At 43.1% G+C, this 138,452-nt stretch overlaps 1 protein-coding gene and 1 long non-coding RNA gene across 4 annotated transcripts; one reads left to right on the top strand and one right to left on the bottom strand.

Annotated features, from left to right (window-relative positions):
- Positions 1 to 36,207: 36,207 nt before the first annotated feature.
- Lrrc8c (leucine rich repeat containing 8 VRAC subunit C) lies at positions 36,208 to 111,572 on the bottom strand. 3 transcript variants are annotated; one of them, XM_070007600.1, is made up of 4 exons: positions 111,440 to 111,572; positions 87,448 to 87,521; positions 65,354 to 65,510; positions 36,208 to 43,100 (listed from the first exon to the last, which is right to left on the bottom strand). In XM_070007600.1, exons 3-4 carry the CDS (start codon positions 65,489 to 65,491, stop codon positions 40,827 to 40,829), a joined length of 2,412 nt encoding a protein of 803 aa, XP_069863701.1. In that variant the 5' UTR covers positions 65,492 to 65,510; positions 87,448 to 87,521; positions 111,440 to 111,572; the 3' UTR covers positions 36,208 to 40,826. The 3 variants fall into 3 exon arrangements, with proteins under 3 accessions (XP_069863701.1, XP_069863700.1, XP_069863702.1); XM_070007599.1 differs by having other exon boundaries at positions 65,354 to 65,495; XM_070007601.1 differs by lacking the exon at positions 87,448 to 87,521 and having other exon boundaries at positions 65,354 to 65,495.
- On the top strand, positions 52,196 to 63,111 carry LOC138817198 (uncharacterized). The gene is made up of 3 exons (XR_011368777.1): positions 52,196 to 52,335; positions 53,415 to 53,562; positions 63,024 to 63,111. It is a non-coding gene; the product is annotated as an uncharacterized lncRNA (long non-coding RNA).
- Positions 111,573 to 138,452: the final 26,880 nt, after the last annotated feature.

The raw sequence follows: 138,452 nt of genomic DNA, 5'->3' as shown, positions 1-138,452 counted from the left end.
TTCTGCCTAATTCAAGGCAAAATATTATCACTGCCAGATGCCAGTGGTTCATGCCTATAATCCTACCTACTCAGGTGGCTGAGATCTGGGGGTCATGGTTTGAGGCAGCCTAGGCAGGAAAGGCTGTGAGACTCTTTGTGTGTGGCGGGGGGAATGGAGGTCTCGCCGTGGGGCCTGAACTCTGGGCCTGGGCACTGTCCCTCAGCTCTTCAGCTCAAGGCTAGTGCTCTTGAGCCACAGCACCACTTCTGGCTTTTTTCTTTTTGCTTATGTGGTGCTGAGGAATCGAATCCAGGGCCTCATGCATACAAGGCAAGCACTCTACCACTAAGCCACCTTCCCAGCCCCCCGTGAGACTCTTATCTCCAATTAACCACCAGAAAAATGGAAATGACACTATCGCTCAAAGTGGTAGAGAACTAGATTTGAGCAAAAAAGCCCAGAGACAGTGCCCAGGCCCTGAGTTCAAGCCCACCACTGACAAAAGGAAACAAAACATTGTCACTAATGTCGAGGTAGAGTCTCTTTATAACAGGGCCCTTCACCCTGGTTGACCACATCATGTCCTTTAAAAAATAAATTATAACTGTGAAACAGTCAAAAGCCATTGTCAGAGCAAAAAGTTAATGGTTTAAACAGATTCGTTCAATTTGAGCCAGGAGCCGGTGGCTCACTCCTGTAATCTTAGCTACTCAGGAGTCTGAAAACTGAGGATCCCTGCTCAAAGCCAGACCAGGGGGAAAGTCTCTGAGGCTCTTATCTCCAACAAACCAGCAAAAAGCCGGAAGTAGAACTATGGCTCAAGTGGTAGAGAGCCAGCCTTGAGTGAAAGAGCCAAACCAGAGAGCTCAAGTCCTAGTTCTGGTACAAAAAGGAAGGAAAGGAAAGGGAAGGGAAGGGAAAGGGAAAAAGAAAGGAAAAAGGAAGGAAGAAGGCAAAAAGGAAAGGGAAAGAGAAGGAAGAAGGGGAAAGAAGAAAAGAAAATAGATTTGTTCCATTTGATTGTTTAAACATATTTTCTTCTATCAGAGGAAAAGGTCCCAAGGGAGCCAGCTGATACCCTTTGGTCCAAAGTATTTAGAGGGCAGGTGCAAGAGGTATGGTCATATCCCCGAGTAACTTTCTGAGTGATCTTTCCCCTGGCTTGGGAAAAACCTGTTTCCGAACTGTGCTAACTGAAGAGTAGAAGAACTTGGTTTAAAAAGCTGATAAAAGATGATCTGTGCCTCCCTGGACTTCTCTCCCAGCCCAGGAGGATTGAGTGGGAAACCGGATGCGGAAAGCCTGTGGTGATACGAAGTCAGGGCTCAGTCCTCCCACATTTTTCGTGTTTGAAAAATGAAGACTCCTGCCAGCAATTTACTTAGCATGCCATGCATTCCTTTAGAACAAGAGTGACCAGATAGTAGCACACAGGCCCACTCAGCTGTAAAGCTGAGGGAGAAGAGAAGCAGAGGGCAAGTTATCCTGAGGATTCCTTTTCTGCGAAGGACAGCAGAGCATCTTTACACACTGTCCAAAGAAGCCCATGCACACAGGCCCCTGCTGCCTGTGACACCACTTTCTTAAAGGGAATACCTCCAATGACCTAAACACCTCCCATGACGCCTCACCTCTTCTACCACCTCTCAATAGCACTTACACATTGAGACTTTGGGGAAATTTAAGATTGTAAGTGGGATACCTGTGGCTCACAGTTACTCAGATGGCTGAGATTTGAGGATTGAATTTCAAAGTTAGCCAGGACAGACTAGTTGGTGAGAATCTATCTCTAATTAACCAAGAAAACAAAAGCAGGAAGTGGAGCTGTAGCTCAAATGGGAGAGTGCCAACCTTGAGTAAAAAAGCTAAGAGACAGGATCCAAGCCTTGATTCAAGCCCTAGGACTGACAAAAAAATCACAATAGTTACCTTTAATTTGAATAATTATAAAACCTTATAACTGGTGCTAATTTTTGTTGGTGGTGGTAGTCATGGGGCTTGAACTCTCAGCCTGGGTGCTGTCCCTGAGCTTTTCAGCTCAAGGCTAGTGCTCTACCACTTGAGCCACAGCGCCACTTCCAGTTTTCTGGTGGTTCATTGGAGATAAGGGTCTCACAGCTTTTCCTGCCTGAGCTGACTTTGAACCGCGATCCTGAGAGCTCAGCCTCCTGAGTAGCTAGGATTACAGGCATGTGCCACCAGCGCCTGGCCACTAATTTTGTTTTATGAGAAGGTTTTATCTTTGTTACAGTATGCTCTCCCCACGACTGGGCTTCTGGATCATAAAATGACTTCTGCACACTCGCCTCTGACCTGCCATGAGAGGGGAAAACTCTCCCTCAATGGTAACCTCTGTGCCATTGCCAGAGGCAGCTTCAGTCAGCTTCCTGCCTTCAGAATTTCCAGACCTGACACAGATATCAATCCAAGCCCCGTGTCCAGGAATACAGTCCAATTGCTCCAAGAGTTTTTCCACAGGCCTGTTGCTTCTTCTGCATTGGGGCAATATGAGGCCATCCACACCAGCTCAACCTACCAAACCCTCCTCCCAGGTTCCCCCCACTACTCACCCTCTCCAATTTCTCTCACAGGCCGGCCAGGGATGGTCTGCTAAGCTCTCAACATTAGCTCCTAGTCTCCTTGGCAAGTCCTCCACAACGGAGTTGGCAAGGTACTTGGGACTGAGGGAGCTTGTGTTAGTCCGTTTTCCATTGACGTGACCAAATGCCTGATTCAAAGCAAGTTCAAGGAGGAAAGGCTTGTGTTGGCCCACAGTGTCAGAGGTTTCAGGTGATGCTGGCTGGCTCTGTTGTTTCTGGGACTATGGCTAAGTGGCACATGTGGGAAAAACGTGTGACGGAGCAAGCGTGCCCACCTCAGGGTGACAGGCATGCGGAGAAAGAGTAAGAGCTTCAAGTGTCTGGGGGACGGGGAGAGGGGGGTGGTGGCGAGACACCCTTCAAAGCCACACCCTCGGAGACCTATTTCCTAATCTGTTTCCTCCAAATTAGGCCCACCTCCTAATATCCCATTCAACTGTAAACTCATCAGTGGATTGGTTTGTTGATGGAGACAGCATCCATATCATGCAATGCTCTTTCAGTAGCATCACTTGCTGGGGACCAAGTCTTCAACACACGAGCCAATTGGGGGGCATTCCAAATCAAAACCATCACAGAGCCGGGCACTAGTAGCTCACACCTGTAGTCCTAGCTCTTTGGGAGGCCGAGAGCTAAGAATCATGATTTGAAGCTAGTCCAGAAGAAAAATCTGAGACTATTTTCTTCAATTCACCCACAAAAAGCTGAAGGTGGAAGTATGGCTCAAGTGGTGGAGAGTGGTAATCTTGTGTGAAAAATCTAAGGGATGGGACCCAGGCCTTAAGTATAAGACCCACTAATGATGGCACAAAACAAATGAACAAACAAAAACTATGAACACCACACACACACACACACACACACACACACACACACACACACACACACATACACACACACATACACACACCCTATAACAGAACATTTGCCAACTATCATCTTGGGTCTCAACCATAGTGCAGTCAAAAATCTCCTTTGGGGCTGGGAATGTGGTTTAGGGGCAGAGTGCTTGCTTAGCATGCATGAAGCCCTGGGTATCCCTCAGTACCACATACAGAGAAAAAGCCAGAAGTGGTGCTGTGGCTCAACTGGTAGAGGCCTAGCCTTGAGCAAAAGAAGCTCAGGGATAGGGCCCAGACCCTGAATTCAAGCCCCAGGACTGGCCGAAATAGTAATAATAATAATAATAATAATAATAATCTCCTTTTGATAACCCACAACAGGAGTTCAAAGGGTATTTATTTACCCTTCTAAAAGATAACAGCCAGGAGTGCTGAGACCATGCCCACAGCACAGGCCACTGACCACAGCACCAGCGCTGACCATAGTCCCAGGAGTTCAATAAAGCAGGCAGACACAGCTATTCTACAACCTGGCCTTCTGAAGCCATTGTCCTGCTTTCTCCTGCCCATGCCGCCAACAGTCTCTGTCCTCAATGTCTCCATCACCAGAGTCTGCTAGGAAGGATACTCAGAACTGGCCTTGGCAGGAGGTCACGGTGCGGACACTTGGCAGCTAAACAGAGGCTGAGGGCCTGGCCTACTTCAGCTGCAGCCCCGTCCTTGTGTTACATGACTGCTCTCCATCTTCATGACCACCACCTCTGCTTTTTCTCTTTTGCCTGTTTCTGGAACACTCAGGTTAAAACCAACTGAGCCGAAGGTGTCCAGGGCAGATTTCAGCTGTGCTGGATAGAACTTCTGACTCAAGAAAGGGTCAGGGGTAGGGGTGGGGGCAGAGGCAGGGGTAAGGGTAGGGGCAGGGGGAGAATGTAGAGCTATGGAAACAATGTATCCATATAATAAATGGGTGGGTGGAATTAATTCTTTCACACTTCTGGATCTAGAAATTGGAAACAAAGCTGTTGGCAGGCCCGGGCTTTGTGTGAAGCCTTAGGGAAGAATCTTTCTCGACCTTTTCCTACCTCCTACCTGTTGGCCAACTGATGCTGTTGGCAAGCCTTGGTGTTCCCTGGCTTATTGATTTATCATGCCAATCTCTGCTTCCATTGCCACAGAGACTTTGTTCTTTCTTTGGCGCTACCATTTGAGACATGCCTGCAGCGATCATCTGACCTTCTTTTAAGGACATCAGGGATGTCACTAAATCATGGGATTTAGGGCCCACCCTCGTCTAGTAAGATGTTCTCTTAGCTCATTGCATATACAAAGAATCTATTTCTAAAGAAGGCCATATTCTTGTCAGAGGACACAAATTTGAGGCAATGGTATTGAACCCAGCAGCGGATTAGGGTTAGACGACGTTTCTACAACAAAAAGATCCTCCCCTCCCCTGCCCCATCCAAAGTAAAGAAGCTAAGAGAAGTTTCTTTCTGGGAAATCAACACAGAGAATGGTAGAGGGGTACAGAGTGACCCTGCTTTTTGGAAAGCACCAAGGCATGGAAGCTCTTTCTGGTTTTTTTTGCACTCACTTCAAGGACTCTGACTGAATCTGCTGCTTTAGAACTAGTTCATTGTGCAAAGGCTGCTGGGAAGGTGGCAGGGCCCAGTGTCCTTTATAAAGATGGAGCCTGGAGATGATGCACATCGATTCCCCTTCCTCAAGCTCTCGACTGCCTGAGAGAGAAGTTGAAAACTGTGGTCTCTATCTGGCTGCTCACAGGCCCAGCTGGCACTAGAGGGCCTTAGCAAAGGAGGACAGGTCTCGAGGGACAGTTGGCATTCTCAGCCATAGAAGGGAGTCGATGACAAATACCATTGCATGGAGAAGAGGCCGGTGTGACTCGTACCTTCCTTCCCTCTTCATTTCCATCAGAAGTGAGATGAGCCCATTAAACTAGATCAGTGGTTTCCAACCTCTTGGCTTTAGACTGGTCGTAGGACTCAGCAGGAATTTTTCTGATAATAAAATGAATAACACATCTTCCATATATGGCTCCACGAATTGTACACCTCTAATGTAGGTACAATGAAGATACAATATTTAAAAGTTTTACTACATTTGTAGTTGCTTTCCTTTCTTCTCCTCTAAAAAATTATTGTTATTGTTGTTATTATTATTATTGTCAGTTATGGGGCTTGAACTCTGGGCCTGGGCACTGTACCTGAGTTCTTCAGCTCAAGCTAGAGCTCTACCACTTGAGCCACAGCACCACTTCCAGTTTTCTGGTGGTAAACCGGAGATAAGAGTCTCAGACTTTCCTGCTGGTGCTGGCTTTAAACCCCAATCCTCAGATCTCAGCCTCCTGAGTAGCTAGGATTCCAGGCATGAGCCACTAATGCCCAGCAAAAAAAACAAATTATTTTTATCTGATTGTACAAAGGGATTTCATTTTAACAAGCCATGTGATAAGAACAATTCCTCTTGCAGGCTCCGGTGGCTCACGCCTGAAATCCTAGCTACTCAGGAGGCTGAGATCTGAGGATCACAGTTCAAAGCCAACTCGGGCAGGAAAGGTCCATGAGACTCTTATCTCCAATAATCCATTTAGAAAACTGGAAGTGGCACTGTGGCTCAAGTGGTAGAGTGCTAGCCTTGAGCTGAAGAGCTGAGGGACAGCGCCCAGGCCCAGTTGGTCGTGGGGCCTGAACTCTGGACCTGGGCGCTGTCCCTCAGCTCTTCAGCTCAAGGGTAGCACTCCACCACTTGAGCCACAGCGCCACTTCCGGCTTTTTTCTTTTTGCTTATGTGGTGCTGAGGAATCGAACCCAGGGCCTCAGGCATGCAAGACCAGCGCTCTACCACTGAGCCACCTTCCCAGCCCACCCCCCCCAATTTTTTTTAAAAGAACAATGCCTCTAGATGACCACTTTCATTGTTCTCTCCTAACTCTCCCAACCCCACCCCGCCAATTAAGATACCTGGTTCCATCTTCCCATACGGACATTGAATATGGTGACGTATTCACCCACCCTTCCTCTCTCTATGCATCTACCCTCCTCTCTTTGATACCCCTACCAACACTACTCCCCACCCAACAAAACATTCCAGCTTCCTAGTATTCATTTTGTTAAACTGTTAGTTGTTCAGAAGTGTTATACCATTACAGTTCTCCCCTGAGTATACCATACTTCAGTCAATATCTTCATTTATACATGCATATGACCCTGTGTATACTTCTACATAGGTTTCATATATGTTTAGATATAACCTCCATATATGAGAGAAAATATGTCCTTTGTCTCTCTGAGCTTGACTTATTTCATGTAACGTAATTTTTTTTCCAGGTCTATTCATTTCCCTGCAAGTGATATAATATTCTTTCTTTTTTTTAATCCTTTCTGATAGATGAGTACAATTTCATTATCTGTGTGTGTATATAATCACATGCTAGTCATATATTTGACTCTCTAGTCATATATATACACATATATAGTCATATATATAATGTGCATATATGTGTATGTATCACATTTTCTTGATCAAGTTTGTAGTTACTTTTACCTCATTACTTTTTTTCTTAAATGCCTACAATTATAATTACTATTCGATATCATGATATGAGTCCTAAGGTACTTTTTTTTTAACATTAAAGGATTTTGTAGTTCAGTTCCCAGCACCTAACAGCTATTCATTAAATATTTGTTTTCTAATTAAACCATAAAAATTAGAGTACCACTGAATAAGATGATCACTTTGGTCTCTGCCAACCCTAAAATCTCATGAATTTTTTAACCCGGAGGCAATTTTCCAGGTTCAGTTTTACTGTTACCCAATTATTTCTACATAATTAAAACCAGCTCTGATCCGCTGCTCCAGTTCCCAAATATAGGGAAACATTTCACATGTATATAACAGTGCTGCTCACTTAAAAATTCCTTCCTGGGGGGGGGGGGGCTGGGAAGGTGGATCAGTGGTAGAGCGCTTGCCTTGCATGCATGAGGCTCTGGGTTCGATTCCTCAGCACCACATAAGCAGGAAAAAAAAAAAGCTGGAAGTGGCGCTGTGGCTCAAGTGGTAGAGTGCTAGCCTTGAGCTGAAGAGCTGAGGGACAGCGCCCAGGCCCAGAGTTCAGGCCCCATGACTGGACCCTCCCCCCCCCCCAAAAAAAAGAATCCCTTCCTGGAAAGAATCTTTTCCTGTTGCAAAAATGACATCTGTGGAACTTATATACCAACCTTCAAAAGATTTGCATCTTAAATTCAACTCTCAAAGAGAACATGACCCAGCCCAGTGGGGTGATAGGAATCATAAAACTGCCATTTATTATCTTATATTGTACTGGTATCAAGAATATAAAACAGCCGGGCATCAGTGGCTCACAGCTGTAATCTTAGCTATTCAGGAGGCTGAGAACTGAGGATCGTGGTTCAAAGCCAGCCTCAGCAGGAAAGTTCATGAGACTCTTATCTCCAATGAACCACTAAAAAGCCAGAAGTAGAGTTCTGGCACAAGTGGTAGAGCACCAGCTTTGAGTGAAAAAGCTAAGGGACAGTGCCCAGGCCCTGAGTTCAAGCTCCAGGACCTCTCTTTTGCATCAGTTCCAGTATAGGCCACTAGAGCTGTTCCTTGCAAATAGGTGTCCATTTCTGGATATCTTGTCTCATTCTTGATTTGCTTCCACTGAGTTCCTACTTTTCTCTTTTCTTTCTCCTCCCCACTCTTCATTACAGGGACTCGAATTCAGGGTTTCACACTCTCACTTGTTTTTTGTTTTTGTTTTTTGCTCAAGACTGGTGCTCTACCACTTCAGCCATACCTGGACTTCTGAGTTTTTACTGGTTGGTTGGAAATAAGAATCTCATATTTGTCTTCCCAGGCTGGTTTTGAACTGCAATCCTCAGATCTCAGCCTCTTGAGTAGCTCAGATTTCAAGTCACCAGTGTCTGGCACCATTCAATATGGAGTTGTATGCTGATGTTCAGATCTTCTTTTCACTACTGGGGTGTCTTTCGGTCCATTTCATTGATACGGATCATCAAACACATTGTAAACCTTGCCTAGCTCAGAGGTCAAGCCAGTCACCCACTGTGCCAGTTACCAAGTTCACAGGGAGGTGGGAACTGCCAAGTGCAGCCCCCTACATAGCTTTGGGATGGAGGCTAGGTAGGGCTTGGAACTTTCAGAGAGAGAAGAGGGACTAAGGAGTTACCAGCCCAGCATGTCCATGCTAAAGCCTCCACAAAACCTCCAAAAGACAGACAGGGTTCAGAGGGCATGCTTGTTGGCAGGCACGGGTGGGCGGGGCCTACAAAGAGAGTGGCAGCCCCTCCAGGCACTGCCCCACGTCTGTCCTGCGCCTTGTGTGTGTGTCTTCATTTGGCTGTTAGTTTTATAGCAAGCCAGTGATGATGAGTGTCTTCCTGAGGTCTCTAAGCTGTTCCCTGTTCTCTAAGCCAATCATTGTACTTGATAAGGAGGTGGTAGGAGCCCCTTTATTTATAGCCAGAGTTGTGGGTGGTCTAAGACTTGGGATTGGTGGCTGAAGTTGAGGCAGGGTTATGGGATGGAGCCATATGGCATCAGACTTTTTGTCTCTGGGTAATGTCAGGACTGGATTGAATTCTAGAACATTCAGTTGATGGGGGAGAGCCCTGGAGAACTAATTGGTGTGAAGAAAAGCTTCTCATTTGGTAGCAAATGTGTTTGTGAGTAAAAACAGCCCATGAGACTGTCTTTTCTTGAACTGAACCTGCTGTCCACCCTCATTTCTTTTGGCTATTTTGGAGCAAGAGCCTCAGAGATGTACCTTTAAAATGTTAAAGAATAAGAGAATGTGCATGTGTAGGTTCAAGATATCCTGATACTCACAGAAGTACAATCTCCTATTTGAAATATCTACCCTGGGGGCTTAGGGGACTAAGGTTGATTGGAATACAATGTGTGGAAACTTCCCAAGAAGCCGAGTGTGCATGTGTGTGTACGTGTGTATGTGCTTGTGTGTGTGTGTGCATGTGTGTACGCGGACGTCCACCAATCCTAGGACTTGAACTCAGGGCCTGGGCAGTGTCCCTGAGCTTTTGTGATCAAGGTGGCACTCTACCACTCGAGCCACAGTTTTCCTTCTGGCTTTCTGGTGGTTGATTGGAGATAAAAGGCTCATGGACTTTCTTTGTTCCACTGGTTTTGAATGGTGATCCTCAGATCTGTGTTTTGATTACAGGTATGAGCCACCAGCACCTGGCTCTAAAATGACTTTTTGTACAACTCATGTCTACTAGTAAAAAATAAAATAGCTCTTCTGGTTGATGCAGAGGTTAGGATTTAACCATAGATGAACAACATAGCCTATTCTGCCATCTGTTGGCTATGTGAGCATTTTGGGGGGAAAAAACTCAAATATGAGGTAATTGAAATGAGTGTTTGATATGTATATATGTATTAACTTGTTACAGAAAGATTTTTAAATACCTTTTAAAAATAAATACCCTAAAACTTTTGCTGTTTGCTCAGCCCAAAATTAGACAACACATTGGAATTCTTAAATAGCATTTAAGCTCAGTTGTTTGACATTTTTGTGCTAGTAATTGAACACAAACATGCTTAAGTGATCATTCTCCCCACTGAAATGCATTCCTAAACCTAGTTCTGATTTGATCCTTATTGGTAAGTGCCAGCCAGATACCTTTATAATAACCATAGAATGATATATGTGTATGTACATTTATGCATGTGATTCTTTTTCCCCAATAAGATTAATGTCTAATTCATTAAGAATTTCTTTTAGCTGGGCACAGGTGACTTACTGCTATAATCCTAGCCAATCAGGAGGCTGAGATCTGAGGATTATGATTCAGAGCCGCTGGGGCAGGAAACTCTGTGATATTCTTTTTTTTTTTTTGGTCCGGTCAAGGGGCCTGAACTCTGGGTGTGGGTGCTGTCCCTACCATTTAAGCCACAGTGCCACTTTCAGCTTTTTTCTTTTTGCTTATGTGGTGCTGGGGAATTGAACCCAGGGTCTCATGCATGCAAGGCAAGCGCTCTACCACTGAGCCACCTTCCCAGCCCCATCTGTGAGACTCTTATCTCCAATTACCCACCAAGATGCCAGAAGTAGAGCTGTGGCTCAAATGGTAGAGTGGTAGCTTTGACCAAAAAAGCTCAGAGACAGTGCCCAAGCTCTGAGCTCAAGTCCCAGGAGCAGCACTGTATAAATATTATAGACAAGAACTTTGTAGGGAGAACAGTTAGAGAATGACTTCAGGCTAAAGCTACCACTGCTCCCTCCTCCACTTCACATCTGCACCTGCGTCAACATGACATACGCTGGAACTTATAACCAATGTTTTGAAATTTTCTGCTTTACTAGCTCTCCTCGCCTCTCTCATTTCTTTTTTTTTTTCCTGGCATCTAAAGCATCTTAGCAACAGCTGGCCTTCTTGAGCAACGGCAGTCAAAGTACTTGGTTGCTCAAGGAATTTTCCCAAGCAACCTACTTCTATTTTAAGACTATACCAATGAAACAAAAACTAATGGATGCCAGGCACCAGTGGCTCACGCCTGTAATCCTTGCTACTCAGGAGGCTGAGATCTGAGGATCGTGGATTGAAGACTTTCCTTGGCCAGGAAAGTTTGTCAGGCTCTTATCTCCAGTTAGCCACCAGAAAAGCTGGAAGTAGAGCTGTGGCTCAAGGGGTAGAGCACCAGTCTTGAGTGGAAAAGCGGAGCAAGAGTACAAGACTCTCAAGTCCTAGCATTGGCCTACCATGGCACAGCACAAAAAATAAATATAAAAATAAAATAATGGGCTGTAAAGATGGCCTGCATGGTGGGTACCTAGCCAGTTGTAGGGCTTGAACTCAGGGCCTGGGTGCTGTCCCTTGAACGCTTTTGTTCAAAGATAGTGCTCTACCACTTGAGCCACAGCTCCATGTCCAGCTTTCTGCTTAATTGGTGATGAGTCTCACAGATTTACCTGTGTGGGTTGGCTTTGAACTGTAACCCTCAGATCGCAGCCTCCCGAGTAGTTGGGATTACAGGCATGAGCCATCAGCATGGGATCAAGTTACACATTTGTAACTTTTGTTCCTGTCCTTTCTCTCCCAGTCAAACCACATTGATCCTCCCTCCTCCCCCTACCAAACTCGACACCGTCTGTCAGGCCAGATGTAAGAGACATGGACTCAGAAGCCCCTGGGGATAAATGCACTGAGTCTCCACAAGACCCCTCCTGAAATCCCCTAAGCCTTCCTGCCCCGGAATGGCAAGAGATCTGCACTAAGCTCTTCATGACCTGGCTGTAGCCAATAGAGAATATCAGATTCCTGGCTTAATAAAGGAGAAAAGCAAAATGCAAGTGGAATCCAAATGAAATACAATTCTATTTCTCTTCTATTGGAGAGATTTCCATGGACAAAGGATGGGAGCTCTGCTGAGAGCAAATTAAGTGAGGCTGCTGATAATCACAAAGGCTTTTAGGGCAGAGGTTGGGGGAGGGAGGGAGTGGGCCCCTCCCCCTCAAAGTGAGGACGAGGATATAGGAGGAGAGGGGAGGAGAGGGGAGGGAAGGGGAGGCGCTGAGGGCTCCACCTCACACAGTCTGCTTTGCTGGAAGGTGACACCTCCCTGAGGGTTCTTGGTTAGGGTGGTGTTTAGGATGCAAAACGGTTTCCAAACCAAGAAATTTAGGAAGTTGAACTGGTCAGTGCTCAATAGGTACCTGCTAAATGAATGCTTCGCATAGACGGAGGCATAAATGATGTCACTTAGGAATATATGTCACTAAAAGCCCTATGAAAAATGATCAGAAAGTCAGGTTAGTTCAAACCCATAAATCATAGCTTGGGTGATTTATAGCTTTCTCTTCTTTTTTTTTTTGGTGGGTCATGGGGCCTGAACTCTGGGTCTGGGCACTGTCCCTCAGCTCTTCAGCTCAAGGCTAGCGCTTTACCACTTGAGCCACAGCACCACTTCCAGCTTTTTCTGCTTCTGTGGGGCTGAGGCATTGAACCCAGGGCCTCATGCATGCAAGGTGAGCACTCTACCACTGAGCCACCTTCCCAGCCCCTAGCTTTCTCTTAAGTCAATGTAACATGAATCTGAATAAGCACACAATTGGATTGTGGCTCATTATGTATCAATCAATCCTATAGTTTAAAATTTTCACTCAAGGCTAGTGTTCTACTACTTGAGTCACAACTCTACATTTGGCTCTTTGATGGTTAATTGGAGTTAAGAGTCTCATGGACTCAGACCTTAGCCTCCTGAGTAGCTGGCTTCAAACTGTGATCCTCAGATCTTAGCCTCCTGAGTAGCTAGGATTACAGGCATGAGCCAGGAACACCCAGCTACATACTAGTTACGGCAAGTTACCAAGTAGTAATATAGAGAAGACATTTGTTACATGAAGAAAATCAGTATAAAATATAAGTCTTAACCTCACTGAGCTATGCAGAGAAGTAAAAATGTAAGAAATAAAAAACGAGGCCCTCGGGAGCTGGGAAGGTGGCTCAGTGGTAGAGAGCTTGCCTTGCATGCATGAGGCCCTGGGTTCGATTCTGCAGCACCACATAAGCAAAAAGAAAAAACGCCGGAACTGGCGCTGTGGTTCAAGTGGTAGAATGCTAGCCTTGAGCTGAAGAGCTGAGAGCGCTAGCCTTGAGCTGAAGAGCTGAGGGACAGCGCCCAGGCCCAGAGTTCAGGCCCCACAACCGGACCTCCCCCCCAAAAAAAAACGAGGCCCTCATTTCCTGACTTATGAAACCACAACCTCTGTATGTGACCTTTATAATAACAGTGAAAAAATATTTCAGAAGAACTAGTCCCATCACACATGGATACATATTGTGAGATTGAAATGTTTTCAAAAACAAACACCCTCCAAACTACCATAGATGTATACACATCCCTAGAGTGTACTCATAAATTGTTGTAGCTGTCATTCACCGTAGAGGACCCGAGGCAGGTTGTCACATCTGCAGAGGTCACACCAGGCCCATAAAACACCAAAAGCCAAACAAAATACAACTCTGCGGAGCACAGGGGCCGGCTTCAGACTCATGAGCAATCTAGCTGTTCCATTAAAAGAGGTGCAAACCCCACAGCTGTAAGTTACCGAGCACCAAGCTGAGCGCTGCACTAAACAGGATAGCTGTGTTAGCCCGCTCATCTCCATGGCAACCTTGTGAAGAAACTAAGAGTTCAGCATCTTTCATATTGTTCCATGCCTGACACATTGTGGACCTGCGAGTGTCATCCAAACCCACTGATTCTGTCTAGCCATTGACTTTTACATGATACTTAACAGCAAGGCGAGAAAGGGAAGTCAAGGCCAGACTGTCAACAGCCAAGATGTTTGGCCATTACCCTGGGGGACTTAATTTTTCCACAGGTAAGAGAGTGAGCAGTTCTGATCCGCCTTTTCTGGGATGGTGACATGTATCTCCCTTGATCTTGAGGATCACTGTTACAGGTTGAATCTGGGTGTTGTCCCTTAGCATTTTGGCTCAAGGCTGGAACTCTACCACTTGAGCCAATGTTCCAGTTCTGGCTTTTTGGTGATGTGTCTCACAGACTTTCTTAGCCAAGGAAAGTCTTCCAGCTGTGATTCTCAGATCCCAGCCTCCTGAGTAGTTGAGATTACAGGCATGAGGTGGGTCCTGGCTTTGCTCTGAAGATTTTTTTTGTCAGTCATGGGCTTTGAACTCAGGACCTGGGCTCTGTCCCTGAGCTCTTTTTACTCAAGGCTAGCATGCTACTATTTGGGACCACAGCTCCATTTCCAGTTTTTGAGTGGTTAATTGGAGATAAGAGTTTCATGGGGACTTTTCTGATGGGGCTGGCTCTGAACAGCGATCCTCAGATCTCAGCCTCCTGACTGAGTAGCTAGGATTACAGGAGTGAGCCACCAGCGCCTGGCTGCTCCAAAGATTCTTAAGAAGATCCACAGTAAGTGTTCTGAAGATGACTTTGGCCATGAGGTTCATAGGGATTATCTAGAGAACTTGGAGGCAGAGAATCCAGGAAACAGGTGCCCGCTGCCCCACTGAGAGAACTTCTGGGAAGGGGAAGATAAAGGACTTGGTCACTAGAGGTGGTGGGTGACGATTTGTGCATTCTATTGTTTCCTGTATTGCCATACCAACTATAGACACTAGAGGTCGTCCTAGTCTTATTTGGAACCAGTCTGCAGCACACCTCCAGCACTGCTGTTGGAAATCCAAGTCAAGCTTGCTCGTGGAGCTTGGATTTAAAACAACTGGTTTTCATGGAGATTGCAATCTGAAGGGCACGGCCTAAGACGCAGGGATGAATGACAACGTTGCAGGCAAGGGACGTGAGGAGGTCAGGAGGACAGGAGGGCAGAAGACGAACTGCCTACAAAACGCTGCCTACAAAACACTCCTGAAAGGTGATGCTAGGAGGGAGCGGAGGTTCCAGAAATTCCCAATATCCTTTCTCTGCAGTCACTTGTGTTTCTCTTCCTGTCCAAGTTTGCAATGGGAAAAGATGCTCCCATCAATGTCCTAGGACAGCTGACCACAGGGATTCTGCACGCTGCAGTTGTGTGTGTGTGTGTGTGTGTGTGTGTGTGTGTGTGTGTATGTGTACACACACATGCTCATGAGAGTGACATGTGTGAGCATGCTCCCAAGTGTCAGTGTGTGTCTGCTCTGTCTGGGTAAATGCTAGTGCTGGCTGCTTAGCTGCAGCCCCAAATGAAAACAGATCATGAGGTAAAAGGAAGCGAGCTAGAGTTGGCCATCACCACCAAATAACCCCTATCTCTTTCCATCTAGAGGATGCACACATGATAAAAGGATGAAAAGTTCAGTCTCCTGGGCTGGAAAGCTCTTCAGCTGTCTTCAAGTGAGGAGGCTGGCAGTTTCCTACTACCTCTCCTTCTTCAGGGCAGGCTTTTGCTTTCATCATCTGGCTGGATCCTGTCCACATTTCTCAGGGATGTGATCACAGCCCTCTCACTCAGCAGCTGCTCAGATGAGCCCGGCTTCATATCTGTCTCTATATTGAGTCATGTTGGGTCTACCTGTGGAAGGCTGCATGCAGGATGAGGAAGGTGACCTGGTGAGACGTGATTTGGTTCAGCTTGGGAATGACTGTCCTCCAGTTGGCAGGATCCATGCCCTGCCTTCAGAAAGCTTCTCTCTCTCTCTCTCTCTCTCTCTCTCTCTCTCTCTCTCTCTCTCTCTCTCTCTCTCTCTCTCTCTCTCTCTCTCTCTCTCCCTCTCTCTCTGTTATCACAAGATGTGTGAACATATTTCAGCAGGCTCATATTCCTTGAACATGACTATGAGCTCTCTTAATTTTTTTAAATGTAAAATCTCTCCACACAGAACAGATTCTTCTCAGACCCAGGGTGTTGAATGTGTGCATGCAAGATGGTTCACATCTTAGAAACTCTAGAGAGTGGCTGCTTCTTAGGAATTGTTGGTTGAATGAAATAGAAAGGGAGGAATCACTACCAAACTCATTCTATGAAGCCAGCATTACTCTTATCCCCCAACCAGGAGAGAGTGAAATAAAAAAGGAAAACCATAGACCAATTTCTTTGTGAGCATAGATGCAAAAGTCCCTAATGAAATCTTTGATGCTGGGCACCTGTTTTTCACACCTGTAATCCTAGCTACTCAGGAGGCTGAGATCTGAGGATTGCAGTTCAAAGCCAGCCTGGGCAAGAAAGTATGTGAGACTCTTATGTCCAATTAACCACCAGAAAACCAAAAGTGGTGCTGTGACTCAAAATGGTAGAATGCAGGGACAGCGCCCAGGCCTTGAGTTCAAGCCCCATGACCACCACCACCAACAAAAATCCCTGTGAACCAAATTCAACAACTAATCAATAATAATAACAATAATAACAATTCACTATCAAGTTGGTTTCGTTCCAGGGATGCAAGGATGGTTCAATATACACAAATCAATAAATGTAATACAACACATTGACAGGATCAAGGACAAATGACATGGTTATCTTACTAGATGCAGAAAAACCTTTGATAGGATCCAACATCCTTTTATGATAAGAACTCTGGAGAAGCTAGAGATAGAAAGAATATATCTTAGCATAGTACAGGCAATTTATGACAAACCTACAGCCAACATCATACTAAAGAGTGAAACATTGAAGCCATTTCCTCTAAATCAGAAATGAAATAAAAATGCCCACTTTCTCTAGTACTAGAATTCCTAGCCAGAGCAAGAAAGCCAAAAAAAAAAAAAAGCTATAAAAGGAATCCAAATGGGGGGATAAAGTCAATATATGCAAATGATATGATCCTATATCTAAAGGACCCTGGAGACTCCACCTTCAAATTCCTAAAACTGATAAATACCTTTGGCAAAGTAGCAGGATGCAAAATCTACTCACAAAAATACAGCTTTTCTGTATACCTACAATGAGCAGATAGGAACATCAGAAAACTCCATTTTCAATTGCTTCAAAAAAACAAAAGAAAACCAATTTAGGAACAAACCAAGGAGATAAAAGACCTCTACAACAAAAACTATATATATATATATATATATATATATATATATATATATATATATATATATATATATATATCCCCAGTCTTAGGGTTTGTGAACTCAGGGCCTAGGCCCTGTCCCTGAGCTTCTTTTGCTCAAGACTAGCACTCAATCACTTGAGCCACAGCACCACTCTGTCTCTTTCTGTGTATGTGATACTGAGGAATGAAACCAGGGCCCTCATGCATGTTAGGCAAGCACTCTACCACTGAGCCACCTTCCCAGCCCTATATGTTTTTTGAAAAAAGAAATTGAAGAAGACACAAGGAGGTGAAAAGATCTTCCATCTTCAGGAGTTGGCAGAATTATAAAAATGTCCATACTGCCAGTTGACCTACAAATTCAATGCAATATCCCATTGTCATTTTTCACATAAATAGAGAAAAAATACAAAAATGTATATGGAAATACAAAAGGCTTCAGTTAAACAAGGCAATCTCAAACAATAAGAAGTAATGCTGGAGGTATAATTCTAGACTTTCAACTTTACTACTGAGCCATAGTAACAAAAAGAGCTTGTTACTGGCCCAAAACCAAGTGAAGACCAATAGAACCAACTAGAAGATCCAGAAATAAATACATATACCTACAGCCATCTGATTTTTGGCAAAGGAAGCCAAAAAATATATGTTGGAAAAAGGTGTTGGGAAATGGTATTGCAGAAACTGGATGTCCATATTTAGAATACTAAAACCCGATTGCTGTGTCTGTCACCTTATACTAACTCTAAGAGGAAATTCTAAGTGCAACAAAGACCTCCAAGTAAGATCTGAACCCTTGAAACACTACAGGAAGAAGCAGGGGAAACATTAAGACTCATCAGCAAAAGCAGTAACTTTCTGAATAGAATTATAGCAGTCAGCAAGTAGGGGAGAGAGAATTGACAAATGGGATTGCATAAAACTAAGAAGCTTCTGTACAGTGAACGGTACGGCTACTAAACTAAGAAAGACAGCTTAGAGAATAAGAAAAGATCTTTGCCAGCTATATGTCTGACAAGGTCTTAATGAACAGAACAGACATGGATCTCAACAAACTAAGCCCTCAGAGAATGGGCAATAAATAATTGAGCAAAGAAGTTAAATAGATACTTCTCAAAAGATGTTTTAAAATGGCAAACATAGCCAGGCGCCGGTGGCTCATGCCTGTAATCCTAGCTACTCAGGAGGCTGAAATCTGAGGATCGTGGTTCAAAGCCAGCCCTGGGCAGGAAAGTCCGTGAGACTCTTATCTCCAATAAACCACTAGAAAACCGGAAGTGGCGCTGTAGCTCAAGTGGTAAAGGGCTCGCCTTGAGCTGAAGAGCTGAGGGACAGCACCCAGGCCCAGAGTTCAAGCCCCACAACCACCACCATCACTAACAACAACAATGGCCAATAGGGCTGGGAATGTGGCTTAGTGGTAGAGTGCTTGCCTAGCATGCATGAAGAAGTCCCGGTTCAATTCCTCAGTACCATATATACAGAAAAAGCCAGAAGCAGTGACTCAAGAGGTAGAGTGCTAACCTTGAGCAAAAGAAGCTCAGGAACAGTGCCCCAGCCCTGAGTTCAAGCCCCTAGACTGGCAAAAAAATAAAATAAAATAAAGCTAATAAAGCAGGGCGCCAGTGGCTCAAGCCTGTAATCCTAGTTACTCAGGAAGTTGAGATCTGAGGATTGTGATTTGAAGCCAGCCTGGGCAAGAAAGTCTGTGAGACTCTTATCTCCAATAAAGTACTCAGAAAATGCCAGAAATGGTGCCATGGCTCAAGGGCTTGAGTGCAAAGAGTATCAGGGACAGCCCAGGGCCTGAGTTCAAGCCCTAGGACTAGCAAAAAAAAAAAAAAAAGGCCAATAAGTACATGAAGAAATGCTCAACACCCCTGGCCATAAAAGAAATACAAATAGCCATTATTACCAATGTGAATAAGAGTAAATGTTGGTGAGAATGAAGGGGGAAAATGAATCCTATTAGACTGTGGTGAGAATGTAAATTAGTGCAACCACTATAGAAATCACTATGGAGATTTCTCTACAAATTACATTTGGAACTATCCTATGATCCCATGAAGCCACTCTTGAGTATTTATCCAAAAGATTACAAGATACTTGCATATCCATGTTCATTGCTGCTCTATTCACCATAGCCAAGCTATGGAAGCTGATCAGATGCCCTACTGAAGAATGTACATATTCTTATACTATAAAAATAATTTATAGGGGCTGGGAAGGTGGCTCAGTGGTAGAGCGCTTGCCTTGCATGCCTGAGGCCCTGGGTTCGATTCCTCAGAACCACATAAGCAAAAAGAAAAAAGCTGGAAGTGGCGCTGTGGCTCAAGTAGTAGAGCGCTAGCCTTGAGCTGAAGAGCTGAGGGACAGCGCCCAGGCCCAGAGTTCAGGCCCCACGACCGGACCCAAAAAATAAAAATAAAAAAATAATAATTTATAGAGTTTATAATTTATAAAATTTTATATAATTTTATACACATCCTTACATTTATATTTATATATTCCTATATAGATTCAGTATATGACTTTTATTCATTTATCAGAAGGAATAATATATCATTATTTGCAGGGAAATAACAATTATGTTGAGCGAAGTCAGGCTCTGAGAGACAAAGGGCACATGATTTGTCTCAAATGTGGAAGTTAGGTCTAAAACATAAATATGCATGAAAACATATCGATGGGTATGTTGTAAGTCCTTTAATCAATTAGCTGACAGTTTGGCAACATGAACACCAGGAAGCTGAATCCTGTCTCCTGGGAATGGGAAGTGGAGGGGAGGGACATGGGCAGTGGAGAGAGGAAGTGGGGGTGAACACGGTCATGATGACACTGAACGTACATACGTGAAAGAGAACAGAATTTGAGGGCAGGGTGGGGCTGGACAAGCAAAGGGGGGCTGCAGTGAAGGAGACCTGCATTAAAGCCTTCCTCTTCTCTGCTCCTGGGCTATTCTCTGCCCCTCTTAGGGAGAGCTGGTGCTTTGCCCAAGACCCCTCCCCCCTTCCTGTACCCTTTCCTTCAGAGCTCTTCTTCCTCCTAGCTAAGGCCATTTCTTCTCCACTCTTACTTTGGGTCAGTGACCCAGAGACTTGGCAAGCTCGTCTTCATTACAGTTAACACCAGATAAAGCGATCTTAGTTCCTCCTCTGGTTTCACCCCAAAAGTAGTTCTTAAATTAGTTAGGTGTTTAAAAAAAAGTATTTGAATCCTTCATTAGTTATTCTTAGCTATTTGTGCCTTTGTATTTTTGCTTTTTTTTTTTTTTTTTGTATCAGTACTAGGGCTTGAGCTTAGGGCCTTGTACTCATTTGGCATTTTTGTTCTACCATCTGATCCACACCTGCACATCAAGCCTTTTGTTGGTTATTTGGAGATAAGAGTCTCAGGGATTTGTCTGCCTGGGCTGGCTTTGAACCCCAATTCACAGATCTCAGCCTCCTCAGTATCTAGGATTACAGGTGTAAGCCCTTAGTTCATGCCTTATGAACTGTGAGTAAAGCATCTACCGGCTCCCCCCATCCCCCGCCCCGCAGCTGTGCCCTTTTAAACACACATGGACTTTGGTGGTGAATGCAACAACCAAGATCTGTTGAAAATAGCTCCACGAGTAGGTTGAGAACAGTTCCTCTTCATTAGTTGGTTACCTGTATCATGTATAGTTAAGTATGCATGGGAAACTTTAGCCCAGAGGCAACAGGGTTGTCTTGGGGCCTAAGGAGCAGTTCATGCGGCCTCACCCTCAATGCAGGGGCGGGGGACCCCATGAAAGGCCCAGCCCTTCCCCACCTGGCCACTTCCTCTGTTTCCCCAGCCCTGTGCTGCACTAGCCACTTGAGTTTGGATTTCTGGATCACCAGAACCATGAAGCAACACGACTCAGTTCGTTATACATGGCTGTGTGTGTGGCTGTGTGTATGTGGTATTCTGTTTCTGCCGCCCAGAAGGACTAAGACAGAAATGATAATATAATACATTTCCAGTCGTGCTTGGTGAATTTGCACATCCAGTGCATCCATATTAGGAGAAGAGGGAACTCCTTCAGTCCGTTGTGCCTCAGGAAAGGACCTACTCTGGCTCAAAGAAGAATTCTGCCCCGCCCCCCCTTACCCTCCCCCAACCCCCTACCCCCCACTCTGTTACCTTTGTTCTCTGTAGTCTCTTAGTCCCTCAAGTGCCAGGGCCCCACCTTCCTAGGGGGCCCCCTTCTCACCCCACCAACAGCTCATACTTGGGGAGACCCCTATCCAGGCCTGAAGGCTGGAACTGAGGGACCCTAGCATGGAGGGTGCCGGAGCTGGCTGGACAACCAGCAGGCCTGGGCCCTGGAAATCCACAGCTGCCTAACTTGGAATCTCAGAGGGTTCCCGAAACAGGAATGTCCACAGGACAAAAGTATCCATGATTCATTCTCCACAAGTTCACCCTCATCTTCTTTTCCTCTATTCCTGGCTCAACCGGTGTCCCCGCCCCCCCCCCCCCCCAAGCTGGTGAAGCTATCTCTGTGGGATTCATCAGAAGAGCCTTGGATTTTTCCTTTCTCTGCTGCTCTGTCTCTCCAAATCTCGTGCTGCCCCCACTAATTCCAGAAAGTTTTCAGTGCTTGGTAATCGAGGGGCTTGCAGTGCTTGGGGCAGACACTGACCCAAGCTGCCCTCTTAGGGGGCCTCTCCTGCTGAGATCTGCATGGACTCAGTCTGTAGGCTGTAAGGACAGTCAGATCCCAGTCCCTGGCTTAGAAACTCCCAGAGTAAGCACAACCGAAATCCTCCATTGAACAGCAGTTGATACTTCCTGTGATGCAATAACCCCCCCCAACCCCCAAGCTGCTTCCATCTGGGATGGGCCTTTGAACCACTCCAGTTCCCAAGAGAGGCACGCCTGGGGTCAGGGTGGGAGCTTCCGGTCCCACAGAGCACTTCCTACTAATGCTGCTCTGCCCACAGCTGGGCTATGCCCACCTTATGACATGGGGAGGCTGCTTCTTGCCTTGTATTTGCCTTCACTCAGTGCCAGATTGTGTTCCTCAGGGTCATGTCTCCTCTTTCATTTAGTGAGCAAATTATTGCCTTTCCCCTTTCCCATTTATATTAGCCACCACCTCGTAAGAAGGTATGTCAACATTTCAACAGTGTGATTGCTTACTTATTGTGTTCAAGGCCTTAGGTTAGATTCATGGCACCACAAAATAAAAGGGGGGAGGAGGAGGGAAGGAAGGGAAAAGAGAGAGAGAGAGAGAGAGAGAGAGAGAGAGAGAGAGAGAGAGAGAGAGAGAGAGAGAGAGAGAGAGAGGGAGGGAGAGAGAGAGCGCGCCTAAGTGATTTATACAAATTTCATATATAAGGTAAGTCCAGTGCCCCTGACTTAGGATTGGGCTGTAGGTCAGTGGTAATACCCTTGTCTAACATATGTGAGTATAACACCCAGAACTGGAATACAACCAGACAGTCTGACAGACAAAATCCTACAACAACAAAGATACAACTGCCTGGGACTGGGGTAGAGCCTATAGTGCTCACCATATGTCCACTTTCTTAACTTCTCCAATGGGCAGAGTCAACTCTAAGACTTCTAGACTTCTAGTTATTTATAATCTCAGCCAGGAATGAGTTTCCCCAGGGCTCCGGTGAGCTCCATCTTACATGGCTAGGATGGGGATCCTTACAAGGTTTCAACAGGGCCCAATGCTGACACCTCAGACAAATCAGGCTGGAGAGTTTGCCTGGCTGGGTACTGTTGTCTCACACCTGCAATCCTAGCTACTCAAGAGGCTGAGATCTGAGGATCGCAGTTTGAAGCTAGCTGGGGCATATATATAATAGAAACTTATCTCCAGAAAAAAGCTGGAGGTGGCGCTGTGGCTCGAGTGGTAGAGTGCTAGCCTTGAGCACAAAGAGGCTCAGGGACAGTGCCCAGGCCCTAAGATCAAGCACCAGAACTGGCCAAAAACAAACAAACAAACAAAAACATCAAAAACAAACAAACAAACTAAGGGACAATGTCCAGGCCATGAGTTCAAGTTTGCCTGGTTTGGGACTCAGAAAGTGAGATCCCAAAGTGAAAGCTTTAGAAACAGCAGCTTCTCCCCACTCTATTTGGTTCTATCTTCTGGGTCTTGTTCTCACCTAACAAAGGCCACAGAAACTAGCATTTCTAAACTAGCAGGTCATAGAAAGCAAGACCTTTTCCACAAAGCCTAGAAACATTGCTCTAATCTTCCTCTTCCTAATTTTCTGTTTTGATTAAAATTTTCCTGGCCTACTTTGTCTGATAGTCGGCAAAAATAATAAGATTATAACCAACCTTCCTTCCTTCCTTTCTTCCTTTTCCCTTCCCTCCCTCCTTCTTTCTTCTTCCTTCCCTCCCTCCCTCCCTCCCTCTTTCTTTCCTCCTTCCTTCCCTCCCTCCCTCTTGTCTGTGTCTTCCTGTCTGTCTTCCTTTCTTGAAAGCATCGTTGGCTAGTAAATTGAATCCCTATAAAGGGGCAGGCAGGGGCAATAGAGTTAGGCAAGTGTGTCTAACTTATGTAAGGGGTGTGGGAAAACCTCTCAGAAAAATGGAGATCCAAAGAACTTCAGTTCAAAGGGAAGGGTAGGAATGGATCTAAACACAGGGAAAAGCCCATGTAAATGCCCAGCATGAAGAGAAACTTGAACACACTACCCTCCTCGGGAAAGCTCCCAGGACAGACAGGCAATGAGAAAGGATGAGACAGGACAAGGCTGAATGACAGTCAAGACTTAGGTCATTTCTTCAACAGTGGCAAAAGTAGTAGTGATTTGACAGACTCACATTTGACAGCTCATACTGGCTGCAGTAAGGCTAAGTTCTTTTGCAAATATCCCTGTGTGTCAGGGTTTTTATTTTTTTCTAGCTCACTTCCCACTGAGACCATCTTCAAGATGCACCACTTAGCAACACTGGTAGAGTGTTGTGGCCCTTGGAACTTAATGTTTCTGGATTCTAGGTGTATGCCAGTTCTGAGGCTTCAACTTATTGCCTGGTTTCTGTCTCAGAACTTTTTTTGCTCAAGGTTAAGCACTCTATCATTTAAGCCACAGCTCCACATTTGGAATTTTTCTGGCTAATTGGAGATAAGAGTCTCATGGACTTTCCTGCCTGGGTTGGCTCCGAACTGCAATCCTCAGATCTCAGCCTCTTGAATAGCTAGGATTACAGATGTGAGCCACTGGCTCCAGGTTCGTATTTGGATTCTAACAAGGTATTTAGGTGTATCTTACTTAATTTTTTTAATTTAATATATTTATGGGTTATATTATTTTGAGATATGCATATATTGTAGACTGGCTAAATTAAGCTAGTTAGAATATACATGTAATTAACTCTTCAGTAGTGTGTTAAATGATATGATAAAATTATTGTAGACCATGAAGAATTTAAATTGAGAAAATGTATTGTCTTTAATGCCTTGCTGAAGGCTCAGGTAAGCATTTTCCTGAGTTTGGGGCATCTGGAACACATTATCACCCAGGTCTGTATCAGGGAATGAAGGAATAGAATTGCACTGGTGTGTGTGTGTGTGTGTGTGTGTGTGTGTGTGTGTGTGTGTGTGTGTGTGTGTGTGTGTGTGTGTGTGTGTGTGTGTGTGTGTGTGAGATAGTACTGGGGCTTGAACTCAGGACCTGGGCACTAGCCTTTATCTTTTTCACTCAAGACTGATACTCTACTATTTGAGTCACACCTCCACTTCTGGAATTTGGGTGGTTAGTTGGAGATAAGAGTCTCATAGATTTTTTTTGCCTGTGCTGGCTTTGATCCTGGTTCCTCAGATCTCAGCCTGAGTAGCTAGAATTACAGGCGGGAGCCACCAGTTCCTGGCCCCTGTCTTGCTTTTGAGATCCACAAGCTTATTTGTGGTTCTGTTTCCAGGAATTAACCTGGTTTCCCTTTAAGGCATGATTTTTCTCTGTGTACACCCCTTAGGTGCACACAATGACTTTCATTAGCCAAAAGAATAGCTAAATTGTCATTCACGTGGCCTGATCTGACATGGCCATCTGATGTGAGACATGTGCATAGGATGCCAGAGGCTGCCATGTTAGGGGTGCACAGAATTGGAGGTCAGGTGGTAGACTACAGTTGATGCCCACTAGCAATCCCAATAACCAAATTCATACAGTGAAATCTCTCATCACTGAATTCTCTGGCATAATCCTTTTTGTTTTCAAATGCCATCTCTCTATTCCTATCATGCTTTGGGGATGAAAAGCGCATTAGTTTGATTCATAAAGTGGCCAAAGAGGTGAGGAATTATGTCATGTTCCATTCAAGCTCCTTGGGAAATGTTAGTTGTGAGCATGGAATTCCTCAGGTGGGATTCTGCCAGCATACCAGGCCTAAGTTACTGGGTGAGAGCATGTTAGAAAAATGAATTCTGGCAGCTAACAAGTATTTTTTTTAATATGGAAGTAAGTGACCTTTGATTTAGTTTCTCTTAAAAGCTGGCTTTTTCTGGCAAGGGCATTTGATGGTGCTTTGAAAGAGGCAGGATTTTGCAACGACAGCAGCGGTAATCCCAGGAAGCTTGCGGGTTGTTTGACAGCCTACATTTCTCAACATCCAAGTGTGCTTTTTTACTAGAGTTTGGCTTCTCCCTTTGAAGAATCAGCCTTGATTGTAGATGAGTGTATTCCAAGATTCATGAGCTTTGGTGCACAACTTAGATGCTTATTAAAATAAACAAACAAAAAGAATCCGTTTACTTATTCCTTTTCCCCTCTGCTCCGCCTCAATTTCAAAGGTCAGTGAATGAATCAAGTGCTTATGGCTTTTCCATGGAGTCTTTGGTCGAGCCAATATACTGTTTCTCAAAGAGTTCACCGTGACATTCTGGAATTTGGTGAAGGAATCTTTTCTGGGTCAGCCTATCCTAGGGTGGTTTATACCCCTTGCTCATTTTTGACAAGACAAAGGCTAGGGCAATGCCACCACAGGACAAAACAGGGAGGGTATAGATCCAAGGCATTTCTTCATGGGCATTGGGAATCATAGGTGTGGCTGAAGCTGGGGCTAAAATGCCAGCTAAGCATTTTATTATAGCTTGATTTTGTTTTATTCCAGCAAGGCCAGCACACTGGAAGTGAGTGTCCCTGAGCTTTTTTGCTCAAGGCTAGTGCTCTCTCACTTTGAATCACAGACTGGATTTGTGATGGCTAACTGGAAATAAGGGTCTCACAGACTTGCCTGTCTAGGCTAGCTTCAAACGACAATCCTCAGATCTCAGCCTCCTTAGTAGTTAAAATTATAGGCATGAGCCACCAGCAATCAGCTTACAAATTCTACTTTTATCTTTCCTTTGAGGAAGAGTGCTGATCTTGTACAGCCCCAGAAAATGTCAGTCAAACAGGGGTCCAGCCAGGCACCAGTGGCTCACACCTGTAATCCTAGCTACACAGGAGGCTGAGATCTGAGGATTGTGGTTCAAAGCCAGCCCCCAGGCAGGAAAGTCCATGAGACTCTCATCTCCAATGACCCACCAGCAAACTGGAAGTGGAGCTGTGGCTCAAAGTGGTAGAGCACTAGCCTTGAGTTAAAGAGCTCAGGGATAGCACCCAGGTCCTGAGTTCAAACCCCACAACCAACCTCCCCCCCCCCCAAAAAAAAAGGAAGGAAGGAAGGAAGGAAGGAATGGCTAGACAGATGGCAGGCACTGCAGTGCTTTCAGGGCAGCCTTGACTGGCCCTGTTGACTCCATCAACTGCCAGGTTACAAATTCTTCTCTAGGAATGTCTCAGCTTGGGATTTCACCATTAGCCTTTTAGTTTCTCATCCTCCATGATCTCAGCCCTGTTCCCTGACCCTATCCACCCCTCCAGACTTGCCCAAAAACTCCCTATTTAATGTTAAGTTTTAAATAAATAAATTCCTATTTGCCACAGCACTGAGTCACCGTTGAAGTCACTGCTCGGTGGCACCCTCTGGGCTGCCTTTCAGACAGAGGAAGTGGGGACCAGCCAGACACCAACACTTTTAGGCGGAGCCCACTTCTGAGAAGCAGCAGGCTGGGAGATGTGTCATCTGCCCAGGGGTGAGAAGTTTGGGGGATGAGGAGACAGGAGAAGAGACAAGGAGGGGACAGATTTGAGAGGGGTGGGGGCAATAAGTCTGATCTGGGGGGAGCTGGCTTTTTGAGGGAAAAGGAGGTGAGCTCATGGATGAACTTTACTGATTGAAAGGGGATGAAGTCAGACCTGGGTTTGTGCTATTAGGGTGGAGGAAGAGATGCTGTGCTGCTGAATTCCCCTTCACTCAGGCTGAAGTAAGAGGAGAGGGTACACCACGCCCCAGATGCCTTGTTTTAGTGGTTATATTGGCGTGGAAGACAGCTGCCTCTCTCAGGGGGCTGTCCCATCCCATTAGAGCATGCTTTTCTGTGCGGAGGACCAGCAGGAGAGGGCCCGACTGGGTAGCTCAAGGCTTGGATAATTTGGCTGTTCTGCTCAGGCGTGACCTTCATGAATATTGATGGCTTTGGATTTGATGAGCCCCTTCCTTCATTAAAAAAAAGAAAGATTTTCATCACATCTATGTATGAAGACGGTAGAAGGAAAGCCACTGTAAGCTATTGAATAATGGTAGGAGAGAGCAAAGGAGGGGGTTAGTTTAATTACAATATAACATGTGCATATGTGAACTACCACACTGTGACCATTTTCAGGCATTTTCAGATTATAAAACAAATTCTATGAGGGGTATGGTACCAGTGAGAGGTGGAGGGTAAGCAGAGGGTGAATGCTGTCAAAATACCTTATACGAAAATAAAACAATAAAACACGTTGGAATTGTTTTAAGTGGGGGGGAGTGATAGAAGGAATGAACTTGATCAGAGTAGGTTGTATACATGCATGTATGGAAATATCACAATGACCTCTCCTTGTACAGTTAATTTATAGTAACAAAAACTTGAAAATGATATTTGACATTATTTTTATAAGGCTAAATATAACCCAGGTTGCATTCATTATTATATATATAATTATATATATATATATATTATTATATAAGCTTTCCTCCTCCTCCTCCCTTTGCTCCTCCTCCTGTTCTTCCTGCTTTTCCTTTTTGTGCCAGTACTGAGGCTTGAACTCAGGGCCTGGGCATTGTCCCTTAGCTTTTTCACTCAAGACTGGTGCTCTACCACTTGAGCCACAGCTCCACTCCCAGCTTTTTACCCATTAATTGGAAATAAATATCTCACAAACTTTTCTTCCCAGGCTGGCTTTGAACTGTGATCCTCAGATCTCAGCCTCCTGAATCACTAGGATTATAGGAATGAGCCACACATCTGGCGGCAAGATAATCTTAACATGCATAATTATCACTGGCTGCAAGCATTTTATCTTTCTTTCTTTCTTTTTTTTTTTTTTTTTGTTGGTCATGGGGCTTGAACTCTGGGTTTGGGCACTGTCCCTACACTCTTAAGTTCAAGGCGAGTGCTCTACTGCTTTAGCCACAGTGCCACTTCTGGTTTTCTAGTGGTTTATTGGAGATAAGAGTCTCACAGACTTTCCTGCCCAGGGCTGGCTTTGAACTGTGATCCTCAGATTTCAGCCTCCCGAGTAGCTAGGATTACAGGCATGAGCCACCAGTGCCCGGCCATTTTATCGTATTAATGGAAACACTTCTGCTGTTTCTAACAGCAGGGACATCTCTGGAAAGGACTCCAAAAGCTCCACCTTGAGAGCTCTAAGTGTCCACAGTCTGGATTGACCAGGCCGAGCTCTATGCCATTTATTGCATCGATACAGAAGAGGTATGCCAATCACACACTTTCAGTGTGTTTAAGTTGCAATTTAATACCACCAGCATAATTAACAACTTCAGTTTAAAAATTATGCCACAAATTTACACGTAGAAACTTAGAAAATACAGAGAAATCCTAAAGAGAAAACAAATATCACTCATAATTACATTACTAGATGACAATTAACATCATTAACCTTTTGGTGAATATTCCAAATGATTTTTTTCATATATATATTTTTTGAGGGGGCAGTGGGTGATATTGGGGCTTGAATTCACAGCTTTGCATTTGCTAGGTGGACATTCTACTTGAGCCATATCTCCAATACTTTTTAGTCTGGTTATTTTTTGAGATAGGCTCTTGCATTTTGCTCTGGATAGCCTAGACCACAAGCTTCCTGTGGCTGGGGTGACAGTTATATGCCACTTCTCCAGCATTGTCTTTTTATTTATTTTATTTTATTTTTGTCAGTTGTGGGGCTTGGACTCAGGGCCTGGGAGCTGTTCCTGAGCTCTTTTGCTCAAGGCTAGTGCTAGCTCTACTTCAGGTTTTCTGGTGGTGGTGGTGAATTGGAGATAAGAGTCACAGACTTTCCTACCTGGGCTGGCTTTGAATTACAATCCTCAGATCTCAGCCTCCTGATTATAAGCGTGAGCCACCAGTGCCTAACTTCTCCCAGCATTTTCTGATGAGATGGAGTCTCACAAACTTTTTTTGCCCAATATGGCCTAGAATTGTAATTCCCTCAAATTCTGCCTCCCAAGTAGCTAGGATTAGAGGCATGATACACCAGTGGCTAGTTGTTCATGCATTTAAAAAATACTCTCCAACCTAACGGAGACATAATCTTTCTCAGTTAAAAGTATATAACATGCATATATTTCAACCACACAGTTTTCATTGTAGTATAAGGTTATGTAGGCTAGTGTTCCATTATGCAGGTACATTATAATTTACTAAGCAATCCTATCTTGGGAAGCTATAAGTTCTCATTTTTCCCTCCACACTGATCTGAACAGACCTGAACAGCTTTGGTTAGAAATATTTGCAGGAAATCTCTAATAATAACTTTTCAGTAATAAATTCTCAGAAATGGGATGTTGACATTGTTACAGCTGAGATATTTTCAATCTTCTGCAATAATTCAACCCAATGGAAACTTGTACTCTAAGCTCAAGATGGTGACTATTAATTTTTTTTTTTTAATGGCAGTCCTGGGGCTTGACCTTAGGGCCTGGGCATTGTCGCTGAGCTCTTCAGCTCAAAGTGAGCACTCTACCACTTTGAGTCACAGCACCACTTCTGGTTTCCTGGTGGTTCACTGGAGTTAAGAGTCTCAGGGACTTTCCTGCCCGGGCTTACTTTGAACCATGATCCTCAGTTCTCAGCCTCATGAGTAGCAAGGATTACAGGTATAAGCTTCTGGTGCCCTGTTTTGCTCACCAGATTTTAATTCCTGGAACATGCCTCCTAGTCCCTTCTTTGAATGCTTTTCTCCAAGGGCCTTCTTTCTACATGCAAGTGCTCTATCACTGAGCCACAACCCTAGCCCAATGGCTTTCCTTCAAATGCTTTCCTGAGATACCTAGATCTGAACCAATTTTATTTTTTGCCCAAGTTAAGAGACCAGGAATGGCCTACTTCTGAGAAATAGGAGTGATTACAAACCTGCCCAAGCCAACTAAGGAAGCAGCCGGCCAAACAAATGGCTTCAGAACTCATTCTGAGGCCAACAGGCCTGTGTTCGTGGGGTGCCCCCAAAACAGCCTGAGGCCAAACTCAAATGTCAGTGCTTTTCTTTGGTGGGGGGGAGTGGAGGTACAATGGCAGGGTTGCAAAAATGAGAGCAAAGGAACGTGCAAGCATTGAAGGAGGAGGTGAGTTCTTTTTACCACTCTCCTTCGTGAGAAAACGCGGCCCATGGGTTGGTGGCCCGGGAGATGTCTGCAGACCACGGCACCTGGGAAGGAGACCTGGGTGGGAGAGAGGGGGAATTATTTGCCTACTCCTTTAGGTTTCCTTTCCCTTTTTGGTCCAAGCTCCCTTCCAGGCTATGTCAGCAAGATGTCAGGGAAGCTCCTGGGGCAGGGTAGGGGGGGTCTGACCTGACTCCCAGAGCCGTGCTCCCAGGGTGTGCTCAGGGTGAACGCGGGCATGGGAGGCGCCCTGTCCTCACAGGGGCAGGGTTACTGGGTCCGACTCTAAGAAACGCTGTCTCCAGTGTGGCACGCTCTGGAGGGTTTCCTCCCAGCAGAGTGCTAACCCTAAGAAAGCTAAGTAAGGACCCAAGTTCCGCAGCAGGGTAGGGCAGGAATGCAGCATTGTGAAGAGCAGAGAAAGGAAATGATGTTTTGTGGGCAGGAAAGCTCCACCTTTCCTTCCTCTGAGGACAGAAAAAGAGCAAGAGGAGGTCAGATGGGGACATTCGGCTCAGCCAGCCACAACTTCTTCCACATCTCCGCATACCTGCTTGTAAGCAGGGCAGCCTGGGCTTCCGAGATCAAGGGCACCTCACAAGTGAACCGCACAGGTTCAATCAAGGGCATTGAGCAGAGCGCAGCTCTGAGAATGGAAAGGGGCTGTAGACAACAGGCGCAGAGTCAGTGGCCTAAAGAATAGGAACACCCCAGGGATTTGTAGAACCTCGAGGAATGCAGGACATGGGGGGGGGTGAGGGGGAGTAAGAGCAAATTTTCTTATAATCTTTGTATTGATTGATTTACTGGTTTAAGATTGCCTTTAAATAGTTGTATAAAGGGACTTCAGTGCGTGTGTCAATTTAGGAGAACAACACATCTAAATCAGATTTGAATTGCTGTGACACAATACCCAAGAAAAATCAAATGCAAAGGAGAAAGGTTTATTTTTATCTCATAGTTTATGTTGTTTATTTTTGTTTGGGGGCTGGATGTGTCTACCTTTTTATAACTTTTATTTTTTTCCACTTCAACAGTCATACTATTTAATGTCCATAAGTGAAAACGGAACCAAATAACTTGGGGGGAAATAAGGGAAGAACAATGGAAAGGGGTGACATTGATTAATATCATTATATTCATAAAGATTAATCTGCATTTGTATTCATAAACTGACATGTTGAATTTCCTCTTAATCTTAAGGAACATACAGACGTCAGCTGACTTCTGCCACAACCTTATTATATGACATGCTATTGAACAGCGTGAGCTAAAGATGGTGGTGGACTTTTTCAAGTATGAACATGTATGAGAGAAGGATGCTTTCCTTGAAGTGGTTTGAAGACTGAGTAAGCTGAAAGGAGATGGCAGGTCTTAAAGGCAACATTATATAATCATAATTTACCTCAGCCATAATAGGGCTGGCTGTCTGGCTGCAAGTCATTAAATTGTCTGTCTATTGGTGAATGTCTCTGGGACTTTTCTGGTCCCTTGGCTCATGAGTAATTGTTTCCTCGAAAACTTTTTTTTTTTTCTCACAAGTCCTAAAGGCTCCTACTGAGTAGAAAGGATGTGACCCCATGGAGAGATTGCTACAGAGCTTACTGCCTGTCCCAGCCACTTTTGATCTTCACTGGAAACAGGCAAGGGACAGGAAGTGAAGGCCCTGTACAGGGCTGCAGTCGATAAGAACGGAAGCTCAGGGGTCTGGTTGAAGCCCTCTAGTTTTCTCCACCTTGACCACAAAGGCTGATGAGCCATTTCCTCTAGTACTTTGTGTAAGTCGCAAGGAGTGTATACCTGTGTGCGCATGCACATCTGAGAGCCCTGTGGCAAGGTGTGGCTTGTAGGTGAAATTTCTGAGTGCTAGCTGAAACCACCCAAAAGATGCTTAAAAATGCAATCTGGGAGAGAGCGAGAGAAGGGGTGACATTGTCCAAGAAGAAACGTACTCATTACCTGACTTCTGTAACCCCACTGTACATCACCTTTATAGTAACAATAAAAATATGTATGAAAATATTCTGGGCTGGGAAGGTGGCTCAGTGATAGAGTGCTTACCTTGCATGCATGAGGCCCCGGGTTCAATTCCTCAGCAGCACATAAGCAGAAAAAGCCAGAAGTGGCACTGTGGCTCAAGTGGTAGAGCACTAGCCTTGAGCTGAAGAGCTGAGGGACAGCTCCCAGGCCCAGAGTTCACGCCCCATGACCGAATATATATATATGCAATCACAGCCGAATGCTGATGGCTCATGCCTGTAATCCTAGCTGCTCAGGAGGTTGAGATCTGAGGATCACTGCTTGAAACTAACTCAGGCAGGTAAAGTCTGTGAGACTTTCATCTCCAAATTAACCACCAGAAAGCCAGAAGTGGAACTGTGGCTCAAAGTGACAGAATGCTAGCCTTGAGAAATAAGAAGCTCAGGGACAATGCCTAGGCCCTGAGTTCAAGGTCCTAGCTGGCACACATGCAAAAAAAGTGCAATTACACAATCATAACTTTCTCCCAGTTATTTGATAATGTAGTCTTTGCTGGAATCTCCAGCTTGCCCAAAGCAAAAGAATAAAGAAAGTATCAGCCTTCTCAATTTTCTAGTTTTCTAACAAAATCACTGAGGGTAATGAAAGACATTATAAAGTTCCTGAGTGTTGTCATGTCCCCATGAATCCCATATTTCTTATGTTTGAGTGCTAATAAGCTTTAGGTAGGGGCCCTAAATTACCAATAACCTGGCTTGAGATAAGGCTCAATGGTTGGAGAGACTGGTGTGAAATCACAGGACAGATGGTATTTTTCTACACATGGCCACAATACTATTTCCTGTTCCATACATTCTTATGACTCACAGTAATCCTTTTCTCAAGGAAGGGTGAAGGTCTATGTCTTCTTTCTCTCTGTTCCAAAGCAGTGTAAGATAGCCTTAACCAACTGAATATGGCAGAAGTGATGCATGTATCTTCTGAAGCCAGGCTATAAAAGGTGATTGAGCATCCTTTCTGTCTGTTGGGACACTGCCTTGGAGCCCTGAGCTATTCTGTAAGATGACGCCTAGCCTGAAGCTGCCATGTTGGTGGGAAGCCCAGGCAGCACAAAGAGGTCTGGTCTGGCTGAGGTTTTATCCCCAAACCAGATTAGATGCTGGAGATAGGAATGAAGATGTCCCAGGTGATTCTACTCCCAGTGCTCCAGGCTCCTGACATCCTGGAGTGGGAACTGAGTCTTTACATTGCGGACCACATCTGATCATCTTAACAGTTTCTTTACAGTGTTGTTTTGGACTGGTTTGTAACATGGACATGCATGTTAATTTAAATATGCTAATTGGAAAAATTAGCAACCCCATGCACTCCCCAAGTCCTCCAAAGATACTTTATTAGAGAGTCAGAGCTTCTTGGGAAACTACTTGAAAACCTCTGGACTACACAGTCTTCAAGGACTCTAAAACTTCTGTTTCTAATAAACTTAGAATTTTATAGATTCTGTAGGTAAGAGAAGTATCTTGCCTAGTGTTATGGGGTTCAATTCTGCATGCCCCACTAAGATGTCAAAATCCTAACCTCTAGTACCTATGGATGTGATGGGAAATAGGGTCTTTGCAGGTCTTCCAGTTAAGATGAAGTCATCCTAGTCCAATAGCACCATATCCTTGTCAAAAGGGGAAAATTTAGACATAGAAGTAGATGCAAATGGGGCTGGGAAGGTGGCTCATTGGTAGAGTGCTTGCCTCACATGCATGAGGTCCTAGGTTCGATTCCTCAGCACCAAAGCTCAAGGCTAGCACTCTACTGCTTGAACCACAGCACCACTTCCAGCCTTTTCTGTTTATGTGGTGCTGAGGCTCAAGTACTAGAGCACTAATCTTGAGCTGAAGAGCTCAGGAACAATGCCCAGGCCCAGAGTTCAAGCCCCATGACCGACCAAAAAAAAAAAAAAATGTAGATGCAGATGGCTTGATTTAGATCCATGAGGTACCACACCCAATTGGTTACTTTACTATAATAGCACCAAGAAATCATACTTAGGAGTGGGTGGGAGCAGGGTTGATGGACTTTATGTTCCAAGACCTTCAGAAAGTTCAGCTAGGTCTCTTGATTGACTCAGCAGTCGTCAATATCTATCTATCTATCTATCTATCTATCTATCTATCTATCTATCTATCTATCTATCTATCTATCCATCCATGTGCCCATTTATCCATCCATGTATCTATTCATCTATCCCTCTATCCTATTTATCCATCTATCATCTATTTTCTAATATCTGTCTATCTATCTATCCTATCTTTCTCTCATCTATCCATCCTATCAGGTTCGAGTCACAATGGTAAACACTGTGTGGAAATGCAGATCAACAAATCTTGGTTTCTGTGTTCATTGGGCCCCAAATCTGGAAGGAGAGAGAATCATCATAATCAAGTGGTAATGGTAAGTAATGCCAAACCCTTACACAAATTCACTTTGGTGGCTGCCACCTTATGTATTCACTGTTAGTCTCAAACAACATGCTTCTCTTCTATCTTGCTAGCCCACAATAGCAAACAACTGAAGCCATTGATTTAGTTTCAGAGTTTAATCTCAATAGCCCATGTAAATAAAGAGCAGGAAAGACAAAACAGTGGTGCGTAGATAACAGTGGGAGAATCTTTTCCTTATTTGCACAATTTTCCAGTATGCACTAAAATGATGAGGTAGTTTTTCAGCTCTTGTCTCCAAGAGTTCTCCAGAACTCTCACAAATCTCTTTCAAGTTTCTGAAACAAATATTCACATGGTCCCTCCTCTCACATTTACCATCCTTCTCCAGAATGGGCTATCAGTAAAACAAATAGATGTAAAAGTAAATATAGTGACCATTTTATTTTTGAATAGTAATAGTTGTGATATTCTTCTGTATAAGGGATACATAAAAAAGTTTTTGTGCTAGTACTGAGGCTTGAACTCAGGGCCTGGGTGCTTTCCCTGAGTTTTGCTCAAGGCTGGTGCTCTACCACTTGAGCCACACTTCCACTTCTGGCTTTCTAGTAGCTAAATGCCCAGGCTGGCTTTGAACCTCAGTCATCCAATCTCAGTTTGCTCAGTAGTTAGGCTTATAGGTATGAGCCACTGGTGCCTGGCCTTTTTTATTAGCGGGGAGGGAGGGTTGGTGGGAGACATAACATTTTTCTTGTAGAGACCTTCCATAATCCTAAATTGAGTATGTTTAATGAAGGGAGACCTCCTAGCTATGTAAAATCATTCTGAGTCCTTTAAGTAACCACTGTCATTACTGTAAGAGTATTTACTGAAAGCTGAGCTGGATGTCCATTGTACAATCAGATCTGGCAAGTGCCCAAAAACGGCACTGCAGATTACACATTAAGGCACTAATTGCCCAGATGAAGCTCCAGGGGCACCTTTGGTTGATGCCGTGGAGTGACTCAAGGAAGGAAATAATTAGTCACAATTACAGCTCAACTAGCTCAACACACAAGGAAAGGATGTATGCAGCCTGTTTCATGCAGAAGGAGCCTTAGTAATAGCTTAAGAAATGCAAAAGATAAACATGGCTTCAAAATACAAGAGACAAATCTCCTTGTGAAGTTACAAAAGTGACTTTATTTAAGTTACGTTCTGTTCCGATGCACTACATAGCCAAATGACATTAAGACAATTACATCATGACGTTGCACTATAACAAATCAATTTCCAGCCCTCTCCTTGGCCACCATGGAGGTTTTGCCGGCATTGGACACACATACACAATGAGTATATAAAGCTTGGAGTTTCAACCCCAATAAAAATATTCATTAAAGAAGCAGAGCAAGGTGAACGAATGAAGAAAGAAGCAAACTTAATCCACTAGGCCCAATGCAGGCCAGACTCATGCCTTATAATCCCAGCCCTCGGGAGGCTGAGGCAGGAGATCGAGAGTTCAAAGCCAGCCTGGAATACATAGCAAGAACCTAGATCAGAAACCAAAAAAAGAAAACAATCAGAAAACATGTAAGTGACTGTTACTTTACATGACCAAGAAGTCAAATTGTCCCAAGCTACATAATCCTGTCAAGGTCTGCTGGCTGAAAATATATTCTAGGACCGGGTGTGGAGAGCCACCTCTGTGACCCCTAAATGAACAGAAGGTCGCCATCTTTATCAGTGAATGATTTGGGAAGGGGGAGTGAGAGTGAACGATGATTTGGACAGCTGGCACGAAGCTGATGAAGAACCCTGCTGGAATCTAACTGCAAATATCATGGCAGGTCTGGTCAAGACTATTCACATTTTCTTATCATGTTTCCAAATAGACAAGAAAAGACATCACTTAGGCTCTGCCTTTGGACACACTCACTAATAACTGCTGTTTTGCTCCTTTGTGGTTTGGTAAGTTGAGGTTCATATAGAACCCTATCCTGAATTGCTGAAGTCTTCCCCCAAAGGCAAACTGTTTGAAGAGCATTGTCACTTTCAGGCTTCATTGGAGACTGTGAGTTCAATTCTGAATGTACTGTCTAAGGACAAATGAAAATCATACACACATTTGTCTTACCTCGTCACTACTAAGTACTGCTGACAAGTTTCATAATAATGAATCGTGCATGTGCACCATTAAGTAAATACAGCATTCCTATTGATCAGGTGTTTGCCATGAAAATTGGATTAGAGAGTAAAATAAACTACAGAATGGTATTCCTTATAGTAGAGAAATAAAGATTAGTAAAGCCCCACTTCAGAGATACAAATTAAGAGGTATAAAGATCTTTAGATCTTTATATTCTCTCTCTCTCTCTCTCTCTCACCAGTCCTGGGGCTTGAACTCAGGGCCTAGGCACCGTTCCTGAGCCTCTTTGTGCTCAAGGCTAGCACTTTACCACTTGAGCCACAGTGCCACTTCTGGCCTTTTCTGTGTATGTGGTACTGAGGAATCGAACCCAGGGCTTCATACATGCTAAGCAAGCACTTTACCACTAAGCAATATTCTCAGACCTGTTTTCTCTTTTTTAATACCAGATATTATAAAATAGCACATTGTCGGAACTTAGATTTCCTTTGTCCAGACTAACCTAAAGAAGTTTCCAGTTTGTCCCAAACCCTTCCAAAATAGGGATTGAGAGAAAAGGAAACTAATTGCTTAGAGCAGGCCTGTTTCCCTAACCTTCCTAGGGGAAAAAAAACTGTGCCTGTTGAACAAGACACCATGAGAATTGTTACAGCTCCTTAAGTTAACTGGGAATGAGATGAATAAGAAAAACCTACAATTGTAACAGACTTCATTGTATCCAGAATCTTGATACTAGGAATTCTGTGCTAAAAGCAAAATCCAACCAAACCCACCACATAGTAAGAAAAGTGTAATAGTTTTCTGAAATGTCATTATCTTAGTTGGGGTTCATGAGGGTGTAGTTATGTTTCCTTTCAACCAGACCATCACCAAACAGCTGTGTTATTCAAGCAGCCACCTGGGTTAAGAATACATGTAGTATGTGAAAATGGAGCCAGGTAACTAGAAGGGATGGGTGGGGATGGGAGAGATGCGGGAGAACAATGGAAGAGGTGACAGGGACCAAGATGTATTGTACTCATAAACTGACACATGGAATTGAAATCCCTTTGTGCAACTACTTAAAAAAAAAAAGAATGCATATGGTACTTGAATGTTTATCAGCAGTTTCTCAATGAATTCTATAGAAGACGTTGTTTCTGCTTTTTGTTTTTTGCTTTTTTTTTTTTTTTGGCAAGAGCACTTGTAAAATACTGAATTTGATTAAATAAATACCCCTGTACACTGAGTTGACCAGTGAAAGAACTGTAGAGAAGTCAGTCTTTCATTTACCTGAGTTTCCATTTGAAGGCTGAATAGTATTTGAATGCTTTTTGCTTAAGAATGTGAACAAAAGCTTACAGTATTTTAAAAAAAGGGGGACCAGTCAGAAAATTTAGGCTCAAAATTAACCTTGAGACCTTTAAAGTTTTATAAAATCTAATAGAAAGATATATGATTTTCCCCCCTCTTAAAGCATAAAGTTGTAGAACTGTACTGATTTATTGGTTGCTATTTACAACTTAAGTTGGAGGAAAGCTGCAAAAAGCACTAGGCAAACAAATGAAATTATTTTGGAAGTTTGATCAAGTGATAAAATTGAATTATTAGTGATTTATTTTAGCCATGAAGCCATATGGGATTCTCACTGAATATAAGATAAAAACATTTCAACATAAATATGATTGTTAACCACATTTTTGAAGGGTGACCTAGAAAATACAAATTTTAATCCAGGAAAATAGTGCACCCAGTGTTTTACCCTCAGTTGTGTAAGCCACACCTCCATTTCCAGCTTTTTGCTAGTTAATTGGATATAAAAGTCTCATAGACTTTTCCTGCCCAGGCTAGCTTCAAATCATGATCCTCAGATCTGTCTCCTGAGTAGGTAGGATTTTATAGGCTTGAGCCACCAGTGCCTGGCTCAATACTCTTGAACTGAATGTTTTATGATTAAGAACTGTACTTGTGTTATTAATTCAAAATATTATTATATTGATTCCAGGTCTAAATAAAACCGCTTAGCAAAAATAACCCTTGTGAAATTTAATGTCAGAAAAGGTAAAGCACTTGCTCTACACAATTCCTCTTTCTTTGATCCTTCCCCCCTATGGTCTATTTTCTCTTTCTCTTTGTAGTACTGGGGACTGAACCCTGGGCTTTATGCATGCTAGGCAAGGGCTCTACCACTAAGCTATAGCTTCAAGCTCCATGCTGTGTTTTGTAATTTCAAATGTAAGTGAGGTCCACATGGACATGTGAGCAGTCCTCACTTTTTCCTTCTGGGAGACAATGTAAAAAGTAGCATCAGGCAAATCCACCAGTATCAAAAAGTTCCAATGTTCCAAGATCAATCGGTGAAAACTTTAGCTCAAGTCCCCACACTTTAATACAGTATAAAGGTAAATAAAAGCTTGGCCGACCATCAGGCAAAAATTATTGCCAAGTGCTTCATTTAGCCATTTAGTAACACCTTTAAAAAAAGTTACAGGACCACTGTAGAGGAGATACATATTTTAAGCCAGAAAGCAGATAGAATTCCGTGCTTAACAGGACGAGCATTCAGAACAAGGTCAGGCTTGCAGAAATCGGTTCATAGATATATGTATATAAGTGGATTATTTTGTGCATCAGGCAGAATTTGAATAGATTATCATTGCCACCAGGGCCAGGGAAGGGAAGGGGCCTAAAAATCACACCCAGTCTTTAAGAGAGTACTTTAGTAGTGAAATCTTTCCCCCCCATCTGATATATATTCACATATTAAGATATCAAAACTGATTAAATTACTTTAAAAAAAAACCAGGATTCTAAGTCGATGATTTTAAATTTAATTATCTGCTAGAATATTAAAACAAATCTAATTTCTCCAAGGCCACCAGTACTACATAGCGGTATGGAGATTAAAGAAGAGTGGAGTGGGCTTCTCTGTTTATAGTTTCTAAATAGTATTTTCAGGAAGTTGGCCAGTTCAAGCGTGTCAAGCACTGAGCACTATTCTCTTCATCCACTTACAAAGTACTTGCAGAAAAACAATTACAACTGCCAAGCGTGTGAAAGATTACAATGTGGGGTTTTACAGTGGAGTTGGGGAGAAAATGAAAGACTCAGTAATGGGCAACAATGGACTTGGGTGAATTTACACTCTAGACAAGAGTTTTCCGTAGAAGGAAGGACCTGGCCAATGAAGAAGGCGGCTGGTATTGGACAATCTTGTACAGACAATGGAAATGAAAAGGAGGACCCTGTACAGGTGTGTGTAAACAAGCTAAAAATGGCCTTGGCAAAAGACCTTCTTCCATTTAAAATTTGCCAAGATGCAAGTAATCTATAATTCCCTCCCTTTCCATGAAAATGAACTGAGAAAATAAAAAAAAAAAATTAAAAAAACCTCTCAAAACAGAATCATCTGTCTTTTCTATCAGTACAAAACAATCCTATACATGAGGTTCCAGGACAAATAAAACTTTAAAATATTAATATTGAAAAAATACAATAGAATTTTTATTTAAAAAATACAGACTCCTTACTCTCAATCTTTGTGTACATTTTGTTTGGTGTGAAAAAGAAAAAAAAAGAAAAATAATAAAATAGGAAAGGCATTAAGACTACCTAATTCTTTATACTGTATTTGGTAGAAGCACGTTATCAGTCAAACTTGGATGAAAAATAAGTTATTCTGCTTTCATTTGTTCCCGGATATCAGAAGGCAGGGTTTCAAACAGAGTGTCTTCTACAACCAGCCCAGCCCGCTTCAGAGCCCGGCAATCTCCTAGTTCAGGGGGGAGAATTTCCAAATGATTGCCTTTGACATCTAAGTAGGAAAGAAAGAGTAAATTTCCGATTTTTGGTGAGAGTACCGACAGGCTGTTTTTCCCAATCTTCAGAGTTTTCAGTTTCTTGCAGAAGTACAGTTCGTCTGGAAGGCTTTCCACTTTGTTACAAGTGATGGAGAAATACTGTAAACTTTGGAGCACTCCGATCTCGGGGGGAATGAATCGGATGTCATTGTAGGATAAATCCAAGTATCGGATTTTGTTGCACAGGAAGAGGTGGGAAGGAAGCACCTCGATTTTATTGTGACTGAAGGACAGCCGTTCCAGGCTGGTGAGTTTCTTTATATGCTCTGGGATATAGGCGATACTGTTATGCCACAATTTGAGCACGGTCAGTTTCCTCAAGTGCTGGAAGCTCACGATTTCTTCGATAGATTTCAGGTTGTTTTCTTTCAGGTCCAGTTCCTGGAGGCTGAGCAGGCTGAAGACGGCATGCGGGATGCGCTCCAGGTCGCAGTGGACCAGCTCCAGCTCGGTGAGGTTGGTCATCTTCTTCAGGTTGTTGAGCATCACCAGCTTGGTGCCGTCGTTGTGGATGGACATCTTCTGGAGATGGCTGGAGACATCCACCACCGCCTGAGGGATTTTGGCCACGTTGCTTTTGATGGAGAGGATTTTAAGGCTTTTGAGATCCCGCAGAGACTCGAGGGTGACGTTTTTGGAAATGTCGTGACTCAGCGAGCCAACCAGGTAGAGCTCCTCCAGATTGCGCAGCCCGTACATCCACGGGGGCAGTTCGCGCATGTCATCGAACTTGACGCTCAAGACCTTGAGGTTGTCCTTGAGGAAGGAGAGGGCCGCGCTGTGGATCTTGACCGAGCACTGGTGCAGGGAGAGCTCCTGGAGATTGTCCAGCTGGGCCATGGTGGCGGGGATCATGACGTTCTTAATGATCTCGAGCTTCAGCGACTGCAGCTCTGTGATTTCGAACACAGTGTCGGGCAGACCCGAAAGCATGATGAGGGGCAATTCCAGTCGGTTGTGCGCGTTGGTCTGCAGCTTCTGCCTCAGTTTGTCAGGCGTCCACTCGTTATTTAAGTTCAGCTGCTTGAGTTTGTTTTCACTGACTTCGGACAGGAACACCGCAAACCTCTTGGAATACAGGGGGTCATACTGGTCTATCATGTGAAGCATAAAAGCAAAGTCATTTTTCACGTCGGGAATGTCATCGATCCCGGTCTCCTGCCGAACATACTCGAAAGAATATTCCCTCAGGGAACGGTAGAAGAGCCAGTACAGGGTATAAAGGCACGTCAAGCCGTAGATACTCACGAAGCACAGGTAGCAGAAAGAGAGTTTGGAGAACAGATGTGCCATGGTATGATTGCAAGAAAAGTTTTTGTAGCCAGTCATGTCTTGAATGTCAACGTTACAATCCACTGTAAACTGGACTTTGGAAACGAGGGCGCTATTATAGGCGATGATGATGAGGAATTTGATAACCTTAAGGATGGTCTGGCGGACGTACATGGCATACAGAATATCACCTTCTTCCACGTGCAGCCGGAACTTCTTCACTTTCTCAAACAAGGCTTTGGCTTGCTCACCTTCCTTCTTATCCAGGGCCCCTGCGGTGGACTTGTCTACCACAAACTTCTCAGGGATTGACTTGAGAGACTGGGAATTCACGAGGCTGCCTTCGGGACCGGACTGGATGGTGTTGGACCTGTTCAGATTGTTCTTCCTATTGTCTTTTTCTTCGGAATCCTCTCCAGACACTTCGGACAAGGCCCGGGTGGTCCAGGGAGAATCGAAACACTTCCCCAGGATGGAAATGAAATGTTCGATTTTGGAGCTTGAGCCGGGGAATTTGAACCAAAAGTTGCTGCACAACATGAAGACCAGCGTGTGGATGAGCACGAGGTATGGGAAGTACTTGGCATACCAGTGCAGGGCCCGCTCGTAACACATCTGGTTGATGAAACTGTACTGCTGCAGGTCCAAATCTGTCTTCAGTCCTTTCATCTCCACAGTGGCGGGGTTGGCAGGGGAGGGTTTAGGTGGGGGCAGAGGGGTGGCACTGGTGACAGACTGGGAGACGTTGGAAACAGAGGAGTGGTTCTGAGCAGGCTGCACCCTTTTGGGGAGGCAGATTATCTTGTCTTGCATGACCTGAAACACAGAAATGATGTTTTACAAATTACATTACTCAAAGAGCTTTCCTAATGTCATTAGTGGCAATGAAGCCGCAATCACACCCAATAAATGTCCATTTCCTCTGCCTGGAGAATATAAAGTTCAATTCCAGCGCCAAGATTTTATTCTTAGCTCCTATGTTGGAAAAGATAGAGCATCTGACTTTGTTCAGTCATGATGTCTAAAAGTTATGACATAAAACATGGTCTTGCCAGGACACAGAATAAGTCACAATAAAGAAAATTTCTGGAGACATTCACTGTTTTTAAAATTTCCCCCCCTCATTTCTTCTCTCACTGGAACCTGGGAGAATCCATTTAGAGGTAGGAATCGCATCCTTTACCAGATCAGTCTTGAATTGGACAGTTTCCTACTTCACATAGAACATATGTGGACAGCACATGGATGGAAAAGAAAAGAGAGTGAAAGGCAGTGAGCCCATAGATCCACTTCTGGCTTTTTGCTCATTTACTGGAAACAAGAGTCTCACAGGCTTTCCTGCTCAGGCTGGCTTTGAGCCACAATCTTCAGATCTCAGCTTCCTGAGTAGCTGGGATTACAGGCTTGAGCTACTGCTCTCTGTCTATTCATATCCTGGATAAGATGCATAGGCCTATCTGAATGGTTTTAATATAATGTCAGGTTTCCTAAATGTTTAAAAAAGAACTCCTTCAGAGAATAACAAAAGAATATAGGAGTGTTCAGTAGTAAAATAATTATAAAAAATTGCATGCTTTTTAAAAATATGAAATATGATGAACCTCTTTCTCTCTATCAATGCCATCACTTGTTGCGGAGAATGGTTATGCTTGAAGAATGTCCAGACAGCTCCTAAGACTGAAGTTTAGGAAAGACAGAATGTGCTTATTGTGAAGAGGATGTAGGATGAGACAGGATGAGGCAGGATAGACCATGAATCGGGTAAATAATCCTGTGGAGCATCCCAAGTAAGAGGGATAATTGGAATAATATATAACACCTACAGAGTTCAAAGAAAGAATAACAAGAGTACACAACAATGACTTGCATCCAATGGCTGGAGATCCATTAGGTGGATATACAAGATCACGCGATACTGGCATAGCAAAGTCCTGACATTGCTGGTGGAGGCAAGCAACTGAGCCATTGCTATAGCACAGTATGCTTCTCCTTCAGTGCGTGGGCGCTGTCCCTGAGCTTTGATCCTCAAGTCTAGTGCTCTACCACTTCAAGCCACAGCTCCACTTCTGGTTTTCTCTGATGGTTAACTGAACATGAGAGTCTCACAGCCTTTCCTGTCTGGCTGGCTTCAAACCATGATCCTCAGATCTCAGCCTCCTAAGTATAGCTAGGAGTACAGGCATCAGCCACCAATGTCCAGCTTTACACTTTCACTGTATGATACATCTTAGTGGTGGTCACTTGGGTCTCAGCCTTTCTTTTTTGGAGGAGTTGCTTCACTAAATCCCAACAAACCAAATGGAATCCAAATGGAGTCCCTCCTGCTAAGTGCTACATAATCTAACTGCACCTGACGAAGTAGACAAGGGTTGCAGGGGAAAGCAGGACCCACCTATAACAAAAGTCCTACTTTTGTGTGTGTAAGACCCCAAGGGGCTGAGGTTAACAAAGACAGAGCAAAATCAACAAGCTTAGGTGTCAGCTTCTCTGGTACAACAAGGCCTCCAGGGTGGGTGGACCATATCTGCAGGGGCTCTCACTGTGGAGTCTCTATTCTTTGTCAGCAGTTATCCAAGGGATTCCAAGAACCAAGAAGCTCTTCAAAGTCCAAGACATAGCACCCTCTAAATCAGCAAATACCATGAGGACTCACTTGCTTGTCCTTGACCATAAACTTTATGACCATCTCCATCTAGAAAAATTGCCTGATAATACCTTTATTGGGGATATCTTCCCTCTCCTGTAAGTTAAAGAACTTCCCCTTTCAATTAAAGAACTGCCCCTTTAGGGTGTCGATCCTTTCTCTCCAGCATGTTTGCTTCCAAACCTCCAACTGTCTTTTAGCAGTGGTTTTTATAAAGATTTTGGACACCTGTTATTAATTTGTTTTGACTACCAAAATTCTGGTTTAGTTACTATTTATTTGTTGACTTAGGGCAGATCAAGTAGGTGATATTCTAATTTATACACTGGCATCTTTATATTTTATTTAATTTTATTTTATGCACCAGTCTTGGGGCTTGAACTCAGGGCCTGGGCACTGTCCCTGAGCTTCTTTTGCTCAAGGCTAGCATTCTACCACTTGAGCTACAATGCCACTTCTGGCTTTCTTGTTGAGGTGGTACTGAGGAATGGAACCCAGGGCTTTATGCATGCTAAGCCAGCACTCTACTACTAAGCCACCTTCCCAGCCCTGTATTTTATTTTTCAAGGCAAGATTGAGATTAGACTCAGAGCCTGGGGTTTTTGAGGAAGGCCCTGTATGGGCCGGAGCCACACCCTCCAGTCCAGGACTCCAGATTTTACTCACACCTTTCTTGTGGAATTTCATGTGGATGCCAAAGACAGATATTTAAAGTTTGTGTTTCTCTTCTTGAGCTGTCGAAGGGCTTGTTTTCTTTCCTCTAAAAACAGATCAGATGGGTCTTTCACCTGCAAACTCTTTTGCTGTGCAAAGAAATCCCTTTCAAAGATTTATTTTTAACACAGAGGGTAGAGCTCCACACCCTTCCTCCATCGGTCAAGTATCCACTGTTCCAGATTGTGTCTGCGACTCACACATGTAGGACAGATACACAGTGGAGCCATCTGTGCATCCAGTGTTCACTTTCATAGTCTGTCTGTGAGATTTTCACATGTTGGCACCTGAGATCTACCTCGTCCTGAATGTCATATGGTTACACAGCCTTGAGGATGTGCATGAAAGTGTTTGCTATTTTTAAAAAAGTGCCATCTCATGGACATCTGGAAAAAGAGCACAGAAAACAGAGAAAGACACAGAACAAAATACAGGTTGGGGCTGGGGATTCACTGCCAAGATCGGCACCAAGAATATCTCGGGGGATTGAGATGCTTCTGTTTCCCAGGAGCGGCTGCAAGAATGGAAGTATGTCTTCAAACACAAAGATGCGCCTTATTTAGATGAAGGATGCATACTCACCATTCATGCAAGTAATAACACAGAACTTTCTAGTCAATCATCCCTGAATGTGTGTGTTGTGCTTTGCACACCTTGTCTCTATGCTTGGAGGTGGGTAAACTCCAAACTCTTGCTTAATTCATGACTTATTTTTGGCCATTCAGTACATTTATGAGTTCTATCAGCTGATATTTTAAAATGCCTGTCTTTTGTTTCTTTTTGGTTTTGGTGCTGGAGTAGAACCCAGACCCTGGTGCAAGCCAGGCACCTGCTTTAGCACTGAATTGTATCCTGGCTCCCATTGCATTCTCTATTTCTACAATTTCTATTTCTTCCCTATCTTCTCTTGAGTCATATCTAGCTGCCTCTTTGGTTATAACTTGATCTTTCTGCACACTCTACAGTGTCCTCATACTAAATTCATTGCCAGCTCGTTTTCAAAGCTTGATTTCAGCTTGTGAATCTGTGTTCCAATTGCTACATTTGACAACAGCCTTTCTGTACCATGGTTTTCTTCCCGTGCACAGGGTGACAGGCACCCACTGAGTGGGAGTCATTCTTGTGTGTGCTCTTTTGGCTCCCACAGCCAGGCAGGTCTCTCAGTTCCATGTGGTGTCAGGATCTCAGTCCAGCCAGGAGACTGTGGGGACACTCAGGATGGTTTCCTCTGAAGTCCCAGCTCCAGCATCCAGTTGGCTGCAGTCCAGGCTGCTGTCTCTTACCTTGCTTGTTGCATCTATAGAGCTCGTGCTAGTAAGAGCTCTATAGGGCTTCTGGCTGCTACCGCTTCCTTTTAGTTGGCAGCCTGATGATTCAGTCAACCCCACTCAACGGTGCACCTGTGCTCCACAGAAATACCTGTCTGGCTTTTGAGTCCCTGCATGTGTTTTTGCTATCTTTTCTTTTCTTTTTTTCTTTTTTGCCAGTCCTGGGGCTTGAATTTGAGGCCTGGGTGCTGTCCTTGAGCTTCTTTGTGCTCAAGGCTAGAACTCTATCACTTGAGCCACAATGCCACTTTCAGCTTTTCTAAGTAGTTTATTTTCAGCCTCAGCTAGCTTTGAACTGGGATCCTCAGAGCTCAGCCTCCAATGTAGCTAGGATTATAGGCGTAAACCACTGGTACCTGGCTGTATCTCTTCTAATGACTTTATCCATCATGGCTTTATACACGAACAAAGGAGTGTTGCAACACATAAAACTTACTGAATTAACTTTTTTGCAAGTCTGTGTCTATTTTCATACAAAAACAAAACGAGTCAAGATAAATTAACATTATGATGACTCAGCACTGCTTGAGAAATGTCAAACAAAAACAAGCTTACCAGGAGGGCCAAATTACTGTCCCTTCACCCCACCAAAGGCCGAATTTATCTTCACCCTCCTCACCAACATCACATAGAATATTTACTATCCTACATCCTCAACAATAAAGCCTAGGGTTCTTTTTCTATGAGCTATAATCTAAAGATTATGTTGCCAAGTTGGACTATGGTGAAAAGCCAGTGCCTAGGATAAAGCAGCCCCCTCAGCAAGATAACTTGTGATCCAGATGTATTCTTTAGACCAGGGACTACTATTTAATGACAGTGCTTTACCTTGGTAAACAGGTAGAATGGAGCCACAGAAAGGCAGGTGAGCTAATTTCAGGATGAAATGTGACTCACTTCACCCTCCTCCACCCCCCCCAGATCCAAGTACAGCTCGTGCCAAATGGTTCTGCTCTGAAGCTAAAGCTACAGATGTGTCCCCACCCTGACAGACATTCATTCTTTCTTTTTTTATTTTTTGTCAGTCATGGGACTTGAACTCAGGGCTTGGAAGTTGTCCCTGAGCTTTTTCACTCAAGGCTTTACCTCATTGAGCCAGAGCTCCACTTTTGGTTTTCTGTGATTAATTGGTAGCTAGGATTAGAGGCACCCAGCTTCTAACAGATATTCTTGATGACATAATAATATTGGAATAAATGCATCCCAAAGTTCTACTCTTCAGGATTTGTTTAGAAATACTGAGAGAGTGTCCTCAATCAGCAAAAACTGAGTATTTACTATATGCTAAACACCACAGGTAAACCAAATAGGCAATCCAATTACTTTATATTCTGAAACCCAACCCTTAAATGCTTATTAGATATAGCCATAGGCAAAGCCAAACAAGAAGCTGGGCATCCATGGTTCACACTGTAATCCTAGGAAGCTAAGATCTGAATATCAAGGGTTGAAGCCAGACCAGGTAAGAAAGTCTGTGAGATTCTTATCTTCAATTAACTACCCCCCCCCAAAAAAGCCAGAAGTGGAGCTGTATCTCAAGTGGAAGAGCACTAGCCTTGAGCAAAAAAGCACTGGGATAGTGCTCAAGCCCCAGACTGGAAAATAATAATAATAATAATAATAATAATAATAATAATAATAATAATAATAATAATAGCTTGTAGTTAACCTTGAAAAAAATTGGCCTTCTCAGAGTTATCTTTCCACTCACTTGTGCCTTTTGAGAACAATTGCTTTTTTTTGCCCTCTGGAAGCTTGTTGCTGGAATAAATTGCTTATTAAGTATGTTTGTTCACTGAGAACTGTTATTTTCCTTCTACTTCTGTCCCAGGAGAAATGACAGTCCATCTTTCCAGTCCTTTTTTTCCTCCTCTCTTTCATAAACGCTTCTGTCTTTGGAACCCACAAGGTTCTGACCTTCCCATTCCCCAGGATCGCATATATGTGTGAAACTTCAAGAACCAAATGAAGTCACCAAATGAAGCTGGTGTGAGCCCCCCATGCTCGTGCCCAGCTGTGGACAATACTTTAAGCAGCACAAATACCCTGAGAAGAAAGGAAAGGCAGTTGAAAAGGCAGGGGAGGGAAGAAGCCTGTAAAGGAGCATGCATCCAAATGCTTTTGGAGTTTGCACATGTCTGATGCTCTGGGTCTAACGCTGTATATTTGAAGGCAATCACCACTGGAGCACAAAAATAGCCATGCGTGAGAAGCACAACGCTGCAGCACCATCACCAGGACAAACACAGCTCTCGTCTCCAGGGGAAATGGAAAAGCAAAGCTGCAAGTGCGCGGCAGCATTTCCTGCCTGCTGCACACACGCCATCTCCTCCCCTTCTGTTTTTTAAAGACTGGTTGTTCGTTTTTTTAATTGGGAGCACTTTTAGACTCACAGAAAAATCTGGAAGGTACAGCAACCTGTTATGCACCTCCTTATACCAATCTCCCTCTCCCTACCTCCCAGTAGGCTGGCCATTACCAACATCTCTCACAGAGTGCAATGAACCTGCACTGACACACCATTATCTCCAAAGTGCATAGGACATATGGGAGTTCACTCCGGTTGTGGACTCTATGGGTCTGGACAGATAACCAACGACAGGCTGGGACTGGTGACTCACATCCTAGAACTCAGGAGGCTAAAATCTGAGGATCAGGGTTCAAAGCCAGCCTGAGCACAATGGTCTGTGAAACTCAACTCCAATGAACCAGCAAAAAGGTGGAAGTGGAGCTGTGGCTCAAGTGGTAGAGTAGCAGCCTTGAGGGAAGATAGCTAAGGGACAGCACCCAAGCCCTGAGTTCAAGCCCCAATACCACTGCGTGCACGCACACACACACATACATACACACACATGTACACACACAAGTATGACATATTCATTATTATGCTTTCCTAGAGACAAGTTCTATTGTCCTAAACACGATCTGTGTTCTCTTCCTATTCACCCTCTCCTCCCCTGCCCTCTACACAATCACCGGCCTTCTGTCTCCACAGTTTGACTTTCTCACATCATATAGCTGTAGACTTTTTACATTGTCCTCTTTCCTAGGAATATGCATTCAAGTGACTCTATGTCTTTTTTATCATTTGACAGCTCATTTTTTTTTTTTCTCAATAGCACTGGATAACATTCTATTGTCTTGGGCTGGGAAGGTGGCTCAGTGGTAGAGCACTTACTTGCCTTGCATGCCTGAGGCCCTGGATTCAATTCCTCAGCACCACATAAGCAAAATGAAAAAAGCTGGAAGTGGAGCTGTGGCTCAAGTGGTAGAGCGCTAGCCTTGAGCTGAAGAGCTGAGGGACAGCGCACAGGCCCAGAGTTCAGGCCCCACGACCGGACCCCCCCCAAAAAAAAAACATTCTGTTGTCTAGACCTCTTCTCTTAACTATGATATTTAAAGCTTACTTGCTAACCAGGAAATGACACAATGTGCATAGAGGAAGTTTAGACCTAGAGAAGGAAGGGAGAAGAAGAATAGTCTAGAGCAAATTGCCAGATTTCAAGGTGTTTGTTCACAAACACCAAGGGCTAGGATATTAATCCTCCCTACTATGTGTGACATCTGAGTTTGATCCCTAACTCCACAATAAAGTAAAATAAAATAAATAAACCCCAAAATTTAGTTTTTTAAGTTTTAGTATTATTAATTACAAGGAAAAAGAAAAAAAAACTAAACAGATCCTGAAATTCCTTCAGGCAGAGAATGTGTTCTATTTCCTTGAGGAAAATCGTTGACTAGTTGGGAAGGATGAATGCATAAAAATCTGGATTCCTGACTCTATGGGGGTTTTCCCCCCTCAAAGATAGAATATAACAAAAATAACATTTTCTATGAGTTTTCTTGATACCAGACATCAGGCAAATCTTCTTGAGTTATCTACCATCAACATTCCTGTGCCATCAGTTTGAGATAACTTGCTAAGTCATTATTACACAAAGCAAGCATATCAGTGAGGACCACGGAGCTTGTGAGGGGCAGGCACCATGTTTCGGTTTCATTTCCTGGTACAAAGTGGGATACAATAAATAGCAGGCAAACAAACACTGCTGTCTCCGCAAGGATGCTATGAGTATCTGGGGGGTGTCTGGCTGTGATACCTTCCTCTCATTTCACACATCTTCCCAACTGCCAACTAATACCAGCCTAGGGATTCCTAAAGCCAGTACAGAGTGCTGATTCCCTTAAGATCCACAAAGACCGTGGCATGTCTGAGACACACTGCTTCTCCCTGTGGAAAACAGAAGCTTGTCATCATCACGTGTGTGGTCTGTGGTTTGATACTTTGATCCCTAAGTATAATTCTCCCATCCTAGTGAATGCTGACACAACTTTTCTGAGGGTGAAGATGATAATACACCCAACCATCATGCATCATCCTGCCAGCCCTTGATTAGCTTTGCACTCACCAGACAGCAAGGATGTTTTTATTTCTTGTATGTTAGCTGTGCACTCCCTTCTTTTGAAGAAGTCTGTTCCACAACAAATAAGGAGTGAAGAGGGAAATTTTTTAAAGGTTCAGGAGTGAGTGAGTCTTGAAGCCATCTATTTTCCTTGTACTTCATAGCAATTTTCCCTAAGTCCATGAACTAGCAAATGATTGGATCTGTGGAAATTTAAGTGGGATGCAGCAGCCCTTTCAAAATAAAAGAACTCTGTGAGATAACTCAACAGATGTATGAAAAATAAACTAGGAGGGAACACATACTCTCTGATGAATAACAAGCATCACTTCTTTTACTTGTTTGGAGAGTTTAAAATATTTCCTTATACTGACGATTATAGAAATGATATTGAAAAAAACTTGTATCAAAGATGCAATGTGCAAGGTGGGCCTGAAATCTCAGTTCTGCACTCAGCTGACCACAGGCATCAGCTGACCACAGGCCCCATCTGCCAGCAGGAATGAGGGATGAAAGGAGCTGGAGAAACAAATCACCTGCACTCTTCACCACGTGCTCACACCGTAAAGAAATATTGGAAGCATCCAACTAAGCCGGGGAGAAAAAATATTCTAGAAGTAGTTTTCTAACAAGTAACTTACAATTACTAAGGAAAGAGCCATACTTATAAGGCACTCAGAATGTGACACGGGGCCAGCTGTCAGGCTGGGATCCAATCTATGGGAAGAGAGTCGGTAATGCTCAGAAGAGAGAACACTATGCTTTCATTACGTCACAGGAGACTTGACTTAAGGGAGACGCTATGGCAACTATGAGGCACTTGTTTGTGACCACCAGGGTCAATAGAGAAGGCAGCTGTTAAGGACAAGGGCTCAACCTTGTCACAAGTGGCAGGATTTCCCACGGGATCAGTCTGTTTGGAAGCTGTACGCATGCCTTCGTTGGAGTCCCTTTGGGAGGTGGTAAGCAGAAGGCTACAGATCCAATCCAGGGGCTCGCAGTTGCTAGAAAAGTGGCCTTACGCTACATCTAGTCCCGGGCTGACGTGTGCGAGTGGGTGTGGAGCTGGGAGGGTCTGAAGAGGAAAACTCGGGTGGGCTTCAGGGAGAATCAAGAGATGGGGATCCTCCTTCCCCCTTTGCTTTTCACTCTTTTCCCTCTCCCCCTCATCTTTTCCTCTTCTATCAGATCTCATCCTACCGATTTTTCTTTTTCTCTGATCGTGGCAGAAATTACTGTGTAGAAAAAGAGGTTAAGAAGGATTCTTTCAGCCCCCATCTCCTTCTGGGATTTCCAGGACAAAGAAATCCTTCTGATTGACCTATAGTGTGGTCCAGGGTCCCAGGAGAACATTAGTGACTCATGGCATTTGGGGCGAGAGCCTTAGCATTCGATGTTGTGCTGCCTGATTTTGTCCTCGGTGGTTGCGTATCTCCTGCAGTGGCTTCTGGCAAAGCGTATTTGAGCATTTGGTCCTAAGATCTTAAACCTCTCTCAATCTCTGATCAACAGAGACCCCACCAATCACACATGACTGGAGATTACCCACAATAAGAAGATATTTTCAAGTTTGTAGAGACTAAAACTAATAAATCTACATTTTATCAGATTTTTTTCCCCCACAAGAAATCTGTGAAATGGAAATACCTGAATTGTTCTTTTTGTTTTTTACTAAACTGGGGCTCAGAAAAACCAGGCACTTCTCTGGAGTTTGGGAGAGAAATTTAGTTTTTCTTCTTGGAACTGATCCAGTAGAAACTGATGAGATAGCTAGCTCATGGCCTGTTTTTTTAGACAAGCAATTTAGGGTTGGAGGATAACATTTCTGAAGATATAAAAGTAAGGGCCTGATGCAATCACGAAAGTGTTCCAGAAGGGTCTGTCTCTACAACATAGGAAGCATGTTGCCTTAGGCTATCAATATATTACAAACTTAAGCATCAGCATCACAAATAAGGAGGTAACTTATGTGAAGTTCACACAGCCCCTACTTTGAGAACAGTACGAAGAATTTCCTCCAGCTTTTTTGTTGTTGTTGTAGGTCCTGTGGCCTGAACTCGGCCTGGACGCTGTCCTTCAGCCCTTCAACTCAAGTTTAGTGCTCTACCACTTGAACCACAGCAGCACTTCCAGCTTTTTTTGCTTATGTGGTGCTGAGGAATCGAACCCAGGGCCTCATGCAATGCAAGGTAACCACTGAACCACCTTCCCAGCCCTCCTCCAGCTTATAAGTACTGATATACCTTGAGAAGGGAACTGATGATTCAATTGTAAACCAGCTGGCCTGATATTGACAGTTCTTCCCATTTCTTTTTTTTGGGGGGGGGGAGGTGTCAGTTATGGGGCTTGAACTCTGGGCCTGGACGCTGTCCCTGCACTCTTCAGCTTAAGGTGAGCTCTCTACCACTTGAGCCATAGTGCCACTTCTGTTTTCCTATTGGTTTATTGGAGATGAGAGTCTCACAGATTTTCCTGCCTGGGCTGGCTTTGAACCGCAATCCTCAGATCTCAGCCTCCTGAGTAGCTAGGATTATAGGCGTGAGCCACCGATGCCCGGCCCCATTTCCTAGAAAAGATCATCTATTGAATTTGCTGTTACAGGATGAAAAGAGTCACTGTGTTTAAAAGCCATTATGCCTTTATTTATTTAGATAATTTTTTTTTGCCAGTCCTGGGGCTTGACCTCAGGGCCTGGGCTCTGTCTCTGAGCCTCTCTGTGCTCAAGGCTAGCACTCTACCACTTGAGCTATATCACCACATCTGGCTTTTTCTGTGTATGGATACTAAGGAATTGAACCCAGGGCTTTATGCCTGCTAGGCAAGCACTCTACCACTAAGCCACCTTTCTAGCCCCTTATTTATTTAGTTAGTGGGAGTCCTAGGTGCTGTCTCTGAGCTTCTGTGTTCAAGGTTAATGCTCTACCACTTGAGCCACAGCTCCACATCTGACTTTTTCTGGATAAATGGAGGTAAGAGTCTCATGGACTTTCCTGCCTAGGCAGGCTTTGAATCTTGATCCTCAGATCTCAACCTCCCCAAAAGCTAGGATTATATATGTGAGCCACCCATGCCTGGCTTACGCCTTTATTCTTAGAAACATCGAGTGCTACTAATTATATATTTAAGATGTCCTTATTTGCTAGAAACCCCCATGTTAAAATTTATGGAATTTTTGCCTTGTTCCACAAATCTCATCCTTTGTTATCCCACATACTGCTTTTCCCCCCACAGGATATAATTTATTTCTTACAATCATTTAATATAGACTATCAAGGACCTTGAATTTCTCAGGTAGACTTGATTAGACTTTCTTTTTTTTAAACTCAGTATATTTTTATAGTTACCCATTAGAGCAATTATGCAGTTTTAGGAAGACCTATGTTAATTTCTATACTGCAACAACAAACACATTTGAGGACAAAGTTTTCTGTTGTCAAAACCTAGTGCCTATAACTGTATAGAAAAGTATCAGTACTATGAAGGTATAATTTATGAAATCTGGGTGTCTTTGTAATGTCAATTCTGTGCTATCCAAAACAAGTGTTTTCCACCTATCAAAATTGTGATATATGTCATTTATGAGACAACGATGAAGGCCTTATCTATTCTTGGCTAGCTTACTTTCTAGATGCTTAGTTTCTCTTGCCAGTTTCATTGGTATGGTATGTTTTCTTAAACATTTTAGTTGGTTCATATCTTTCTAGTTGGAAACCTTTTTTTCATTTTTAACTGTATGAAAGATATTCTAAAATGACAGGAATTATAACAAAATCCACGATTTTACAAAGAAAAACTAGTATATGTGAAGAAATAGCATTCATTATAGTAAATGAAAGGCTCCAGACAGAACCTAGAAACTTCCTAGCCTACAATTAAAATGTGATCCTCATGTTAGCCTAATGAGAACACACCCCACTGGGGTTTGAACTCAGGGCCTCATACTTGCTAGACTGGAGCAGTACCACTAAGCCACATCTCCAGCCCTGTGCTATGTGTTCTTAGGGGAAGGGAAAGAAAGGGCTTGGAAAGGAACAAAATGGGGGCAGATGCGGTAGAATGACATAATAGAAGATTGGGGAGTTGGGATCTTTACATCATGAGCCCTGACCCCGTATTTCATAGTAAATATATTTAATAGAGATATTTAAGTAGATGACGTGCACACAGAAACAATAACAGAGACTAATAGATAATAAACCTCAATTTTCTTCCCATCGACAAATGTCTGTTACTCAGTGCTTTGATGCAGCTTAAGGGAAAAAAGATGTATTATTCATAAGATCCTATCAACCCATAAAGGTAAGATTAAAGTCTCAAATGACCCTAGAATAGAATTTAGATTCCTGCGTGTGTGAAACACAAGAGAGGGAGGTGAGAGGCGACTCATATATTATTCTTGGAACCAGGAATTTACTCCACATTAAGTTGTCAAGGTGATAGATGGCAAGAAGCAAAGTTCTAGGGAAGATAAAAGGTTATCGGTTTCAAAGAAGCATTAGAAGGAAGAGGTCCTAACTAAGGAATGTTTTGTTACTAGGTGTACCTGGTTTTGAAATGTTTTTCCCCCCACAGCATTCCCTACCACCCCTACAGACACGGAGGAGGCTTATCTTTGTGATTATTTTCCCCTTCCAAATGAACGTTTTTTTGGTTGCATATTCTCCAAAGCCTAAGGAGAATGACGATGTGTAACAGGGACACAAGAACTTTATAAAACACATCACAGATGCTGTCTTCATTTTAAATATACGGGGGGGAGGGATCATTTCCAATCTCATTGATATTATAAAAGTTACCCTAAAGTTAAGTAAGAATCAAAGTAAGAATTCATGAACCTCCTCAAAATTCAAATGTGTCAAAAAAAAAAAAAAGTTTGATTAGAAATCTCAGGACTGTAGGAGGGGAAAAGCAAGAAGTCTATACACAAACTCTACACACAAGTCCACGAAACAAAATCTTTTGAAATCCCTCTGAACTCCCATTTCTTCTACCTGTGTGTTCTAGTGAATGGCTCCATGAGCATTTTTTACCTTCAACCATTTGCCTGATGGACTGAGGAACACCTTATTAGAGAAGGAAAAGTGAATGTCAGCCTGTTACAAAAATCAGTATAGGGATTAACCCTGACCACGAGCTCAGGATCCCAAACTCGCTGGGGTGTTTGGCTGGCACTCGCTCTTGATGTCTGAATGAAGTCTACCCAGATTGTTTTTTTTTAAGATGGTCACTGAAATAATTCTCTTGTCTTGTGCTCCCACCCCCAATTCAGAAAGCAGGAAATGTCTTTCCTGTGTAACAATCACAAAGCAGGTTCCCAGGGGCTTCCATTTCTCTAATTCCTGTGTCTGGTTTTTAACAGCTAACTATATTTATCACAGTCTGCCTGGGGCTGTTGTGGCTTTGGTCATAATAAGATAACCTGGTCAGCAAGCAGAGATCTGAAGCAATCTGATTTTTCCAGGAAGCCACATGCTGGCTGTTTAGGATTTGGTCTCTCTTATTGAATGTGTTGGGTTTGGGACTAGTGATGTTTATAGCACAAAGCTGGGTGTTTATACTACTGATCCCACAGAGGTGTGCCTGTACAGGAATAGGATATGCATACCGCTAAGGTTCTCCTGGCCTACACAGTTTGTGTTTGTTTCTTGTGTGGACAGATGTAATCTAAGGAATGCACTTCATACAGGCTTTTATTCCATAGCAACTTTGAAAATAGCTACTGGGGTGGAAATGACTTAAGATTAGTCAGATGAGCAACACAAGTAAGGATTATAATCCTTTTACATCACAGCAAGAAAGAATCAACAAACATCCCTACAACAGATAAAAGTCTCACTAGCACTGGTAGTGGCTCGCTCACACCTGTAATGGTAACTACTAAGGAGGCTGAGATCTGGGGATCGTGGTTCAAAGCCAGCCTGTGAGCAAAGTCCATGAGACTCTGATCTCCAATTAATTACCAGAAAACTGGAAGTGGCTCTATGGCTCAAAGTGGTAGGGTACTAGCCTTGAGCTAAAGAGCTCAGGGACAGCACTCAGGCCCAGAGTTAAGGCCCCATAACCACCACCACCAAAATAACCCCCCAAAACAACAACAACAAAAACAGATAGACTCCATTCCCAGTGTTTTCAAAGCTGCATTGTATTAGACCTATTTGTATACCACTTTTTTTTGTTTTGGTGCCAATCTTGGGTCTTGAACTCAGGGTGTGGGTGCTAACCCTGAATTTTTGTGCTCAAGGTGAGCAATCTACCACTTAAGCACACCTCCACTTTTGGCTTTTTAGTGTTTAATTGGAGGTAAAAGACTCATGGACTTTCTTGTCTGGGTTGGCTTTGAACCATGATCCTCAGTTCTCAACCTTCTGAGTAGCTATGATTACAGGTGTGAGCTACTGGTACCTGGCTAGTATACCACATTTAAGGAGTAGACAGCCAGATAATCAACTATTATCTGCAATTAAAAAAATACTCAAGCTGTTGGATGACCACTTTATTGTGATCAATTTATCATTTATCATTAGTAGAGTGAAGCCTCTATTTTTTCTTTTTTTTTGGGGGGGGGCAGTGTTGGTCATGGGGTTGAACTCTGGTCCTGGGAACTGTCCCTGAGCTCTTCAGCTCAAGGCAAGCACTTGAGCCACAGTGCTACTTCTGGTTTTCTGGTGGTTTATTGCAGATTAGAGTCTCATGGGCTTTCTTGCCTAGGATGGCTTTCAACTGCAATCCTCAGATCTCGCCTCCTGAGTAGCTAGGATTACAGGTATGAGCCACCTGTGCCCAGCTTGAAGCCTCTATTTCTATCTTAGACTTTGCTTTGTTGTATTTTCAAACCTAGGAATTAACTTGCTTCGTAAGATCCAAAAGAATGTGTTTATACTTTTTTCCCCCAAAGGAAAAGATCAAGGCACAAACTATATTTCAACTATTTTAATATCATTTTGGAAATAAAAAAGGAATTTAAGCTTTACAGAGAACGCTTTGTCAAAAGTTATCAGCCATTAAGCCACTTCACAGGATTATCATAGCAGAGCTGAAATAAGAGCTTAAATTCCTTTCCTAAGGAGGAGTGTTTGCATTTGCAATATAGATCTTGGGTGGCTTTACTTTCCTCAATTATTTATAGCGTGTTATTTGTTTTTTCATTAATGTTTACTACAGAGATTGCTTTTTTTCTAGCAGCATGTAATGAATAGCCTTTAGAAAACCTAATTTCTAACTTAGCAAACTGATACTTTTTAAAACTTTATATCTTCCCATTTTAGTTCATTTTACACTTGTTTAAAATAGTGTGTCACAAACCAAACTCTGACTATGCAATTTGGGCGCCCGTAATGCTTCCGTAATACTTGAGAGCTGTGCACTGGGGTGGACGGTGCACGCAGGGTGTGCCTGCGATCTGATTCCTGGCTATGTTCTTTTTGAATCTGGTATAAGTTACCCAACCTTTTTTATACTTCCAAATCCTCAACTGAGAAGTGGAACTTATTCTACATCCACAGGTTCATCCTGGGGATGTAAGTCAGTGTACACAGACCAAGTCTTCCTGGTTACTCAATGCCAGTGTGATTCACATTCGGGATAGGAAGATTCAAACCCACAGCAGATGTTTAACATTCCTGATTCTATGTCCTAAGAACCCAAGATTGTTGGGTTCTGAATTTCATATTCTATACTCCTTGAGACTCTGCTCATCTCAAGTCCTAACTTTGCATCCCTAATGTTCTTGAGGCACATGACGGTGTCCTCACCTGAGAAAGTACTGCCTGGGTATTTCTGTCATCTTTAGAGGATCACCTTTGTAAAGGGAGCCTGCTGCACTGTAGGGTTTGGGTTCAGCATCATGTACCTTGCACCATGCAAAGGAGGAAGGGACTGGAGGAAGGGATTGGGGCTCAAATGTTCCATCCCCTACGAATTCTCAGCCCTGTATTCTGTATCCTGTATTCTGACAGCGCAGACACATTTCTCAGAATCACAGACTGCACTGTGTATACTCAGACAAGGGGCATGGGATTTCTTTTTAAAGGCTCTCAAGATGAAAAGGCCCCACCTAGGTAACATACCTTACATGAGAGGCGATAGGGTGAAGTCAGAGTGGTCCGTGGGGTGTTCTTACAGCTTCTGTATGGCAGCAGTGGTTGTAGGGCTGTGCTACAGAACAAGAGCTCTGACTGTGGGCCAGTCACCCATCTCTCTTAGGTGACGTCCACTAGAGACATTTTGGTAGAGACCCTCTCATTTTTATCCACTTGGTTCCCAGTTCATTACTTGTCCTTATTGACTGACTGTGTCCTTGCCTTTTTCCGTATCTCCTCCAGCCCTGGCAAATGCAAACCTGAGAACTGCTCCCCTGGGCTTGCTGTACAGCCCTGCAGCTCTGCTGAAAGCCGGGCACAGTCACAAACCTGGGGACAGATTTACAGTCCTGCTGTGCTGTCACCTCTGCTTACATCCCCAGCACGCCATTCTGTCTTGGCTCTTTTTCCTTTAGGCCCCCAGTCCTCTACACCTTCCTGTCCCCATTCCCAGCTCCCTCCCTCCCGGACAATCTTGCAGCAGACTTGCTGCTGCTTTCTGCCTCACAGAGAATCTGGAAATGGGATGGTGTCATCTCCATCTCTCTGCCCCTCTTCCAAGTACAACGGCTATCACTTCCAGGGGGTAGAAGATACCTTCTTCCCCCCAATCCAGGGGCTCCCTCCACGTGGGTCCTGATCCATCCCTCCCTCCAGAAGATTCATCTCTAAACCTGAATCCTGAGTCTAACAGCCACCTGCTTATCTGGATGGTTCACAGACATCTCACTTGTCAAAGCTGATAGAATCCACAAACTTTATAGACCATGATAATAACAATTTGCCTTGTGAACGTTAAAATGTATTTGTGACTTTAAGTATCACTATCCCACAATTCTGTGAAATTTGTGAAATTTATATAATCACTTAATCTCAATAAAACATTATTTAAGAAGGGCTGGGAAGGTGGCTCAGTGGTAGAGCGCTTGCCTTGCATGCATGAGGCCCTGGGTTCAATTCCTCAGCACCACATAAGCAAAAAGAAAAAAGCCGGAAGTGGCACTGTGGCTCAAGTAGTAGAGCGCTAGCCTTGAGCTGAAGAGCTGAGGGACAGTGCCCAGGCCCAGAGTTCAGGCCCCATGACTGGACCCCCCCAAAAAAATTATTTAAGAAAAAAAGCTTTCAGGCCTACAAATCTAAGGGTCATCATTGATGTCCTTTTGTTGTCACATTTAACATTTTATCTTGCAGCAGATCTTGGTGGCTTTTCCTTCAAAATATATCCCAAATTACCACTTCCATCTATGTCTAAGCTACTGGATTCTTCTCTTCCTTAATTAGTACACTAGCTTTCCAAAATCCCTCCCTTTCCCCTTTGTCTGTCTGTCTATCTATCTGTCTGTCTGTCTGTCTGCCTGCCTGCCTGCCTGCCTGCCTGCCTACCTACGTACCTATCCCTATCATCTATTTATATTTCCAAGTAAATCTATCTTTCTATCTCTATCTGTCAATCTATCTCTATTATCTATCTATCCATCTATGTATCTACCAATATCATCTATCAATCTGTAGCTATCTATCTATCCATCTACCTCCTCAACCTACCACCTAGTTTTCTACCATCTAGCTTTCTATCTCTATCATCTAGCTAGCTATCTAGCTAGCTAATGCTAGAGATTAAACCCAGGAACTTCCATATTGCTAGGTAAATTCTATACCACTGAACAACATTACTGGTCCTTGATTTTTGTTATTTTTTTCAAACAGGTTCTCATGTTTGCCCAGGCTGGCCTTAGCTGTTTTTTTAAGACAAAGTCTCACTACATAGTCTAGCCTAGTCTAGGACTCATGATCTTCCTGTCTCTACTCCTGCGTGCTGGGATTATAGGCATGCACCACCAATCACACAGCTCTACATTATATTCCCAACAGCCGGAGTGTTTTTATTAAAACAGGAGATCATGACAACCCTTTGCTCAGAATCCTTCAAGCACGTCCCATTTAAATCAGAGAAAAGCCCTGGGCTGTTGGCTGAAGGGACTGCTACAATCTGGCACCTGCTTTAGTACACTGGTCCCTAGCTTCTCCTTCAACCCCTGCTTGCTTGTTCAGACTGAGAAGATTGTCACAAACTTCCTATGTCACCAGAATCACTTAGAAAGTGTCAGGACTCTTTGGGGGAAAGTCTTCACAACTGTCCAGGTAGTGGCCTATTCTGCTGCCCAGAACTGAGCTGAGCATCTGCTCCCTCTATGTTCTCAGGCACAAAGAAAAATAAGCTTAGACTTAGGACCTTCCCACACTTAACCCTCAAGGAGCATTCAATATCACTTCTAACACACATGTGATGTATCAAGGGACATGCCTACATATAAGGTCACGCAAACCACAGCAGTCCAATGATTTAGCTTCCTACTTGGCATTTTTGCCATTCTCTCAGCCAAGATACATCTGACCAATTAGTGGTCATTTATACCATGAGTATTGTTGCTTAGCAACACAGTTCACATTCTACCTCTGTCAGGTCTCCAGGGAAACAGAGCTCTCTCTCTCTCTCTCTCACACACACACACACACACACAGTCAAATTCTGGAGAAAGTGAGGGGTCCACATGTTGACACTTTGTCATTCTGACCCTTGCTCTTGCTGTTCTTTCTGTCTGGAAGGCTCTTCTGGAATATCTGCCATGACTCAGTGCCAATCTTCCTTCAATTCCTCAGCTAAAAGTCATATCTGACCAACTGGGACCACCTACTCCCTTTAAGTATGATTTATTTCCATTTTTGTTTTTCCATTGTCCTTTTCGCCTTGCAACATGTAGTTCCAAGCAATCACTTTCTGTTCATGGTTTCTCTTCTCTGGTTTCAGTTACCCCAGGGTCAATGGTGGTCCAAAAATATTAAATGGAAAATTTCAGAGGCAAACAATTCATAAAGTTAAAATTGCATGTCCTTCTGGGTCCCATGAGATTAGTTGCTTAGCAACCATCTTGGGTTCAGACTGATTGTCCAGGTCTCTCAGTTGTGTTCAAGTGATACTTGTCGTTTAAAAAGGCCACACAGCACAAAAGTATTTGATGTTGGCAAATCAGATATGCCAAAGACGTAAAGTGCTCCCTTAAAGTGAAAAGATAAATGAAAAGATTTTCAATTAAAATCCACATTCAGATTTCTTTCTCTTTCTCTTTCACTCTTTGTCTTTTTTCTTTCTTCTCTCTTTCTCTCTTTTTTCTTTTCTTTCTTCCCTTCTTGTATTGGGGCTTGAACTCAGAGCCTGGGCAACATCATTGAGCTATTTTACTTAAGGGTAGCATGCTACCAATTGAGCTTACAGCTCTACTTCTGGCTTTTTGGGTAGTTAATTGGAGATAAGAGTCTCATGGACTTTTCTGTTTGGATTGGCTTTGAACCAAGATCCTTAGATCTCAACCTCTGGAGAGCTAGGATTTCAGGGTGAACCACCAAAGCCCATTTATGCAGATTTCTAAGATCCGTGGTAAGAACAAACAACAGAAAAACACGAGGTTGAATAATACAGTTTCAAGCATTCCCTGGAGAATTTTAAGATAGATCCCTAGGAAATCATTGTATATGACTTATTAATCTTACTTATCTCACTTCTTTCTCCACAGAATTTCAAGAGTATGGGGATTTATCTTTGATTTTTTTTCCCCTCCTTTATCAACAGTTCTTAGTAGAACAAAACCTGACACACAGTAAGATTCTTCAACTATCTATGAATAAACTTATTTATGAATAAATGAATGCTGTTTCTCTCTTTCAGACTCTAGCTTCTCACTGGGGCCTTTCTTTTCTTGGGTGGGGAGGGGAAAATGTTTTCGGTGACCACAGAAATGCACCCTGGATCCAAACTGCCTGGGTTTGAATAAGGCTTTGTTATCCACCTTGGGCCGTTAACTTCTGTGCCTTGGGAAAATAATCTTAGACTTGTCATGAGAAGAAATGACTTACAATATGCACAAAGTGTCCATGAACATGCCAAACACATAGAAGCAGCGAAGGTGGCCATGTAGCGCTGTGATTTCCACACTGTCAAATGTATTGGTCTGTTCTTTGCTCTTCTGGGTGACCTTATTAAAGGTCATAGTCACTATACTGTCTCTATTTAAACTTTTATCCAGTTTTCCCCCCACTAAAACTAAACTTTTTTTTTTTAATTGTGAAAATACCATACAGAGAGGTTACAATTACATGGGCAAGATAATGAGTACATTTCTTATCAAGCATTGTTGCCTCCTCCTTTGTTTCCCCTTCCCATCTCCCCACCCCTGCACCCCCCCTGCACCACCCCCCATCGCTAGCTGAAACTAACCTTTTCTAAGGGGTCTTCTTTCTACTTTTCTGTGACTTGGCTGAAAACTGCCTGCCTGTCTCTACCACACTTTCCTTCAGCTCTTAGGTGTCTTCCTTACAGCTACCCCTTTTCCAGCCTCCCGAGAGGCCTCTCTGCTTCCCCCGTGGTTTCCCTTCTCTTCATTCTTCCCCGCTGTGTAGCTGACACAGCTGACATCATCTCTCTCATGACCTTCCCAGTGGCAGAATCCACTTCCAGGAAGAGCACACACAAATAGTATGAAACCTATGCCAGTCCTACTGACAGTCTCTCAAAGGTTCAAAGGTTCAAAGATCCCAGTTCTTCTTCCTCCCTATCTCCAGCTGCTTCTCTAAGTTTTAATGTAACCATTCATTACCTTTTGTATTATTCCCCAGTAGAGTGGAATGTCTGTGGACACTTGCTACACAGCTTCTTCTGGTTGTAAGGGCACTAAGTCCCCTAAGCGTGGTGGCCAGTACATAGCAGCTACGTAAAATACTTCAGGACTTAATGGGCAGATACACAGCATTTATACAGAATATATTTTGATTGGATTCCATTTTAATTCAGAACTAAATATGAGGTAAAATAATGATACCTCACCAAAATATCAGTTCATCCAAAAACCTTATAATACATATATATGTATTATAATAGATAGCATATATCATATTATACTATGATATATGCTATATATTATAGTATTTTATAATACAGTATTCGTATTATTTTATAATATAGTATTTTATAGTATCAATATAAATATATTACATATAGAAATATATAATATAATTATATATAAATTATAAAATACATAAATATATAATATGTTAACCTATTATATAGGATATTATATTATATCCTGTATAACATATTACATAAATATATAATATAGCAAAGATGCTATATAGTACACATGCCCTATATAAATATGTAATCTATAGTATTACACACTATATTTCCCAATTGACATGGCATTGTGAGTGTCCATGCTATACCTCACTGTGAAGCAAACTCTGAAATATACGGAATGCTCTGGTGTTAGCAACATTAATCCTTGCTTAAGTGTATGGAGTCTTGTAAGTTCCCCATTTACCTTATTAGAAATGCCTAGTAAATAAGCAAATATTGGACTCCTGACAGGATGACAAATGTCATTTACAAACAGACAAGAGTAGTATTTTCACACTTCAAAAAAAAAAACCCCAAAACCAAAAAACACTCAATCAAACAGCAAAGTGTCTTTGGCCTTTTTTTTTTTTTTTTTTTTTGCCGGTGGTGGGGCTTGAACTCTGGGCCTGGGCGCTGCCCCTCAGCTCTTCACTTGAGCCACAGCACCACTTCTGGCTTTCTGGTGGTTTACTGGAGATGAGTCTCACGGACTTTCCTGCCCAAACTGTCTTTGAACTGTGATCCTCAGATCTCAGCCTCCTGAGTAGCTAGGATGACAGGCGTGAGCCACCGGTGCCCTTTTCTGTGGTGATGGAGATGGAACCCAGGGCCTCAGTCTAGACAAGGGCTCAGCGACTGAGCCGCATGCTCTCCCCACAGAGCTGGCTCTCTGAAGAGGTCTCACTGCGCTGGCGTCTTGCCCCAGCCCCGCCTCCACCCCGGGCAGGCACCCACCTGTAGAGTACATCCAAACACGCCAATCATCAGCATGGCCACCGACAGGTAATCGGTAAACACGTCCCACCATGGCTTCAGCACCCGAAAGGCAGGCTGCTGCTCCGAGAACTGCCGGAATTCTGTCACCGGAATCATGTTTCTGGGAAAGGAGAGACTGCTGGTGAGTGAATAATGCATCCGCAGGCACCACATACTACACGTACCAGGATCTGAAACCAAAACACTGTTCTTGCAGTCCAGGCCCAGCCCTGCATCCACAGGAGGGTGGGTCTCCCCTAGGGAGTCCCCACCCAGTCCCCACCCTCCCTGTACCACATCCCACAGGGCACAGAGAGCCCCTCCAAAAGTCCCACTTCTTCCTCAATCCCTACTTCCCTCACAGACAATACAAAGACAGTCCCAGGAATGGCCCCACCTTGGGAACTGTTTTTGCTGTTGATCACACTTTCAGCTGCTCTGAACTGTCATTTCAGTAGCCACTGATGTGCATGGCTTACTGGACTCTAGAAGACATCTTGCTTACATTACCAGGAAGAAAAACAATACTGTCACATGGTCTTTGTCCTCTAAGAGATCTTTTTGCCTGTGTGCTTTTGATATTTTTTATACTTCTTATACTGCTCTAATGTTATTATGAGGGAAACATCCTGAGAAATCAGGGTTGCCCTGGAAACCTGTCATAGTTTGAATAAGTATACCCTAAAGGGCCATGGGAAAAAGGTTCTATCGCCAGCTTGTGGGATTACTGACAGGCTGAGGAACCTTTAAGGGGTGGGGCCTAGTAGAAGGAAGATAGGTCACAAAGGTCATGCTCTTGAAGAGGATTGAAGGGGGGACCAGAGCCATTTCCCCTGGCTCTTTACTTGCCTGTCATTTGCCTCTCATCATAACTAGTGTCTTGTAGCAGACCCCAAAGCAATGAGCCAACAGACCAGGGACTGAAACCTTTCTACTTTGCAAGTTGATACTGCAGCTAGTTGTTACTGTACCACAGAGCTGACTAACATAAAACTCCTGTCTGTAAGTGCATAACAGATGTTCAACCAATAGGGAACATTTAAAAGGCCCTTAGAGAAAAAGTGGCCCATGTCCTTCTTGGTCTGCAATCTCCATTCTCCTCATTCTCCCTGCCTTTTGTGACCCAGAAATTGAGGTTGAACATGTTGCTAGTATGAGAAGACCTATTTTTCTTTTTCTTTTTGGCAAAGAATAAGTGCTAACAAGTGCCAAAAGGAAACTCTTTCTCCCTTCTGCCACCTTCGGATGCTGTCTATATTCATCTTTGTTACTCAATCCTAATCAAAGCGGTGGGGGAATGTTTATTTGCTGCTTCATCTCCCAGATCGTGTTTCATGGATTTTCCTTAACATACTGAAGTCTGCCTTACACAATGGCCACTCAAGATGAACGCGATGCTTCTCTTTTCTTAGTGCTCTAAAACATTATAAGGAGAACCCCAAAGTATATATAACAACAATGCCCATAAATAAGTACCATGTTAGAAATTAAACCCAAGAAATTAAAATATATATTAATTCATTAAAAATAAATACATTTTCCCAAACATAGAAATTAGAATAACTTTCACACTTTGAGAACAGTTTTCATTAATATTGGCTTAAAAGAAGGCAGCAGCTGGCCAGACTCTTAGATCTGCTGCTACCTGCAAGTTCTTGTGACGTGTTGTTCAGGCTGAACTACACAAGGTAAACATTGCCTCAACAAAATATATAGTTAGAGATGCAAGGAGTGTCTTTTTTTTCCCAAATGTTTGATTGTGGATTGTGATTAAGTGGTTACATAATTTCCCAGTATTGTGGGATAGTGAAGCTTAGTTAAAGCCACAAACACATTCTAACTTTCATAGGACAAATTGTCTATCATGGTCTATAACATTTATGAGTTCTATGAGCTTTGCAATACAGTTATTTCTTCCATATCAGGTGATATGTACATTTCTTTTGTTTTGCATAGCACTAGCTGTTCCCTCTTTCCCACTTGTTCCCTTCCTCCCATCACTGCCATTGAGTTGCTTAGTTCATTGTGGTCAATGTCCAGTGTAGTTGATGGGTCCCACTGTTGTATGTTTTTCCCTGATTTCCTCTAGTTCTGTGTCATCCTCCTGGTTTCCCTCTGGTGTGCACATATATACCATACATGAGATCAGCAGCATGGGGTTTATTTAGTAGTGATTCGACCAGATGAGTGGAAGTCCTTTGTTTCTTAAGTCCTGTTAATTTTGTCATATCACCTAACATTTTGGATTTAACATCCACTTATCAGGGAGACCATTGCAAGGAGTGTCTTAAGAGCTTTTTCTTATTTATGTATTTTTGGTCAGTTGTGGGGCTTGAACTCAGGGTCTGGGTGCTGTCCCTGAGCTCTTTTACTCATGACTAGCACACTACCACTTGAGCCACAGCTCCACTTCTGTATTTCTGGTGGTTTATTGGCGATGGGTCTCACAGAGCTTCCTGTCTAGCAGGCTTTGAACTGCGATTCTGCCATCTCATCCTCCTGAGTAACTAGGATTACAGGGGTAAGCCACTAGCATCAGCTTAATAGTTTTTTCATGTCATGGAGAATATTCTTTTATTTTTCTTTTGGCAGTACTGGGGTTCAAGACTATTCAGAGCCTTGGCCTTCTTTTTTGTGTGTGGGGGGGTCCGGTCGTGGGGCCTGAACTCTGGGCCTGGGCACTGTCCCTCAGCTCTTCAGCTCAAGGCTAGCACTCTACCACTTGAGTCACAGCGCCACTTATGGCTTTTTTCTTTTTGCTTATGTGGTGCTGAGGAATCAAACCCAGGGCCTCAGGCATGCAAGGCAAGCGCTCTACCACTGAGCCACCTTCCTAGCCCGCCTTGGGCTTCTTAACCAAAGTATTTCATTACTTTGGTCTCCAACCATTTTTTGCTTTCATTTTTCCTCCTAGGCAAGCCTGGACTGTGATCCTCCTATTTGTTCTTCTGATGTAGCTGGGATGACAAGTGTGAACCACTGTTCCCAGCTCTTCATTGGCTGAGCTAAAATCACACCTTTTTTTTGCACAGCTAGCCTTGAACTGCTATCCTTATCTTCACTTTCTAGGAAGCTAAGATTACAAGTGCTTGAGCCACAGTGTCCAGAAGGTATTTATTTTTGAAGCTATACCAACTTGACTAGAATAGTTGCAATGTGGAATCTGGAAACTATCTCATTAAAATTTTCAAACTCTTAGTTCTTAAAACTAATTCAAATATTGAATTAAACTCTTTATTAAAATCCATTAGTGTTTCTTTCCCTTTCTTTCTTTCTTTCTTTTTTTTTTTTGCCAGTCCTGGGCACTGTCTCTGAGCTGCTTTGGCACAACGCTACTCTACTACTTGAGTCACAGCACCACTTCCAGCTTTTTCTTTTTTTTTTTTTTTAATTTTATTTTATTTTATTTGAGAACATACTGTACAGAGGGGTTACAATTACATGGGCAGGATAATGCATACATTTCTTACCAAGCATTGCAGCCTCCTCCTGTGTTTACCCTTCACCTCCCTTCCCAGCCTCCCCCCTCCCCCCCCCACCCAATTATACCCCCCCCCACACCGACATTGTAAAGCTGGTTTTGACGTGACATTTTGTACTTCTCATTGTTGCAACAGGTCCACCTGAATCCTTAAACGACTTGTTTGTCCCCATCTCCTCCACATGTTATACTGACATCAAATATAGTGAAAGCGGGGGATACACTGTGGGGGAGGGACATACAAAGCAACAAAGAAATAATCTTATAAATGGGTTAGAAACACATGCATGAAAGAAACAAAAACATTAAAATACATATTTAAGGGTTCGTTTTCCTAACATCACATTATCACTTCCAGCTTTTTCTGTGTATGTGGTACTGAGGAATCAAACCAGGGTTTCATGTATGCTAGGCAAGCACTTGACCACTAAGCCACCTTCCCAGCCTTCTTTCCTTTTCTTTTTGTGATACAGAAGCAGCAGCCCAGGGCCTTGCCCATACTAAGCAAGCATTCTACTTCTGAGCTACAGCCCAGCCTCTGTCTGGCACTTTGAACACATCTTTTCCTTATGCATGAGTTGTAAAATCACGCATTGATAATTTGGAAAACAATGGACCATTTGAATTGGTGATCTTCCAAATAGCACATTTCATTAAAAAACACTTTAAAATATTAATTATATCACCACTGCTATTATCTGGGAAAAAAGTTTTAAGTACTGGGAAGCTGTCAGGCTCTTGATTCTTCAAAGCCTTAACTATCACTTGAAAATCAGAATTTTATCACTGTCAACAAATGTTTGTTATTATCTGTTCCTATCATAACATATCATGTCCCTAAGTCTGAACCATCAGTTGTTTTATTCAAGGGAAAAAGCCCCAAAAGAGTGATATGATAAAACAGCTAATTTAACTTTCAACTCAAACATCCCAGGGGTTTTCTCGAGGGAAAGGCCAGTGTACTTTGGGACACACACAGCACAAGTTCTCTGTGTTCCTTTCCCATCTCACATAATAAATACAACATTTGGTCAAGGCTTGAGAGTTACTCAAATAATAACAGGTCCTGTTTCAGCAGGGACATTAAGTGACACTGGCTTCAATTTTCGAAAATAAATCGTGTGCACCCACAAGGGATGCAGTCCCTTCAGTACAGTTTGGTTTCCTCGGTGTTGATTCATGCAGAGAAAGGCACCACACGCACTAGGGATTTGGCAATGTCAGTGACAAAGGGAAAAGGCATCTCAGCATTTGGTAATTCTGACCTTGTGGGGCTTTTACAAGAGGTTTGGGCTAGCAGTGTCTCAGGCACCATGCTCTGAGGTAGAGGACCACTGTTCCTTTATCTACGGCCTTCCTTGCAAGAGCAAAGCCTAGGTTCTCACACACAGGGCGGGGTCCCTCTGAATTCTTCTTTTGCAACACTTAGCCCCTCTAAGACACTGCCATGACAGCTACACTTGTTTTCTTTTCCAAGTTAGTTGTGAGTTTGAAGAGTTATCACTGCATAGTAAATAAGAGCCAAACTCTTCTAGTATGTTATCGTTAACTTTTAAAGGCTTGGTACTGCCATAAATAAGAGTGACTGTCTGACCAACATGGGTGGCTCACATCTGTAATCCTAGCTACTCAGGAGGCTGAGATCTAAGGGTCACCATTCAAAGCCAGCCCAGCAGGAAACTCAGTGAGATTCTGATCTGCAATTAACTACTAAAAAGCTGGAAATGGTGCTGAGGCTCAAAGTAGGAGAGCAGTAGCCTTGAACACAAAAGCTCAGGGACAGCACCCAAGCCCTGAGTTCAAGGATGGTGCATGCATGCATGGTGCATGTGTGCACGCACACACCATGCATGCATACACACACACACACACACACACACACACACACACACACACACACACAAAAGTGACTATTACCACATTGTTCTACACTGTAAATAATAATTATTCAAAATACATCCACTACTGAAGAAAATGTTTGAGATGAAGGCCGGAATCAGGAATTATTTATAATTTTAAAGTTAAGGATCATTGAAATTTTAATGCACAATGTTCTATTACTAGTGCTAAAGAGGACATGTCGATCAATAATGCTTAAGTCTCAGCCTGTACCCAAAGATATGGCCGCACATTGTCACTCCCTATTCTTAACATTACATTACCAAGAAACAAATGACAGAAAACATCTAAACAAGAAAGTCTTATTTACAATGCAATTAAATCTTATTCATCCTTCTGATAACTATTTAATAGAAGCCTTTGTCCCTACAGGATAAGTAATTATTGGGCTTGGTTCTAAATTATATGAGTTCCCTCTTCCAAGCATTGTTTTCTCCTAGTGAAGTTAAATAAAATCTAATGTGAAGAGTCACACACATTCTAGAACTGGATGGGTGAGAGGGCTCACAGATTCCTTTAGATGAAAGTTCTAGAAGGAAGGCTGTGTTCAAAGGGTGCTGGCCTCCCATCTAACTTGCCAAAGATCTATGTGGGAAAAACAAACAAACTCTTAGTTAAAATATGTGCATCTGAGATTAATTGATTCTTCAACTTTTTTAAAAATATAAAAACAAGCTAGGTGAGTGTCAATGGCTCACACCTGTAAGCCTAGCTACTCTGAGACTGAGATCTGAGGATCCAAGTTCAAAGCTGGTCCAGTCAGAAAAGTCTGTAAGACCCTCATCTCAAGTTAATCACCAAAAAAGACAGAAGTCAATCTGTGGCACAACTGGTAGAGCACCAGTCTTGCGCAAAAAAGGGATATTACTCATGCCTAGTTCAAGCCAGTACCAACAGGAAAAAAAAAAAAGATTAAAACAACTAAAACCCCTCCCCCCTCAAAGAACTAGAGATACTAGGTGATATATTACCTGAGAGTAAAACACAAATGCTATACGTATATCCTGAAAATTAACTACAAAACATGGTATAATAGCCACCAGTGTTTAGTGCAATTTCTGTTTTGTCCTCTACTTTTCTTTCAACAGTTCACAAAGTTTGCCTATAATAATTAGCTAAAAATGACAAGAGAACTGCAAGATCCAAGATTTATTCATTTGACTCCTTTGAGAACACAATTTTAAAAAAACTATGAAAAAATTTAAAGCCCAGTTAACTTGGATTAAAAAAAACAGGAAGTACCATCTGTATAGACAAACTATATAGTATTTTGAAACGGTTTACTTGCCATTGCTATTTTTAGTAAGAAAGTTGGCTTGGGTTTAGATGAGACCTTCCTGAGAATAACCATTTCAAAAATACCTAAAGCTTTGCCAAATGTATTTTTAAAAATGGTTGAAGGACCTACAAAACAAGATACAGAAGCAAGCCTAGTACAATATCAACTTGCAGGGAGACATGGAAAGTTGTTTTTGATGAGCAACTTCATTAGTAGCACAAAAAGATAGATATAAAGCTGGTTCCTACCTGTAAATCATAGTTACTTAGGAGGCTGAGATCTGAGGATCCTCATTTAGAGTCAGCCCAGGCAGGAAAGCCTGAGGCTCAAGTGGTGGAGCACCAGCCTTGAGCAAAAAAAAAATGCTAACGGACAACACCCAGACCCTGAGTTCAAGCCTCCATGATATGAGGAGATCTTGGTGGGAGAAAACTAACTCCAAAGTTATTAAATTAGGAAACTTATGAATATTAGTGACAAACAACCAAAAACTGAAAAATGGCATAGAAAGATCATAGACATTGAGTTTAAACTGAGGCTTAGTAGGGGACAAAAATTAAGGAAGAAAACAAGAAAAATATTTACACTTAAAGAGTCAACCAGTTCAAGAAAATCTTTGAAGAGGAGTTTTAGTGGATGATTTTTTTTCCTTTGGGAGTGGGGTAGAAAATATCCTTAGCACCAAGAGAAAAAGACAAGGGTTTTGGAACTACTCGGGATATTTTGTTTATAGCTAGTCGGTTCCTGTTTTCAGATGGCCTAAAAACTTAGTACAGATCAATGTTTTCAATGGTTACGCAGGCATAAATGAATGGAGTTCCTTCAAAGGAAGTAAAAAAAGTAGATGATCAACAGATAAATGGAGTCATGCAAGTCCCACTGAGATTCTTGTGAGATACAATCAAGACAGCTCAGTGCTGGTGTGGCTCAAACCTATAATTCTAGCTACTCAGGAGCCTGAGATCTGAGGATTGTGGTTTGAAGCCAGCCCAGGCAATAAAGTCTTTGAGACTCTTATCGCCAATTAACTGCAAGAAAAAAAAAAAAAGCCAGAAGTGGAGCTATGACTCAAGAGATAGAGCAGTAACCTTTAGTAAAAATTCTCAGGGACAGCACCCAGGCCTTCAGTTCAACCAGCACCAAAAATAAATAAATAAATAAATAAAAAATAAAAAAAGAAAGAAAAGAAGAAAAAAAAGAAAGAAATTATGATATGGCTACCTGGGCACTTTTCCCTTTGAGGCCCTTTGAGCTAACAGAGCAAAATATGTGTGTGTTGAGCCCAGCAGATTTGCATATTTATTTGCATCCACTTATCTCTATTAGCAAGCTAAACATTAATTCATACTGATGTCTCCAATTTTCATCCATGCTTATAGATTAAATTGATAAAGAGTCTTCAAGACTTGCCCACTAAAAGTCTAACCAAAGCAACTTTTCTTTTTCACCTGTTTATTGGCATCAATGAATTGTACAAGGAGGGTTCATTCTGCCATATTCTTAGGATACTGCTTGATCAGATTAAAAGCAGCCTTAACAGTGTCATCTCTCCTGCCTGCTGCTTCCTCTAGAAAGCATCATCTGTCTTGATGCTGACCTATGCCAAGTCATGCCTCCACTCAAAATTAGTATAAAAATGAATTCTGTGTAAGGAAAACCCAAAGCTCTGGCTCAGTAGGCCATGTTTGGTACCCAGCACACAAAATTCTTATCCCAGGCAGCCAACATTGCGTCAGCACCATCAGGAGTCTTCCTGAGACTCAACACAGGCAATGGTGATGGACAAGCTGGTTCCTCTACACCTGTCAATCATGGAGCACTCCCTCACTCAGTCCATCCAGAGCCCCTCCTCCGGAACCACCTTCTGTGCCATCACAGAAGACAGTTCTTTGGTCAAAAGATCATCTCCTACAATCTGTTTTTGAAAGTTATTATATAGATATAGATTTTTTTTTGCAGTACTGGGTTTTGAATGCAAAGTAGTTGCTAGGCAGATACTTTCCCACTTGGACAAAACCATCACCCCTTTTTGGCTTTTGTTACATTTCAAATCCATCTTATGTTGATGCTGGGGCATGCCAAGAGCACAATCTGCCTATTTACGCTTGCCAAATAATTGGGTTGATGGGTGTGCATCCACCATGCCCAACTTTTATTGGCTGGCTTGGAATCATGATCCCTAAAGCTTTTAAAAAAATTTGGTCCAAGACTGGGACTCAAACTTGATAACTTATGCTCACTGACTGGCACACTACAACCTGAGCTACGCTTCCAATCTCATCCCTAAAACTTAATTGGTATATGTGTGGGATAAAGTATAAGTCTCTAGAATCATGGGTTTTAATCTGACATGACAGTTTATGAGTACAATATATTTTGATCAATGTCACCACTTCCCTCATTCTCATCCCTTCCAACTCTGCCCATCCCCTCACGTTACCTGGTCATTTTCGCATATGGACATTGAATATTATGACTGCATTTGCCCATGTCAAACTGGGTACTGGTACTAGTTACCTATCCTCTCCCTATCATCCTTCCCTCCCTCCTTATCCTCCCTCTTCTCCAGTGACCACTTTTGAGATTCCACATATGAGAGAGAATGTGAAAATGTGTCTTTGTATGCCTGGTTACTTCATTCGGTTTCATTCACTTCATTGTTCTACTTCTCCCTTTGTCTTCTTCCATTCCTTTGATATGCCCTTTCCTTTCTTTCCTTCCTTTCCTCTACTCAGTGTCATTTCTTCCTCTCTCCCGTATATATACATATATACATATATGTACAAACATACATATATGTATATATACACACACGTGTGTGTGTGGTGTATATATTTTTTATTGTGAAAATACTGTACAGGGGTTACAATTACATGGACAAGGTAATGAGGCATTGTTGCCTCTTCCTTTGTTTCCCCTTCCCATCCCTTCCCATCTCCCACCCACCCCCAATCCCCCTGGTGTATATATTTTTTAACCATACCAATTGCTCACCATTAGAGATTTAAGATAACTAAGAAATTATAACAGAAGATGTGAGTAACAGATCTATATGTGAAGATACTAAAAAAAATTATGATCTCATTTCTTGGCTTGTCAGCTCTTTATACTACTTCAAACTCAAAGGGTTTGTGTGAGCCAGACGAGCACTGGGAGTGATACAAGCCAAGCCATCATTTCACTTGTGCAGGCAGATGACCAAGAAGCCTGAGAGAAAAACAGGGCATGAAACCAAGCGGGAGACAGCCCTGGGATGAAGAAATCAAACTGGAAATCAGCTGGGTGCCTGTGGTGGTTCATGCCCAATGATGGATACCTGTGGCTCACCCCTGTAATCCTAGCTATTCAGGAGGCTGAGAGCTGAGGATCAGGGTTCAAAGCCAGCCTAGTAGGAAACTGTTGAGATTCTGATCTCCAATGAACTACTAAAAAGCTGAAAAGGGTGCTGAGCCTCAAAGTAGTACAGCAGTAACCTTGAATACAAAGCCTCTGGGACAACGCCCAAGCCTTGAGTTCAAGCCCCAGCATGGCACATACACACGTGCGCATGCGCGCGTGCACACACGCACACACACAGAGTGACTATTACCATATTGTTCTACACTGTAAATAATGATTATTCAAAATATGTCCACTACTGAAGAAAATGCTTGAGATGAAGGGAAGAATCAGGAATTGAGCTGTGGCTCAAATGGTAGAGTTCTAGCCTTGAGCACAAGAGTTCAGGGACAGCTCCCAGAGCCACGAGTTCAAGGCCAGAACCAGAAAAAAAGTAAAGAAAAGAAAATAGAAATAAAACAGGCATTTTCACTTTCACAGCATAAGTTAGAAATGGAATAGATTCCACTTTCTAAATTAATTCTTTGCCATACAGACACTTGCAACTTGCTATTCAAAAACCTCACTCTGAATCTGGGTAAGAGGTACTTGGATAAGAGGTAATTGGATAAACGTTTATAGAGCCAACACTCTCCTCCATTATTTGTTAAGCTGGCTTTTTTTTTTTTCCTGATGAGAAAATTCATAGCTCTTTTCTAAATATCAATGGGATTTTGATTCCCCCACCCCCAAATACTGAACCACTACCCCTTAGTACCAGCTTTGATAACTACACACACACACACACACACACACACACACACACACACACAAAACAACAACAACAACAACAACAACAACAACAACAAAAGGCAGAAAACATCTGGGTAAGGAAAGTAGCTGCAGGAATTAATCTAGAAAGAAAAGAACGTATAAGAAAATAAATGAGTCAGCATGAGGTATAACGGTCTTAAGGGCATCAACTTCAAAGAGAAAATGAAATTATTTAGGTTGCCCTGGTAACGCCGAGATAAAATGTGGAAATGAAAATGCAGGGTTTTACATGAAGGAAACTTGCTTCAGCACTAAAGCCTCTCCCATCATGGAATGAGCTTTACCATGGCAACATGCAAAAACATGGAAATGGATTAAATATAGAAGACGTCCAAGGGGGAAAGCCTAGCACTAAGAACTAAGCGGATCCAATACATTCACTGCACCCTTCTTGACTTTCAGAATTAAGTGGGGGGAGGGAGGGGACAGCCAAGGGCTTACAGGACTCAAATGAAGCTTCCTTTAGTTAGGTAAATGATTTTAAAGTGTTAAGCTGAGTGCAGTTGGCTCAGGTCGACAATCCTAGCTACTCAGGAGGCTGAGATCTGAGGACTGCAGTTCAAAGCCAGCCTGAGATAGGATGGTCTGTGAAACTCTTATCTCCAATTGACCAGAAAAAGGCTAGAAGTAAAGCTGTGGCTCAAGTGGTAGAGCATCAGCCTTGAGTGATAAAGCCAAAGATAGCACCCAGGCCAAGTTCAAACCCCAGTACTGGCACATACATCCCTGCCCCTCCCCTCACACATACACAGAGTCAGAAGAAAAGTATTTTCTTTCTCAGGGTTATTGTAAAAGATGTATTATGGCAAGCACTAATTACAGTACAAGCAGGAAATCAGTGCTCAATTTGTGAAAGTTACTAATATTTTCAAAAGAGATGACAATCAGACTTGGTATTGGAAATCTACTACTTTAAAATTTTTGTAGTATTATTAAGGTAAGAAGACTTCAGATGAGATCAATGTTTTCAGGGTTTCTTTTCTGTCTACCACACAGTTTTGCTGACTACAGGTGCACTGAGGCCTGGCAGGTCTCGGGAGTGTATTTATCTCACTAACTGAAACTTTATGCTTGTGGATTAGTAATTCACCACTGCCCTCTCCTCCAGTCCCCTGGCAACCACACTGTACTCCAGAATTCTACATTTCAAACCAGTCACTGAAATGGAATCAAGCAGTCATTGTTTGTGACTGCCTATTTCCTTAACAAAATATTCTCAAGGTTCACCCATGGCATCACATATTGAAAATGTTTCCTCTTATTAAAAGCTAAATAGAGCTGGGCACCAGTGGCTCAAGCCTGTAATACTTGAGCACTAGCCTTGAGCAAAACAAGCTTCAACACAGTGCCCAGGCCCTGAGTTCAAGCCTCAGGACCAGTGTGCATGTGCACACGCACACACTCAAATGTGATGTGTAATTACAATGGAGTATTATTCGTGTGTGTGGGGTGGTGTGTGTGTTGGTATCTGGGCTTGAACTCAGGACCCTGAGCTTCTACTTGTATTTTTGTTCATGGCTGATGCTCTATTACTTGAGTCATACCTCTAGTTTTAAATCACATTTTTTTTTGGGTCTGGTCGTGGGGCCTGAACTCTGGGAGTAGGCACTGTTCCTCAGCTCTTCAGCTCAAGGCTAGCACTCTACCACTTGAGCCACAGCGCCACTTCCGGCTTTTTCTTTTTTGCTTATGTGGTGCTGAGGAATCGAACCCAGGGCCTCATGCATGCAAAGCAAGCACTCTACCACTGAGCCACCTTCCCAGACCCTTATATCACATTTTTTAAATGATATATTTATCTGTTGATAAGATATATTATTTCCAAATCATGACTTTTGTAAATATGAGAGTTTAGTGAGAATAAGAATTTCTTGTTTTGTTTTGTTTTGTTTTGTTTTTTTGGGGGGGGTCCTGGTCGTGGGGCCTGAACTCTGGTCCTGGGCACTGTCCCTCAGCTCTTCAGCTCAAGGCTAGAGCTCTACCACTTGAGCCACAGCACCACTTCCGGCTTTTTTTCTTTTTGCTTATGTGGTGCTGAGGAATCGAACTCAGGGCCTCAGGCATGCAAGGCAAGTGCTCTACCACTGAGCCACCTTCCCAGTCCCGAGAATACTAATTTCTTGGTGTTTGGAGCCTTTAGTTGCAACAAGGTAGCACACTAAAAAAAATAATAATTCTTAATCAAGCACCAGTGGCCCACACCTATAATCCTAGCTACTCAGGAGGCTGAGATCTGAGGATCATGGTTCAAGCTCAGCCCAGGCAGAAAAGTCCATGAGATTCTTATCTTTAACTAATCAAAAAAAGGCTGAAAGTGGCACTGTGGCTCAAGTGCTAGCCTTGAGTAAAATGGAGCTCAGGGACAGTGACCAGTTTCACAGTTTGAGCCCTAGGACCAGCACTCCTCCCCACCTCAAGGAAAAAAATTCTTTAGAAAAATGGAGAAAACAAACTTTGTATCATTTTTGTTAAATGAGAACAGAAAGGTGTATTATTTAACATTTAATGCGATTGTTCCTACTAATGACCAGTCACTAAAAACTCGGAACCTCCATATAAAATGCATGAAGAGGAAAAATCTGCAAAAAAAGTTAAATAATTGCCCTCAAGGTTACAAAGCCGGTGAATGACATCGCAAACAATCCAGCTGAAGTATGTCAGATTCCAATGTCCAACTCATTCCACTTCACAGAAAAATTAGTTTAGTTTCTAATGAGCTCCTGTATGAGAAATTGAGGGCTGACACCCATTGGGAAAAGCACTATTTGGGATGGTAGCTGTCTGAAGACTGTGTTCAAGATAATCATGTTTGAACACATTAAGCCTAAAATCTGGCACTGAGCGAGAAAAATCCAGTGTTAGGGCACATCTTTTTTAGATGTTCACAAAGGAGTCATTAGTACAAATTAGTACCTTCCACCATAAGCAGCTAGAAAAACAGAATTTCACCATGCCACAGAATCACTCATACATTATGCTCCTGGTTATACTTTGTTGTTGTTGTTTGAAGCAGTTCTCCAATACTGCACTATCCCGGTGTCTATGGAGATCGGCACGCCATTTCTAGGAACTCAAGTGGGGCAAAACAAGAACTTTCTGTCCTGAGAATTTGAATACTGGGAAACTTAGACCAAATTAAAATAGAAGGACGCTGGCCACTCACTTCCTTTTCATTGTTCTTGTTCAAATTAATTGGTTACAATACTTAGCTTATTAACCATCTCTTGCCTCTAAGAAAAAAATCACTACCACCTTCCCTCCCTGATGTTTTACCTGAATGTGTTCCTTTATTGCAGATATACCAACAATTTCTTTTCCTAGAATCAGTTCAAATGTTCACTGGGTTTTGTTTTCTAGAATTTGATTGAATGTTATTAACATGACTATATTTCTGGCTTCCCCATGAGGACCTGACAATGTTTCCCAAAGTAGGGTATAGGAAATATTTTAAATCAGCTTTATGCAAAATACGGCCACAGGTACCCAAAGTTTCTTCTTCATGTTGAAGGACTTCCTTGTCCTCTCAACTAACTTGGTCTTAGCTCTGCCAAATAATAAGCCTGATGCTAAGAAGTAATGAAGCAAACACAGACAACCACTGTACTGTGGGTTTGGCTCTGAGAATATGACTTTGATGTGATTTCGCAGGCTCATGACGCCCTTACCTTTCATCATCTTTATCCCATCAAAGGCTGCCCTGAAGGTACGTACCTTGGTCCCTACTCTGCCTTTATTTTACTTCCATTTCTTCACCTCAATGCCATTTCCTCCTTCTAAAGTGTTTCTCAGCATAAATAACTCCCCTCCGGCTGATGGACTGGATGTGGGATTTGAGAAGAATACAGAGAAATCAAAGAATAGTGCTGTCCTTTGCCAAAGAGATTAAGAGGCTACAGAAGGAGCAGATGTGGGGGTGGAGGTGGCCTTGTTACAAGCACGTATGTTAGAAATCCAAGTGGAGGGAGGGAGGAGGAGATGGGGGGGGGATAGGAAGGGATGGGAAGGGGAAACAGAGGAGGAGGCTACAATGCTTGATAAGAAATGTACTCATTATCTTGCCCATGTAATTGTAACCCTTCTGTACAGTATTTTCACAATAAAAAAAAAAGAAAAAGAAATCCAAGTGGAGGGTCTCCATGAAGAGCTGAATATATTAGACGAGATTCAAGAAAGGTATCAGCTAGCAAGTTACACGTGGGAGTTCAATGTGGGAGGAGAAGGAGTTAAAGCCCTCCAAGACAGGAGACCCACTCAGTGCACAAAACTGAAGACTTCCTGAAACAGGGAACATTTCGCTCCTAAATATGGGCATGAATTTTTTTCTCCCATTTCCTTTGAAGGTCATTGCACAAATGTCATTTTCAGGAATGCATTGTCTGATCACCCTACTGAAAAGGTTTATACTACCAGGCACTGGTGGCTCACACTTATAATCCTAGCTCCTCATGAGGCTGAGATCTGAGGATCACAGTCCAAAGCCAGCCTGGGCAGAAAAGTTCATTAGACTGTTATCTCCAATTAACTACCCAAAAAGCCAAAAGAGAAGTGTGGTTCATGTGGTAGACAGAGCTCTGGTCTTGACAAAAGAAACAAACAAACAATAACAACAAAACCTTAGGAACAGTGTCCAGGCCCTGAGTTTAAGCCTCAGGACTAGCACCAAAAAAAGTTTCTATCATGCTTGGAGAAGGATACCATCCCAGCATCCTAAATTGTGTTTAAGTTGTGTTTCTCATAGCATTATCTTTATGGGATGTACTGTTATGGGTATGTTGTTTAGTTGTGTGTTGTCTGTCTCTTACATCCTATTTCTCACTGCTTTTAACAGAATCTGGCATGTGAATACTCAATAAATAAATGCTGAATGAATACAAAATGAACATATATCTAGTCTGAATCACAGATGAAGTTCTAGGATTATCAGAATGTAGCATAAGATGACTTTACTTTTAGGAAGTAAACCGCTTCTCCGGCATTTTCTCCTGATACTGCATTCTGTGCAGCAGCCAGGAGGAAGTGAAGAAGTTGTAAGATCTGCAGGGAGGTGGATGTGGGACACCTCCTTTCCATCTTTTTCAGGGACTTGGGAGAAGGAAGAATGGAGAGGGATGGGACAAGAGGTATTCTTGGCCTGAATTATTCTGAAGCCTGAGCTCCTTTACATTATTAGCGATATCATATCCCCTCCCAGGGACCTACCACAGAGTCAGGTAAAGAGAGAGAGATGGGGAAGTATAGATCATGCTGAGGTCATAATTCTCCATGGCAAATGCTGGCGATGCACAGCAACACGGTGCATGATGGCTTAGGGAAATCACAAAGGGTCAAAGGGGAATACTAAGCAATAACGTTGCTGCCTCTAAAAAGTGGATGTTCACACAGAGGTGCAATGCCTTCGGAGCTCTGATCATATAAAACAATGTTTATTGACATGAACTCCAGGAAATAGAAACAGGAGGTTTTTTTCCTTTGTAACTTTTCATTTTCTTTTGTCCTGTTTGTTCATTTATCTATCTTTTGGAGGATGAGAGGAAGCACAGAACACTAGACACTATGTTGAAAATGAACTATATAACTAATAAGTGCAGACAAGAGGGGAAAACTGGGAGAGTTCAAAGAAAGGGCTGACATTTTCCAAAAAGAAATATGCAACCACACGCCCTCTGAATATCACCTTTATAATAACAATACATTTTTTAAAGTAGATGTTCAAATTGCATTACTCAAGAACCAGAAAGTTAACCTCTTACTGTAACTTTTATTGTTCAGGTCCCTGATAGAATTTGGGGATCTATTCTCTTAAAGGAGAATATCGGGGAATTGTAGACACATTTCTGGGTAACAAATTCTATCTTCAAAAATATATTTAGATTCCACCTATTTCTTTCTTCTTTCTTTTTGCAGTGCTGAGGATAAAAGATACAGCCTTTCTATGCTAAGCAAGCACTTTAGCACTGGATACATCTCTGACCTTTCTCTCCTATTGCATCAGTGCAAGTCATCCTTATATCTCAACCAGATGACAACAGCCTTTACATAGTCTCTTTGGTTCTGCCAGTAAGCTCTATACAACCATCTCAAGTGAGCAGTAAGCCTGGGTTTCAGCCAGGCACTGGTGGCTCACACCTATAATCCTAGCTACTCCGGAGGCTGAGATCTGAGGACCATAGCTCATGGTTCCTGCCAGCCTGGACAGGAAAGTCCAGGAGAGTCTTATCTCCAATTAACCAGCAAAAAGCCAAGAAGTTGAGCTGTGGCTCAAGTGGAAGAGTGCCAGGCTTGAGCAAAAGAGCTTAGGGATAATGCCCAGGCCCTGAGTAAAGCCCCAGTACACACACACAATTCTACAAGGTCTTAAGCATCTCACAGGTGCCCTCTACTAATATCAGCCCTCTTGTGCACATTCTCTTTGCTCTGCCCACAATGATCCTAGCAGTTCCTAGAACATTCCAGATTTACTTGTCTCAGAGCCTTTGCACTTTGCAGCACTTTTAACTGGAATCCTCCTTCTCCTGGATCTGTAAGAGTCCTGTCCTCACCTGGCTCTCTTCAGACCTTGCTCAAACTTAGCCAGATTTCAATCAATTTTTCCATCTCTGCACCAGAACTCTGGTTTAAGCCTCCTCCCACTCTTGTGTAGACAATACCACAAAGCTCATTTAATATCAACCCTCCCTCTGTATTCCCCTTCTGCCCAACATGCCTCAATTTTCTCCAAAGCACTGAACACCTTTGCCATACAATGCATGTGTCAGTCACTTATGCATTTCCTCTCCTATCTTCTTCCACTTGAATTGGAAGTCCCACGCAGGTAGGAATTTTGCCTGATTTGGAAATTGTTTTGTTTCTAATGTTCAGGACAATACTCGATTTCTATTCTGCATTCAGTAGGTATTTGTGGAATGAAAGGATAAGATAGAAGAAAGAGAACCTATACAGAAGTATTATGTAAATTGAAATGGGGCAAAGATGGGCTAAGAGCCTAGAAAGACATGCATACGAAACATTGGAACACTTCAGCTCGGTGCATGGCTACCTCAGCCTCCAATTTATGGCATGGGAGATTCAGAAAAACCCTACTGTTAAGAGATTTGAATAAAAGGTTCTAGCACAGAGCCTGTGGGCTGGTTATGAAAAACAGAGGACAGTAAGCCAGGCCTGGCTGATGCGCCTTGCATCTGGAAGCAGGAGCTAGCTGAGGAAGGCCTGCATGCGGCAGGGGCCTGGGGTTCCCTGGGAGGCAGCATTATTTGAACACAGACAACTCCACAGGGAAAACATGCAGACTGGTTTGAATCAGCTGCTGGCTGGAAAACCTGTTGGAAGAACCTGGGCTGTGCAAGTCTTCTGGAATTTATTTGAAAATCTCCTGGAGGAGAGAGTAAAACCCAGGACAGGTAGAGGAGTGGCTGTCAACCTTGGTTCATATCAAAACCACTTGGTGCCAGGCACTAGTGGCTCATACCACAGTTCAAAGCCAGCCCAGGCAGGAAAGGCCATAAGACTCATCTCCAATTAACCACCAGAAGAGTGGAAGTGGTGCTTGGCTCAAATGGTAGAGAGCTAGCCTTGAGCTGAAGAACTCAGGGACAGCGCCCAGGCCCAGAGTTCAAGCCCCACAACTGACCAAAAAACAAACTTGGTGTGGAATGGCAATGGCTCACGCCTGTAATCTTAGCTACTCAGGAAGTTGAGATCTGAGGATCAAGGTACCAAGTCAGCCAAGTCAGGAAAGTGTGAGACTGATTTCTAATGAACTACCAAAAAGACAGAAATGGAGCTGTGGCTCAAGTAGTAGAGTGCCAGCCTTAATCACTAAAGCTAAGGGACAGTGTTCAGGTACTGAGTTCAATCCCCAGTAAACACACACACACACACACACACACACACACACACACACACACACACACACATACACACACACACACACACACATACACACACACACACACACACACACACTATGGCTAGATGCAATTAATATTGCCAATGGCACCAGTGGCTCACCCTATAATCCTAGCTACTCAGGAGACTGGGATCTAAGGATCATGGTTCAAAACTAGCCCAGGCAGGAAAGTCCATGAGACTCTTATCTCTAATTAACCAACAAAAGGCCAGAAGTAGAGCTATGGCTCAAGTGGTAGCCTTGAGCACAAAAGCTCAGGGACAGTGGTTAGGTCCTGAGTTCAAGCCCTCGGACTGGCACCATAAAAACAAAACCAGAATCCCTGGGAGTGGCCCAGGCATGAGGTATTATTAAGAGACCCTGTGGTTGATACCTATCTTCCCAGAAACATCTGTTTCCTCCTCTTGTGATTAAAAAGTAAAGCTATGAGCCACAGCCCTAGCAAAGGTAAAAGTTTGCTTCAGAGCGATTAAGGTGGCTTTGAGAATTATTTCAGTCCTCTGTGGATTTGTGTATTTATTTTTGGTGCTGGAGTTTGAACCCAGGGCTGTGCACATACTGAGAAAGCACTCTGTAACTGAGTTATCCCTCCAGACCCAATATTTTCATACCATCCATTTAGTTAGAGATCCCTGCACATTACTCCTACCCAGAACACGGCATGAAGACTCAGCCATGCCCCTGGTCACCCTCCCTGGGGAACAGCACGCTCCTAGAATAATATCTGGCAGGGTCTTGGGCCAGAACTGCAGTGTTCTATTTTGGGAGACTGTGGCTGAATGTTTTCATAGGCAGCCCTAGATCAACACTCTCTTACCTGCCCTGTTCACTCCTTTTCTCCCCTCCCACACTGTAAACTCGGAAAACTCCTGGCCCTGACCCACTTCTCTGAGCATGTAACAGTGTACAGGACCCAGAGCTCCACATGCAGAGATGCTGACAATGCCGATGATGCTTTGATCCTAGCAGCTTTGGTTCTGATGGGATCCCTATTTATTTGACCAATGTAGAGTAACACTGAACATTGGTTTGCTGAACAAAGCTGTCTTTGTTTATAAAGGAGAGCCCTCTGTCAGGAGCTGAAAATGACAGTGTACCTGGGATGTGGCAGTCCATATAGGACATTCACAGGTACTATAGAACTCTTGAGGTATAAGGTACTATAAAAGCCTATGATTATGGAAGTAATTATGACGTGGGAAAGTGGATTATTCTGCCTGGGGGGAGGGGAGGGTCACACAGAGGTAAGCAGGGGAGCCTGAACCCAACCCAGGTAATGTTTCAAGAGGCCATTACTCTAAGTCACCAAATCAAACATTCCATAGACAACACAACATTAACCCTGAATTCAATTCCTTCTTGATTCACCTTACACATCAGGAACAGGAAAAGGTGTTTGCTCTCTTTTTTTGCCATTTGTTTCTGCAGTCCAAACTCAAAGCAAAAATTTTTATTAGCACATACCAGTTGTATAAAATAATGGTACTTATTGTGACATTTTCATATGTGCACAACATACTTGAATATATTTCCTGCTTGCTGTCTATGCCTTCGCTGCCTGTGTTATTTATACACACATCCGTCTCACATACTGAGAACTCTACAGAGGTTGTTGCTCACTCCTATTGCCCTCTCCTACCCTGCCTGCCCCCAGTGTTGTCATGGAAAAACTTCTTTAAAAAAACAGAAGAGACCCTGCTTAAAAATTCTTATTGCTGGATACCAATGTCTCACGCCTGTAATCCTAGCTACTCAGGAGGCCGAGATCGGAGGATCATAGTTCAAGCCAGCCTGAACAGGAAAGCCCATAAGACTCTTATCTCCAATTAACCACCAGAAAAACTAGAAGTGGAGCTGTGGCTCAAAGTGGTAGAGTGCTAGCCTTGATAGCTCTGAGTGAAAAAGCTCAGGGGACAGTGTCCAGACCCTGTGTTCAAGCCCCATGACTGACAAAAAGAAAAAAGCTAGAAGTAGATCTATGGCTCAGGGACAGTCCAGGCCCTGAGTTCAAGCCCCAGCACACACACAACACACACACACACACACACACACACACACACACACACACACACACACACACACACACACACACACACACACACACACACACACACACACACACACACACACACACACACCTATTAACATAATACCAGAGATGCATATACTTAAATTCATATACAGAATATATTGGTTTTCTTTTCCATTGGTAGTGCTTTTTCTTGGCTTTAAATCTTAACTTTACAGCCTCTTGAGTGCTTTCTAGAATTTAAAAGTCAGACCCTACTTCATCCAATAGCTAAATGAGAGAACCGGTCAGAAGAAGGTCCATTTTTAGCATGCTTCACTTGCATACTTTAAAGAAGTGCTCTAGAGTTTATCACTGAATAAGAGAAATGATAAAGTCTGATTTTTATATTAACTGTTTAGTTTGGAGAAAAAAGATAAGCAGAATGATTATCCAAATTGCTTAATGATGTTAAAAAATTTCTCATCTTTGTCAGATTACATTCTTAAAACAAATGTATTTTAAAATATATTTTAAACCTGGCTTCATGCCAGGTTTCCAGGCAAACACACCCAAATAGATTAATTAATATATCAGAGCCTACTTGACACTGCTTATGTCACATGAATAATTTCGATTCATTGAATGTGTCCACAGGAAGAGGCCTGGCAAAAACATGACATTTCTGAACAAAGAAATCCTGAGACCTAGGGCAAGTCCCCAACCAGCAATGTTAGTAAAGCCAAGCCCTGGCCTGGCCAGGCCAGGCCAATGAGCATCAGGGCAAGAGATCTGTGGTTTCCTCATATAAGGGATCTGTTCTTCTCTTATTTGGATTTAGTACAAGGGGCTTATTGAAAGTGTAGTGTATTTCTATTAGAAAAAAAACTCAGGCCAAATGAATAAATGTAAAGCTACTGTCCATCATACATTTACATTCTTGAGAGCTCCTCGAAATGCAACTGCTGCTTAAAACATACCTTATTTCCTCACGTAAAATATTTTTGTTTTGACTTATAATGTAGATCTTTGTTCAAGGCCCAAGTCTGGATCAAAAGATTTTCCCCTGATATGAAATAGGTCCCCCTAAGATTTTGCAGATGCAAACTGTTTACATACTAAGCATCTTCTCAACCAAAATGGCCCCAATTGACAGCACCTACAACCAGGGTTAGGCAAAACCACCATACACTCTTACATAGACAACGACATCATATAACAATATAAAACTTGCAAGTAATTTGTACAAACTCTAGCAACTGATCAGTTGTTTGTACATGTAGAACATGAAATCCCTAATCAAATCCACGTCAACCATAAAGCTAATGAAAAAGACTCCTGTTATTACCTTATGCGTATATGTTACTTCACTACACATCTGCATTCCCAGACCTCTATTCAGTCATAAGCAGCCACATTCATCTAAAAAAGAAAAATAAATGTAAATCATTTCAGCTCTCCACTTTGATATAACACAGTGTTGATGGCATAACTTCCACAGAAGACCTAATTTGGTGATCTAACTTGATGCCTATGAGCTGGTGACCTTGAGCAGGTTTTTAACCTCTTTAGTTTTTTTGTTTGTTTGCTTGTTTGTTTTGCCAGTCCTGGGGCTTGAATTCAGGGCCTGGACACAAAAGAAGCCTGATCTTCTTTTGCTCAAGGCTAGCACTCTACCACTTGAGCCACAGCACCACTTCCAGCTTTTCCTGCTTATGTGGTACTGAAGAATTGAATGCAGGGCTTTATGCATGCTAGGCAAGCACTCTACCGCTAAGCCACCTTCCCAGCTTTAGTTTTTTACCTCTTAAAAAGCACCCAGCAACGTATGTAACAGTATTAACCTCATAATTTACTTGAGGAAATACTAGCTGGGCTTCTCTTTGGGAATCTTCTAGATTCTGAAAAAAAAAAAATCTAATTTGCAACACATGTTTCTCTATCTACTATTCCTGGGAAGTATAAGTAGTCCTAAACTTTGACACGTCTGGTAATTTTCCCCTGACTCTGCCTCGACTCTAATTTCATGTGTATCTGTCATAAACCCAATGAAATGTCATCTTGTATCAATCCAGAGGTAGGGCGCTCGCCTTGAGCTGAAGAGCTTAACAACAAGCCCAGGCCCAGAGTTCAAGCTCCACAACCAAAAACAACAACAACCATAATAATAATTTTAATTTGTTTTTTGTGTTTCTGTGGTACCAAAGAATTGAACCCAGGGCCTCATGCATGCTACTGAGCCACATTCCTCTCCCCTATCCTTTCCTTTTTACATAATAGAAAAGTTAGTTCAGACGAGGTGTGTCCACATGACTCTGTTTGAGACAACAGAATATAAACAGAAAAGATGGGTTCAACCCAGAATGGAAGGAGAGGAACCTGCCTTTCATTCTTCTGCCACTTCTCAGATGAGGTGTAGTTTTAGTATTAACACCTTTAACCACACCAAGGAAGACGTATATTAACACATAACACATGTCTACATATAAGGAAGCCGAGCTCTCAGAAGAGTCTCCATACTGTGACCATGAAAAGAGGGAAAGAAATAATATCCTTTCGGGCTAGGAAGGTGGCTCTGTGGTAGAGCGCTTGCCTTGCATGCCTGAGGCCCTGGGTTCGATTCCTCAGCACCACATAAGCAAAAAGAAAAAAGCTGGAAGTGGCATTGTGGCTCAAGTGTTAGAGCACTGAAGAGCTGAGGGACAGTGCCCAGGTCCAGAGTTCAGACCCCACGACGGGACCCAAAAAAAAAAAAAAGAAAGAAAGAAATAATATCCTTTCTAGTTTATGTCACTACTGTGTACATGGGCGCACGTGGGAAAGCTGAGGTGCAGTGTCCCTCTGGAAGCTTGTGAACTCACACCTAAGGCCTCAGTCATTAGCCAGGCCTGGGGCCACTTATCTGTCCAGTCACAATGGAGCCGCTGATTTGCTCAATGGCAATGAGAGGGAAAGATAAGAGGTCACACACATACATAGAGCATAGTTTCTTTTTGCCCATGGTGGGGCTTCAGCTCAGGGCCTGGCACTGTCCCTGAGCCTCTTTGTGCTCAAGGCTAGAGCTCTACTACTTGAGCCACAGCACTTCCAACTTTTTCTAAGTAGTTTATTAGAGTTAAGAGTCTCAATGAACTTTCCTGCCCATGCTGCCTGCCTTCAAACTGCAGTCCTCAGATCTCAGTCTCTTGAGTACTAGGATTACGGGCGTGAGCCACTGGTGCCCGGCTGGCATATTTTCTTGATGCATTTACTCAAAATTTTTAAATTAAATTTGGGGAATGTTCTGTTGAAACCAATAAGAACAGAGACTCATGTAAAATCTGCATGCTTTTAAAAGCTGAAAGTAATAGATACTAAAGTAAGATTTGTTTCTTCAGGGAAAATACTTCCAGTTCTACTTCCAGGTTCTCCCCAAAAAGCAGAGAATCTTTTCTACCTCAAGGAAGACAGTGATGGAAATCATGAGAGCATGTGCTGAAGAAAGAATGTTTGACAGAGAGCCAAGGACCCATTCTCCTTATGACTGTTACACTTATCGGACAAACCCCACCGCCCTTGTGCTGGAGGATGCAGACGATTGGGGTTTGGGAGATGAGGATGATCAGGGTTTGGAGGATGCAGATAATTGGGGTTTGGAGGATGACGCCACACTAGCAGCGGTATTCCTATAGCAATGCACACAAGCAGAAGGCACACAAAAAGGCTGCTCAAGACATAAGACACAAGTCTCCCCACTCAGTACACATACAACTTTCCTAAGAGCGTTTCCACGTTCCACCACCATGCCATGCTTGAATGTTTGTCTCTCCAGAACTCTAGTGAGCTTTATACTGTTTAAGTAACAGTGGTAGTAAGGTTTGAAGTCAGGGCTTGTGTTTTTCCCCCTGGGCTGGCAGGATTATAGACATGAGCCACCATGCCTGCCAAGAGATGGAACTTTTTGAAGAGACGTTTATGATATGAAGGCTTCACCTCAGGGATAAATTGATGTGTGTCCCCCTCCCCACCCCACCCCTCTCTGCCCCTGCCACTTTTCCTTGGTCTTCTTCCATGTGATGACACAGCAAGGGAGCTCCTGCCAGAAGCCAGTGCCTTGCTATAGGATGTCCCAGCCTCCAGACTGAGCTAATAAACTTCTGTTCATCACTCATTGCCTTGATTGTAGTACACTGTTACAGTGGCACAAAATGGACTAAGACAGACAAAGGCATGACTATAGATCATCCATAGTTAAACAATGACTCTAACCTGAAAGAGAGATACAAATAGGAATACACAATGATAGGAATGGTTGATCACACAAAAACCAAAAGCAGGAATGGGGTTGAAGCTCAGAGCTCAGTGGTAGAGACCCTTGCCTACCATGCACAAGGCCCAGGGTTCAATTCCCAGTACCACAAGAGAAAACAAAATAAAACACAAAATATCAACAAAAATAAGGGGAACAGAAGCAATGTTTATATTTCGAGACCTCTAAACAATATTTCTGAGCTTTAGCAGCTAGTATTGTATTCATAAAAGAAACATACCAGGGAAAGCCTAGAAATGAAAAGTAAGATAATAAAAAAATCAATGTAATGGTCACATTTTAATGCTGTTGAAATTTATTTTAAAGTAAAATAAAAAAGGAAAGGAAAAAACCAGAAATATGAATTTCAGATCCAATATTTTTTAGGTTCATAAAAAGTAAAGGGAAAATGTAGAAGAGGGCAAAAAGTTTCCCAAAATATAGGACTTGATATTTTTTAAAGGCAGATTAAAGTATCCACTACAATGAAATCATGAAGTTTCAGAAAATTAGTGACAAAAAGAGAATCCTAAAAGTGACAGAAAGAGAATCCTAAAAAGATTCAAAAATAATATATCATGTTTCATATTGCATTGTATTTCTGGTGATTTGAAATTAGTATTTGCAAACTTTTATTCTTTGTGAGTAAATTATATAAAATAAAAAGAGAGACTCCCAAAAGCTTCTGGGGTTACAGAGGGTAAAACTGCACTAAAAACAAGCAAATCAGCATTATACTTTTCAATAATAATACTGAATGCACAGAAGATGAATTTTTTTTAAATCAGTAGTGGGGCTTTAACTCTGGGTCTGTCTCTGTGCTCTTCAGCTCAAGGTGAGCTCTCTACCACTTGAGCCACAGCACCACTTCTGGTTTTCTGGAGGTTTGTTGGAGATAAGAGTCTCCTGGATGTTCTTGCCCAGGCTGGCTTTGAAACACAATCCTTAGATCTCAGCCTCCTGAGTAGCTCAAATTACATGCGTGAGCCACTGGTAGCTGGCTAGATGACTTAAAAAAAAAAAAAAACTTGTAATTTTCAGTGGAAGCAGTTTTCAATCTGGAGTTCCATAACCAGTCAAATTAAATTTGAGAGTTGGAACAGTATATTCCAGTCATTGAAGCACAGATAACTTGTATTCACTCTTTCCTTTTAAAAAGCATTGAAGGATACAAAGGAAATTTCCCACTGAATGCTTAACAGATATTTCAAAATTAAGCAGTCACTCAAAGAGAATAATTCCTTTTACTCCCTTATTCTCACAATCAGTAAATACGAAATGCATCCTTGGATGTATTTGATTCAGAATCTTGTAGTCAATGTTGACTTCCTTCTCTCATGTAAAAAAAAAAAAAAAAAAAAAAACTTTAAAAAAGAGATCCAGAATCTAAGCACTTCATACCACCATGCCCCAGACAGCAGCTTCCTAACTAGACCCCATGCTTCCATTTTGCTCCCACAATTGATTCTTGTCTCTGTCCAAGTATGTCTTTGAGCTGGGCTCCAATGGCTCATGTCTGTAAACCTAGCTAATCAGGAGCCTGAGATTTGAGGATCACAGTTCAAAGCCAGCCTGGGCAGGAAAGTCCATGAGACATCTCCAATTAACAACCAAAAAGAAGAAGAAAGAAGAAGAAAGAAAGAAGAAAGAAGAAAGAAAGAAGAAGAAGAAGAAGAAGAAGAAGAAGAAGAAGAAGAAGAAGAAGAAGAAGAAGAAGAAGAAGAAGAAGAAGCAACAGCAGAAGCAGCAGCAGCAGCAGCAGAAGCAGCAGCAGCAGCAGCAGCAGCAGCAGCAGCAGCAGCAGCAGCAGACAGAGTGGAGCTGCGACTCAAGTGTTAGAGTGCTAGCCTTGAGCAAAAATGCTCAGGTCTTCAAGTCCTAGGACAGGCACATACACACACAAAAAAGTGTGTCCCTGGTGGCAGTTAGTGGGAAAAATACTATTTTCCTAAATGACAAAACATTATTTGCCTCTTTAATCCATTTTCTGGTAAACACAGAATATGCGGTAGTGACTGAACTGCCTGCCAGATATTAAAGAAATCTACACAACTTCTGCAGCTTCTCACTCTACTTGTTTTGAAAAACGTACTCATTTTCATAAAAAAGTTCTTTGCACTAACATATAACTTTATTTTTTATCCCACCCCAAAATAGCCTTATTATTACTATTTTTAAATAAATATTCATCTGTTTTAATTCTTTTTAATTTTTATTTTTTTATTGTGAAAATACTGTACAGAGCGGTTACAATTACATGGACAAGATAATGAGTACATTTCTTATCAAGCATTGTAGCCTCCTCCTTTGTTTCCCCTTCCCATCCCTTCCCATCCTCCCCCGCCCCCATCTGTTTTAATTTTGTTGGTATATGCTGGGCCTGGAGCTTGAACACAGAGCCTGGGAGTTGACCTAGACCATTTTTTTGCTCAAAACTAGTACTCTAACACTGAGCCACAGGCTCTACTTCCAGCTTTTTTTTTTTTTTTTTTTTTTTGGTACTTAATTAGAAATAGTCTCAGAGACTTTCCTGCCCTGACTAGCTTCAAATCTGAGTCCTCAGATCTCAGTCTCCTGAGTAGCTAGGATTATAGGCATGAGCCATTGGTACCCAGCCCATTTTAAATTTTTAATAAGGTACATATCTATTTAAAAAATACAGAAAAGCCGTGGCATTGTCAATAATTTAAGATTGCAAAGTCTCCAAGACCTGCTCTATAAGCATTATTTAAAGACCTTCAAAAACTTGGAATATGGCAAAAGGAGAACCATATATACTCATTGTAATACTAAAGAATCACTTGGCTGACTCATCCAAAGGTAATTTAAGGAAATATCTAATTACTTGTGACTAAATCCCAGACTTGTGTTTTAGTCCAGCAAAAACTCAACACATTTTGATTTTCATTTCTCTGAAGTACATTTCCTATTCTCTCCCATCTAATACAGCAATGTTATTCAGACATTCTTCTGAAAAATAATTCCTTGAATTCTCTTTGAACCCATCTGTCTTCCTACTGGCTCCATCATTTATGAGTTAAATAAAACTTTGACACATTCATTTGACTAAGGGTCATCTTTTAAAACTTTTGGAAAATTATCTTGAGAAAACAGTTCAAAAAAGTCTGTGTTTTGTCTGCAGCGAGTGTGTGCATGTATATATTTGCACAAATATTTGTATTTTGAATGTAGACAGGAATTGTCTCAAAAGTGTCTTGTATCTGTGTCTATTCTGTGTGTATCAGCAGCTATTTGTATATCGTATCTTTTGGTCAAGGAATTTCTTGCTTAGGTACAACTGGGCTTATAGCATGTCACCTACTCTGAAAACCTCTAAGAAAGGTCATGGGAGTCCCAGGATTTTGTCCTTGTTATAGGAAAACACCTCAGTACACAAATGGTTTTAGTAAGAATAAGGGAAGGTAGGGACATTGCCTGGGTGCTATCAAGAGATAGTGTTAAGACTTTCTGCAAGGTTTGCAGCTGACAGGGACTGAAAAAAATAAGACTAAAGAGATTGTAACTGATGTAATATACAATGTATCAGAAGATGTCCTCCACGACCATCCCCAGCAAAGAATAAATTGTGCCAGAAATGTTAACCAGGGAAAAAATGTTTCATTTCTCAGAAGTTTCTGTCTCTCCTCCAGAAAGAAGATAAATGTCATTCAAATAGCTGGAATTCACTTTTTCTAGGCAGAGCTAATAAGCACATACAAACATCTAGAGCTTGAGAATCTGAAATTTTCTCCCTCCCTCAATATGCTCCATTAAAGAAAAAAAATGTAAGAAACATAATGAGTTTGGCCAGGTGCTGGTAGCTCATGCCTGTAATCCTAGCTACTCAGGAGGCTGAGAGCTGAGGATTGCAGTTCAAAGCCAGCCCAGGCAGGAAGTCTCTGAGACTCTTATCTCCAATTAACCACCAGAAAACCAGAAGTGGTGCTATGGCTCAAGTGGTAGAGTGTGTGCCTGGAGCTGAAGAGCTCAGGGACAGTATCCAGGCCCAGAGTTCAAGACCCACAACTGACAAAAAAAATTTAAAAAATAAAATAAATCATGAGTTCGGAATTAATGGACAGTATGTATGCAGGCTACTGAGAACAAGAAATTTTAAAAAATAATAATACAAATAACTCCCTGATCAGCTTTAATCAGCTTTTTACCCAAGTGTAAAGAGGTTGGGTAGGACATTTTAAGAACATCTTGTAAACAACTATGAATAAAATCTATGAAAAATGAAGTTTAATAGACATCCTGACAAATATGAATAAACTATCTGGCTGAATCTCATTAAAAAGTGAAATGTCTTAGCCATTTATTCCACTTGCAGACATGATGTAAGATTATATATCATTTATACCAAAATATCAAATACATTGCTGCCATACCCATTTGCAGTTCTATTTCTTTACATAACTATCCAAAAGAAATGAAAATATGTATCCACATGAAAGTCTATGTGAATCTTTACAGGAGCCAGTATTCCTAATAGGTCAGAGTGGAAACAGCCTAAATGTATAATGATGAACAGATGAACAAAATGCAGTAGGCCATGTTACAAGCTAGGATTTGACCCCTAAAGTGGGAGAGAGCAACACATACTACAGAGTAACAGAATCTAATAACATAAAACAGTTTATTGCATAATACCACTTACCGGAATAGGACATTTTACACACCAAAAATAGATTGTTGATTTCTTTGAGCAAGGAAGGAGAAGGGTGGAGTGACAGTTAGTGGGTACAGGTTTCTTTTTGGGGGTGGCAAGAATGTTCCAAAATTAGATTATGATGATGTGAGAGTCATACAATTTTGTGATATTAAAAATCATTTGGGAAGGGAAAAAACAAATCGCTTAACTAGGGATACAGGTGGACCCATTGCAACAAAGAGATGTACTAGTCGTTATGTCAAAAAACGAACTTTACATGCCTGTAATCCTAGCTACTCAGGAGGCTGAGATCTGAGGATCACGGTTCAAAGCCAGCCCAGGCAGGAAAGTCCGTGAGACTCTTATCTCCAATAAACCACTAGAAAACCAGAATTGGCGTTGTGGCTCAAGCGGTAGAGCGCTCGCCTTGAGCTGAAGAGCACAGGGACAGCACCTAGGCCCAGAGTTCAAGCCCCCGACCGACAAAAAAGAAAAGAAAAACAAACTTTACAACTTTGGTGGGGGGGGAAGGATCAGGTGGGAAAAGGGGGGAGTACGGGAAGGGATGGGAAGGGGAAACAAAGAGGAGGCAACAATTTGATAAGAAATGTACTCGTTATCTTGCCCATGTAATTGTAACTCCTCTGTACAGTATTCTCACAATAAAAAAAAAATTTTAATCATTTGGTTGTAGGCTGTGTAAGTAAATAATAACTTAAATGGTATATGGTATAATCAGATAAAGTTGTTTATGGATATTCTTCAATAGATAGCTATTTAACCGGAATGTATTAATCTTCTGTCTGGTATATCAGCTAGTTAAAAACTTAAGACTACAGATGTACTCAACAACATTGAATGATAACTAACATTTCCTTAACAGTTGTACATTTCAGATAGTGCTGAATTGTTCGAGATCATGGAATGTTCTATTTTTCTAATAAGTTTTTTTTTTTTTTTTGGTCAGTCGTGGGGCTTGAACTCTGGGCTTGGACGCTGTCTCTGTGCTCTTCAGCTCAAGGCGAGCCTCTATCGCTTGAGCCACAGTACCACTTCCGGTTTTCTAGTGGTTTTTATTGAAGATAAGAGTCTCATGGACTTTCCTGCCTGGGCTGGCTTTGAATCGTGATCCTCAGATCTCAGCCTCCTGAGTAGCTAGGATTACATGCATGAGCCACCAGCGCCCGGCTCTTATAAGTTTTTGTTCTCATTTGTTCTTGTGGTTCTGGAATCAAACCCAAGTTTTTATGCATGCTAAGCAAGTGTGCCACCATTGCACCCCACCCAGAGATCTGATGAATTTTTAATATGAATGGTGCTTTTTCTGGTAGCAATGTAAACTATAATTCAAGACAACTTTAAGATGATAGACTAATATTAACACTGTGAAGTCAATAAAGAATCTGTAATAAAATAATTATCATACAATAGTTTTGACCTACCATATCCATACATAAACATATTTTGCACTTCATAACACTGAAATAAGACTATACAGATTGAATCTGACATGCTTTATAAAGTTTTTTATCATTAAAACTAAAATCACAGCTGGGCACCAATGGCTCATGCCTGTAATCCTAGCTATTGAGGAGGCTGAGGTCTGAGGATCACAGTTCAAAGCCAGCCCAGGCAGGAAACTCCGAGAGACTCTATGTCCAATAAACCACTAGAAAACTGGAAGTGGTACTGTGGCTCAAGCAGTAGAGCGCTCGCCTTGAGTTGATGCCCAAGCCCAGAGTTCAAGCCCCATGACCAACAAAAACAAACGAACTAAAATCACATAGAAATGGAGGGAAGAACAAATGAAGACATGATTTTCAGTGGACACTATGTAGAAAATAAGCTATGCAATTTGTTGGCAGGGACAAGAGGGATAAACTGAGGAAAAGCAAAGAAAGAGGTGATGCTGTTCATGAAGCATTGTACTCTTCACCTGACTTATGGAATTGTAAGCCCTCTGTACAATTCCATAACAATAACAATAAAATAATATTTTAAAAAACTAAAATCAAACCCTGTAGTACTGTCATTCACCACTGTTTAGGTTACATGACCTACATGAACAATAACATTGAGATAAGATTTTCTTTAAGTAGTTAGAATAAATTACTGGTGAGAAAGAAAAATGTTCAGTTTGGTCTTTTCTCAATATAAAAGCTATAAAGTTTACTTATTGTATGTTACACTCAGAGAGAAATGGCTACTTATTTTCTCATCTAACTTTAAGAAGGGTCTTTCAGAAGGGTCAATAAGGTATCCTGCTTTTGTATTTCACAATTATAAATAACAGAAAAGAATCAAGCAAAATAACTTGATACACACTTCTTTTTGTCAGGAAAATGTGTTCCTGACACTTCTATTAAGGCCTTCATCTGTATACTCACCTGACATTATTTAAAGATATTCCTGCAGTCTGAGATCATGTTCCAAGTTTGGAGCAATAAAGTGAATCTGAGAGACCCTAATCTCCAATTAACTAGCCAGAGATATGGCTCAATTGGTAGAGTACCAGCCATGAGTGAAAAAGCCAAGCTAGAGCTTGAGGCTCTACTCGGAACATGCTTGACACATCATCTAGGTAGCAAAGATTTTGCTTCTCTCCTGTAAAATCCAGGATGTGGCACCCACAAGTTAAAGAATGAGAGAAATAATTAGGTGTAACCGATTTGCTCCTTACTTCATTAGGTTAAAAATAGCAGGCTTCATTTATTGTACTCACATTGTAGGAAAAGCTGTCAAGTGAAAAGAGGACAAGCAACGTGTAATCACATGTAGCTCAGCTATGAGAAACCCTTTCAGGATGCTGAATGCAACCACTGAGACAATAGGGAGAAAATCCTTGTGATCATTCAATAAGGTGAATTACAGTGAGGCATCATTTTGAGTGTTAAGCCAACCTTGCATTCTTGGATTTAAGCCCCTTTTGTTTGAAGCTTTCCTTATTGATATTTGTTTACCAAGTTATTTATTATATTTGTCTAACTTGATTGTTTATGCTTTTTTGGGATTCTCCCCACCCCCCATTTACACTCTTAAATGTATCAGGCATACATACAATTTTTCACAATATTTCCTCCCTATCTGAGGGTCTATACTGACACTTGTCTTTGATTCCTGATTTGGTAATTTGGGCTTTTCTCTCCATCCACCTCAGATCTCAATTTTTTTATGGATTTTTTCCAGATTCATTCATCTTTTTTTAATATTTGGCTTATTTGATCCATTCTACATTTCATTGATTCCACTATTCTATTTCAATTTATATTTTGTAGTTTAATTTAGCTTCCTGTGGTTAAAAAAAAGATAATTGGGGCTGGGAAGGTGGCTCAGTGGTAGAGCGCTTGCCTTGCATGCATTAGGCCCTGGGTTCAATTCCTCAGCACCACATAAGCAAAAAAGAAAAAAGCCGGAAGTGGCGCTGTAGCTCAAGTGGTAGAGTGCTAGCCTTGAGCTGAAGAGCTGAGGGACAGAGCCCAGGCCCAGAGTTCAGGCCCCATGACCGGACCCACCCCCTCAAAAAAAAAAGATAATTGATATTAAATATTTCTTTTCTTTTCCTTTGCTTCCCCTTCCATTACTGGTGAGTCAAGTCAAGGGCTTCATGCATGCTAGTTAAGTGTTCTACCATTGTGCTGTGTCTCCAGCTCTAAATGGCTTTTCTAATATAAGCACATCAAGCTCTAAAAAATTACATCCATCTATCTACTACCTATCATCTACTTAACTAGCTATGGATCCTCATTATTGTTTGGCAGTGCTAGGGTTTGAATTCAGGGCTTTATGTTAGAGCTCTGCCACTTGAGCCACACACTCGTTTTTTTATTTGCTTTCAGTTATTTTCAGGTAGGGTATCAAATTTTTGCCAAGGCTGGCCTCAGATCCTCCTCTCTGTATTCTCCCAAATAGGACCATGAGCAAGCTTATTGACTAAAATACTATCAATAGATCTTGAACTGTGATTCTCCTGATTGCTATATCCCAGGTAACTGGGATTACAGTTGTTGTGCACCTGGCCAAGACGAATCAGTTTTTCTTGTTAATAGCAACACTACATTTTTATCATTCAATTGCAAATATCTTAAAATTCTCTTTATTTTGGACCAAAAGATAAATAGAAGTTCTCATTTTATTTATAGCTCATCGATGCATTTCTACTTATCTTATTGTTACTGGTTTCAAATTCTACTGTGTCCAGAGAATACTGGGTTTTGTTTTGGTTTTCGTCGATTGTGAGGCTTGAACTCAGGGTCTGGACACTGTCCCTGACCTCTTTGTGCTCAAGGCTAGTGCTCTACCTCTTGAACCACAGCGCTACTTCTGGTTTTCGAGTGGTTAATTGGAGATAACAGTCTTCTTTTTCTTTTTCTTTTTTGGTTGTGGGGCTTGAACTCTGGGCCTGAGCGCTTTCCCTTAGCTCTTCAGCTCAAGGCGAGTGCTCTAGAGATAACAGTCTTACAAGGACTTTTCTACCTGGGCCGGCTTCAAACTGTGATCCTCAGATCTCACCCTCCTGAGGAGCTAGGATTCCAGGCATGAGCCACTGGTGCCCAGCTCAGAGACTACGTTCTTAAGATTTCCAACAATAACCTCATTTATCCTCTGTTTTTATTTTCTTTAATCTTTTTTTTTGTTTTTGTTTTTTGGCTAGTCATGGAGTTTGTACTCAAGGCCTAGGAGCTGTCCCTGAGCTCTTTTGCTCAACAATGGCATTCTAACTCTTTCAGCCACAGCTCCACTTCGGGTTTTCTGTTAGTTAACTGAAGATAGTCTAATGGACTTTCCTGCCCAGCTGGCTTTGAACTGCGACCCTCAGATCTCAGCCTCCTGAGTACCTAGGATTAGGTACTAGCATGAGTCACCAGTGCCCAGCTTTTTATCTTCATTTGTGTTGCTGCTATCCTGTGTATTTTAATTTCCCATAATTTCCTCTTTATCCTTGGTGTCCAGAGATTGGTCTGTGGTGATGCTTAAAAATGGTTTGTTGTATTTAACCTTTTATACTGTGAGATGCTTCTATCATCTGTAAATCTACATTTTTCATCAAATTGGGGGATTTTTATTCTTTATTGTTATTATAAAGGTGATATACAGAGGAGTTTTATATAAGTCAGGTAAAAAGTACATTTCTTAGCTGGGCACTGGTGGCTCACGCCTGCAATCCTAGCCACTCAGGAGGTTGAGATTTGAGGATCACTGTTCAAAGCCAGCCCATGCAGGAAAGTCCATGAGACTCTTTTTTTTTTTTTTCTTTTAGTCCGGTCGTGGGGCCTGAACTCTGGGCCTGGGCGCTGTCCCTCAGCTCTTCAGCTCAAGGCTAGCGCTCTACCACTTGAGCCACAGCGCCACTTCCGGCTTTTTTCTTATGTGGAGCTGAGGAATCGAACCCAGGGCCTCAGGCATGCAAGGCAAGCGCTCTTCCCAGCCCTCCATGAGACTCTTATCTCCAATAAACCACCAAAAAAACGGAAGTGGTGCTATGGTTCAAGTGGTAGAGCACTTGCTTTGAGCTGAAGAATTCAGGGACAGCTACCAGGCCCAGAGTTCAAGACCCATGACTGACAAAAAAAAAAAAAAAAAAAAAAAAAAGTACATTTCTTTTTGGACAATGTCTGGTGATTAATTGGAGATAATCTCACGGACTTTCCTGCCCCAGATGGCTTGGTCAAAAGAGTGGCAGATCATTCCCCAGGTCGCTTCAGGCATCTTTTAGAAAGAACCGCTGCTATACTCTTGATATTATTCTATGTGTTAACATGGCTCTGTCTAGTATGTTCAACTATTTTTCTTTCTATTCTTCAGATTGCAAATTTCTATTGATATATTTCTGTTTTCTCTAATTTGCTAAGCCTATCCAACAGATTTTCCATTTTAGTTTTTCTATTTTGTTGTTTTTATTGTTCCCAGTTCTCTGTGAGAGTATCTGTTAACTCATCAGGACTATATTTTTTTTCACAGAATGTTTGGGGAGAGATGTTTTGTTTTCCATTGATACTAGGGCTTGAACTCAGGGTCTTGGCACTATCATTTGAACCACAGCTTCACTACCAGCTTGTTGATTTTCTTGTCCAGACTGGTCTCAAATTTGAATCCTCAAACCTCAGCCTCCTGAGTAGTTAGGATTGCAGGCATGAGTCACGAGTGTCTGGCTGATAAACTTTATTCTAACTATATGTGATACGCATGTGTAGTTTGCCTCATCCACACAGAATAACTGTCATCACTTGTCACTTAGACACTTTAAACTGTCCGTGATATGATATTTTTATCTGCATAGGTTCTTAGGAATCTACTTCCTAATAGTATATAATGATTGGGCTATTTTGTCACATGCTGCACATTTAGAAACTACAATCACACTAATAAGATACTAGTGGTTACACTTTATAAATGGTTACAATGCCTACAACATCCTTTCTAGATACAATACCAGGTCTTCAGACTCTTGACTTTTAAGGTAGCAAATAATGTAATTTCCTAGTATAGCAAGAATCTTAGGGGAAAAGAAGGTCCTTAAGAAAACAAGGCTGTCACAGTAGTAAAAACTACAGGCAAAATCCCTGCCAGCTGGAAAGAAGCAATGAAAACAATGTAACTCTAGAGCCTTCAAAAAAGAAGGTAATGCCTTTGCTCACAATCACATCATGTTGAACTTTACAACACAAAATGTTTAGATGAGTTACTATGCACCTCTTGCTGCATCTTTTAAAGTAAAATATGCTAAATAAGACAGAACATATGAAATATAGAAGTCCAGGTCCATACACTGGACAAAATAGTGACTTTGAAGCAGTGTTAGTTTATGCTTTGAGAATCTTTCTTGATGGAGCCAAGCAGTATATAATCAGCATTTATCAGACATTGCTGGCAATCACAAAGCTGTGATTGTACAATACAAATGAAGAAATCTAAAAAAGTGAAATGGGTAGGTAATAAATCCAGTGATCTTAACACACAAATGGAATGAAGGACTTTTTCTTGACCAAGACAGAGTTGTAAAGGTTATCTACTAAATGTATCTAGGGTAAGACCTAACACCAAGTTATTTTCACAATCTCCTTCTATGAAATATATATATATATATTTCTGGTAAAACATGCTGAAGCACTTTTTAAGTTACTATAATGAAGACAGGAGTTTATCTTCTTGGGGGGATGGCTACATTAGTTGAATCTTGTGGGGATAGAAGAAAGTAAGAGTAAAGCAGATCAATCTGGTAATAACACTGCATATACATGTGTGAAATAGCACAGTGAAATCTCTTTGAACCATTAGCATCAACTAAAGAAAAAAAAGAATGACAACAATTCAAAACAGGTCCTGTCCAGCTTGTGGGTTCTAGAGGGATGGAGAGGGTGAAGGAGCATAAATATGGTCAACATACTTTACATGCATGTGTGAAAATGGAACAAAGAAGCTTGTGAGATTGGTTTGGGCTCAGGCAGAGGGGGAGGGAGAAGGAGGAGAATGACAGAGGGAGGCAGCTGGATCAATACACCATGTGTGCGTATATGGACATGTCAAAATGAAACTCTTTTATACAGCTGATTGATACTAATACAATATGTAGAAGAAAAAATTTAAAGTGCTTAATATCCTATGAAACTAAAGAAACGAAGGGGAAGGACTGGTTGGGATGGACGGGTGGGGGAGAATGATGAACAGGGTGACACAGATTAGCATGCATTGTTCTTACAAACTAAAATGTTGAATAGTAACTCTCTCGTACAACTACTTAAAGATAAAAATATAATTTCAACAAATAAATAGGAACTTAATTTCCTGGCTCCTAATAACCCCTTATGAAAGAACACAAAAGAAGAGCAAGGGTGGAGCTGTGATTTTTTTTTTTTAAGTTAGACTTGAAGCCACATTTTTTGATAGACCTACCAGAAATCTTTTGTATATAAGACCTAAACAAAGCTTTGCTGGCAAATTGTTTGTCCAAAATGTTTTTCCTAACCATTTGCTAGTTATTCAGTACCAATCTCTTCTAATATTTGTTTCTATGCTAATGACAGTCTTTTCTCCATCTTGAATTTTCATGTATTTATTCATTCAGAAAACATTTATTGGCCTTTTGCTACATGTTGTGCACTCTTCTAACTACTGGTGGCCTAGCGATGGAAATAAAACATCAAGTATATTCACGTAGATTGTCTGCTTGATGATTTTTTTTTCTTCAAAGGTCCCACCCTATACTTTCCTTCAATTAATTTAATTGCTTGGTTTTGCCTGTTTCCTTTCATTGTCTTATTTTTCCTTTGCCCAGCTCTTCAAATCTTTGCTATAAGACCAAGGCACTTGGTCCATCATGGAGGCACTTATATAAATATATGTTTCCATAGATAAAATGCTAAAATACTTCATTCAAAGATGTAGACCTTGCATGCCCCACACACAGATGCTCGCTCTTCCAAAAAACCCAGATAGCTGGGCATTAACTAGAATGCTGTGTGTGCGGCCAGTATTCCCTAAATTGAGTAGTACTTTATATTGACCTTGCTAATGTCACAGAAAATAAAATAAATTCTCCTGACAATGTTTTCCTAATGAAAACTTCAAGGCTTCAAAACAATCATGCTATTATTGACTAAAAAAACCTTTTATAAGATTTCCCAGAAGTTGGATTTATAAGTTACATTTTCCCCATGTACCAACAAAAAGAAGATTATGTGACTATGTTTCCAATTTTAATAAACCTCTAAGAGATGTGAGAGGCACCACGGAGCAATTTTTATTAATTAGGACAAGTTCTTAAGATACACAGAGAGGCCAGGCATTGGTGGCTCATGCCTGTAATCCTAGCTACTCAGGAGGCTGAGATTGGTTCAAAGCCAGACCCAGCAGGAAGGCCTGTGAGACAATTATCTCTAATTAGCTACCAAAAAGCTGGAAATGTCACTGTGGCTCAAAGTGGTAGAATACTAGCCTTGAGCACAAAAAGCTCAGGAACAATACCCAGGCACAGAGTTCAAGCCCCAGGTCTGACAAACACACACACACACACACACACACACACACACACACACACACACACACACACACACACACACACACACACACACACACACACACACACACACGAGACTAGCAAGACCCAGCACACACACACACACACACACACACACACACACACACACACACACACACACACACACACACACACACACACACACACACACACACACACACACGAGACTAGCAAGACCCAGCCAGGCATTCTCATAGCTTTCGCTTATTTAGAGACTTCAACCTAGGATACCCTGACTTCATGTTTCTTATGTTAGGTGTATTTCCCTAAATTGCAATCACGTCTTCACAAAAGTTATTTCTATTAAAAATAACAATTTCTGATTAGGCTACCAAATTTCATTCCAAGAATACAAATATGGTCCAAGATGGCAGATAAGAAATGTCACTGGAAAGTATACACTGATATTTACTGCAGGAGAATTTCTGGAGCACCTCTGTCTCAGGCACTTTGCACACGACTGGAGACACTGGAGAGAAAGACACATAAAGACACTGTCCTCGAGCCTGCTGCTCCCAATAGCAGAGAGAGAGAGAGAGAGAGAGAAAAGATGTTCAAAGATGTGTGTGAGTATAAAGGAAAAGGGTGATATGGTTAAAACAAGACATGAAGGAGGTAAGGATGAGTTGTTTGGAGCAGGCCAGTGAATGACAGGCTCCAGATGCTGAACACATTGGGGGTTTTTGTTCTTGTTTTTTAATGCTGGTTTGCAGCTTGAACTCAGGGTCTAGGCATTGTCCCTGAGCTTTTGTGCTTGAGGCTAGTGTTCTACCACTTGAGCCACAGCTCCACTTCCAGCTTTTTGGTGATTCATTGGAGCTAACAGTCTCACAGACTTTCCTGCCTAGGCTGGCTTTGAACTATGATCCTCAGATCTCAGCCTCCTGAGTAGCTAGGATTACAGGTGTGTGATCAGAGGTTAATAGAGACTTGATCAGTTTTAACAGAGACTCTACAACAGCAACAGAAACCGGAAGCTGGGCAAGGTCCAGACATGGGAAAGCCAAGGACAACTTACGGGTCTTTACTCTCACCAGTTATCTACTTACTGTAAATGGAACATTTTGATATGTGTGTGCATATGTACAGTGCTGAGAACCAAAACAAGGACCTCACACATTCCAGGCAAGTGATCTAGCACCAACTTATATCCCTTGCCCCGAAATCTCATGATCATAAGTGGATGAAAGTGTAAATTCTTTGATACCCATAAACAAACTTATATGTAATGGACCAGTCACCAGAATGAATGGCTAATGACAGAGCACTCTCAGCCTGGCAGAAATGAACAAAGGATGTTGACTGAGTTACACTTGGGGAACGATATCCATACAGGAACTAGGGCTACAGGTAGAGGATGCATTGGGAGAGATCACAATTGAACGATTGTGCCACTGTGAAATTAGACAAGCAGGAGCCTAATATTGCTTAAATATGTATCAGTTGAAGAGCCAATAAAATAGTCTCTTTATAAAGACAAAGAAGTAGCAGTATAATTGCAGAGCATTTGTAAGTTATCATATGTAGTCACACAAAAATATATTGATATACTGATTATTCTTTGTGCCTTTTAGATTAGACATAATATCCGGCTTGTGTGACATTATGGCCTCTAAACAATCTTTGCACCTGGCAAAAATGAGTTCAAATGGAAAAGAGGGGTAAAAACAGCCAAGTGCCATAGCTCACTTCTGTAATCCTAGAAGCTCAGAAGGTTGAAATCTGACAATCGTAGTTCAAAGCCAGCCCAGGCAAGAAAAATCTGTGAAATTCTAATTGTCAATTAACACCCCCCCCAAAAAAAAGCTAGAAATGGATCTGTGGCTCAAGTGGTAGAGAACTAGCCTTGAGCACAAAAACCCCGGGACACCACCCAGGCCCTGAGTTCAAGTCCCAGAAGCAGTGTGCACACATGTGTGTGTGAACACACACAATCTTAAACGATGAGTGTGGTCTACCATATAGTTGTAGTCTATAAATGAAGTGCCTGTGGTTCTGTGCTTTATCTTGGGGCAGAGGCAAGGGGGAAGGGGGAAGCATTTCTCAATTTGTTCTATCATGTTTATAACACAAAAATGAAAACAGGCACATTTTAGCTTAGCCAAACTCATTTTACTCCTTCAAAAATTTCTCTAGTATGAGAATAATTTGGGGTCTTTTGAATCCTTACAAAGGTTCTTTTTTTTTTTTTTTTTTTTTGTCAGTTGTGGGGCCTGAACTCTGGGCCCAGGCACTGTCCCTCAGCTCTTTAACTCAAGATTAGTGCTTTACCACTTGAGCCACAGTGCCACTTCCAGCTTTTTCTGCTTATTTGGTGCTAAGGAACCAAACCGAGGGCCTCATGCATGCAAGGCAAGCGCTCTACCTCTGAGCCACCTTCCCAGCCCCTTACAAAGGATCTTTAAAGAACATATAACTCTCCTAGATTTCTTTGACATAAAATACTTTGGTCCTGTAGGACATTTTCTATTACTTCCCTAAGTTTTAAAATAGTTTTCCAACAATTGGTTTTTTAATTTGCTAAACTTTCCTATTCCTACGGGTCCTTATTAAAAAAAAAAAAAAAAAAGTGACCAGGAGCTAGGGATGTAGCTCAGTGGTACAGCACATGCGCAAAGCCCCAGGTTCAATCACCAGCACCAAAAAAATAAAATAAAGGCCAGAAAATTAAATGCTCCTAAATTTACTCTTCAAAAGTAGTTATAGTCATAAGATAGTTCAAGGTTTTTTAATGTCTGGCATCTTACTCATTTTTTTATATATATAATTAGGATTTTTTCAATCTATTCATGCCCAACTACTTTAAAACAAGTTCTGTGATTAGCCCCTTGTTTCGTTGTGCTAGCCCTGGGATAGGCAAGCACTTGGCTGCTGAGCTACACCCCAGCCCCCATGCTTCATTTCTTCTGCCCTGTCTTTTTCTCTCTCTCACCCATGTGAGGAGACTGGGTCTGCCAGCAGTGAGTGGTGCCTTCTGGCTGTTGTCTCCATAGTTCTGTCATCTCCATAGTGGTGTGCAACGGCCCTGCTCACCAAGGCAAATTTCTGGGGTGGGGTATTCATTCCTCTCGAGGAAATCCAGGTCCTAATTAAAGAAATCCATCTGGACCCTTCCTTACCCCACCTTCCATGCCAACTACTTAAATGCAGTTGATGTGCTCAATCTGTTTGCAATCAAGGTTAATTATTACATCACTCTGGGAGCAATTTATTAATGAAACACAGCTATCTTGTGTGGTACCTAATTGGCCTCTACTTTAAGAGCTAACTTCTCTGCTAATTTAACAGGTAAGGCCTATTAAGTTAACAGAGAAGGGGATGGACAAGCCTCAAAATAAGGCACTACAAATCATACAATAGAAAACACAGTTGGGTGTCTTTCCTAGTTACTGTAAGGATCTCTCTGAAAACATGACTTGTCTTTCATTCAGGAAACAGAATCCATTGTGCTCATCTAAACAAAAACAAACCAATGACAAAAGCCTACATAGAATTTTTTTTAAATGTTCCTAAGAAATAAGTTCCAGTTTTTCATAGGACATTTCCTGGGGGGAAATTTTTGAAAAAAAAAACACAAATTAAAATTAGCACTGGGATTCATGTTGCCTAAATTGTAAATGAGCCAACAACAGATTTCAGTGGAGATGCCCTGCTGAAGAGGCAAACTCAGGCTGAAGCAGGGGCTGGTAGGGGCATGGTCAAGTGTGCAATGGAGAGATACTGGCATTGTCTTGGCACCCCGAGAGATAAGCAAGACTGAGAGACTGTGAGAGGCAGAAAACAGGAAAGTGTGTTTGCCAAAACACACACACATTCCAATGAACTGCTAGTAATTGCTGCTAGTAATCTTCTAAAAAGTGTAGGACAAAGGAAAAACTACAAGAAGGTGTCTCCACATTTCTAATTCAAGACTTAAAAAAAAGGATGTGACTCAAAAGTTAAAGATGCTAAAACCCGATTGCAATCTCACTCTGCACAGCTGCATCAAGAGGGGATTGCTAAGAGCCCTGAGAATCACTGTGCACGAGTCACATACAACTACAGTCAGAGAACAGCAGAAAAGCAATCAGTGCCAGGCTACAGGATGCTAATCCTCCCCAGCCCCTGCCAGGTGCCAGGGGCTGTCCTTTGCGTGCATCGTTGCTTTTCATTCACACAGCAATCCAGCTAGGTAAGCTTATAACTCCATTAGAGGAAACCAGGCCTCAAAGAAGTCCCACACGTGAGCACCTCTGTCCTCCTTTGGGCAACAGAGCAGAACTTGAAAGCACTTGAAGCTGTTCTTCACCCCATGTCAATTTTAATTTCCTTTAGAACACATTGGAGGATGGAAGGAAAGCCGTGTAGTTTTGTAACCTTGCTTGCTTGTAATATGCGCCTATAAGTGACCCAGAGCTAGAGATAGGGCCAACATTCCAAGGGTAGAGTATTAAATCTTGGGAGATGTGTTGAGGCAACCTGTGAAACTATCTTCACTGTGGGAACAAGAGGAGTTAATGGGTAGGCATGAACCATCCATTAGGGTGAATTTTGAATCATTCATTGAATGGTATCGGTAGCAAGAAGACAGTTTTGGAAACAGACGGCCCTGTTTCAATATTCAAACTCCACCACATACTGGGGATGTGGCAAAGTCTGGGCATTACAACTACCATTATGGCAAGTTCCAGATAAACTTAAGTCAAAAAGAATAAGAAAGAGGAATGCTAGTAGCTTATGCCTGTAATCCTAGCTACTCAAGAGAGTAAAAAAGAGAGTTCAAAGCCACCCGGGGCAAGAGAGTCTGTGAAAGTCTTACCTCCAATTAGCCACCAAAAAGCCCCAAGTGGAGCTGTGCTCAAGTAGTAGAGCACTGCCAAAAAACAACAAACTAAGGACCGTGAGTTCAAGGCCCAATACGGGCACCAAGAAGCAGCAGCTGCCTTTACAGAACAGGAACAATGCACCTAAGAATAAGGAGCCTTGTCCACATTTAGGCACTATCTTAGAGATTTGATCTTTGGCAAGTCACAAATGCTGTTTCTTTCTATGAAATGTGAATTCAGGCACCATTTCCTCTTAGGAGTTTGTCATAAAACCCTGAGACTGTGTTAAGTACCTGGATTATATTAGGCAACCAGACTATATTATATCAATGTACCATATGAAATCATTAACATAAATCTTGTCAATATCATAGTTTCTACCTTATTTCTTATTCAACATTAGCTTTATTATATCACTTAAAAATGCTACCAGGGAGCCATGTGCCGGTAAACCTAGCTACTCAGGAGGCTGAGATCTGAGGATCGCAGTTCAAAGCCAGCCCAGGCAGGAAAGTCCGTGAGACTCTTATCTCCAATAAGCCACTAGAAAAACTTGAGCTGTGGCTCAAGTGGTAGAGTGCTCACCTTGAGCTGAAGAACACAAGGACAGCGCCCAAGCCCAGAGTTCAAGCCCCATGACCACCAACAACAAAAATGCTACCAAATATTTAAAAGATGTCACTATAGTTTGATGAAAACTGGGTCTTAAAAAGGAGTTAAAGATATTTTCTGTGTGTTGTTTTTTAAAGATAAATATCATATAAGTGAGACACGATCATTTCTTAGATTTTTTTTTAACTAAAAGAATTTTTCTTTAAAAATATACTTCATTAAATAACGTGTATAGACCATCTGAGAAAGCATAGGTTAGTACTATTAACAAGAGCTTGGGCAATTTTACTAGTAAGAAAATTGTTGCTGGGATTAGCTCAGTGGTAGAGCACTTGCCTAGCATGTGGAAGGTGCTGGATTTAATCCCTAGCCGTAGGAAAGAGAAAGAAAAGGAAGTTTGTAACTACCCCCATCTCAGCAATGGGTTATGGACCCCTGTGACCAGTCTATTATGCGAACCCTGGAAACTATCCATCTTTGCAAAAACTGCTTTCCACTGCCCCCCCCACCCCGCTCCTTTGTTTAAGCTAATCACAAGAAATCTGAATACATTAGAGTTGTGAACATCTAATCTGCTAACTTTGCACCCACATCTACCATGGTTTATGAATCTGAGCGACTTCTGTGAAGTTCAGATTGCAATCTGGGCTGGGTCGTTTTTCGACAAGTCATCAGAAAACAAGGAGAACATATACACGTATAAAACAGATGGTGCTGGCCAAGGATTACTTTTTCTCCTCTGTCATCCGTAATGTCACCTTAATGTCCCATCCATGCTGAAGCCTTGTCCAACCTTTAGGAAATTAGCACCTATCGGTTCAAGCACCGGGTCTTTGGTGAAGGCTTCATTTCTGACTCTAGTGCAGTCTTTGATTCCCTCTACTTCCTACTCCCCCTGTCCCAGGTTTGATCATTCACAGAAAATTCAAGCCTCCCCCGCACCCCCCCTGCCGAACGCCCAACATAAAGCCTGATTGGTCCTTATTTGTCTCTTTAAAGAGATGGGAACCCAAAACATGTTTCCTAACTGGTTTGCTAGGAAAGCGCTGACGGCATCTGAACCCAAGTTTGGCCCTAACACTTTGAGATATCATCAGCCCAAGAAGGTGGACCGGGTGCCAGCCTGGACTGCCCAGCTAGGTGGGGTACTGGGGTTGAAGGAAGTCATTTGAGTGCGGGGGGGCGGGGGGACGGTGAGAGGGGGAGGGGGAGCAGGGGGAGAGAAGACCTCAGCCCCCGCGGGGCACAATCGAAGGCTGCCCCGGGGCTGGGAACCAACAGGGATGGCGGAGGAGGATGGTGGGGGAGAGGATGGGGAGGGCACTCAGCTGAGGATGGAGGGGGCGCGGGGCTGGCGCCCACCGCCGGCCCGCACGCCCGGCTTCTGTCCCCTCGGTCCCGCAGGTAAGCGAGGACGCGCGGGGCCCCGGGAGACCCCCACATCCCCTCCGCACCCCGGCGCTGACGAAGGCGGAGCGGGGAGGAAGACCGGGGAAGGGGGGTGGGGGACAGCCCCGGCTCTCCCGGGCGATGCCGCCCACCCGCGCGTCCGCCGCGACCGCGATTTCTCCCCGCGTGTCCCGTCCCAGGCCCCGGAGCGAGCGGGGCCGCGCCCAGCCGGCGCGGGGGGTCCAGGGCTCGAGGGGTCCCGGGGGCCCCGGGCGCGGGGCTGGCGTGGGGAGAGGCTCGGCGGGTCCCGGGCTGGAGCAGCGGTGGCCCCGAGGACCCCCCCCCCACGCCAGGGCGGGCGACCCCGTTCCGCCCGTCCACAACCGGGGCGGGGGGGGGGGCGGCGGGAATGCGAGCGGGCTCGGGCTGCGGCGCGCGCCCCAGCGCACCCAGCCCGGTGGCCCCGGCGGGCCGCCCCCCGCCGTCCCTCCGCAGGTCCCCGCCATCCTCCCGCGGGTCCCTCCGCCCCCCGCATCCCCTCGCGGTCCCCGCCCTTACCTCTGGGCGCGAAGGCGCGGCCCGGGGCTCCGGCGGGGCTCGGCGGGCGGCGGCGGCGGCCGTCAGCCGTGGGGCCGCTGCGCGGGGCTTCGGCGTGGCCGGAGCACTGCGGCCTCGGCGGCGCCTCCCTCCTCGTCCTCTCCGCGGGCTCCGGGCGGGGACGCAGCGCCCGCCCCGCCCCGCCCCGCGGGCCTCCGCCTCCAGCGCCGCCCCGCGCGCAGCCCGGCCCGGCAGCCAGCGCCGCCCAGCGCCCGGGCCCGGGGTCGCCGCCGCGCGCCCCGCTCCGCCGCGCCAGCCCCGCTGTGACGCAGGCGGCGGCGCGCGGGAACCTCCGCCCCGCGGGGCCTCCCCCGACCCGGGCGGGCGGCCGGGCGGCGGGGCGGCGGCCCCGGAAGGTCCGTCCACCAGGCGGGTGGGGGTGGGGGCTCCCCCACCCCGGCCCTGAGGAAGCTTGGAAACCCGGGGTTCTGGGCTCCGAGGATCATCGAGAAAGCGGGGTGCGTTTGGGCGCACCCCTTCCTCGGAGAACCGCAAGGGACAGAAGGGGGCGTTGGGAGAGATGGAGACGGAGAAGGGCAGAACCCTGCGATCTGGGTGAGCCCCCGGACAACCGGACCTCCCACGAGTGCCGCCCCCCCCAAACTCTTCCCCCACCGGCTCCCCGATTTCCAAGTTGCAGATTTTCGGGGAGACTCTGGTTGAAAACTCCACCCATGATGGGGGAGGGGGGCTGTGCGCAGAAGAGTTGGGAGGGCACTGCCGGCCACCTGTTGGGTGGTACTGCCTGTCGGGGAGGGGCTCGGCCTCCTTCCCGGAGCCGAACCCCGCTTCCCCCCTCCGTGCCCCTCCTTCCCACCCCCGTTTCGGGATGACATCTTGGAAGCTGGCTGCTCTCCGTATGGGGGGGCGGCGGGCGGGGGGAGTCTGCCCATTGGGAAAAATGTACCCGATTACTGCAGAATAGAGTCTTCTGGAAATACCTCACTAATACCAGCTCTTTTGTTGGGGGGGGGGCAGAATTGGGGTTTGAGGTCCGCTGGCTTGGTTGGTGTCCACCGTGGAGCCACGCCTCCAGCCCGGGTTTGTGCTGGTTATTTTGGAGATGGAGTCTAGGAGTGGATTTTTCTGCTCCTGATGGCCTCCTCCGGGTCTCAGCCTCCTGGGTAGCTGGGAATATAGACATAAACCACCGGTTCCCAGCCATAGCAGCTATTCTGAGAGCACCAGAACTTCAGCTACCGCTCTTGGCAGGAGAGAGACAGATGTTCATACAAACTGTGCATACACCGCTACTCACATCGTACAGAAATAGACAACCAGTAGTCATACCACTGAGTTGATGTGCCTTTAACACACCGAGTCTTCAGAAAACAGCCATCTCCTTCTTGTACTTCGAAGCTAAACTTAACATCAATATTGACCAGATTCCTTCTCTTCTTCCTTCTCTTTAACTGTTTTTCCTACTCACCCATCAAAATATGAGATTTTTTAGTTCCAGGACTGTTGTTGGCATTGGAAGACTGCCTTCTGGCCTTAAGAGATGACCCTTAGTCCAGCCTCTTTTTCTTTATTTCCTTCTTTCTTCTTTCCTTCCTTCCTTTTCTTTCTCTTCTTCCTTCCTTCCTTTTTCTCCTTTGCACAAGACCAGAACACAAGCTTGGTAATTAAAGCTTTGGCTCAAATTGGCTCACTGGCTGATGGTCTACCGCCTGAGCCATGCCTCCACACCAGGCCAGAAAATCTAGGGGAGGGTGGGCAGCTTCTCTCCTAGGCATCAGATAGGCAATATCTTGAGAATCATTGGAGGGAAAGTAGAGACTGGATTTAGCAATTTGCTAAAAATTCAAGCACCTGCTAAATGTAGGTAGATACAAAAATATTCCCTCCAATGAAGCTCTCAGTGAAAGTATTAAAGGCACAACCCTTGCACGAATGACCTTAGTCTCCGAGTGCCTTTTGAAGGTCCTTCTCTCCTCCTTGTATCGGCGCCCTGACTGCAGAATCCAAGCAGCCTTGGATACCCAGAGCCAAGGTACCACAGAGCCCCACATCTTTGACCCAGGTCACATAGGCTTAAATCTCTATTCTTCCTCTATACACTCAGGAAAGTGTCCCTCTTTTTAACTCTTTCTGCCATCTCTATTGGTAATGTAGGTATATTACCATAAGACTTGGATACTATACTTAAAGGACCACTAGATGCGAGAAGTTTTTGTACCTATTATCCCTCACTGCTCTAACAACTAAAGAACTGGAAGGGCATCTCAGTGGCATTTGCAGATGCAGGACTTGAACCTCCTGCAAGCCAAACTTAGATCACCCTGGGCTTGTCTTCTTAGATCTGGCAAGCATCAACAGGCGGTGCCTATGCATATTAAATTGTGAGCATTCCCAGTCTAACAGCCACTGTGTTGTAGCCTTTAGGTCATTTTCTTCTTATTTTATAGCCTTGTAAACCTGAAGTCTAGCCCTCTCGCTTCAGTTGAGCCAATTCAAGTCACCCACGCTCCCAAGCTCTGGGCGAATCAACATCTTATCAACTTGTGTGAAGGATGGGTCCCAGGTCACAGAGAAACAGAAGTCTTACCCCTGACTTCATGATATTTAGTATTTAGGGGAGTGGGAACCTGTGTATGCATGCACTTTGAAGTTTGCAACTTGTGTCACTAGTTGTATGACTCTTGGTTTCATTCACCATTCAACTTGACCTTCTTCATCACCTATGAAAACATACCTACGTTGCAGATCTGTGAGGAATGTGTAATAATATATCTTGTAGGCTGCATGGAAATGGTCATAATGTTACCTTGTTTTGTCCTGTTAGTGACACATACGTGCACCCAAAAAAACAAAACAAAAACAGGCTGAGCGAAGCCATTGTTTGGAAGTATAACTCCAAAGTCCTTTTCCCTGGGAGCTCTGAGGCTCCAGGCAAGTGTCATTCTCCTTTTTCTTTTTTGTTGGTCATGAGGCTTGAACTCTGGATCCAGGCATTGTCCCTCTGGTCTTCAGCTCAAGGGCTAGCGTTCTACCACTTGAACCACAGTGCCACTTCCAGTTTTCTGGTGGTTAATTGGAGATAAGAATTTCATGGACTTTCCTGCCCGGGCTGGCTTTGAACCATGATCCTCAGATCTCAGCCTCCTGAGTAGCTAGGATTACAGGTGTGAGTCACCAGCACCTGGCTCATTCTCCCTTTCTTGTGCTCCCATAGCACTCAGTTGGAAGCTTCCTCAGCACTTAACAGGCAGAGTGCGATGTCACTTAATCTCTCGAAATGTTGACTTCACTATCAAGCCTGTGAGCATCTTGGCAAAACAGCTGCATCTCTGTCTCCACCTATCAGCCCCTCCTACAGGGGTGGCAATTAATTGCTGAAAGAATAACTTTTGTAAATATTTTCATTGCTGTTGTCAATTCTAACTTTCACGATAACTCAGAGGCTCCAAAACCTGACTCTTTTATTCATGAAGAATTTATACTCTCAGGGCTACTATGACCATTTCCATACAGCCTACATGACTCACACCTGTAATCCTAGACAATCAGGAGACTGTGGTCTGAGGATGGCAGCTCAAAGCCAGCCAGGCAAGAAGTTTGTGAGACTTTTTTTCCCCAAAATAACCACCAAGAAAGCCAGAAGTGGAGATAGGGCTCAAGTGGTAGAACACTAGCCTTGAGCACAGAAGTTCAGGGACAGCATTCAGGCCCCTAATTCAAGCCCCAGGACCAGCACATACAAAACATTTTATACTAAAATTATATATTCTGTATGTATATCTACCGAATGCTTGATTTTTCAGTGCTGGAATTATTTCAGGTGAACCTGTTCTGCTTCTATTTGATGGTGGTTGCTATGGCCTGGTAACATGGAAGGGAAATTGAACTTCTAAACCCAAACCACCGGCAGGGTTTTACCCTGCATTTTTCACACACCTTGGGCACAGCTGCTCCCCAGCCCATCTCTGAGAGCTTGTGGGAAGGAAGTGAGCTAACAGAAAACATCCTGTGTTTTCAGTTTTCAGCCCCTAGTGTTTCTGCAACCATTAGCACTTTCTCACAACTAATAGCTGCAAAAGAAAAACCCCACTTTTAGCAACAGTTTTGAAATCCTTCACGTGGCACTATTGAAAACGCTGGTGCCGCTGGGCACCAGTGGCTCATATTTGTTGTAATCCTAGGTACTCGGGAGGCTGAGATCTGAGGAGCACAGTTTGAAGCTAGCCCTGGCAGGAAAAGTCTGTGAGGTTCTTGTCTCCAATTAACCACAAAAAGCTGGAAGTGGAGCTGTGGATCTCAAGTGCTTGAGTGCTAGTCTTGAGGAAAAGAGCTTAGGACAGCACCCAGGTCCAGAATTCAAGCCCCATTACCTGCATACACAAAAAGAAAAAGAAAGTTAGGGCAAAAGACCTACAATAGATTAAAGCTTTAGGACAAATAATTCTCAAATTGGCCTTGTAAATTCTAGCTTCCTCCCATAAGAGAGAATTGTTTGGTCCCAGTCATTGGTAAAAAATTTCTTTGAAAACACTAATACTGGATTAGCACTTATAGTGTACATGATGTGGGCTAAGTACTAGCTTTCTATGCATCATCTCATTTAACCACTATAGCTACACATTAAATGAGTACTACTCTTCTCCACTTGACAGAGGAGAAAACCAAAGCCCACTACAATCATGGTCATGTGATCTTTGGTTAGGTCACATGACCATGAGTGAGAGTTCAGATTTGCATGTAGGTCAGTCTATGTGATTAGAGCTTTAAAAGGAACAGCTTTTGTTACATTATGTGGATTTTGTGCTCAGTTCTCAAAACAGCATAAAAAGAGGTTATCTTTTTAAGAATGTGTACTAAGTCCCTTCCAACTACTGAGGAGGTTATGTTAAAGAGGTAATTTGTGGCTGGCCCCTAGATAACCATCAATAGGATTTGATTTCTCAGGAAACCAACCTACCATTTAAAGGCTTAGAAGTTTCAGCTCTACCAATCTCCAGTGCTAGTGACTTAATTCATCCTGCCTCCAGAGGAACCCAATAGGAGGGGGTTTAGAGAGATTCCAGGTTAGTGAACTAGAACACATCCTTGTACCAGAAGGTTAGTGCACCACAGGGCAGAGCCTTCAGGATCTACTCAGATCCTCCTAGATCTGTCTTTACATATCTCTTGATCTGGCTGCTCACGTGCCCTTTCATCAATAGGTACCGAGAGTGATAGAGAGATAGAGAGATAGGTAAGTAGATAGATAGATAGATAGATAGATGATAGATAGATAGATAATTTTTCAATAAATCAATTATCAGAAAGTAAACTCTTTTCCCAAGTTCTGTAGACCATTCTAGCAAATGACTGAGCTGGACAAGAAGGCTGTCAGAAGCTGAAGTTTGTCTTCAAGTTCGACAGGATGAATGGGAAACTTGGGAATTTGTCACTTAGGACTGGTATTTGAGATTGGGGTGTGGGGGAGCTGTCTTCAGGGACGTGGGGTCCAGTGCCATCTCTGGCATACACTGTCAGAGCTGAGTTAAATCACCAGTCATCCTGTCAATGTATGTTAAATAATTGAACTAAATTGCTCACTCGCTGCAAAAGTATAGTAGTAGAGTTGACAGAAAACAGTTTTTTTTTTCCTATAGGTATGGGTATGTGGAAGGGTCTTAGTAGGGAGGGAAGGGAAGAAGACTGAGAATGTCCCAGGAGTCTACATGATAAGTGGGGTCTTTCACATCCCAAGTTCCGGTCTCCATTTTCCCCCCTCTGGTAGAAACACTGCAAATAGATTTTGACTTCTTAAGGTAGTTCCTATATTTTATTTAAACAGACATTCTACTTTTCTGCAAGCTTTCATAGCAATTTGATATACTTTGGGTTATTTGATACACAGATTAAAGATAAGAAATGCTAGGTGTTAGGATGTTAGCTGAAGGTCACCAGGTGATGAGAAAAGTTATACATTGCGAAGGTAACCAGATGTTCTGTGAGTTTAAAGAAATCATTTGGCAGTCAATATATTACTCTTTAGGGGCAGTTTGTCTAGAGTTTAGAATGTTGGGCAAAAGAGTATTTTTAACAATGAAAAGAGTAAATTAGTTAAGACCCAGGCCCCAGGGACAGCATGCTGGCCTAGCAGGCCCAAACCAGATCACAAAAGAGGCATTGTTTCTACCCTTCCTCACCCCTTCTAGTTTCAAAAACCTTCAAGTCACCTTGGGGAGAGCATTGGCAGAAGGGATCTGATTAGAACTTCACAACCCATTAGAATGATGTAGGACTCAACCAAAAAAGGGATTATCTTCCAAAATTAAAATAGAACAACAGATCAGAACACAGCCCAGGGTATAAGGATCCTTTGACTCAGGGCCACTGGGAAGAGAGACACAGAGACATCCACCTAAAGGAAAGAGAGTGGACATCTAACACGATGGACAGAGAGCACAGCAGCAGCACAGGTCTTCGAGCTAGAAACTTCTCTTCTGAGTGAAGTTCTTCACACTCATCCTCCATTGTACTGGACTTCATTTGTTGGATTCCTGAGACAAGAACCCAACGAGGCTCCACAGCATTGGCAGTGGAACTGCAACACTGGCAGGCAGTGTCTGCTGCTGAGTTGCAACACTGGTGGGTGTTGTCTGATTCAACCCTACTCGTCTCTGCCATCGATTAAGCCAGAAGGGCCCCCATGGGCTCTGTCCATGGAGAGTAAGAACAGAAAATTCTGTATCAGAAGCAAACAACAACTTGCAAAAGAGTAGCCACTGTTACACCATGCTTGTTGTTGAGTGTTTGTCACCACTCTTTTAAGAACTTGGCTTGTATTCACTCATTCAGACTGCTATTGAATTATTCAGATGCTATTGAATTATTCTAAAGACAATAGTTTAGAATTTCTGTGTTTAATACCAGGTGCCCGTGGTTCAGGCCTATAATCTTAGCAACTGAGGAGGCTGAGATCTGAGGATTATGGTTCAAAGCCAGGAAAGACCTGGGACTCTTTTCTCCACTTAACCACCAAAAAGCTAAGAATGGATCTGTGGCTCAAGTGGTAGAGCACCAGTCTTGAGAGGAAAAAGCTAAGCAGTAGCATGCAGGTCCTGAGTCCTAAATTCAAGCCCCACTACTGGCACATACATGTGCACATATGAGAGTGCGCGTGCGCGTGCACACACACACACACAATGACATACAATGCACCTCTTTAATCTTTGTACCATTCCTTTCTTAATTTCCTGGATTCATTCATGCTTTCATCTCTAGAGACAACAATAAGAAAGATTGGCTTTTCCTATCTGTATCCATGACCACTTCTGTGAAAAGAACATGTTCTGGTGTGGATGAGACCTAGATTCCAGACATTTCATAGATGAACAGTGTGATCCGGGACAAGTGTCTTAATATCTTTTTTGTCCTCAGTCCTTAACTGAAAATTAAGGAGTTGGGACAGATTATCATTTAGAATTTGTTTATTGCTAAAATGTTACCCACAGATCTTAGAATACACATTATTCTCCATAGATTTCAGTCAATGATGGATATAATCATCTGCATTTCATCAAGGAAGCAAGAAGCTATCTATTCATGTCAGCTGCTACCCATGAGAAGTCAGAAGCTGGCTGACTACTCAGTCATTATGGTCCTACAGTACCTTTGCCCTCCATCTATTGCCAGTGACAGAAACAGAGGAAGAGAGAGACAGAGAGACAGAGAGGAGAGGCATTCCCTTATTAAGCCATTCAAAGCAGCTTGCAACTTGGTTTGGGGAATACTATATTCCACACTCCTCATAAGGATTCATGATGCATATTTATTTACAGCCCTGATAAGTCCTGCATTACAAACTCTTCTTTGGCTTGTAGAACTTCATTTGGCAATATTGATGTTTGAACTCAAGACATCATACTTGAGCCACATCCCCAGTCGGACATGGGACCTGAACTCTGGGCCTGGGCGCTGTCCCTCAGCTCTTCAGCTCAAGGCTAGTGCCCTACCACTTGAGCCACAGCACCACTTCTGGTTTTTTCTTTTTGCTTATGTGGTGCTGAGGAATCGAACCCAGGGCCTCATGCATGCAAGGCAAGCGCTCTACCACTGAGCCACCTTCCCAGCCCCTAATTTTTATTTTGCAGGTAGGGTCATGTGCTTTTTGTCTGGGCCTTGATTTAGATGCAATCTTCCAATCTTCAGTTCCACCCTAGTTAGGGTTATATGCATATACCACCATGCCTGGTCCAGAATAAAAATGTTTTTTGGTGGTCCTAGGGTTTGAACTTAGAGCTTTGGACTTGCTACATTGGCACTCTACCATAGAACCATACCATTAGCCATTTTTGCACTAGTTATTTAGAGATAAAGTCTCAATCTTTTTGCCTGACCCACACACTTCCTATAATAGACAAGGAGACAGGCATGCACCACCAGGCCTAGCTTATTCCATTGAGATGGAGTCTCATAACCATTATTCCCAGGGCTGTCCTAGAATCTTGCTCTTGCCAACCTCCACTTCCCACATAGGTGGGATGAGGGATGTGTACCACTGGGACTGGCTGTGGCTTCAGAAGAGGTCTCGTGAACTTTAGGCCCTGACTAACCTCAAACTGTGATCCTCCTGATTTTAGCCTCCTGAGTGGCTAAGATGACAAGTGTGAGCCTTTGCACCCATATAAAATGTTTTCTTATTTTTTTCTTGTTGGAAAGAGAGGCAATTATAGGCTCTCTTGATTCATTTCATGAATATTAAGATAAGCTTTCTCAGTAGATATTTTCTTCAGTGATTTTCCTTATCCACATCAGCCATAATACAGCATCTGTCATCTTTAATAGGACAAAGAACAACCATTCTCATTGGTAACAATGTTAGCATTGTTCCTCTACAGGGGAAAAACAGATCTTGCTTTAACATATTCTAATTAGCTTCTGTGTTCAATGAAATTCTTTTGGAAATAGGTAGTTGAAACTAGAGTCAGGCAATCACAACCTGAACCTTCAAAGTGATAACATGAAATTGCTAATGTATCCATAAGTGTGAGAAAACAATTCTCCACAGAAAAGGAGGAGAAGACAAAGGCGAACAAATATACCAGTGCTACTCACTAGACACTATGTTGAAAATGAACTATCAACTTGTGGGTGGGGATGGGAGAGAAAAACTGGGAGAGAGCAGAGGGCCTTAGAGGTGGCATTGTCCAAACAGAAATGTGCTGTTTATCTTACTTAACCCCTCTGTTCATCACGTTTGTAATAACAATAAAAAAAATTATGGCTCGGCGCTGATGGCTCACACCTGTAATCCTAGCTACTCAGGAAGTTGAGATCTGAGGCTTGCAGTTCAAAGCCAGCCTGGGCAGGAAAGCTGTGACTCTTTTTTTTTTAATGTTTTTTTATTGTGAAAATACTGTACAGAGGGGTTACAGTTACATGAGCAAGGTAATGAGTATATTACTTATCAAGGATTGTTGCCTCCTCCTTTGTTTTTCCCCTACTATCCCTTCTCTCCCACCTCCACAACTATACTCCTCCTTTCTCCCCCTCCCCATACAATGGAATTCTATGCCTCCATCAGAAAGAATAGCATGGCCCCATTTGTTAGGAAATGGAAACACTTGAAAAAAATTATATTAAATGAAGTAAGCCAGGCCCAAAGAAACATAGGTCCCATGGTTTCCCTTATTTGCAATAATTAGTATATGTCTGGGACAAGCAGAAAAGCTCAAAAACTATGTACTTATGACCATATAAGATGATGTTAAGCGAAATGAACCCCAAGATAGGGATACAAGTGGTTTTTTCTTTCTTGCTATTGTTTCTAACATATTTATAAGATACCAGGTGATTTTTTTTGTTGCTTTGTATGTTCTTCCCCCACAGTATAACCCCTGTTTTCACTGTATTTAATGTTGGTATAATTTGGGGAGGAGAAGGGAAAAAACAAAATGTTTAAATGGGGATACAGGTGGACCCATTGCAACAATGAGATGTAGAAGACTCTATGTTGAAAAACGAACTCTGTGAGATTCTTATGCCCAATGAACTGCCAGAAAACCAGAAGTGGTGCTGTGGCTCAAAGTGGTAGAGTGCTAATCTTGAGTGAAAAATCTCAGGGACAGCACCCAGGTCCTGAGTTCAAGCCATGACCAACAAAAACAAAAATTACGAGGGAGGGACAGACAGACAGACAGACAGACAGACAGACAGACAGACAGACAGACAGACAGACAGACAGAGACAGATCAGTTAAAAAAAAAAAAACTAAAACAATTCTCATGAGTCTTCTGTGATTTTCCCATCTTGCCTGTCTTCCAGAGCAATTGTCCAGGGGTATTTGTAAAGCGAACAGTCTTAGAAGGTAAAGCCCACATCTCCCTCTGGCCAGGGAGGCAGGCATGTTTACTGCTCAGTGTAAATAAAGGCCCGGTTCCTTCAGGCAACACCTGAAGTTCAAGGGTCCAGCTGTGATCACAGGCTCAGAGTCTCAGATCCTCAAATCTCAGACTCTTGAGTAGCCAGGATTACAGGCTCACAGCTACTTTAAACAGACACACACTATTAGTAGGATCCTACTAATAGTTTGTTTTGACAGAAGACAGTAGAGTTTGTTGCTACTTAGTTTCTCTGGGAAACATTGTACCTAAGAGGGATGCAGAGCCTGATGAATTCCAAGTGAATGAGCAGGCTAGCTAGGCAAGGATTTGGCATCCTGCCAGCAGGATGTGAGAAGATCACATTGCTGCTACTGGTGATCAGGGGGTGTGGGAGGAGGGGGTACTGTCTATTTCTTGCTCACTAAGCTGTTTCCAGTTTTGGCAATATAACCTAGCAACAAAAGGAAAGAAAAGAAGTCACAGGCGTTGAACACCTACTGGCTTGGGCTGAGTGTTTCCACTTACTTGGTCCCAGAAGAGCAGATACACTAAAAACCCTGTTTGAAAGCACCCTAGCAGTGGCTCTGAATTTCCCAAGTTCTCCCATGTAGTAAATGAGAGAGTAAGCATTGGCATTCAGGAGTGCCTACATCCTCCAGCTTTGAGGCTCATTTGTGGCATGCTCAAGGAATGAGGAGGCAAAGATAGGCACTTTCTGTCAGGGGTGGGAGTTTATCAATCCTCCAGCTAGACCAGAGTCAACTCCTGAACCCATATCTCTCCCAGAGAAGTCAGAGATTTCCCTGTGGCAAGACCACACTGAAGCCTTTCCAGACTCCTCCCTCACCACTCTTAGGCAAACTGGTGCTGATTCCAGGGAAGGCAGGAAGAAATAACCATCAGCCTCTTGGAGACATTCTAGGCCCAGTCCCCCAAGACCACATTTGGCTCCATTTTGATAGGAGGCTCTCCTCACTCTCCAAACTGACCAGTGGCAGGTAGGCAGAAGCTTCCAGAAGCCCTGGAACCCCTCCAGGGCTCAAACATATATGGAAACCACCTGGGGAGGACTCATCATTAATCAGAAGACCTGCCCAGAAACGCTGCCTAGTACCCTAACGTCTGAAATATAACCCCCAGGGCTCTGCTAAGAAAGACAAGGCCCAAGCTCAAGGCTTGCTTGATCAGCCCAGGAGAACATCTCATCCCCATCAAAATTGTGAACAGACTGTGGCCTGGGTCCTGGGTTTGCTGGTAGAGCAAGCCATTGGCCATGCACACACTTTCCTTTTGTTACCTTCGGGTTCCTGGCAGTGGGTTTCCCATGGGGGAACGAGTCTGTCAGAATCATCTGGCATTTTTCATTTCCTAATTTGTATGGGAACCTAGTGATATGGGCATCTGGTGCATCCATGGTCCCAGAAAGCCACAGCTGAAAGGAAACTAGATAAAGCTAGTCTCAAAATGGACTGCATGGGCAGATCCTGCATCTCAGCAATCCTGCCAGGTCATTTTGGTTTGTTTTTATATTCAGACCTTGCCGGGCCTCTCACCAGGATGGACCACTCACTGCTAGCTGCTCTTATGGCCGGATCTTTCTGGACCAGTTAGAGAGAGGAATGAGCCAGGCCTCAGGAGTGAGCAGACCTGTGTTCTAATCTTGCCTCCTGATCTCATGAGTCCCTTGAGCTAACACTGAACTTTTTTTAAATGTCATTTTTTTTTAATGTCATTTTCCTCCTTTGAAAATTCCATTCACCCACAATGTGCCAGCCGCTGCTTCAGGAACGGAAGAGACAGCTTTGAGTGAAATTGAACACGCACCTCTGTGGAGCTGATCTTTTACTTGAGGGTGAGGATGGATAATACACCGTGAGTAGAAGGGATACTATGTCACCTGATGGTATGTGTGATAGAGAACAGTAAAGGGTCAGAGGGAGTATCTGGAGAGCACAATGACAGATTTTATCAGCTGGTCACTTGAAAAAGACAGCTGAGGAGTGGAGCAAAGGCTGGGCAAGGCTGTTGGCCAGAGTGTTTGAGGGAAGAGGCCTTTGATGGTGGGAATGTTGATGGGGTGTTTTGGAAGAATAACAATCCCATGTGGCAGGAGTTACTATATACTGGGCTTCAGACACCACTACAGATAGCTTGGCAATGGTCACAGTAATTGAAGGGAGTCCCTAGGATGGCTTATGCCCTGGCAAAGCTGCCTTTGTGCGGAGAGGAGTGGTTGAGTTGTGGCTAATACGTGGGTTAGCTTTGCTATGACAAAATGCCAGAGAAGATCTACTTCAGGAGGAGGGATTTATGTGGGCTCATATTTTCAGAGGTTTCAATCTAGGCCTTAGCCCTAAAGTTTATTCATCCCCTGATGAAGTCTGAGGCCCCCATAATCCAATCATGCCCCTCCCCTCCCAGACTCTACTTCTAAATAGTGTTGTACCAACTTTTCAATGGGGGGGTGCTATGGGGGGGCCTTTTAGATGCAATCCAAAACATCCTGGATAAGTTCTGTTGTTTGATTAGTATTGCTAGGGCTCAGGAAATGATGCCCCAGAGATAAGGCTTCAGAGGAAAAATCAGTGATTCATTTTTCTCCCTGTCTTTTGTTGCTCACACTCTATCCCTCTCCTAACACAAATTGAAAGACTAGAATTCCTCCCATGTTCAATCACAGAAACTATTATTTGAAAACCTAAAGTTAGCCATGAAATCTAAAAGTATCACCCTAACTTTCCCCTTCCTTTTTTCTATAAGGAGATTAAAATAATGAAATTATCTGATCCTCCTTATTTGAGGCTACATCATTATTTTGATGGTTGACCTGAAAGAATGTGCTGCTGGGTTGGATATGAAGATGTGAAAAGGAGAAGTCTAGGATTACTTCAAATTAACTGCTTACTGAGATCATCCCTTAGGACGGGGAATAGATAGGATAAAAGATCTAGACTTCAGCTGTGGACACTTTAAGTTTCAGATGCCAATTGAAAATCGTTTGTTAAAATAAAATGTTACTAGAGAAACAGAAAAAGAGAGGATTCTTTCCCATCAAGACTTAGGATGGACTATTTTATTATTAGTAGTAGTTTATTATTATTGTTGTTGTTATTGCTATTGTTATATGGTGCTGTCCTGGGGTTTGAACTCAGGGCCTGAGCACTGTCCCTGAGCTTCTTTTGTTCAAGGCTAGCACTCTACCACTTAAGCCACAGATTATACTTCTGGCATATATATATGGTTTAGTGGAGTTAAGAGTCCCATTGACTTTCCTGCCCAGGCTAGTTTTGAGCCTCAATCCTCAGATCTCAGCCTTCTTGAGTAGCTAGAATTATAGGTGTGAGCCACCAGCGTCCAGTGTAGCCTATCCATTGCTTTTCTGCTTAGGTTTGATGAAGCATGAACAAATGTATAGAAATGTGATTGGGTGAAGAAAGACTCCCAATCAGTAGACTTAAAACTCAGACTCCCAATCAGTAGCAAGAAACTCAACTGTTTTTTCCCCCTTCTGTGTAGCTTTCCTTTTTTCTGGGGTGGAGCAGGATGCTTTCTGGAAATGGTCGTATGACTTAGAGTTAGACAAAGAAAGTCAGAGAATTCCTCTATTGCCATGTCTTACAGAAAAAAAGAGAAAGGGTAATAATTTTAGATTTTGTGGCTACCTTTGAAGAAAAGGATTAATACTTCCATTTCCCCAGTTTGTGTTAAAGGGATGAGGGAAGAAACACAAGGAAGCAAGAGAAAGTAACGAAGAAAGGATTCTTCTGGAGCCTCTTCTCTGGGGTGTCATATACTGAGCATTACCTATCAAACAATAGAACTTTAAGTACCTGCACTTTGGATGAACGGAATTAATTGTGCTAATATATCATGAGTAAAAATATTATTCACAAAATTAATATCCTAGTAAAATTAATTTTATTAATACAACATATACCCCCACGGAGTCAAAATATGAACCTTTCAATAGGTAAGCAACATAAAGTATTTTATATTTACTATTCATATTTACTCTATATTTTATTGTTTATATTTTATATGAAATGTATTTGGCATATTTTATATACTTTTTGGATGCATTCTTTGAGATCCAGTGTGAGATTTGTACATATTGAACATCTGCCTTCAACAAGCCACATTTCCAGACCTTCATAGCCACCTGTGGCTACTTTCCCCCTTGCACAGAACAGCCCTGGGGCAGCCAGGAGAGTACTTTTCTTGCTTGCTTTGTCATTTAGAGAGCCTGACATCTGACTGTAGACGCATGGTGCACTTCAGCCAATCAGCTCAGAGATTACTTGTCACCCCTCCACACACACCTTTTTAAATAGAGAAAGCAGTTGCACAGTTGCTATTTTTGCACTTGTGGAAAACAGAGGGTAGATCTCAAACCTTCAGTGTGTTCCAGTGCTCTTAATTCCCACAGGTATATCACCCAAGAAAGATCCAGAAATGCCAGCAGTCCAATAGTCCTCATTATCTACAAGGCCGTATTCTAAGACCACCAGTAGATTCCTGAAATGACAGATATGACTAGACCCAATACTACACATATATGCCACTTAGGATAAGGTTTATTTTACAAATTGTTAGGTTTTTAAAAAGGGATAGCTGAACCTGTTGCAACAATGAGAAGTACAAAATGTCATGTCAAAACCAGCTTTACAATGTCGGTGTGGGGGGGGAGGGGGGTATAATTGGGTGGGGGGAGGGGGGAGGCGGGGAAGGGAGGTGAAGGGTAAACAAAGGAGGAGGCTGCAATGCTTGGTAAGAAATGTATGCATTATCCTGCCCATGTAATTGTAGCCCCTCTGTACAGTATGTTCTCAAATAAAATAAAATAAAATTAAAAAAAAATAAAAGATAGGCAAGGTGAAGATAAAAAAAAAAATAAAAAAAATAAAAAAAAAAATAAAGAGAGATAGCTGAGTAAGAACAGCACCACACACGTGGTATTCAGGTAAGGGGTAGGTTTATTCATCGTTCTGGCGGGCACCAGGCAATGTTGGCCCTCCACATGGCTGGGAAAGGCCTGGGAATGAGAGCTGGGAAAGAGAAAGAGCTGGGAAAGAGAAGAGAGAGCTGGGAAAGAGAAGAGAAGGAAAGAGCATCTGGGCCTGGGCTAGGCCTTATCTAGGGTATGGGCAGAGAAAGGTGTGGCCACATCAAATTCAGGTGTGACCTCAGCGGATGCAGATGTGACCTCTTCCAGTTGTGCCAGTTGCCTTGGTAATGCAGGTATTGGGTGGAGACTTTGCTGTGAGGAGGGTGGAGTCTGCTAGCCATCCAGGAGCGGACTTACACAAATGAGGCACAATAAACCATGACCAAGACAGTATTAATAAAATAGAATCATTGTAACAATGCATTGTTGTACCAGTAGTTATTTAAAATTTATAAATAAAAGTGCAATGCCTATGTGCCTATGATCATATTTATCAAAATGAACTCCAGGAAATGGAAATAAGAGGGGTTTTTTTCTTTGTTTTTTTTTTGTTTTGGTTTTGGTTTTTGTTTTCTTATTTGTTCATTTGTCTATCTTTGAGAGGGTAAGAGGGGGGACACAGAAATGGAGGGACAAAGGGTGAACAAATGCAGTAGTAGTACTCGCTGAACACGATGTTGAAAATCAATTATACAATATGTGGGTGGGGACAGGAGTGAAAAACTAGGAGAGAGCAAGAAAGGGGTAACATTATCCAAAAAGAAATGTACTCTTTACCCGACTTTCATAACTGCAACCTTTCTGTATATCTCCTTTACAATAACAACTTAAAAATTCACCAAAAAACCCCTCCACTTATAAACAGGAAGCAGAGGTATAGCTCAATGGTAGAGTGCCAGCCTTGAGCAAAACAACAACAAAAAAAACAGCTAAGGAAGAGTGTGCGTGCTTGCGCGTGCGTGCATGTGCGTGCGTGCACGTGCATGCGCGCGTGCACACACACACACACACACACACACACCCCAAGCTCAGCGATTATAGCCTGAGGGAGAGGGTGAAAGGGATCTAGTTTTAAAAGGATAGAGAGTGGCTGAATTCCAAATTTTTGAAGCTCTCAGAATGCAAGAGAATTTGGTCTAAATCAGAAAAACTAGCACTATAATAGATGAGCTGACAAACTTTTTTTAATCTTAGCTCCTCCTCAGATGCATGTTTTCCCCCCATCGGTTGTAAGGCCTGAACTCTGGGCCTGGGCGCGGACCCTCAGCTCTTCAGCTCAAGACTAGCACTCTACTATTGAGCCACAGCGCCACTTCCAGCTTTTTCTGCTCATGTGGTGCTGAGGAATCAAACCCAGGGTCTCATACATGCAAGGCAAGCACTCTACCACCGAGCCACCTTCCCAGCCCTCAGATACATTTCTGAGATCAGCTCAGAAATAAGTGATGACAGCATTAATTGGTAGATTAGATAATAGATTAATGATAAATTAGTTGGTAGATTAGATAATAGATTAATGATAAATTAATGATTGAGTGGTAGACGATACATACATACATACTTACACAGATAGACAGACAGATAGCGAGATAATAGTTTTCACCAGTTGCTACATCTAAGGACTCCCCACATCAGTGACTAAATTGAAGTAATCACCTGAGCTCCTTGCTAAGATTTTTATAAATGATCATTCTTGAAGGAAAAATTGAGATATGTTCTTCAGTAATGGTCTTTATCAGTCAGGGCTGACAGCAGGCATCCTGCATGGACTGGCTGTCTTAAAGAACAGCAATTTGGGGGCTGGGAAGGTAGCTCAGTGGTAGAGCGCCTGCCTTGCATGCCTGAGGCCCTGGGTTCGATTCCTCAGCACCACATAAGCAAAAAGAAAAAAGCTAGAAGTGGCGCTATGGCTCAAGTGGTAGAGCACTAGCCTTCAGCTGAAGAGCTGAGGGACAATGCTCAGGCCCAGAGTTCAGGCCCGACGACCAGACCAAAAAAAAAAAAAGTACAGCAATTTTGTTCCTCATGGTCCCAGAGGCTGGGAAGTCCAAGCTGAAAGGTGCCAGAAAATTCACTTGTAGACTTCTACAGGGCTGTCTTCTTGCTATATGCTGACTTAACAGAAGAGAGAGCTGTGGTGGATACCACTCCTTGCAGGGAGACTAAATTTTAAATTAGGAGCTCTCTACTCCTCATGTCCCAAAGCCCACCTCCTAAGTACCATCACCTTGGAGCTATAGTACCAATGTTTGGATTTCTAGGGGCACAAACATTTGCTCCATATCACTAACAATAGTAAAATTATGTATTTGTACAAAGCTTAGCATTGGCAAATAAATACACATAAATCATCTGACTCAAACCTCACAGCTGTCATCTGTCAGATATTTTTGTAGATGTAGGAGCTGAATTGAGACATGTTTGGGTTCTCCTAAGGTCACACAGCTAAGTAGCAGTGGTGGAATGCCATTCTGAGCTTCTAATTCAAGTCCTCTGTTCTCACAGCTGTGTCAGGAGCCTGCCCATTCTGCCCCTTATAATAAAGCAGCATTAACAAAAGAGGTGCTTATTTAGTGCTCTGCTCTGCGCCTGTCTCTGAAAATATTATCTCCTGGGGTTAGATACCAACACCAGCACTTTTTATATTGTCTATCCTAGCACAAACCTAGAATAATCAGGGTTCAAAGAACTTCCAAAGACCACACACCTGGCACATGATGGTCTTTGATGGTCTGGCTGGATGTAGAGTTTATGTTCTCATGGAACCAAGAACTATGGCAATGGCCTTTGAAAATTGGTACACGAGATGAAAATATTCCACTGGACATGTTTATGATTTTAGAGTTGGATTTCTTGCTCTTTCAAAGCATCAGTGTCCTACAAAGCACTCTATTGAAAGTCCTCCTTTTCAGGCCCTACAGATGGAGGACAGATGTTTCTTTATGCTCTAAAAGGTCTACTCGATGGAGCTGACTATGAGATTGTATCTGGTGCTGAATGTTTCAGAGAAATGGCATCAGGCAGAGTGATGCAAATGAAAGCCAAATCAAAGGGGTTACTGCAGATTTGGATGGAAAATGAAACTCCAAACAACAGGATGTTATTCAGTGGTGGGGGTGGGAACCTCTCATTTCAGACCTTTTCAGATTATGTTCTACCCTACGATTCAGCCACAAATGAGAATGGCACGTGTGTCAGATTGAGACCCACAGGAGGAGGAGGGGGATACTGCCGGCTGTGCAACACATTGCTGCGCTTTGGGTGAGATCCAGATCTGCACAGTGGAAGGAGAGGGAGTGAACTGTGCTGTGACTTAAGTAGACTACTCCGAGGAGCAGAAACTTTCAGTGGCTTCAGAGAAATTAGACACTGATGCCTGCTTATATTTTAAATACTGATTTGGGAAGAACAAGCACGTGTGTGTGTGTGTGTGTGTGTGTGTGTGTGTGTGTGTGTGTGTGTGTGTCCTAGGGCTTGAACTCTGGGCCTAGGTGTTGTCTCTATTTTGCTCAAGGCTAGAACACTACCACCTGTGCCACAGCTCCTCTTCCAGCTTTTCAATGGTTAATTGGAGATAAGAGTCTTAAGGGCTTTCCTTCCAGGCTGGCTTTGAACTGAGATCCCCAGATCTCAGCCTCCTAAGTAGCTAGGATTACATGTGTGAGCCACTTATGCAGTTAATGATAGTGGTGGTGATGATGATGATGATGATGATGATGATGATGATGATGATGATGATAATGATAATTTTAAAGGAATAGAATCATCTAGTTCCAGTTTGGGCAAATTAAAGTGGTTAGTGGTGTCGCAGATGAAGTAATGTCTCATCTTAGTTTTTTTGTCTTTGTTTTTTTTGGTCCTGAGGCTCGAACTCAGGGCTTGGGTGTTGCCTGAATATTTCTTCCTCAAGGCTAGCACTCTACCACTTGAGCTACAACTCAGCTTCCAGCTTTTTGGGGGGAGATATGAGTTTCATGGACTTTCCTGACCAGGCTGTTTTGAGCCACAATCCTCAGATCTCAGCATCCTGAGTAGCTAGGATTACAGGGGTAAGTCACCAGTGCCTAGCTCATCTTAGATTTGAAGAATCAATTAAGGTTTGACAGATATTTATATAAGGAATGAAAGAAGGAGCTTCTGGTTGAGGGGACCTTCTGGACAAGTCATGAGGGTGGGGTAGTGTTGGCATAGACACTGCCCTGTAGCTCAGTGGTAGGCCTGCAGAAATGCACATGGGCAGGCAGTCCATTCCTGCCTCCAGCATTTGGACTCTGTCAGTGAAAAGCACATTATGCTTTGTTATACCCCACAGGGCAGAAAGGACCAAGAGCATTAATGGTTCCCCTGAGAAACAGAATGGTTGTGTGGTGGCCAAGGTCTCCTACTCAACGTCCTAAGATGTGGGGCTTCTTTCATACCCCATGACAGGGTAAAATGACAATATGGTGATGTTTCTTCCAGAGATATCAATCAGCCTTGTGGTCTCTGTTTCTTGTTTTTTTTTTTTCTTCAGGCTTCTAAAATCGAGAGTTACAAGAGATAAAACCTTGTTCGTAAGCTGGACACTGGTGGCTCACACCTGTAATCCTAGCTACTCAAGAGGCTGAGATCTGAGGATCATGGTATCAAGCCAGCCCAGCCAGGAAAGCCCATGAGACTTTTATCTCAATTAACCACCAAAAAAACCAGAAGTGGTGATATATCTCAAATTGGTAGAGTGCTAGCCTTGAGAGTAATAGCTCAGGGACAGCACCCAGACCCTGAGTTCAAGCCCCAGAACCACCACCACCACCAACAACAACAAACCCTTGTTCATGGAATCACACTGCCTGCTTGCAGTGAGACCAGATAGGGATGCCTGTACCATAGCACAGGCACCCAGCTAGCACTCCAACTGCCCCTTTCTCAGCCAGCCTCCGGGAGGGTTCTGGGTGAGTCCTTGCTCATAACAGTGACCCCGACATGCTGTCCATCCTTTACACTCTATTTCCAGGGAGAGGTAGGGATACACCAGACTTTTTTTTTCTTCTTTTAGATGTTTCTGTGCTACCCTTCCTTTCATTGTAAGAGAAAAGAGGAAAGGGAAAAGAACAAGTTTACTCCCAATGGGTGATATTCTAAGTTAGAGGGGAATATCCCATTCAAATGTGGGCTGTGTATGGTGATCACAAAGCTGGGTGCTAAAACTTCCAATGATAGGTTACTGTCTGTACTTGGTTTACAGCCTAGTCAGAAAAACAGACATTAGATGATAAGTAGTCAGCATGAGGCATACCTGGAAGTATTGTGCCTGTTGTCATGGAGACCTAACAAAACCTGGACCTGATTAGGGAGGTACTGCAACAGAGGCCCAGGACACAGATCCTGAGAACTAGATGACTAAGATTAGCTATGCAGAGTGAAGGGCTAGGCAGGCAGAACTGTACATGCACAGACCAAGGTGGAAAGGGCTTGTTTTGAAAGATTTCCTCCATGCATGAAGGAAAACGCATTTGAGCTAAAATGCAATGAGCACCCACCAGAGTTAGTGATGGTGATAGACATTGTATACATACTTTGTTTTTAAAAGAGGTCAGTTGTGGGGCTTGAACCCAGGACCTGGGCACTATCCCTGAGCTTTTGTGCTCAAGGCTAGTGCCTTGAGCTACCACTTCAGCCACAGCTCCACTTCTTGTTTTCTGGTGGTTAATTGGAGATAAGAGTCTCAAGGACTTTCCTGGGTAGGCCGGCTTTGAACCTTGATCCTCAGAGCTCAGCTTCCTGAGTAGCTGGAGCACTTCTAAGAGCTGGTGAGGTTTGTTTCCATGAAGGTAAAGTCCTGTGTGTCCCCACAGTTCCCCACCTTATCTCAGTAGCGAAGGCAGCATTTGGGTAGCAGCTAGCATTCCAAACTAGTGGAAGAAGCCAGTTGCTGTTGCTCAGACCTCTAATCCTAGCTACACAGTAGGAGAAGATCATGAGGATCATGATTTGAGGTCAGCTCAGGCAGAAAGTTTGCAAGACCCCCCCACTCAAACTCACAAAAGCTAGGCATGGTGTTATGTACCCAGCATTCCACTAGCAGGAAGCACAAAGAAGAGGAGCATGGTCCAAGCTAGCCAGAACAAAAAAGGCAAGATCATTCAGAAAATAAGTCATTCAAAAAGGACTAGAAAGATGTGGGCCAAGCAGAAAAGCAGCTGCCTAGTAAGCAAAAGGCTCTGAGTTCAAACCCAACCACTATCCCCTGCCACTGCCCAAGCATTTGTAGAATAGAGCTTATCCCTGCTGAAGAGAAAACTGAGGCTCAGAGATCAAAGGTAACATTAGTGGTTAAAAATAAGATCTCGGGGCTGGGAAGGTGGCTCAGTGGTAGAGTGCTTGCCTTGCATGCCTGAGGCCCTGGGTTCAATTCCTCAGCACCACATAAGCAAAAAGAAAAAAGCCGGAAGTGTGCTGTGGCTCAAGTGGTAGAGCGCTAGACTTGAGCTGAAGAGCTGAGGGACAGCGCCCAGGCCCAGAATTCAGGCCCCACGACCAGACCCCCCAAAAAAAAAAAAAAAAAAAAAAAGATCTCAACCCCACGTGGAGACAAACACAATCCCACAGAAGACTACAGTTTTCCTTCTCCACTTCGAGGTATAGCAGAATCCAGGCCTAGGCCTCAAGCAGTCTGGAGCTGGGCACAAATGCTCCAGAGCGTGGAGGTAATGTGCAGCTCACAGATCTGGGACAGCTGCTGTGGAGCAGACCAGCCTAACAGTGCAGGGCCTGCCCCTGGGGTTGGACCCAGGTGAAGCCACACTGGAAGTCCCCGCAGGTGATGGCACTTCTCAGTGTGCTAAGCCCACAGGTGCATCTATCTAAGGAGAAGCCTGTCTGCTGCCCTGATACTCAGGCCCAGGGCCCCAGAGAACAGACACCTGAGACTCTGCAGGCATCTGGGTGAGATGCCAGCCAATGAGGATCAGCTTCAGCCGCTTTGTTTTTGTGCTCAAGCCCCAGAGGACAGAACACCTTCCCCGTCACCTGTGTACTTGTGCAACTCAGGACTTCTCCTCACTGCAAAATGTAACCTGAGCATCTCGCAGGCTCTGCTGGGAGTATTTCTATTGCATCTGCTCTACTAAGTAGCTTCTCTTTGGTATGCCTGGCTGTCCTCACAGAGAAGGCCCTGTAGAACAAATTTTGAAGACAATCCCATCTTCCTTCATGTGCATCTATGATCTAAGTTCTTCAGTGAGAAGTTTTGTTCATGTGTCATAAAAGTGAGTCATTTTTAAAGCTGGGGGAGAGGAAGAATTGTGTGACTTGCTCAGTTTTTTTTTGTTTTGTTTGATGTTTTTTAAAGAAAAGTACTCATGGGGCTGGGAAGATGGCTCAGTGGTAGAGTGCTTGCCTAGCATGCATGAAACCCTGGGTTCAATTCCTCAGTACCACATACACAGAAAAAGCTGAAAGTGGCGCTGTGACTCACTCATGGGATTCCGTTTGGCTGGGACCCTAGACTAATGAATGACAGGCCAGGTCACATTGTTGGTGGCAGGCCGATGAGGACTGGTCACAAGGGCCTGTTACTGGCAGGCCCTCCTAGCCATCGGCTTAGCTGAGGCCTTCAGTGATGACCTCACACAACACTCAAGACATTCCACTCACTTCTAGCTTTGAGGCAAAACAAGTCTTGGATATTCTCTGCACAATGGGAGGATTAGGATTTGCATTCTCTGCCAGAAAAAAAAAAAGTGAGAAGAGACAGTTTCTTTTTTTTTTCTTTTTTTTTTTTTTCTTTTTCTTTTTGTCAGTCATGGGGCTTGAACTCTGGGCCTGAGCGCTGTCTCTCAGCTCTTCAGCTCAAGGCTAGCGCTCTACCACTGGAGTCACAGTGCCACTTCCGGCTTTTTTCTTTTTGCTTATGTGGTGCTGAGGAATCAAACCCAAGGCCTCTGGCATGCAAGGCATGCGCTCTACCACTGAGCCACCTTCCCAGCCCCGGAGATAAAGAGTCTTATGGATTTTCCTGCCCTGGCTGGCTTTGAACTGTGACCCTCAGATCTCGGCCTCCTGAGTAGCTAGGATTACAGGCATGAGCCGCCAGCGCCCAGTGCCCAGTAGTCTGTAATCCTCCTAAGTACTCAGGAAGCTGAGATCTCAGGATCATGGCTTGAAGCCAGCCTGGGCAGGAAAGTCTTTAAGACTCTATCTCCAATTAGCCATTTTAAAAACAAAACAAGGGCTGGGAAGTTGGCTCAGTGGTAGAGCGCTTGCCTTGCATGCATGAGGCCCTGGGTTCGATTCCTCAGCACCACATAAGCAAAAAGAAAAAAGCCAGAAGTGGCGCTGTGGCTCAAGTGGTAGAGCGCTAGCCTTGAGCTGAAGAGCTGAGGGACAGCGCCCAGGCCCAGAGTTCAGGCCCCACAACCGGACCCAAAAAATAAAAAAATAAAAACAAAACAAAACAACAACAACAAAAAAAAAAAAAAACCAGAAGAACTGTGGGTCAAATGGCAGAATGCTAGCCTTAAGCATAAAAGCTCAAGGACAGGGCAAGGCCCTGAGTTCAAGCTCTAGGACTGGCACACACACACACAAAAAACCTATGTGATTGTACAAAGTTCCAGCAAAGTCTGTTGGTCTCACTTTCCTTTCTGAGGCAGAGCTCAGTGGAGGGGACGGGGCTGGCAGGTGACCCATGCCGGCCGGTGCACCCCACGCCAGCGAGGAACCCGGGGCCAAGGCCAGAAGCCAGTGCTGCAAGCCTGTGAGTGTGAGAACTGGGGCGGAGGCTTTCTCCCTGCTGAGCAATGCCAAAGGCAATGTGGAGGTCACAGCCTGATCCCACCAGAAACACAGCCTCTTATCTGGACCGCAGCATGAGTTCAGCAAGGACTGTGTAATTCCTCCTCCAGTGCTCCATCATCTAAACCACCACCACCACCATCTCCACCACCTCCATCACCACCACCACCACCACCACCTCCACCACCTCCACTAGCAGCAGCAGCAGTAACATGAATTTAGTTAAACTGTGATAGTAATTCAGTTTGCAAGTCTGAAATGTCTGCCAGCATTTTCCTACAATAAATCAGGACTCGGAGGGAGTGAACTCGTAACTTCCATTCTGTAATAAAACCCAAACTGTGTGATCAGTAACCCAAAACAAAACAATACCCTTGCCATCCAAGTATTAACTGTTGAATAGGTTGGGGTCTTTATCAAAGTGAAGCCACCGCTGCCCCTCATCACCTCAGTCCCTCCTACAGTGAGGATGCCCAGGTTGGAGAAGGATGGACTCCATGTGGCCTTTCCTTTCCATCTGAAGCCATGCTCAGAGGTCCCCGGGGCGGGAGGGGGGGTGCGGGGGGGAGGAGGCCTGGCACACACCCAGCAACTTTTCCTCAGGCCTTTTGTGTGGACTAAATCAGTTCTTCACTTGGCTGCTTGTTAGGCTCTCTCTCCCCCACAGCAACTGACTCAGCAAGGACCATCTACTAGGAGGAAAGGGGGCCTGGCTATCTTGAAAAAGTGACAGATCTCCCCCTCCCGCCCTCTCCCACATCAAAGGAACAAGCCTTTGGCAGCAATTACCAGATCATTTGAGAAAGGACACGCCCCATTTCACACAGGTGGCACGTGGTGCCCCCTAGTGGTGCTTTTCTGAAATTCCAGGAAGGAACTTCTTTTCTTAATACCTGTAAGCATTTCAAATGAGATACTGTGTGTGTGAATAGTATGTATATAAATAGTATATGTGCATATATATGTAGTTGTATAAAATGGTCTCAATCTCTGAAGTCACCTTGATCAATGTCACCCCTGGAGAAAGAGCCTTTTAATTAGTCACTGGATAATTCCTGTTAAGGAGATAGTCATTGCTAGGAAAAAGGACTACATGCACATGCTAGGTAGAACTGAGCTAAAGACTTAGACCGGTGGCTGGGAGTACAAATGAACAAGGTATGCCAAATGTCCTTAGCGTAATGAGAACTATGGGCTTGTAAACTCAGGCTTCTGCATGCAATTCTTTTTTTTTTTTTTTTTGGGTCCAGTCGTGGGGCCTGAACTCTGGGCCTAGGCGCTGTCCCTCAGCTCTTCAGCTCAAGGCTAGCGTTCTACCACTTGAGCCACAGCGCCACTTCTGGCTTTGTTTTTTCTTTTTGCTTATGTGGTGCTGAGGAATCGAACCCAGGGCCTCAGGCATGCAAGGCAAGCGCTTTACCACTAAGCCATCTTCCCAGCCCCTGCATGTAATTCTTTAGGTTACCAGCCTAAAAGAAATAGAAATTAGCCTTGCTCTCACTGAATGAATGTCTTACTGTGAATTTGAAACTATGGCAAGAACTATCCTCTAGAAAGGAGGGATAACTAAAGGAATGAGTGGGTGTGATAGGTAAGGATATGTAAACTTGGGGCATGTGACTAGGGGGAGGCGAACAGAGCGGGCTGGGGGAGGCAGGGAGAAAGAGGACAGGAGGATGGAGGCCAGGAAAGAGAAAGACTGATGATCTGCTTAAGAGGTCAAGAAGAAGAGATGTTTAGCTGGGCACCTATGACAGGAGTGGCTGAGATGTAGAGAAGCCTTTCTTCTTTTATTTCCAATCCCTATACTCCTTTTCTTAAAAATCATGTTTAAGCTTTACTTTTGTTAGAATTTTGAGAATGCAGAAAAAAAAAGTTGAAGGTGGGTGATATGGCTCACACCCGTAATCCTAGCTACTCAGGAGACTGAGAGCTGAGTACTGCAGTTCAAAAACAGAAAGCAAGGCTGTGGCTCAAGTGTCAGAGTACCATCCTTGAGTGAAAAAGCCAAGGCCCTGAGTTCATACCCCAATACTGGCAAAAAAATAAAAATAAAAGGCATTTGACATAAAAGTTCATAGTATTGCTCCATATTTACCAAAAACAAACACTGAATATATAAAGGCATGTTCTTAATAAAAGGTGTCAAATTCTTAACAAGCCAGCTGATGTGAAGATTCATCCTTGGTCTGGTCCTGGTCCAGCACTGCACAGGGTTTCCGAGATGCTCGCCTGGCTGCTGCATTTGAGAAAAAGGCAAGGGGAAATCAAATATAAAGAGCTCTAAGATCAGAAATTAGGGAGGTTGTGGTGTGGGGACCATGCCAGGAAAGAGGATAGACTCCAAAACAAGTGCTCTTGTATCCTTGTGAATTTTACAGGAGGTTGAGGCCATCACTCCATGGACTGAAAGGTTAATCAAGATATCGTACAGGTTGATGAGCCACAGAAAGCATTCCCCCCTTGGTCTGGATGCCTTGTGCTTGGAAGGAGGGGAAGAATGTGGGACATGCAGAGAGCCAGAAAAAAAAAAGTGTGTGTGTGTTGAGGGGATTTGAACAGTTAGAAAATATGGCCAGCCAGGAGGTTTGAGGTTAACAGAAAAAAAAAAAAAATCAGTTGGCTCTCTAAGGTAAGCATGAATGTTATTTTTCTGAAAGACATAATGGTGCAGCTGGGCGTGTGTCGATTTATTTTCCTCTCAACAGCAGAGGGAGGTAGAGAGTAAAAAATGGTGTGTGCTGAGCCCGAAAGAACAATAGGCTCGTGCACAGGGGCCGCAATCGACAATCTCAGTAGCAGACAGTTCACATAAGTAGGAGGCAGAAAGACAAACCTCAGATCTAGAGGGAGATGAGATGCGTGAGTGAAGAAATTGTATTATTAAAACCTATCCATATTCAAAGTGGCTTCTTATTGGGTGCCCATGGCTCACACC

This window comes from Dipodomys merriami, unplaced genomic scaffold (genome assembly GCF_024711535.1).
Source record: "Dipodomys merriami isolate MVZ:Mamm:240054 unplaced genomic scaffold, mDipMer1.0.p SCAF_7, whole genome shotgun sequence".
Classification (NCBI taxonomy): domain Eukaryota; kingdom Metazoa; phylum Chordata; class Mammalia; order Rodentia; family Heteromyidae; genus Dipodomys; species Dipodomys merriami.
The sequence above is the reverse complement of the archived record's forward strand: the minus strand, read 5'-3'. Positions and strand labels throughout refer to the sequence as shown.

Excerpts from the sequence above, each read along its gene's own strand:
- Lrrc8c (XM_070007600.1), bottom strand. The coding sequence starts at position 65,491 with ATGATTCCGGTGACAGAATTCCGGCAGTTCTCGGAGCAGCAGCCTGCC. Across the intron at positions 43,101-65,353 it reads TGTTTGGATGTACTCTACAG|GTCATGCAAGACAAGATAAT; the intron begins GTGGGTGCCTGC and ends TCTGTGTTTCAG.